The 144179-nt window shown below is 41.0% G+C and overlaps 3 protein-coding genes, 2 non-coding genes and 1 pseudogene across 5 annotated transcripts; 1 reads left to right on the top strand and 5 right to left on the bottom strand.

The window, feature by feature from the left end:
- Positions 1 to 6372: 6372 nt before the first annotated feature.
- Positions 6373 to 30686, bottom strand: LOC125132064 (cytochrome P450 2J2-like). Its single transcript, XM_047788866.1, has 9 exons — positions 30362 to 30686; positions 23930 to 24086; positions 22270 to 22419; positions 21740 to 21900; positions 19144 to 19320; positions 17219 to 17354; positions 14476 to 14663; positions 11310 to 11448; positions 6373 to 6884 (listed from the first exon to the last, which is right to left on the bottom strand). Exons 1-9 carry the CDS (start codon positions 30569 to 30571, stop codon positions 6706 to 6708), a joined length of 1497 nt encoding a protein of 498 aa, XP_047644822.1. The 5' UTR covers positions 30572 to 30686; the 3' UTR covers positions 6373 to 6705.
- A 10185-nt stretch (positions 30687 to 40871) lies between these two features.
- On the bottom strand, positions 40872 to 68858 carry LOC125132061 (cytochrome P450 2J2-like). The gene is made up of 9 exons (XM_047788864.1): positions 68527 to 68858; positions 60259 to 60421; positions 56765 to 56914; positions 56208 to 56368; positions 53570 to 53746; positions 51609 to 51750; positions 50687 to 50874; positions 43949 to 44087; positions 40872 to 41520 (listed from the first exon to the last, which is right to left on the bottom strand). The coding sequence occupies exons 1-9, from the start codon at positions 68734 to 68736 to the stop codon at positions 41342 to 41344; spliced, it is 1509 nt and encodes a 502-aa protein (XP_047644820.1). The 5' UTR covers positions 68737 to 68858; the 3' UTR covers positions 40872 to 41341.
- Positions 40965 to 41071, bottom strand: LOC125134852 (U6 spliceosomal RNA). Its single transcript, XR_007136839.1, has one exon. It is a non-coding gene; the product is annotated as a U6 spliceosomal RNA (small nuclear RNA).
- Positions 68859 to 74882: 6024 nt separating the features above from the next.
- Positions 74883 to 104185, bottom strand: LOC125132062 (cytochrome P450 2J2-like). The gene is made up of 9 exons (XM_047788865.1): positions 103900 to 104185; positions 95278 to 95440; positions 92357 to 92506; positions 91517 to 91677; positions 88552 to 88728; positions 86615 to 86756; positions 83387 to 83574; positions 80381 to 80519; positions 74883 to 75415 (listed from the first exon to the last, which is right to left on the bottom strand). Exons 1-9 carry the CDS (start codon positions 104104 to 104106, stop codon positions 75237 to 75239), a joined length of 1506 nt encoding a protein of 501 aa, XP_047644821.1. The 5' UTR covers positions 104107 to 104185; the 3' UTR covers positions 74883 to 75236.
- LOC125134740 (U6 spliceosomal RNA) lies at positions 84725 to 84829 on the top strand. The gene has a single exon (XR_007136750.1). It is a non-coding gene; the product is annotated as a U6 spliceosomal RNA (small nuclear RNA).
- Positions 104186 to 117171: 12986 nt separating the features above from the next.
- LOC125133390 (cytochrome P450 2J2-like) lies at positions 117172 to 139754 on the bottom strand (annotated as a pseudogene).
- Between the last annotated feature and the right edge of the window lie 4425 nt (positions 139755 to 144179).

Here is a 144179-nt window from a genome sequence, read left to right as displayed (position 1 = left end):
CATTTACATACATATATGTTATATAATTATATAATGTGCTTATATATGATATAATTTGATTTATATAGTATATAATAAATATTTATAAATATTTAATACGTGTTAAACAAAATAACTCATTCATATATACAAATGTAGGTTTATCAGATATTTTAGCATGACTTATGCTGCAGTAATTAAAAATCCCAAAATCATAGTGGCTCTCAACAAAATAGGTTAATTTTCACATCACAAGTCCATCTTGGATCATCTAAGACTCTGATTCTGTGTCTCCTGGGTGTGGGCTGACAGATATTTATCCGGGACATTCCTGGTCATTGCAGAGAAATAAGAAACATATTAATCTATGATTTGGCTCTTAAGCATTCAGAAGTAACTTGAGGAATTTTGCTCTCCTTTATTGTCCACAGCCATTCCTGCATCCATCAGGGTAGTTCGATAGTCATCTCACAAGAAGATGCACCACAAAGGAAGGCAACTCAGAGAGGGACAGGGCGTCCTTTAACCAAGCTCATGATTCACAGCTGTTTTATTTCTTCTATTCTGCAAATTAGGACATGGGTTCAGGAAAGTAGCCTGGTTGGTTTAATTGCCAAGCAAAAGTTACTAAATGGTAAAACCAGGAATTGAATTCAGGCCAGTATAGCTCCAAAGCTTTGACCATCGATTTGTCTGACTTCCCATGCTATCCCTGAATTTTTAATTTAAATAATTAAATAATTTTTTAATTGAATGATTTTGAAATTCTGTGGTGAATGTTTTACAATTTTCAAAAGTTTCACATGCATGATTTCATATAATCCATAATAACTCTTTAAAAAATCCCCTACCCTTCTTTCCCCTTCTTACTGCCAACGACTAGTTTGTCCTCTATACCTGGCATCTTGGTTTTTTCCACTAAATGTGTCCTAAAAATTATTACTAATTCATGGCACTCCATTGTTGTTTGCAGGTATCATTTCCTAATGATGGACATTTGCGATGTTTCAGTCTTTTGCTATTTCAAATAATCTCAATGATCTTATGCATATGTCGTTTTGTGTTTATGGAGGTATATCTTAAGGGTAGAGTCCTAGAGGTTTGATGGCTGGGCCAAAAGGTAAGTGCATATATAGTTTTTCTTGGTAATGCTCATCATAGCTATACTGTGATGCACTCACTCCAGCAATATATGAACGCAGCTATTTGTCCTACAGTCTTGTCACACACTGTATTGTGGAGCATTTTGGAGTTTTGCAAAGATGACTGATGAAAATAGAATCTTAGGATAGCTTTAGTTTGCATTTCTCTTATGACTAAAGCTGAGTGATTTTTCATCGATTTAGGGGTCATTTGCCTGTGCTTAGAACTTGATTTTTTTTTCCTCTTGAGATATAGTTGTAGTAAGCTGAACAGATCTTAAGTGTATCGTTTGGAAAGGAACCCTCCTACACTGTTGGTGGGAATGTAAATGGGTACAACCATTATGAAGCACAATATGGAGGTTTCTTAAAAAACTAAAATAGAGTTGACATATTATCCTACAATCCCACACCTGGGCATATAGTTAAGAAAAATATAATTTGGAAATGTACATGCACCCCAATGTTTATTGCAGCACTATTTATGATAGCCAAGACATGGAAGCCATCTAAATGTCCATTGACAGACGATAGGAGAAAGAAGATGTGGTATATATATATATATATTCATTCAATGGAATACTACTCAACCATAAAAAGAATGAAATAATGCCATTTGCAGCAACATGGATAGACCTAAAGATTATCATACTAAGTGAAGTCAAAAAGGGTAAGATAATAATCATGGGATTGCTTATATGTTGAGTCTAAAAGAATGATACAAATGAATTTATTTAAAAAATGGAAATAGACTCATAGACACAGAAAATAAACTTATAGTTACCAAAGGGGAAAAGGGGGAGAGAGATAAATTAGGAGTGTGAGATTAACATATACAAAGTATTGTACATAGAATAGAATACAAAGTATTATACATAGAATAGATAAACACCAAGAACCTAGTGTATAGCACAGGAAACTATACTCAATAATTGGCAATATCCTATAATGGAAAATATTCTAAAAAAGAACATATGTATGTATATATGTGTGTATGTACACACACACACACACACAAACTGAATCATTTTGCTGTGCACCTAAAACTAACACAACACTGTAAGTCTATGATACTTTGATTTAAAAAAAATCTGTAGAGTTAAAAAATTTGATAAAATAGACTTCATCAAAATTAAGAATTTCCGCTCAGCCAGACACCATTAAGAAAATGATAAAGCAAATCATAGACTTGGAAAAGTATTTGTAATGTAAATAGCTAACAAATAGCTTATAACCAGAATATACAAGGAACCCTCCACAAATGAATAACAAAAAGGCAACCCAATTTAAAATGGGCAAAAGATTTGCATACTTCATAAAAGAAGGTAGACAAATGATGAACATACACATGCAAAGATATTCAACCTTAGTCATTACTGAAATGCAAATTATATCCACTCTGAGCTACGAAAAATTGACTAGAATGGCTAAACTTTTGAAATCTAACAAGTAGCTCGTGGTGAGTACACAAGCACACAGTGTGACCCAGCTTGTACAAATACCCACCCAGGGACATCAGTCTGTTCTGTGGAAATGAATTTGGGAAATGGAACAGGTGGCCTATTCCATATTTGAGGGGAAGAAAACCAAGGCTTGTGTTTTAAATGTGTTTCTCAAAGTCACCATCAGGAGTTGAGGAGAGAAAAAACCCAAGTCCCTGGACACTCGTTCCCAGTGCCTCCCCTTCCTTCTTAGTAGATTAGCAACAAGTAGGCTTGAGTTGACTGCAGGGGACAACAGCCTGATACCCTGGTCTAACATAGAAACCCACCCAGGAAGCTGTCCTTTTTCACTTAGTCACCTCTAGACAGGGCTCTGGGAGGTGGTTCCTCTGCTGGAGCCTCTTCATGGGGCCTGTGGTCCAGCCTTGCCCAACCTGGACACACTCCATACAACTTAGGGTCTCCTGAGTGCCCTGCTCCTCAGCTGCTTGTAGGTCCTCCGCCTCCAACCTGATGTGACATTGACACTGCAGCGTGGGTATGTCTGTATCTCTGCAGGACACAGGTAGAGGAGAGATCCATAACCTGGGTTGCTTTGTGGTAAAATCTGTGCCTTGTCCCACGATGCCACAGAACATGTCATGTGCTTTCACACTATGTGTCAGACCTGGATATAAGGGAAGAAGGAAAGGGGCCCTAGAGCTCCCAAAATAGATGAGGAATAGGAGTGCAACAAAATACAGGTAAGAAAATGTTTGTGTAATGCTTGGACCGAAATATAAATTCATATTTTAGAGTCTGATCAAAGACATGTTACATGGCCAGAAAATTTATTTATTTCTAGTTATATGTCTGCAAGCTTTCTGTTTTACCTGGGTCATGCTCTACTTGGCTATGGGTTCACTTGCATCCATTAGGTCAAGATGAGTGTCAAGGGGTTTTCCATTTGTTCCACAGGGACTTGATAAATGCTTGCCTATCTAGAATCATGGAAAATGCATAGCAGAACAGGAATAGAATTCAGAGCTGACTTAGGAGTCCTTCATTTCACAGATGAGGAGAATGAGCACATTATGGAAGGTATTTTGCCTAATTTCCCAGTTTCCTATGTAGGTGATCTGATTGGGGTAAAAACACCTGGGGAATATAAGATCTCAGATATTCCAGAAGTTCAAGGTGTGATTTGATTGGTTTTATTCTAGAATTATCATTTGGGGTGCTTTCTAGAGTTGCAAGTTTCCAGGAGGTTACAAAGAAAGTGGCACAGAAGGGAAGGAGTCAGGGAAAAACCTTTAAAAGAATAACCTAGTCCTTGAGGATAAGACAAAAATTGTTTAGAACCAGCTAGGTCCAAGATGGTGAAAGATTCGACTTCCGGTAGGCCTTGAACCTCATTATACACTCATTGTAACACATCAGCATGCTAAATGACAGGCCCACAGGGGCCATGACAGTTCCAAGGCTGACCATAAAAGGCCAAAACGTAGGTGGTGGCCCAGTTCCTGGAAATACCTACCCCTTTCCCAAATAGCTGGAGTAGTCCTCCCACTCACTAGCCAATGAAATTATCCAGACCATACAATCTAACCACCCCATATTTTGGCACTGCTCTCAAGTCTTTTGAGAAATACAGCATGTGATGGATTGTGTATCTCTCTCAATAAATCTACTTCTTACCTATCACTTTGCTTCTCCCTGAATTCCTTCTGTGCTAAGACATAAAGAACCTGAACTCTAGTAAGCCCTGAGACCAGGTGAATGATTTTAATTAAAAGACAGTGCATTCAAGACCCAGTCTGGATTTTGGCTGGTTTGGTGTTTCAGCCCATGGGTTCAAGTCAGAGTTCGTGGTTTCAAGCTGAAAATGGAGGTAAAGAGGCAGGGCACAACCCTTAAAAGAACGACATAACTATTTAAGATATGACAAAAACTGTTTAGAAGCAACTCGATCCAAGATAGTGGATGAGTTGACTTCCAGTGGACCTTGGGCTTCATTATATGCTCATTGGAACACGTTAGCAGTTAAGTGACATGCCCACAGGTGCCAGGACAGTTCTGAGGATGACCATAAAAGGCCAAAAATTGGGCAGTGGCCCACTTCCTGAAAATCCCTGCTCCTTCCTGGAAGTAGTTGGAATAATCCTCCCACTCATTAGCCTATGAAATTGCCCAGTCCATGAAAACTCATTGCTCCGTATTTTTTGGGCCTCTCATCTTCTGAAATGGCCCACACTCTGTCTGTCGGGTGTTTCTTTGAGGACTGGTCTCTTGCCTTTTGACATAGTCTATACTTTGTCTATCTCCCAGTAAGTCTACTTATCCATCACTTTGCCACTCTCTGAATTCCTTCTGTGTTGAGACATAAAGAACCTGAACTTTAGTAAGTCCTGGGACCGGATATATGATTTTAGTTAAAAAAAACCCACTGGGTTCAAGTCCCAATCTGGCCTTTGACTGGGTTTGAGTCCCATTCTGTGGGTTCAGGTCCCAGACTGAACTTTGGCTGGGTTAGAGTCCCAGTGCCTGGGTGCCAGTCTCAATCTGAGGTATAGTTTCAAAGTCACAGTTTGAGTTTCTGAAACCCATGCGAGTTGTGCAGTTTCGAAAGTGCACCCTGGTGGGTGGCTGGGGTTCTCACTTTCTGTTCTACAGCCAGAAAGAACCAGCTCTTCCTCCTCCTCCACACTGGGAACTGTAACTATTTCTTCCAGACATACTCTTAGCTCCCTTGACCCTCAGGCTAGCTCTAGCCACACTCACTCTCCCTCTCTGTGTCTCTCCTGGTCTCTGTCTCCATCTCTCTTTCTCTCTACCCCTCTCTTCCTCTCTCTTGCTTTTTTTCTTCCTCCCAACACTACCCTCTCATTCTAATTCTCCCTCCTCTCCCCTTCTTCCTCCCTCCCTCTCTATTAGTTTCCCTTGATAGTGGTGCCCAAAGAACTGGCTTTTCTCTGACTCCCAAGCAGCAGGAAAAACAAAACAAAACAAAAAACAAAACAAAAACCAAAGTCAAAACCATGGCTTCATGGCCGATCTTGTTCTGAGCTACTTAAATTACTTAGTTCAAACAGCGTTAGAAAATGAGATCTGCATGGTGTGGCCCAGTTTCGCAGGTTTGTTCACATGGGGGTTGGCATCAAAACCCAGGGACGCTCACTGGTACCCGGCCTTTCAGTTTAGGACCATTTTCTCCCCCTTGGGGACCACATGCAAGAAGGCTGAACAAGATTCTAGCATTTCTGGTTCCTGCTATAAAATATTCCACCATGGATCAGTTGATTTTAGGCCTGGAATACATCTCAATCAAGAGGTGATAATCACTGGTGAGAAAAGATCACACCCACCATGGTGTCAAATCTGATATGAAATAATTTAGGATTAAATGCCTAAGAGAGGATTAAAGGTAAAAAGACAGCTTAAAGACAGAAAATAGTTACACATTTGTTCCCTATACATGCTTTCCAGGTTTGGTTAATTTTAGTCACACTCTCCATGGTCCTGGGACCAAGGTCAAGGTCATGTGTCCTTAGGAGAACAAGAGAAACTTCTTTTTCATAGAAACATGCCTATAAATCAGGACACCACCTACCCTGTTGAATTCCTGGGGGCTAATCTGAGGCAGAAGCAGGAGAAGCCTGCACAGTGCTACCAAGCATGACATTCTTTCTCACCAACCTCTGAGGCTGCAACAGGGTCGAACTTCTAACTCTTACTGGCCATTTGGCACCACTTTGACCCAGACCATCTCAACAGGCCAGAAGCAAATCCCCACCTAAGGAAGGAGGCAGGAAGGAGGCAGATCACAGCTATGACTTTATGATGAGCTTTATGGTTTCCAAACCACTTCAAGTCCATTATTTCCTCTGATTTTTACAGCAGTTCTTCCTTTAGAGAAGCAATCACGATTCTCTTCAAATCTCCCGGATGAAAAGGCAAATGACTCACATACATCATAACTGATTTGCCCAGGGCCACACTGGAGATGGCAAAGCTGGGGTTTGGACCCAGGTTCCTCTGAGTGCAGTTCCTAGGACCTGTGCTCAGAGGCACTTCATGCTGTCCCCTCACTTCTGAGCAGGAGCTCCTGCCTTGGGGGAGGTGCCCATTCTCCCTTCTTTCCTTCCCCTCCCCCTCCCACAACCTCATGCTCTGGGAATAGCACAGATGCGGGAGGTGACTGGGGAGAGGGTCAGGCCCATTCTGAACTTGAGGCTCAGCTTCTCATTGTCTGGAGGCCTGAAGGAGAATTTTTGTAAAAGGGAAGTAAAGAAAACGAACAGCTCAGTCCTGGCTAGCTGCTCTCCAAGGCACGCCCGCTTCCCTGCAAGACAAAAGCGTAAAAGGAGTTACCTTCCTGGTGGTGTCTTGTGCCCAGCAAGGACTGAGATCTTCTACCATGTCTGGCAAAGCCCGAGCCTGGGGCGGGCCTGCTGGGCCTGGGGCTTTATGGACTCGGCTTGTTAGATCCCAACCACCTGGGTTCCCCCAAGCCCAGAAAGCATCAATCCACAATCACACACTCCAGAGCCTTCAGGGGGCAGGCAGGTTAGGCACAAGTGTGAAGGCTCAGGGTGTAGATGGAGGAAGTATGGGACCTGGGTCGACTAGAAAGTGGCATTCAGCCTAAAGTCTTTCCAAAACCCATTAGCAAACAAAAAACACAAGTGCAGACAAAACCCAAAAGTCTGTGTTAAGGTTTTCAATTCTTAAAACTGTTGCAAAGTATAAGCAAGTCAATGTCAGAGTAAGGTTTCTCAAGTGTAAGGCATCTTTTCCTTGTGTCAGGTTTTCCTCCTTAATGGCTGGGACTCTCCTTGCCATGGCTCCTCCTGCAGGACAGGCCCCCTTCATCAGGCTGTGCTCTGACTCCCACTCCAGGTCTCTGTTGCCCCCTCCCCTTCCTGAGTGCTCTTCTCGCCCCACTTGGGCTACAACACCCCACACTGGTCTCTACCTCCATCGCTCTTGTGTGGGTTTGAACAACTTCCTTTCTCCCTAGTGATATATATTCAATGCAGAAAGGGAAAAAAAAGTATGGAAAGCATAAACACAATGAAAGAAGTCTATAACCCCATAATCCAGACCAAATCCTCACTGTCCTTGTAAGGATTCTCCCGCACACAATCACGGGGATTATCTCTGTGGTTAACACCATGTGCTGTTTTTGCTACTTTGCATTGCCCTCGTAATGAAATATTCTTGGAAAGTCATTAATGTGTGAATGCCTCAATTTTGTTTTCATCCCATAACAAGTTGTTGAGGAAATAAAATTAGAGAATACCAGTAAAAGTGTTTAATAAGAGGAAATATGCTTCAGAATTATGCCGTTATTGTATAATTTTGTTCCTGTTTCCCACAGCACATGCCTAACCACCTCTGCTCCCCCATCCTTATCTCTTTACCCATCACAAATAGTACAAGGTAGAAATTTGTTAAAATGGCACCAAATCTCACTGTAATAGCTAAGATTCTTCTAGAAGAACCCAGATATCATGACAAAATTGGACCCTCTGGAAGGTCAGGAACCAGAGTTAAACTAGTAGTTCCATCAGTAACCAGGTCTAAGCTATGAGTACCCCTTAATTCTCACAGAACTTAACAATCCTGACTTGTCAAACATGTGAAATAATTTCTCTTCTAACTATGTTATGTGGCTGAGCAGGGCTATTAGTAAGACAGCAGCTATGACTTTGCTTTTAAAATCATGGAAATGAGGGCTTAGTTTCAAATTTTCATCCTGGTTTATAGAAAACTTGAACTTTCTCCTTGCTTCTTCCACTAATGAGGCATCACCTACTGAATAGGTCAATTACCTCATTAGCAAAATGAGAAAGCTGACCTAAGTTTTTTTTTTTTAAACAAACAAACAAACAAACAAATTCTATGTAAACTTATTTCCTATGAGCCAGTGATTTTTTTTTTGAAAAATGATGAATTAGCCACTTGCCTTTCAGGAAACTATCTGCTGCTTTGTTGGATCAAGTGGGAAAAACTTAAATGAGGAAAATAAAATATACATCTGTAATACTATTTTTTTTTGTCTTTTCTAGGGCCGCACTCGCGGCATATGGGGGTTCCCAGGCTAGGGGTCTAATTGGAGCTGAAGCCACCAGCCTACACAACGAGGGATCCGAGCTGCGTCTGCAACCTACACCACCGATCACGGCAACACCGGATCCGAAACCCACCGAGCGAGGCCAGGGATCGAACCTGCAACTTCATGGTTCCTAGTCAGATTTGTTAACCACTGCGCCACGACAGGAACTCTCTGTAGTACTATTTTGAATCTGCCCTGATGGTGGGCACCTCCCCCAAGGCAGAAAATATAAATCTATTATAATATCATAGAAGCTGCCCTCTTTGTGCACATGTCCTAACTGCACACCTGATCGTCTTTTCCAAGAGAAGGGAAGGAGGGGTCCACACCCCTTCCCTTCAAGGAGACTGTCTTGTGCTGGATCAAGAATGAGGCAAAGCCACTCTGTGCCCAAGATGGGAGTGTGGTGGAAAAACACCTTGACAGTGATGTTGACATTTTAACTCAGTGCACTTTTCAGGTTTCTGTTTCCTGTTCTGTTAGTGAGGCCTTATTCTAGGACAGCTGAGGGAATCCCCGCACTTCTTGCCATCTCTGAATTTCATTCCTTCTTAAGCAAAAAGACAGATAGGGAGACCACCTGATTGCAGCAATGGCTCCAACTTCCCCCTTACCCCTGTATCCACATCGTTTACAATGTGATTTCCTAGCCCATCAGATGCAAATTATAGTGTTCTTCCTTCCCACTGCGGGGCTGACCTTATGAGCTGCATGGGCAGCAGAATGCAGTGTGAGTGATGGTTGCCAGTTCCAAGCCTGGCCTTTAGGAGGCGCTGTGTGCTTCTATTCTGCGGTCTTATCTTTCACATATGCACCAGCTGGGCTAGCTGAGGCCCATCCCAGCTCTGCATTCAACCACCTGCCTTCCCCCAAATGCAAGAGAGACAAGATATGATCATTTGAGCTCTCAGCTCAAGTGTGGGCTTGTGAGTAATAATATACACTCACTGTTTTAAGTCACAGAGTTTTCCACCTTTGTTATGTACCAATATAATAACTGATACATATAATATGAACTCAGTGAATCTTAAGATGGAAGAGCTTTAAGTGGGAAAATGAGTTACATTCTATTCGTCAAAGAAAGAGTACTAGAACTAGCAAAACTTCTTGCTATAAGGCTTAAATGAGATAATTTACCTGCAAATGAAATCTATCATTAAAAAGGTATGTTCCAACTATCAACAGCAAAACAAAAACAAAAAAAAAAAACAACCAACCAATAAAGAAAAAGCCAGTGAGGCAAGAATAATTATAGTACTTGGAATACACAGCTGAAGCTCTGTAATAATATATTATGTATATCTATAATATGAAATCTGAACCTCTTGTACATAGAAAGATTGGAAGGTATTCTTACATCTCATATCTGCTGCCATATCAGGAAGTGATATCTCTAATGAGAGCAAAATTGACACAGAACAAGAGGAAAAAAGGCAAAGAAGATCTAATCAGAATTAGTCTAGATACACTCGGGAGAGGGTCCATTAACAGGAAAGGATGGGCTCAGGATCACACCTACACAGTTTCAAATTCCAAGCCCTCCCTTTCTGTATATTAGTGGTATGATCAGTAAAATGATACTCTCTCAGAAAATCAATACATATTTCATTTAAATTAATTGTAAGAAAGCTACCATGAATTTCAGACTGTCAACTCAGTGTAGCATTTAGTTACTTTTCTAGAGACACTGTTCAGAAGGGCATGGGCTTTGGTTGTTGATAAACCTGGTTGACACTGAGATCTAGCTCTGCCACCTCAGCTTTATGACTTTAGATGCCATAGTTGACCCTGCTACGCCTCAGTTTCCTTACCTCCAACGTGGTGATAGGAACTTGTAAGGTTACACTAGAACACATGCTCCTTAAGAGATTATTTTCTGCTTTATTTTTTGTCATATTTCAGGGCCGAAGACTTGACTCAAAACAGGTGCTCAGGAAATATTTATAGAATTAAGAAATTGGGAAAATAGTTAAAACAATCTCTGCAGCATACCTAACTCAATCTCTGGAACTACTTAGAATTTTTCTCACTCATTTGACAGTGTTATAAGGTAAAACACCCTTTTGGATCCAGCTGCCTTAGAAACGTAAGAGAGAGTTTTCAATGTAACCCCTTTTGTATCTTTCAAGTTGAGCACCAGGTGCATATATTCGCTAGATTTTTAAAGGGTCATCAGAATTTAAAAAGTCAAAGGGCCTCTTCAGGGAGCACTAGTAGAGTAGAAACCCACCTAGTTAGGACCATGGCACTTAGAGTCACTCCTGATGCCCATAATGAGAAGCAAACAGCTCCTTTCCTTGCCCCTCCCCCACATCCTTCTTAGAAATTGGCTCCAGTTCTGTGTGACTAGCTGGCCCTTTAAGAACTTGAGACATTTAAAAACTCTATAAAGCTGGCAAATATCCAGCCTTCTCTGTGGGCAACAGGAAGGGACTGAGCTTCTGTCCCCAGTGTCATCGGAGTCAAGTAAGGGCTTAGGAAGTAAGGGCATGAGTTCTGGTGATGCCCTGCACCAATAACAAGAGGGAGCCAGGCTGGGCAGGGCTAACCTGAGACCTTTCTGCTGAAGCAAAGCCCCACAAGGAGAAGAGTGGGGAAGGGCTGAGAGAGGGACTCCAGGTTCCCACATTCCTATTTATTGCCACTCACCTACTGAGAAAGGCAGAAAGGCTTCCCGTTTCTTAAACTTTCCATTCTCCAGAAAATGCTCTGGATTGAATGTGTCTGGGGTGGCCCACTCTGCGGGGTCCCTGTGCAGTGCAGTCAGATTAGTCATGATCATGGTCCCCTGGAAAAGACAGCAAAGACTCAGGCAAGGTTTGACCCACACAACACACCTGTGTAAAGGGGGAACCATTCCTAGGTCTCCCACCAAGGCTACAGTACCCTGAACCCCCTCAATGCCCCAAACCCACCATCTTCAGAACCTAACCCCTCAGACCCTGCTCTATGCCATGCACAGCCTACAATGATGGACTGGAATTGTCTGCTGGGAATATTACCAGGGAGGTGTGACTACTCTTGACTGCAGGTGGATCTCTACAGGGACCTGTCAGTGCAGAACATGAAGGGAATGTGTGCACATCAATGAGAGAATAATGAGACATTGGCCAGTCAGGTCTGTTCCAAAATCAACCCAGCTTCAGATGTGATAACTATGGCAGCTCTTCCAAGGTAAAAAATGCCTATTTCTTTATTTTCTTCCATTTTCTTCCCTCTAATGTCTAGTGTAGTCCACAGAAGGTTTAGGATATCCAAGGAAAAGAACCAGGATCCTCCCAGGAACTTTGCAAGAAACCTGGGAGTCCCCCTTACTGCTTCCTTTCCCCTCACTATGCCTTCATCCAACCCTTCAGCAAGGCTGGTTTATTTCACTTTAAACTTCTCTTGATTCTGTCACCTCCATTTAGGTCCACCACTGCCACCTTGGTCTAGGCGTCCCCTTGATTGTCTCTACTCCCATCATGGCTGCCTAACTATGTCCTGTATCCTCTCTTTCCTCTTCCATTGTGCTGCACATGCTGAAAGCAGAGTGAGCTTTAAACAAGACTTAATCATGTCACAGCCACCCACACTGTGAACTTGACAGATGTTCTTCAATAGCCTTCTGTCACTCTTAGACAAAGGGTGCATCACTGATGCCCATCTACCACTTGGTCTGCCTTCACTCCGACTACAGGAATAGAACACATGCCATGCATTCTTACCCATTTCCATGCCTTTTCTTTTTTTTTTTTAGATGCCCAGCAGCATATGTAGTGCCCGGGCCAGAGATCAGATCCCAGCCAAAGTTGCAACCTAAGCCACAGCTGCAGCAATGCCAGATCCTTAACCCACTGTGCTGGGCTGGAGATAAAACCTGTGACCCGGTGCTCCCAAGATGTCTCCGATCCTGTTGTGCCACAGAGGGAACTCCTCATTTCCATGCCTTTTAAATCCTGTTTACCTTGCCTGAAAATGTCCTTCCTCCTGACTGTGTGAAGGAGTTAACTCATAATCATCCTTCAATCCTCAACTCAAATATCACTTCCTTTTGGAAGCTTAGAAAAAGGCCACTCTCATTCAAGCCAACCTGCATCGTTAGAGAAGCGAGTGAGTTTATTCCCTTAGGTTGTTATCATGCTTTGTACTTAGAAACTTTCATGATTATTTCACTCAGAGCTGTTTTGCCAGACATGAACATTTTAGGTGCTTAATGAACATATGTTGAATTAATAAAGAATAGTAACTGCCATTTTGAGCGCTTTTTATACTATGCACTATGTTAAATGTTTTACATGCATCACCTCATTTTACCTCCATCTTTGATGTAGGTTTAAATGTATTTTTTCAGGTAAAGAATCTGATGCTCTGAGAGGCTGGTTAAGATGCCCAAAGTCACACGGTGGAAGGAGGTGGAACTATGATTTGCACTAGGACATTTAATATTAAAGCTGTGGTTCCCAGCCTCTGTAGGATATAGTCAATGAGATAGCACAGTTCCAAGAATGATCATTCAAGTCGATACTAAAAGTCAGTGTTAGAAAGAGTATGTTGACCTGAGCAATTTCCCTGCAGCTAAATAAATTATCATAAAAAATGCAAAGAATACATGCGAAATAATGTAGAGTTCAGATTTCCCCCACAAGATGGTCAGACAGCGAGAAAATGGTGAGTACAATAGCTGCAGGAATAGGTACCATGAGAGGTGCAATAGGGAAGCTCCTCTGGTTCTGCCTTGAGGTCTTCCCCAGTATGACACACACAGAGGGACTTAGACAAACTGGAGTGAATCCACAGAGGCTCACCAAGATGGTGAGAAAGCACAGGAAGGATAAATGTGGAGAGTGGACACGAGGGGGCACAGGAGAGCTGCCTGCCAAAATCCTGAGCTGTGAGCATAGTGAGAGCAGGATTTACTTCCTGGGGACAGGGAATTTAACAGGGACCCAGGGAGAACTATTACAAGGGAAACTCTTTTAAAGTCAAAGTAAAGCAAATCCTGTGGAGGGAATACAAAAAGTATGAACCTGAGACTCAGAGCAGCTCTGTTTCTGGATCCCAACTCTAGTCACTTGGTAGCTGAGAGATCTTATGTAAGATTAATCACTCTCTGAGCCTTGGCTTCCACATTTATAAAATGAGAATAACAGGATATTTTGAGGACTGATCAAGACATTCTGAAAGAGCCTGTATGGTCCATGGTGCATAATCACTGCTGAATCAGCACTGGTCCCTCTCTCTACTGTTCTGATACTTAGTACTGCTCAGGCTTGGCTTGGTTTCCCTTGTGAGGTGATAGTCCCATCATGGGCTGTAAGTCAGGGCTGGAAGGACACCTGTGGGGATATTATGTTAGAATCTCCAGCACTGATGTGATATTGGGTCAGGTGGTCTCAAATCCCCCTTCATATTTCAATATTCTATTTCCCCAGGATTGGGAAGCAGAATTTTCCAGACTAATTCTGGCAGGTTCCTAGTCCTGTGAGATTATACATCAAGATAAAAAAGGAAGGTCATGGCAAAGTTTGATTGAGAATTACTGTTTGCTGTATCCCTACAAAGGGTCACAACACATACCACATAGTAAAACCCTGAGCTATCTCGTAACAAAGAAAAGCCAGGCTTTGACTTTTCCCCTCTGTAGTACTTATTAATATCTAGTTGAACTAACTTCCAAAGTTCACATGTGGGAAAAAAGTATTTTATCAAATAATCTCTCCCTATGTAAGTGATTCCCAAGGACACGAATACACGTCACTTTTCCAGTTGAGATTCCTACCATTTTAAAAGTATAAACTTGGAGATCTGAGGCTACAAGTAGGTCCCTAATTACCTTGGGCAGGTGGTATCCAGCCAGGGTGGTATCAACTGCTACCTCCCTGGGCACATTCAAGGGGATGATGTTGCCCATTCTCTGCACCTCGTGAATGACAGCGTTGGTGTAGGGCATGGACTCTCGAGCTGCTGTGCTTGGCTGCTGTGATTGGCCAAGCACCCTGTCAATCTCAGCTTGGACTTTCTCTGGAAAAGCAGAGGAGGTTCTATTATTCTGATATTCATTAACTTTCCTTAAGTCAGGTTAAGTTAAGGAATGGAAAAATCAAGATCAAAATGGTCAAAGTTATAGTAGGCTCTATATAGACTATTTTTGCATGGCAGCAGATGAGTGGAAAGTGAGCCCTGGTATAAGACAAATCTGGTGGCAAATTCTTGTTCTACAACATTCCTGCTACAGCTTATTGAAACACCTGGAGTCCCAGTTTCCTCTTCTTATCAGTGAGGATAAACTTACCTTCACCTTAAGGATGTTTCAAGCTGTACATGAACTGATTGAGTGGACCATCCAACCCATGGAAAATGATGCTAATATAGCCTCACTATCTGTCTTCCTTTTTTCTATAACAATAGAGATTTTAGTCCATACCTGGTTACTTAGCTAAAGACTACATTATCCAGATTCCCTTTTGATTAAGTTCTTGCTAATGGAATGTACATAGAAGGATGTTTAATACTTGGAACCTGCCCTTAAAAGGAGGGTGTGTGCTTCCTTCTCCTTTTTCCCTTCCTGCTGGTGGGAAGGCAGCCTCAGTGGTAAGCCGTCTCTGAGAGTGCCTACAAGGGCGTCATTCTAGAAACACAGAGCAATATGCTGGAAGGAGCTTGGACCCCAAAGATTCTTCAGAGTCGAGCTTAGATATTTGCACTTGACTAAGAAATAAAATTCCATTTTTAACCGACCATTTAAAAACTTTTAAATGTTGGTAAAATACACATAATATAAAATTTACCAATGTAACCATTTTAAGTGTGCAGTTTAGCAATGTTAAGTATATTTGTATTGTTGTACTACCAATTTTCAGAACTTTTTTATTTTGCAAAATTGAAACTTGGTATCATTCAACCATAACTCCCCCTTTTCTACTACACCTAGCTTCTGAAAATCAGCATTTTACTTCCTTTTTCTAAGACTGCAACCACTCTGGATACCTCATAAAAATATAATCATACAGTCTATGTCTTTTTTGACTAGATTAGTAAATTTAGCATAGTGTCCTCAAGGTTCCTCCATATTGCAGCATGTATCAGAAAGTTTCCTTTTTAAGGCTGAATAATATTTTACTGCATCCACATTTTGTTTATCCATTTATCCATTGATAGACACTTAGGTTTCTTCCACCTCATATGCTATTTTAAGCCATTGTTTTTGTTTTGTTTTGTTTTGTTTTGTCTTTTGCCTTTTCTAGGGCCACTCCCTCGGCATATGGGGTTTCCCAGGCTAGGGGTCTAATTGGAGCTGTAGACGCCAGCCTACACCAGAGCCACGGTAACGCTGGATCCTTAACCCACTGAGCAAGGCCAGGGATCGAACCCACAACCTCATGGTTTCTATTTGGATTCATTAACCACTGCACCATGACGGGAACTCCATGCCATTGTTATTTTGGAGCTTCTAACAAAGGAGACAAATCTATATCCTAACTAGGTGGCTTTCAGTCTTAAAAAAATGCAATTTATAGTGATTAATGCATATATTGCTTCATGGCTCAGGACAAATAACAAAAAATTACAAACATAAAATGTACACTTATGCATATACAGATAAGGAAAGAAAGTTTCATGATAAAAAATTTAACCTTAGTACCCAGGAAGCACACTGCTCTTTTCTAATATAATTTATTTTAGGATAGAAAGTTGGACTTGATCCACTAATGCGACTTTATCCTGTTAATCAAATGTTACCTGCAGTTTGAAAAACTGTATCCTAACAGACCCCGCTCTTCATCTACTCAACCTATTCTGGGACGTGGAGAAAGAAAATGGTTGGAATAGCCAGCCACTCTTCTGGAATGGACTACGGCCTGCGGGGAAGATATTTAAATAAGGTGTGTTAAGTAAAGTAGAGGAGTGGCAGCGTTTCTGGGGGAAAGACATGCAAATAATTTTTTAAGAGTACGGAAACATCTTAGAGGAGGTTGTATGTGAATACATTCTTCCAGCACAGTTAGTGGTTTACTGTGCAAAGAAATAAGGGAACTGCTAGGGAAGAGCAGGGGTGATGCTGAGAGGAACACATCAGGACAGTGTGAAGAAAAGGCCATGGGATTTAGTGAGGCCACCACACACGATGGGCAGAGTCAAGGCTGGACAGGCAGAAAGAGGCACATCAGAGGATATGACATACTAGATGAGGGAGTTTGAACACTGTCCTCAGGGTGAAGGAAGACATAACTCAAAAGGTGTGTGGGGGGGTGGGGACTGTGCCCAGATTTCACATGGGAGTGGAATGAAGCTCTTTCCTGGAACTCGCCATAATGTCAGTGGACTTCACTGTTGCCCCCTCTGGACTCTGAGCTTCCTGAGGACAGGAATCTCTGTTATATGTGTGTTGCATGGACCCATTTTAATTCTGACAGAAAAACTGAAGAAGGTGCCTGATGTCAAGTCCACCTGGCCCCGTGACTGTCCTACCTGTCTCCCCATCCTACCAGGCTAGCCTCTGGCCCCACTTTTGGAACAGTGTATTCCAGGAGGCCCCGTCTTGACCTGATCCAGGTCCACCTGCTAATTGTGCTCACCTTGGACTTCAGGGTACAGGGCCATGTAGAGCAGACCCCAGCGCAGCGTGGTTGAAGTTGTCTCAGTTCCAGCAAAGAAGAGGTCCAGGGTGCTACAGATGAGGTTTTCCTCACTGAAAATTGAAGGTGAATTGCCCTTTTGGTAGAAAGTACAATGATTATTGGCTTGTTCAGATGGTTCTTAGTTATCATAACATGCGGGGGGTCATCCTAGAGAGAACGTGGAAGGAGAGACCCCAGGAGAAATGACTTTCCCTTTGTCCATTGCAGGAGGCAGAGGCTCATTACTGCCATATCATTAGCATCCTTCTGCCCCAAGTGCTGGAAACTTCTGTTACCTTTGGTGGATGAGAATCAAGACAACTAACTTTTTTTTGTAACTTCCATAATATTGGAGAATCTATTAGTACAGTGGAAAAACAGCCTTGGGTTCCAATATTACCCACATCCTTCACTAAATCTGTATGACATGAAAAAGTGACTGAACTTCCCTGTGTTTGCGTTTCCTTTTTCATAAAATAGAAATAACAATACGGACTCCTTAATGTGGTATTATGTACTATTTGAGATGGAAAGGGCATGTAAATCCCCAACAATTGTTTGTACTGATATCAGAGAGAATAAACTGAATTTCTCTACAGTAAAACAATTCTCACATCTCCCCATTAACCTTTCTGTTTCTAGGTTTAGCTACTCTGATCCCAACAGCCATTCCTCATGGCACTCCAACATCTCCAGCACCTTCCTCTAGAAGCTTCAATGCATCCACATTCCTCTGTGTGTGGTCCCTCACCTGCATGCCTTACAGTTAGTGATGTCTCCTCCTCAGAGGAGAAGTTAAGGTTCCTATTAATGTTTTGCTAATAAGGTAAAATAAGAGAGCAGATGGAAAGAAACCCACTTTTCTGTCTATTCCAGGAGAAGGAACAAATAATCTGATGGGTCAAAGATGGTGACGCTGATGCAGTAATGGGTATGAACCAGAGGGTTTACTATAGTAAGGGCTATACATTCAATTTGGCTTTTTCCCTTCTTCTTTCATATCATGTAGGAAAGTGGTTGATAAGTGGATGAGGAAAGAAGGCAAAGTCCCTTCCATGTGAGTATAAACTCTGGCATCTGATTCAGCTTTACTTCTGTTCCGTGCTGGGAAGCTGGGGAAAGGGTAGGAAACTGGGCACAGGTCCAAGTGATAATGAAACAGTGTTTCTCCTTCCTTTTGTGTAAAGCTCCTTCAGACATGCATAGAGGGTAAAGAAGAGACTATGAAAAGGCAGTATGTGGGCTTTCCGAAGACCTTGAGCCAAACGATGTTAAACCTCAAGCTTTATTTCTCATTGTCTCGTCAATTCTGAGTTAATGTTATTCCTACACCCAATTTTTACTCCCTTGTGATAGGCTGAATGGTGATGCACAATGACGTCCATATCTGAAAATTTGGAAACAGGGAAGAATCTCGTATATCACTGAATAAACTTGGTAGATCTGATTAAGTTAAGGATCTTGATATGGGATGATTGTTTTGGATAATCCCAGTGGCCCCAATATAATCAGAAGAGTTTTCAAAAGTTGGAGGCAAGAAAATCATAAAGAGAAGATGTGAGGATGGTGGCAGAGATGATGGTATATTGATGGCTTTGGAAATAGAGGAAGGAGCCATCAGTCAAGGAGTGCGGGCTGCCTCTAGAAGCTGAAATGTCAATCAATGGGTTCTGCCCTAGAGCCTCCAGGAGGAGCATCCCTGCCAACACCTTGGCTTCGGCCCAGTGAAGGTCAGACTTCTGACCTCCAAAATTATAATAGAATGAATTTGTGATGTTTTAAGCCCCCAAGCTTTTGGTAATTTGTTACAACAGCAATAATAAACTAGTATGCCCTCATTTTCTTTTTAAGATAAAAAACTTGGGAAACTCTGGCTTCCTCACCTTTTCTATTTCCCGGAGGTAAGCGTCAATGAAGTCTCTTGCTTCAGCAGGATTCCAATCTCTCCTGTGATTTTCAATCACACGGGCAATAAACATTCTCAATTTCTCCCTGTTACTAAAGATGATTTGGTGGGGTCCAGGAAGGAATTTCATTATCCGTGGAAAGATATTGAAAAGCTGATTGAGACAAACAAAAAAATCACAGAGACAATGTGGTGCCAGTTTTCCACTTTTGAAGACAAGGAAACCATCTTTTCCTTTCATCTCTCTTCTTTAATCTTTGGAGTCACCCTTGACTCCAATCCTCTCTCAACCCTTTTCTTAGCCCCGTGTCAAAGAATTTCCACACTCCATCCAAAACACAACTAGTTTCAGACAGCTTCTCACCACTCCATCTGCTCTGTCGTTCTTGTACAATCCACTGACTTTTCTTACCTGGATGTTGTAAAGCCTCCCACAGTTTTCCGGCTGTTATTCCTGAACCCCTTCCCAGTCTGTTTTCCATGGAGCTGCCAGAGGGATCCTTTAACAGTTTAATCAGATCATTTCACTTTCTGGCTCTCAATCGCCCAATGACTTTCCATGGCCTTTTGGCAAATTCCACATAATTCCAGTTCTGGCCCCTCTCACTCCTGTCACCTCCTCTGTCATCACCCTGGGCCATCTCACCCTCTCTTACTCTTTCCAGTCCAGCTCCATGGGCTTCTGTGGTCACATCAAGGATGTTCTTGGTTAGGCTTTTGCATTTGCAGTTCCTTCCTTGGAAATGCTCTTCCTCTGAAATCTGTATAGCTCCACCCCTTCTGTCACTAAGATGCTCCTCAAATGTCACATGCTGGATCTGTCTTACCTAATGATCCTATAATTAGCAGAACTTACGGCATTGTCTTCCCATCCTTTATTTTCCTTCATAGCAATGGTCACTGGTATGTGTGTATGTGCATGTGTGTATGTGTGCGTCTAATATATGTCTATCTATCTACTAATCTATTTATCTATCTAAACATATGTATATACATTTGGTTGCCTGCCCCCACTATGATGTAATATCCATCTGACTCAAACTTTTTTTTCTGATAAAGAGGTTTTTTGAATATATTATCACTATAATATCTAGTAGAAAATATATGGCCTAACATAATGGAACGATGCCTATGCTTAAAATGAAACACAGATTTGACAATTAGCTCAGCTGATTAATGAAAGTAATAATGATGACGAAATTTGTCACTACTTAGTTTAACTTGCTTCTGCTGGGGCCCCAGGTAATTTTCATGATTGAATGACCTGAGATCTATACAGTATTTAACACAGAGCCAGTAACCACCATGTAGATTTGTTTACATATTCCCATATCCACTTATACACATCAGGATGCTTCATTTCATCTTTACATGATTGTTGTAAAAATTAACTGAGATAGAGTATGTGCAGTTGCCCATCAAAGTACCTGGCCTATTTTGGGTCTCTAAGAAATATTTCTTACCCCACCTCACTGCCCCTCCCTGAGGATAGTCAGCTGGGTACCCTCTGAATTCTCATGACTTTCTAGGTTCTGTCTTATTTGGACGGAAGAAGATAGAATGACTAACATGATTAGAAGTGAGAATAAGGAAAAATATTCAAAAATAACACTGACAATAACCATAATTGCTCACACTCATCACACTGCTTTAATGTGCCAGGAATCATGCTAGTCACTTTATCGATGTTGATGTGATGGGTCCATAAGGCTCCAGACAAAGATGCTTGTCAGGAGTAAATAAAACACTTGGGGCTGATTTTCCCCCAGAAGTGACTTCCAAATCCAGAAAAGTGGCTGAGAGACCAAGAAGGTGAACAGAGGTTTTGACAGACTCACAGGCCTTGCAGGCCAAATGTGGAGGGCAGGGCCCATCCAAGGAAGAGAGAGATTTGACCCTCCCTCCTAAATCTATACCCCACAAAATTAGAAGACTGATAATATCAAATGTAGATGGGTACATATATCATCCAACCATTTGGGAAAGCTTTAAGTGTTTTTAGTTCCAGGTGTATATGCAAGAGAAAGGAGTGGATGTGTCCGCTCAGAAATGAAGGATGGAACAAAGGTGTTCAGAGAAACTTGATCCATGACATCCCTGAACTGGAAACCTGTGCCTCAGGGGAGCAGAGGGTAACAAAGAGGGCCGTGTTCATAAGTAGAGAGCTACGCAGAGTGAAAAAAGAGCCACTGACCCACAGGAAGCTCAAAACAATGTGCCAAAGGAGAGCCAGGCATCGAAGGGTAGTTCCAGTGGGCTAGGGAGGGGCATGGAGAGGAGAGATTCAAAGGTGATGGTGATATTGAGCTTCTTAAAGAAAACAAGGTAAGTTCATAGGCTTCAGGCATGCAACGTCTTGTACTTTACAGAAATGATAGAAACATTCTTTGAATATAACAAATATTTAACAACCTTATCAAACACAAAACTGATTGACTTCCAATGAGTTTGTGTTGAAGTCAATTTTAAAAGGTTGCATTTTAGTTTAAAAAGAAAAAAAATGTAAGACCCCCATCTGTGTCTGACATGAGCCCATCACCTTTATCCAAGATAGGAAGTGAGAACTGCCTCACCTGGACCCGCACTGATTTTGGCAGACATGTGACCTCATCCAGGAGCCTCAGCAACTCTTGGAACTGGTCATCCTGGTAGTCAAAGCGCTCCCCAAATGTGATGGAGCAAATGATATTGGAAACAGCATTGTTGATCTTGAAGTGTGGGTCAAAAGGCTGTCCTGGAGACAGAGGAAGAGATGGGCCCCTCAGATGGTTTGTTTTTATTTTCACTGTGAGTTCAGGCTACATGACATATGACATACTGACTATAGAACCAGCTCTGAGAAGTGGCCCCAGCATCCTACATAGGGTCTTACACACAGCAAGTCCTCAGTCAATGCCAGCATTTAAAATAAGTGTTCAGTACCCATTCTCTTGTGCTTAATTCTTGAGCTCCATGAGGGCAGGTCGTGGTTAGCTGTGCACTCTTATCCCCTCTGTGCCCTACACAGTGGTGGATGCAGCAAAGGCACATAGGTACTTATTGAGCATCTGGTTAGTGAATGAAGGAGTGCCAGTCCCCAGCACCTGTCCCATGACACACTCACCATTTTCCTCTCTTACTGCCTGGATGAGGTATTGAGCCTCTTCCTGAATGCGTTCCTCTAAGCTCTTCTTTCCTAAACCAAAGTTCCTCAGTGTTGTCAGGGCGAACCTTCTTTGCTCCTTCCATACCTGGCCATTGGACATGATCAATCCTGGGAAAAAGAAAGCCAATATTATGAAGAGGAAGTCAACAAATGCTATGTAATATGTATCAGATGGGAGGAAGAAGAAGGGCATTAAGGCACTTCAAACTATTTAGAGAAATAATCCCATAGCAATGGATATAATGGCATTCATTTGGTGATTGCTTGAGATGCTGACAAATTAGAGTTTGAATGTATTATTTAGAGTAGTATCAGAGTTCTGGTTGTGGCTCAGCGGAAATGAATCTGACTAGCAGCCATGAGCACACAGGTTCAATTCCTGGCCTCGATTAGTGGGTTAAGGATCCGGTGTTACTGTGAGTTGTGGTGTAGGCCAGTGGCTATACTCCGATTCAGCCCTTAGCCTGGGAACCTCCACATGCCATGTGTGCGGCCCTAAAAAGACAAAAAAAAAATAATAATAAAGTAGTATTCACAGGGAGTTCCCATCGTGGCTCAATGGTAAGGAACCTGACTAGTATCCATGAGAACAGAGGTTCTATACCTGGACTCACTCAGTGGGTTAAGTATCTGGCATTGCCATGAGCTGCAGTGTAGGTGAAAGATGTGGCTCAGATCCTGAGTTGCTGTGGCTGTGGTGTAGGCTGGCAGCTGCAGCTCCAATTCGACCCCTAGCCTGGGAACTTCCATATGCCCTGGGTGTGGCCCTAAAAAGACAAAAAAAAAAAAAGGTAGTATTCACAGAAACTCTGAGGTATGTCCTCTTGTAGCTCCCCACCCCTTTTGTTGATGAGAAAACTGAGGCACAAGGGACAAAAGTAAACTATGCAAGGCATAGTGTTAGTAACTATCTGAACCGACAGTCTCATTCAAGTGTGTTCTCCTCACTGTCATATCACTGGTGCCTGGCAGTCTTCACATGGCAAATAATAAAAAGAGGGAATGGATAAAACAATTCAAAAAAGAACAGAGAAGCACCTGAAGAAAAGGGGGCCTTGGTAGAATAGATTTGCGGTTTTCACTCCATTTTTAAATGTGTAAGTATATTTAATGACCATTTTAAGTATTTATCCCAAAGTGCTGTAACATAATCTGGAAGACCTGAAACACCTAGTGGGGCACAGCCTTAATAACAGAGATAAGGAGCCAGAGGCAGATCATATTATCAGCAGGAGGAAGCAGATGCATATGCATTTTCCTAGGGGAAGAGATTTGAAAGGGAAGCAGAAAGAGAGAAGGAAAACACATGATCTCTTCTTCTGCTTGAAAAACACATCCCATCATCAAGTGATGTGGACACTTATTTAGGAAATATCCAAAGTTAGTTCATGCAGGTGACACAGCTTTTCCCAAGTCCCTGACATCAGTGCTGACCCTGCCAGGTCCCTGAGGGCGGGTCCATTCAACAGGGAAATGCGGGCACTCAGCTTCCTTTAGGGGCAGGAGTTTTATCATTGGTCTTGTCCCAGGGAGGTTTGGAGAATTACAGTCACAAAGGCACTTTTCACAGACCACCAGATATCAAACATACACATTTTACACTGGTCAAGGAACTTACCATTTTTCTGAAAGACTTGATTTAAGTTTATGGGACGGTTCACAAAGTTCTGGTCCTGGTGAACTAGGGCCTCTTTGATTAAGGGCAATCCAGTTATAACAACTGAAGAAAAGGCACCGAAATCCAGGCTCAAAACATTCCCATATTTTTTCACAAACTGAAAAACAGTAAAATAGTCACAGTTAAATATGCACAGTCTGTGTGTCCAAGAATTGAGGGTGTATGTAGCTGGTGGGGCTTTTATTGAAGGGGGTCTTAATTAATTATGTGCTAGGCACCCTGGCAGTAAACTGATATTCATGAACTTATTTGATTCTTAGAATAACCCTGTCACATTTATCAGTTTTCAAAAAAGAGGCACAGAGATGTAGTGCAGAGTTGGTGGGCATGAAATAGTGTTATTTCTAGCTTGCTCTGTATGTCTTATCTTGAAATGAAAGCATGAAGATTTTCTCTCTCTCTTCCTCTGAGTGATGGAGCTCCCTGAGGATTAGCTGGCCCCGTGACTTCCCAATCAGAAACCACATTCCACAGCTTCTCTAGGTGTGGCCTATGGGACCTGGGAAGTAGGGACGTGCATCTTCCAGGTCAGCTGTCTAAGCAACGTTGATTTCTCACCACCTGACCCTTTCCCTTTCCATGAGCCAGAATTTACACAGAATGATGTTGCAGGAAGAGAGCATCAAGACAGAAGGAACTGAAGTTTCTGGAGGACTTTGTGGTGCAAAGCAGCACCCCGCCCCATCCTGGCTTCTGCTTACATCTGAATTCATTTGTGAGAAATAAATGTCCATCTTTTTTAGGGTTAGGGTTAGGGGTTTTGGGTTCTTTTTATTGTAAGCAGCTCCGTGTATATCCTTACTAATCCATTTTTCCACCTTATTTACCATTTCCCCACTTAGTCCAATAAGATCTTCTCTCAGTGACACAGATGTTCCTATAATTAACTATATAGCTATGGAAGAAAAAGTTTAGAAAAGGAGGGATTGTAAATAGGAAAAGCTCACATCCTTCCATACACACAGGCCAGTTTCTTCACTGCCCTCTCACTGTATTTTAGCTCATGTTACTTTCATCCATTAAAAAAAAAAAAATCTCCTGAAGCCTTTACTCCACACAGCCACTTGCCAAACTTTCCTTTCAAGTTCAGCCAAATGTGTCTCAACATTCTCCAGAGGTTGTCCCCATGGCTTCTCATTCACTGTGATCACATCAGATGCCATCTTATACGGTTACCACAGGTGTATACCACTCATCTCACCACACACTGTCTTGCACAGTGCCTGCCGCAGGATGAACACTGCATAAATGTCTGTTGAGTAAATGAACCCCGGAATAAGTCAGTTATCCTCTATATCATGAAAAGTTAGGTAACACAAGTAGAGACGAAGGTGTGGGAGTCAAATAGTCCTGGGTTCAAGTCCTTGTTTAGCTCTTCTCTACTTTGAATAACTTGAACTAATTATTTACTGTTTGAAGGCATTTTCCTCAGTAGTAAAATGGGAACATCAGACGATGCCTAACCTGTGTGTCTGTCATGCAAATTAAATAATAATGAAAGTATAAATCCATATTCAACACCTAGCAGATAGTTAGTGCTTAATATTTCCAAGTGGCTAGAATGTAAATTTTTTTTTTATAGCTTTTCCTATTTTATTTTATTTTTTTTGTCTTTTTGCCATTTCTTGGGCTGCTCCAGCGGCATATGGAGGTTCCCAGGCTAGGGGTTGAATCGGAGCTGTAGCCACCGGCCTACACCAGAGCCACAGCAACGCCAGATCCGAGCCGCGTCTGCAACCTACACCACAGCTCACGGCAACGCCGGATCGTTAACCCACTGAGCAAGGGCAGGGATTGAACCCGCAACCTCATGGTTCCTAGTCAGATTCGTTAACCACTGCGCCACAACGGGAACTCCAAGAATGTAAATTTAATTATAACTAAATCATAATGTTTAACACTATTTGTTTTAAAACCAAAAATATTTAAATGCAAACCTGTATAAAATAAAATTTCACAATTCTGATAAATAAATTTGGGGCCAGGGATAAGACCCTAGCCTCAGTTTTTTCCCTGGCTAGTTTAAATACATAGGCAAATGATATAACCTCTGGAGTCATATCTCTCTTAGTAGTAACAAGGGTTCAGATCAAATTTCTTTCCTTTTTTTTTTTTGTCTTTTTGCCATTTCTTGGGCTGCTCCCACGGCATATAGAGGTTCCCAGGCTAGGGGTCTAATTGGAGCTGTAGCCACCGGCCTACACCAGAGCCACAGCAACTTGGAATCCGAGCCGCATCTGCGACCCACACCACAGCTCACGGCAACGCCGAATCCTCAACCCACTGAGCAAGGCCAGGGATCAAACCCGCAATCTCATCGTTCCTGGTCGGATTCGTTAACCACTGAGCCACGATGGGAACTCCAGATCAAATTTCTGATTCCAGAGAAGAGTGAGTAAAAGCATCCCATTTTACTCCTCCTACTATTAATTGGCACAGATAAAAAAGAGATCCAACAAACTCCTACTGTCTCTTTTTCAAAGGATCAGAAAAAGTATGGCCCAGTAGGATAGACTCTTTCAACTTTTTTGCCTTCCTATTCTGGAAGCAAAACCATGAAAAAGCTGTGACCTTTCCCCATCACAATGGGTGCCTATGGAGGTGTTGGAGAACATGGGTGGAAACCTGTCTTCATCTGACCTCTGCAACTATAAGGTGACGCCCCCTCCCTACTGAGTCTGAGAGCTGAACTGTGACTATCACCTCTAATCTGCAGTAAAGGGTCTCCGTGGAGGAGTCAGTGGGCAAAGTTCTGATTTCTACCACTCTGAATAAGGGGGTACCTCTTCCCCATGGAGATGACATGGGGGTCTCTGACTTCCTCTCTCCTCTGCAGTAAGGAAGAGGCTACCCTGCTCTGAAGTGTCCCAGTCTTTTGTCCCCATCCTCATTCTCTCCAGCCTGCACTGATGAGAATGTGGGGTAGAGTACTCTGGGGATGAGCAACACATAAGTGGGTTAGACCAGAAGAGCACTGCAGAGGCTTTATTACCTAAACTGACATTTGAACTACAATCCAAAATAGTGAGCATTCTGAACATAAGCAGGTTGATTATCTGCCAAAATGAAAGATTTATATAGAGTCTAGTGTGATACAACAAAATACACCCCAAGTCCAGAATATGGTCCCAAATTTTTCATGTTACCAAGAACCAAAAAATTTCAACTTGAATGTGTTAAACAAATACTGAGATGGTAGAGGTGTTGAAATTATAGGGCAAAGATTTTAAAGCAGCTATTATGAATATGTTTGAATAAACGATAATACTCAACATTTTTTTAAATATGGAAAATCTTAAGGAAAGAGAAAATATATATAAGAATCAAAGGTAAATTTTCACACTGGAAAATACAGTAATCTTAAAAAAACTCAATAGAATATTTCCCTGGAGAGATGTTATGGTGGAAGAATCAGTGAAATTGAAAACATCAATAGGAAGTATCCAATCTGAATAACACAGAGAAAATAGAATGAAAAAAGAACAAGAATTAGACTTTAGGACCTATCTACCTAAAACTCCAACACCTGTACCATCAGTGCCCAAGCTTACCAGAAGGAAAGGGAAAAAATGTAGATTGAAAAAAATATTTGAAGAAATCATGGCTAAAAAATTTTCATATTTGGTTGCAGAAAAAAACCTACACATCCAGGAAGCTGTGAGTAAACATAATAAATCCAAACACAATTAGACCAAGATATAATCAAATCTCTGAAATATAAAAACAAAGAACACTTCTTGAAAGCATGCAGGGGAAAACAACTGGTTACTTATGAGGAACAACAATTGAAATTACAGCAGATTTCTCATCAGGAACTATGGAGACCAGAAAGAAGCAGCACATTTTATGGTGTTGAATGAAAGAAAGTGTTAACTTAGAATTCTATACCCAGTGACAATATACTTCAGAAATGAGATGCAATGAAGACATTCTTGGAGAATGTTTTTTCCCAGTAGACCAGTTCTAAAAGAATGGCTAAAGAATGGTTAAAAAAGTTGTTCAGTTAGGAAAGAAAGAACAACAGAAAATGTAAATACATATGTAAATACAGTATATTGTTCTTCTCAAATTTAAAAATTGTGTTTGATAGGTAAAAGCAAAATTATAATATTGCCTGAAGTGATTCTCAATGTACACAGAGGTAATATTTAAGGCAATTAAATTATAAAGCTGGGAAAGTAAAAGGACCTAAAAAGTTTTAAGATGTTTATATCCACTTGAAATGGTAAAATGTTGATACTGCAATAAGCTATGTATGCATAGCATGTAGTCTTTACAACAACCCCTTAAAACACAATACAAAGAGATATACTCTTTGTACATGAGTTAAAATGGATTTCTTAAAAAATGTTTAAGTGGCCCACAGGAAGATAGAAAAACAGAGCAGAGTAATAATAAAGTGGGAAATAGAAAATCATATCAATTAATACTATGATATACTTAAGTATTAATATATCCATCATTACATTAAAATGATCTAATTTCACCAATTAAAAGACAGATGTTGAGTTAACGAAAAAAAATAACCCATCTATATGCTATCTACAAACATTCATCAAATATAACCATGAAAGTAGGTTAAAAGTGAAAGAACACAGAAACATACACCATGAAAATATTAATCAAAAGATAGCCGTTGTGGCTATTGGATAAAGTTCAAGCCAAGAAATTCACCAGAAATAAAGGGATATTACATACTAATTAAAGAGCCAATTCACCAAAACGACATAATAATTTTAAAGCGTATGTACCAAATACATAAATGAAAAATACCAGAACTGACTAGAGACATAAAAACAAGTAATTATAACTGGAGACATTAACATGCCTCTCTGAGTAATTGATAGAATCATTTGATAAGAAGTCAGCAGGGGTACAGAAGACCTGAAGAACACAACCATCTAAAAAGGTCTAGCTGACATAGAGTATAGAACACTGCTCAACACAACAGAATACACATTTTTTCAAGGATGCATGGAATTATAGCTGGGGGTCATGAAATCAACCTTTACATATTTTTTAAAAATTGAAATCATACAAAATATGTTCTCTGACCATAATGGACTCAAACTGGAAATCATTAAGAGAAAGAAAACAAGAAACTCTCCCAATACTTGGAAATTAACCAATACATTTATTAAACAAGGGTACAGGTTTAGGAGACTAGTTTTATGCCTTTTTTACATTTTAAAAAAAATTTTTAGGGCCGTACCTGCAGCATATGGAGGTTCCCAGGCTTGGGATCTAATCAGAGCTGTTGCTGCTGGCCTACGCTAGAGGCACAGCCACACAGGATTCAGCTGCATTTGTGACCTACACCACGGTTCAGGGCAACACGAGATCCTTATTCCACTGGGTGGGACCAGAGATCAAACCCGCAACCTCATGGTTCCTAGTCAGATTCGTTTCCGCTGCGCCAGAGTTAGAGTTCTGGGACCAATCTGTCAGTGGCAATATTGGGTGTTTCTCCTAAAAAGTAATGAAACCTTCTCCATTTCAAAGTGAGTTTATATTACGGGCTTGTGTTTAAAGTGCTCCAATAATTTCTAGGGAAAGGGGAATTATTATTTGTTGGGCAACTAGTATAAGCTATGTTAACAATGAAATTTTCAGTGTTTTATTTAATGTTCAAAACCACAAATTACTGTGTAGTCTGTCAGCAAGGCACCTGTGCTAATAGGCAGGGAAGAAACTGAAGATTCTTGAAAAGTGTTGGATGCTGGAGAGAATTTTAAGGACCTCAGAGTGGCCACAGGTAGGAAGCCCTGATGGGAGATGATTATAAAGAAGTAAAAAGAGGCTGTTAAGAAGCGTTCCAAATAGCTCCTTACCCTGTATGAATTTTGGGAAGAAGCAGGAAGCACTAAGAAAGTCTAAGCAGAGGAATGACATTGAAAAATGACCACTTTAGTGAGAGTGGATTGCAGGGTGAGGAGGCTGAAAACAAGGGGCTCAGTCCGTGTGGGGATGGAAGGAATTTGGTTGAAAAGCAGGGAGGATTTAGGTGTGATATCACCATTTTCACATGGGAAAAGGAACTTTCAAGAAGAAAAGTACAGCATCCCCCTACCCCCCAGGATAATATTAAAAAAGGCAAGATCATCACATTATAAATAGAATGTTCCAATAATATGTAACAAGACACACAATTAAATGACTTAAAGAACACACTTAAACAAGAAACACAACTATATTTCACGCCTAGAAAGGACGAATGGAATCATGCCTATTAACAGTGAGGAGAGCGAGGCTCAAAGCGAGATAGACCTATGTGCCCGCTTTTGCATCTGAGCCTCCCAACCTTCCGCCCTTGATACCCTTAATGGCCTTTGTCTTGCAGGCCAGGCTCCTGGCAACTTCGCCCGCTCTTACCCGCTGAAGTGACAGGTGCCACTGTTCAAAGTCCAGATGGAGGAAGTTGCCTACGAAGGGCAGGCGCAGGGGCCCAGGCGGGTAGTTCTTTGGGCGCCACCTTTTGAGGATGTCAGCAACGAAGAGAAAGGCGACGGCACTCAGCAGGAGAGTGCTGGGACCTAGCGCGGCCCTGAGAACCTCTGCCAGGAAGCCCACCGCAGCGAGCATGGCTGAGACGTCCGCCTGCTCTTCCGTGGACTGAGCCAACCAGTGTCCTCGATGGGTCTCTGACTCTGAGCTGCCAGCACCGCCCACCTTCCCAGCCCCGCACGCGTCCAGTCCTCAGGTCACGCCCCTGGTGCGCCTGACTCCCCGTTATGCCTGGTCCACCAGTCAGGTCAGGACTCTTTCCAAAACCCGCCTCCTGCCACCCCCGCACTGTGGCCTAACAAGCTTCCCTCCTTCCCTTCCCCCACCCAGACTGCAGCCTGCCAGTTACCAGATTCCTGTGAAAACTGGCAAGAGTCTTGGAAAAGGCTGGTCTTGGAGCACTTTCATTAACTTTTTAGAGAGCCCATCTCTCCATGAGACCCTGTGAGCTCTAGGGTTTATGGTTTCATCACATCTCAGAGCACCGCAGACTCCCGAGCTTCGCGTTTTTCAGTCACTTTCTCACCAAAGGATTGGAACTCCGCCCAGTAAACAATCAGGACAACAGCAGCACCTTATGTTTCACGGGCGCTTACTATATGCCGGTCATCTTTACATAAATTGTTACTTTCAGACAAAAATATGCAGATACAGTTCTTCATTCCATCTTGCAGTTGTGGAAATTGAGATAGACGTTAAGTACCAAACACGTGGTGAATAAATGAGTCCGCTGGTCTGCAACACACTTAAAAGAGGCCCTGTGTTTACAGCGGTTTTGAAGCATCACATCAAAGCTCCCATCACTGAGGCTAGTCCTTCGTAGGTGCTAATGAATATTGAAGGTAGATGTCTTAGTCCTTGTCTGTTTGGGTTTTTTTTTTTGTCTTTTTAGGTCCCCGCCCGCGGCATATGAAGGTTCCCAGGCTAGGGGTCTAATCGGAGCTGTAGCTGCCGGCCTATGCCAGATCTACAGCAACGCCAGATCCGAGCCCTGTCTGTGATCTACACCACAGCTCAGAGCAACGCCGGATCCTCAACCCACTGAGAGAGGCCAGGGATGGAACCCATAACCTCACGGTTCCTAGTCGGATTCGTTTCCGCTGTGCCACGGGGATGGGGGATGGGGGTGGGGAGTCCTTTTCCCTTTTGGTTTGCCTCATGCGACCCATTCTTTGAACCCTCAGACCCTGTAGGACTCCAGGTTCCAACCTTCCATGCTATCTTTGTGCCTACTTGTGTCTCACCATTTGTGAGGCACTCAAAACACGAAGCATAGTTCTGAATAGTATAGCACACACTGAGGTACACAGCACGTATATAGACAGACTGCTTAAAACCTTTCTTGAAAAAAGAAAACAGCATTGAAGTCTGTTTTCTATCTTCCAAAGTCCAGAGGGACTATATATAATTTTCTTTATCCATTTAGAATGTCTCTATATCTTTGCTATGGCTATTGTGAATAATTCTGTAAAGAATGTGGAGGTGTAGATATATTTTCTGTTTTCATTTTCTTCAGATAAATACCCAGAAGTGGAATTGCTAGATCACATGGTAGTTCTATTTTTATTCCATGATTTATTTACCCATTTCCAAATGTACATTTTGGTTTGTTATCCCCCTCCTTCCCTTTTCCCATTCTTTTTGTTTGTTTGTTTTTTCATTTAAGCAAGGCTACAGGTGAGGGATGGTGACTTGGACTTGAATAGATGATGCCTACAGAAGATTAGATGATCTCTACAGACTTCTTCATGTAGATTTTGTATAAATCAAGTGCTGGACTTTACCTAAAAGCTGCATAAATTAATGTTTTAGATATACTTATAATAAACTGATTTAAACTTCTATAAGAAAAATAAAGAGCACTTCTTTGTAATCAAAGATGAAGGCTCACCTTCCAGTTGCTTTCTCATTAATTATTTCCTTCAGAAATAAGGTCTGAAAGCTGTGATTGATAGTTTTTCATATAATGAATACTCATGGGATGTTGTGTAACCTGTACATACAAAGAGAAAAAAAGACATTTTCAACCTTATGAGCTTTTTATAATTGGTATGACCTTCCCTAGTTTAATACTGTCCTCTTCCATGAAATTAAAATATAAATCAACACAGGTATTTGGTTCCTAATATATTAAAATGTAATGTGACTTTAAAAAATATTTTGTATAAGGCTGTGTGTATAGTGTATAGATACCTCGGGTTTAAGTTACTGACTTTGAGTTATATTCTAAAGAAAACCTAATAACACAAAATTAATACTATCCATAGTAATAACCATGAGATGAGTGCTGACATTGGACATCCTCCTGTAAAAAGTGAATCTGGACATGGATCTTACGCTTTTTCACAAAAGTTAACTAAAAATGGATTATAGAGCTAAATGTAAAACTCAAAACTACAAAACTCCTAGAAGATAACATGGGAAAATATCTAGATGACCTTGGGACTGTCAATGACTTTTTTCTTATACAATACAAGAAGTGTGTTCTATGAAAGAAAAAATATGTTGGACTTCATTAAAATTAAAAACTTCATACTTATCTGAAAGGGCACTTTTGAGAATTAGGGGAAATGCATGCCATATTTATTTCATATAGTAGCTGTTCAGATAACCGTGGTGAAGAATTTCCACTGAAATGTGTCTAGAGGACTGACCAGGATTGATATAATTCCCCTCTTTTACTGAAAATCTGGTAGATATATTTCAGAACGTTTTTCTTAATCTGATTTAATTTATATAACCTTCTGTATGAAGTGAAATTTTCATTCCTACTTTGCTGATGGTCCAACAAGTTCAGAGTGAAGTATTTTGCCAAAGTTCACAAAGATAGAAGAAGTGATACAATCAAAATAAATCCCTAGTTTTTTATTCAGAGATTTTTTGCTTATTATTTTCAAATATGACTTACAAGAAAATAGACTATAGCAGCTGCAGAACAGGGTACTAATTAATTGTTTGTTCACTGGAGGCATCAAAGAGAAATTAGAAAAGGATTGCTGAAGAGGAAATTTATATGTGACGAGTAATGCAGGATTAGAAGTGCTTTAAGATTCTCCAGCCCTGAGAGTGTATGATTCCATAGGTCATCCAGAGAAAACACAGAATTAGGTGAGGAGGGATAGACCCATATTACATATCATTTAATATATTATTCTTATTTTCTATTTTTTGCAAATAATGAATAGATTCAAATTTATGACCTATAGCGGAAAATAATCTGAAAAAATTATATATATATATATATACATATATATATCTCAAAACCACATTGCTGTATATCTGAAACTAATACAATATTGTAAATCATCTACACTTCAGCTTTTAAAAAAAGGGAAAAAACTTGTAAGAAAAATTAAAACCTTAAAAAAAAATCCTTACAAAGAAAATTGCAGGGGCAGATGGTTTCATGGGTGAATTCTATCAAACATTCAAAAAGAATTAATACCAATCCTTGTTAAATGCTTCTAAAAAATACAAGTATGAACACTTTGAAATTCATTTGATGGGGCCAGAACCACCTTGATACCAAAGTTAGACAAAGATACTACAAAAAGAAAACTACAGGATAATATCTAATAAATACAGATGAAAACATCTTTAATAAAATATTAGTAAATCATATTTCAGCAGCACATGAAAAGGATCATATACAATGACCAAGTGAGATTTATTCCCACAGTACAGATGTGTCAACAAACACGTATCAATCAATGTGATTCACCACATCAATAGAATGAAAGATTTAAAAATGCACATTATCATCTCAGTAGATGCAGAGAAAGCATTTGACAAAATTCAACATCTGTTCATGATAGAAACTCTGAACAAAACAGGCATAGAAGGAATTTACCTCAGCACAACAAGGATCATCTATGAAAAGCCCGTAGATAACATCACAATTAGTGGGGAGGAAACTGAAAGCTTTTCATCTAAGTACTGGTAAAAGACAAAGATGCCCATTCTCACAACTTCTATTTAACATAGTCCTAGAGGTCCAATCCAGAGCAATTAGACAGGAAAAAAGAAATGAGGCATTTAAAATGGAAAAAAAAAAGAAGAAGTAAAACTATCTTGCTTTGTAGATTTCATGATTATGTATGTAGAAAACTCTAAATATTCAAACAAAAACAAACAAACACACAAATGAAGAAACTACTGTTAGACCTAAAAATAATTCAGTAAAGTTGCAGGATAAAAATTGACATATAAAAATCAGTATTTCTGTACACTAACAATGAACTACCCAAAAAAGAAATTCCACTTCCAAGAGCAACAAAAACAATAAAATACCTCTGAGTACTTAATGAAAGAAGTGAAGGACTGGAGTTCCTGTTGTGGCTCATTGGATTAAGAACCCAACTAGTATCCATGAGGATGCAGGTTTTATCCCTGGCCTCAGTGGGTTAAAGGATCTGGTGTTGCCATGAGCTGCAGTGTAGGTTGCAGATGTGGTTCAGATCTGGTATTGCTGTGGCTGTGGTGTAGGCCTATAGCTGCAGCATTGATTTGACTCCTAGCCCAGGAACTTCCACATGCTGCAAGAGAGGCCATTAAAAAAAAAAAAGTGAAGGACTTGTGAATTGAAAACTATAAAACATAAGGAAATTAAAGATGACAAAGATAGATGGAAAGACATCCCATGTTCATGAATTGGGAGAATTAGGCCTGTTAGAATGTCCATGCTACTCAAAGTTATCTACAGATTGACTATAATCTCTATTAAAATCTAAATGACATTCTTTACAGAAATAGGAAAGAAATGCCAAAATTCATATGGAAGCACAAAGATCCTGAATACCAAGAGGAATCTTGAGCAAGAAGAATAAAGCTGGAGGCATTACACTTTCTCATTTCGAACATAATTATAAGCTATAGTCATCAAAACAGTATGTTACCAATTACAGTAACATTCAAAACAGACATGTAGACCAATAGAACAGAATAGGGAGCCCAGAAATAAATCCACACATTTATGGTTAAATTATCTTCAACAAGAGAATCAAGAACATGCAATGGGTTAAGGATAATATCTTCAATAAGCTGTGTTGGGAAAATTGGATATACACATGCAAAAGAATGAAAATGAACCCTCATCTCACACTATATACAAAAACCAATTCAAAGTAGGTTATAGACTTAAAAGTAAGTTCCCAAACTAAAGATATTAGAATAAAACATTGGGGAAATTGTTCTTGACATTATCCTTAGTAACAATTTTTTTGCTGATGACACAAAAGCACAGGCAGCAAAAGAAAAAATAGATAAGTGGGACTACATCAAACCAAAAAAGAAAATTGCACAGCAAAGGAAACAATCAATAGAATGAAAAACAACCTATGGAAAAAGAGAAAACATTTTCATATATATATATGACAGTGGTTAACATCCAGCACATATAAGGAATGCATACAACTTAATAGCAAAGAAAAAAACCACCCCCCCAAATAATCCAATCAAAAAACTGCACAGCAAAGGAAACAATCAATAGAGTGAAAAAGAACCTATGGAAAAAGAGAAAACATTTTCAAATCATGTTGACAGTGGTGAATATCCAGCACATTTAAGGAACTCATACAACTTAATAGCAAAGGAAAAAACCACCAACCCTCCCCCCCAAATAATCAAATCAAAAAATGGGCAAAAGCCTTGAACAGACATTTCTCAAATGAAGACATACACATGGTGAAGAGGTAATTATTTATCATAAGGTAAATGAAAATAAAAACCACAACAAGATATTCCCCCCCTCATACCTGTTATAATGGCTATTATCAAAAAGACAAAATATTTCAGGTTTTGGTGAGTACAAGGATAGAAGGGAACCCTTGTACACTAGAGGTTCCTCAAAAATTTAAAATAGAACTATCACATGATCCAGGAATCCCTCTTCTGGGTATATATCCAAAGAAATTAAATTAATATATTGAAGAGATATCTGCCCTCCCATGTCTACTGCAGCATTATTCACAAAAGCCAAGATATGGAAACCTATGTGTGTGTCAATGGTGAATGAATAACGAAAATGTAAAGTGTGATCTTATGATATGCATATGCACATACACACACGTACCACACTCCAGAATATATTTTGGAGCATTATAAAGAAGGAAATTCTATGTAAAATAAACCAGACTGAGGAAGACAAATACTGCATTATCTCACTTAAATATGGAATCTAAAAAAGACAAACACATAAAAGCAGAGATTAGAACCATGGTTTCCAGTGGCTGGAGGGTGGGGGGAAGTGGGAAGATATTCATCAATGGAAATCAGATTTCAGTTTGGGGGGTAAGTTTTGGAGATCTATTTTATAGCATGGTGACAATACATAATTCTGCATTGTATCCTTGAAATTCTCTAAGAGGATAGATCTTAAATGAAATCTCCACACACACATGTAACTATAGAGATGATAAGTTTATGTAGCTTGATTTTGGTGACCTTTCATATTGTACACTTAACATATAAAAACATCAAGTTATATACCTTAAGTATATACAAAAATATCTCATTTTTTTTGGCTGTGCATGGCATGTGGAAATTCTCTAGCCAGCTATCGAACCAGCACCACAGCAGTGGCAATGCCAGATCTAACAGTAACTAACAATCCCAAATCCTAATGGCTCTCAACAAAACACGTTAATTTTCACATCACAAGTCCGTCTTGAATCAGCTAAGACTCTGAAAGACAAGTGTCTTTCCTTCCTGGATGTAGGCTGACAGACACTTATCAGAGACATTCCTATCACTGTAGAGAAATAAGAAACATGTTGAACTATGTTCTTAAGCTCTTAAGCACTCAGAAATGACTCATGGAAATTTTGCTCTTTTATTGTCCATCGAAAACGACAGGGCCATTCCTGCATCTATTGAGGTGACTAGCTAATCATCCCACAGAGAAAAGCACCATAAAGGAAGACAACCCAGAGAGGGATTTGGGATTTGAACCCATCTCATAATTCACAGCAGTGTTCTTCCTTCTAGTTTAGATTAGGAAATGAGGTCAGGAAAGTAGAGTAGCCTGTTAATAACTGACCAAAATTTAATCAAAGATAAAGTTTGGAATTGAGGCAATCCGAGCTCCAAAGCCCTGACTCCCAGTCCATTGAACTCCCCATGAGTATTTTAACATTGTATGTGCATCAGAGCCCCATGCTATCTTTGGGCCTTTGATGTATTGACAAAAAGAAGCCTGTTTTTTAACTGTTGTATTCAGTGCCAGCCCTGAATGGCTATGGGCTTTTTTTGCCTTGAGAGTCAGATCTTTCAAAAAATTCAGAGTTTGGGAGTTATGTGTGATATAAAAGTAAAGGTCATCATATCTCAGGTTTGCTAAAGAGGATAAAACGTAAGACTTCCTCTAGTGGAGACATACACACATTAAAAATTAGAATCCCCAAGCCATTCATCTGGCATTGCTTATTCCCAAGGAAACTTCGGCTTGGGACTTGTAAGTAAGAGCTTTGTGCCGGAGTTCCCGTTGTGGCTCAGTGGTTAATAAATCCGACTAGGAACCATGAGGTTTTGGGTTTGATCCCTGGGCTTGCTCAGTGGGTTAAGGATCCGGCGTTGCCATGAGCTGTGGTGTAGGTCGCAGACGTGGCTCAGATCCTGAGTTGCTGTGGCTCTGGTGTAGGCCAGCGGCTACAGCTCCGATTAGACCCCTAGCCTGGGAACCTCCGTATGCTGTGGGAGTGGCCCAAAAAATGGTAAAAAGACAAAAAAAAAAAAGAGTTTTGTGCCACATTTAAGTCTTTAGGACTGAACTTTTTAAAAGGTCCCTTTGAAAATTTTTTGATAGATTGGTTTTAAAATATTTTAAAAAATGTTTTATGTGCATCAGAGCTCTGTGATACCTTTGGACCCTTGATATATTCGACAAAGAGGAACCTCTGTTTTGACTGCTGTATTGGGTGCCAGTCCCTGAAAGTGACCCTTTGCACTTGACACTTATTCTTGCTTAATTTCTCACCTGCTGCAAAAGCAGTGGGAAAGATTCTTAGGCTTTCAGATCAGTACAGGTAGCTCCTGGTGACCACACAAACAGTTTGACCCAGGTAGTATAAATACAATTACCCACCCAGGAACATCAGCCTGTTTTGGAGAAATGAAGTTGGGAAATGGAACAGGTGGCCTATTCCATATGTGAGAGGAAGAAAACCAAGGCTTGTGTTTTAAAATGTTGCTCAAAGTCACAGTCAGGTGTTGAGGAGAGACAAACCCCTGTCCCTGGACACTCCTTCCCCGTGACTCCTCTTCCTTATTGGTAGCTTAGCAACAAGCAGGCTTGCATTGTTTCCACAGGACAATAGCCGGACACCCACATAGAGCTCTGGAGTTCCCTGGTCTAACATAGAAACCCAACCAGGAAGCTGTCCTTCCTTGTTAATTTAGTCACCTCCAGGCCCCACCTCCTGTGTATAAACACATAGGGCTCTGGGAGGCGGCCCCTCTGCTGGAGCCTCTCCCTGGAGCATATGGTCCAGCCACGCCCAACATGGGCACACTTCATACAACGTAGGGTCTCCTGAGTGCCCTGCTCCTCCTCTGCTTATAGGTCTTCTACCTCCAACCTGATGTGACATTGACACTGCAGCATGGGTGTGACTGTCTCTACAGGACATGGGTGGGGGGATATTCACTGCCTGGGTTGCTTTATAGTAAAATCTGTGCCTCGTCCACGATGCTACAGAATATGTCATGAGCTTGCACACTATGTGTCAGACCCAGATACAAATGAAGAGAGGAAGGGGCCCTGGAGCTTCCAAAATAGATGAGGAATAAGAGTTACAAAATTACAGAAAACAGAAGTCTTGTGTGATGCTTGGAGAAGAAAAGTCATATTTTAATGTTTCTCCAATGAGCCTTGAGGAAAAGAGATTTTACATGGCCAGAAAATTCAGTTGCTCCCAGTCATGTGTCCCCAAGCTTTCTGGTTTATCGTGGCCACACCCTATTTGGCTCTGGATCCTGTTGGATCTGTTAGGTTAGGATGAGTGTCCAGGGGTTTTCCATTGATTCCACCAGTAAATGCCTGCCCTTCTAGAACCATGGACACTATACAGTAGAGCAGGAATGGAACTCAGAGATGACTTAATAAAGTCCTTCATTTTGCAGATGAGGAGACTGAGGACAGAATGGAAGATGTTTTGGGCAATTGTTCAGTATCCTATATGGGTGATCTGACTGAGGGGAAAAAAAAAGAAGTGGAAGACAAGTTCTTTGATGTTCTGGAACTTCAAGGCCTGATTTGACTGGTTTTCTTATAGAAATATCATTTGGGGTGTTTTCTAAAGCTGCAACTTTCCAGGAGGTTAAAAGTGCACTCTGGCGGGTGGCTGGGGTTCTTACTTTCTGTTCTTCTCCTGCCAGGAAGGACCAGCTCCTCCTCATCCACATTGAGAACTGTAACCATTTCTTCCACACCTGTGTTGGCTCTCCCCACCAGGCTCAGGCTCCCCCAGCCAGACTCTCTCTAGCCTCCTTTCATCCCTGTTTCTGTTTCCTTTTAATGGTGTCCACTGAGTGGCTTTTCTCTGAAACTGAAGCAATAGGAAAGAAAATCTTCATGTCCTCATGGCTCATTTTGTTTTGAGCTATTTAAATCACTTAGGTTTAACAGCCTAAACAAAAAGATCTTCTATATAATATGGTTTAGTCCAGTTTACCAGGTTTGTTTGTGGGTGTTTGCATGGGGGTTGGCATCAAAAGTCCAGGGACTTTCAATGGTACCCGGCTTTCCAGTTTATGGACATTTTCTCCTCTCAGCAACCACATGCAGGTGGATTGAGCAGGGTTCTAGCATGTCCTGTTCCTACTATAAAATATTCTACCATGATTCATTTGACTTTAGTCTTGGAATGCTTGCCAGTCAAAAGCTGGTAATCAATTTTTGGTAAAAGATCACATCCACCTGTCATTAACTACAATATGGGGCTTGGGAATAAATGCCTTAGAGGGAATTTAAGGTAAGGAGTCATCTTAAAGACAGAAAATATTTCCATCTCAGTTCTCCAAACCTATTTTCCAGGTTTGGTTAATTGTGGTCACACTCCCCTTGGTCCTCAGACCAAGGTCAAGGTTGTGTGTCGTCATGTGAACGAGAGAAACTGCTTCTCCATAGAAACCTGCTTATAAATCAGATTACCGGCCCCGCTGACTTCCTGGGAGCTAATCTGAGGATCTGAGGCAGAAGCAGGAGAAGCCAGCACAGTATTACCTAGGGCAAATTATTTCTGACCAAACTCTGAGGGTGCAACAGGGTCGAACTTCTAACTCTTATTGACCATTTGGCACGACTTTGACCCAGACCATCTCAACAGGCCAGAAGCAAATCCCCACCTAAGGAAGGAAGCAGGAAGGAGGCAGATCACAGCTATGACTTTATGATGAGCTTTATGGTTTCCAAACCACTTCAAGTCCATTATTTCCTCTGATTTTTACAGTTGTTTTTTTTTTTTTTTGCTTTTTAAAAAATATGGAATGCTTCATGAATTTGCGTGTCATCCTTGCGCAGGGACCATACTAATCTTCTCTGTATTGTTCCAATTTTAGTATATGTGCTGCTGAAGCGAGCACTACAGCGGTTCTTTTTTAGAGAAGGAACCATGATCCTCTTTAAATCTCCCGGATGAAAAGGCAAATGACTCACATATATCATAACTGATTTGCCCAGGGCCACACTGGAGATGGCAAAGCTGGGGTTTGGACCCAGGTTCCTCTGAGTGCAGTTCCTAGGACCTGTGCTCAGAGGCACTTCATGCTGTCCCCTCACCTCTGAGCAGGAGCCCCTGCCTTGGGGGAGGTGCCCATTCTCCCGTCTTTTCTTCCCCTCCCCCTCCCACAACCTCATGCCCTGGGAATAGCACAGATGCGGTAGGTGACTGGGGAGAGGGTCAGGCCCACCCTGAACTTGAGGCTCAGCTTCTCATTGTCTGGAGGCCTGAAGGTGAATTTTTGTAAAAGGGAAGTAAAGAAAATGAACAGCTCAGTCCTGGCTAGCTGCTCTCCAAGGCACGCCCGCTTTCCTGCAAGACAAAAGCGTAAAAGGAGTTACCTTCCTGGTGGTGTCTGTGCCCAGCAAGGACTGAGATCTTCTACCATGTCTGGCAAAGCCCGAGCCTGGGGCGGGCCTGCTGGGCCTGGGGCTTTATGGACGCGGCTTATTTGATCAGAACCACCTGGGTTCCCCCAAGCCCAGAAAGCATCAATCCACAATCACACACTCCAGAGCCTTCAGGGGGCAGGCAGGTGAGGCACAGGTGTGAAGGTTCAGGGTGTAGATGGAGGAAGGGCGGGGCCTGGGTTGACTAGAAAGTGGCATTCAGCCTAAAGACTTTCCAAAATCCATTAGCAAACAAAAAACACAAGTGCAGACAAAACCCAAAAGTCTGTGTTAAGGTTTTCAATTCTTAAAACTGTTGCAAAGTATAAGCAAGTCAATGTCAGAGTAAGGTTTCTCAAGTGTAAGGCATCTTTTCCTTGTGTCAGGCTTTCCTCCTTAATGGCTGGGACTCTCCTTGCCATGGCTCCTCCTGCAGGACAGACCCCCCTCTCATCAGGCTGTGCTCTGACCCCCACTCTAGGTCTCTGTTGCCCCCTCCCCTTCCTGAGTGCTCTTCTCGCCCCACTTGGGCTACAACACCCCACACTGGTCTCTACCTCCATCTCTCTTGTGTGGGTCTGAATAACTTCCTTTCTCCATAATGATACATTTTCATTGCAGAAAGGAAAAAGAATTGTGAAATGTATAAACACAATGAAAGAAGTCTTTATTCCCACAATCCCGACCAAACTCTTGCTAATGTGTTGACATATTTCCTCACTGTCTTTGTAAGGATTCTCCTGCACACAGTCACTGGAACTATTCTCTGTAATTAATTCTATGTTGACTGTGTTACTATTTCCCATGTAATGAAATATTCTTGGAAACTCATTAATATATGCATGCCTCCATTTTGTCCTCTGCCTATAATGAGATTAGAAAATAAAATTATTAAATATCAGCAAAAGTGTTTAATCACTTGAAATATCCTTCAGAATGATCATTTTTATATAATTTTGTGCCTGTTTTCCAGCGGCATGCTTGTTACCACATCTGTTCCCCCCTCCTGATCTCTTTACCCATCACAAATAGAAAAGTGAAGAAATCTGTCAAAATGGCACCAAATCCACTTTATTATAAATACCCAAGTTTCTCATAGACAAATCTAGATATCATGACACAACTGGACCCAGAGGTTCAATAACCAGGGTTAAAGTGAGGCTTCCGTCAGTAACTAGCTCTGATCTATGAGTAACCTTTTATTCTCACATAGCTAAAATTGTCCACTAGTGAAACATGTCATATCGTTTCTCTGCTAACTACACTATATGGCTGAGCAGGACTCCCAGTAAGACAGCAGCTATGAATTTGCTTGTATAAAAGCATGAAAGTAAGGATTACTGTCAAAGCTTCAGCCTGGATTACAGCAAACATGGATCATCTCCTTGGTGCTTCCACTGTCTGGGCATCACTGATGAAATAGATCAAGTAACGTTACTCATTTATTAGTAAAATGAGAGAATTGACCTAGGGTTTAGGGGAAAACTTCTTTCTCAGCTTGTACCTTTACACTGGAACATAGACAGTTATTATTTTTTTTTCTGCTTCATTCTTTTTCATCTACTCAGGGCTGAATGCTCAACATAACTGGTGCTCGAGAAATATCTATAGAATTAAAGAATTGGGAAATTTCTTGGAACAATTTCTGCAACATACCTAACTCAGTACATGAACTATATGAACAATTTTTCTCACTCATTTTACAATGTATTGGATTAACACACCCTCTGGCTCTGGCTGGCTTGGAAACATGAGAGTTTTCACCACATCCTCTTTTGTACCCTTCAAATTGTTCACCATGTAAATGTATTAACCAGACTCTTAACGTGTCATCATAATTTAGAAAGGAAAAAAAGGACCTCTTCAGGGGGCACTTGTATAGGGAAATCCCACCTAGTTAAGCCTGTGGCACTTGGAGTCAGTCCTGATGCCCATAATGAAGAGCAAGCAGCCCCTTTCCTTGTCCCAACCCATCCAATTCTTATAAATTGGCTCTAGTTCTGTGTGAGTAGGTGGCCCTTAAAAAAACTTGAGCCATTTAAAAATTCTATAAAGATGGCAAATGTCCAACTTTCCTTCTGGGCAACAAGAAGAGTCTGAACTTCTGTCCCCAGTGTTCTGGGGTCCAAAACAACATGAAGCTGAAATCTCCACCAGAGTGAGGCAAGGGCTCAGGAAGTAAGGGCATGGTGATGCCCTGCCCAGGGAATCCTGGGAGCAACCAATAGCAAGAGGGAGCCAGGCTGGGCAGGGCTAGCCTGAGACCTTCCAACTGAAGCAAAGACCCACAAGGAGAAGAGTGGGGAAGGACTGAGACAGGGACTCCCACATTCTTATTTATTGCAACTTACCAATTGAGAAAGGCAAAAAGGCTTCTCTTTTCTTAAACTTTCCATTCTCCAGAAAGTGCTCTGGATTGAACGTGTCTGGGGTGGCCCACTCTGCAGGGTCCCTGTGCAGGGCAGTCAAGTTGGTCAGGACCATGGTCCCCTGGAAAAGACAGCAAAGACTCAGGCAAGGTTTGATTCATACAGCACCCCTGTGGGGAGGTGCCAGCATCTCCTCAGCTCCCACACCAAGGCTCATGAATTCCCTCAACTTCCCCAACCCATCATCCTCAGAGCCCAAGCCCTAGGACCCTGCTCTACGCCATGCACAGCCTACCATGATGGACTGGAATTGGCTGCTGAGAATGTTACCAGGGAGGTGTGACTACTCTTCCCTGCAGGTGGATCTCTATAGGGACCTGTCAGTGCAGAACTTGTAGAGAATGTGTATGCACCAAAGAGAGAATAATGTGACAGTGGCCAGTCAATTCTGTACCAAAATCAACTTAGCTGCTCAGGGAATCAGAAAGTATGGCCGCTCTTCCAAGGTATACAGTGTCTCCTATGTCTTTGTCTTCTCCCATTTTCTTCACTCCAATGTCTGGTACAGTCCACAGAAGGTTTAAAAATAGATTTCCTTGCCTAAGGAAAGGAACAAGTACCCTCCCAGGGTCATAGCAAGAAATCCAGGAGTCCCCCTTATTGCTTCCTTTTCCCTCACACTGCCTTCATCCAACCCTTCAGCAAGGCTTGTCAATTTCACTTTAAATTTCTCTTGATTCTGTCACCTCCATTTATGTCCACCACTGCCACCTTGGTCTAGGCAACCAGTTTGGTTATCCCTACTTCTGTAATGGCTCCCTAACTATGTCCTGTGTCTTCTCTTTCTCCTTCCAATGTGCTTCACATGCTAAAGCAGAGTGAGATTTAAATAAGATTTAATCATGTCACAGGCATCCACTCACCACACCTTGAACTGACAGGTATCTTTCAATAAATCCCATCTCTCTTAGACAAATGGTGCATCACCTGAGCCCTGAGCCTCTCCTTTTGCTTTCACTCCTCCTTCAGGGAACTTCTTAAGTTTCTCAAACATGTCATGTATTCCCGCTAATTTCCATGCTTTTTAAAAATGCTATTCAACTTGCCTGGAATGTTCTTCCTTCCTACTTTGTCAAGAAGTTAACTTTTAATCCTCCTTTGATCCTCAGCTCAAACATCACTTTCTTTTGGAAGCCTTCTCTGCTCCATCCTGCTTTCACTCCCCATTCCAGCCAGCCTGCATCTTTAGAGTAGCCAGAGGTTTTTTTTCCCCCTTAGGCTGTTATGATGCTTTGTAGTCATCAATTTGCATGATTATTTTCCTCACTGTTGCTTCCCCAGACCTGAATATTTTAAGTGCTTAATGAATGATTGGTGAATTAATAAAGAATAATAACTGTTATTGTGAGAACTTTCTATACTATATACTATGTTAAATGTTTTACATGCATGACCTCACTTTACATCCACCTTTTTTTTCTTTTGTGTCTTCTTATTGCCACACCCATGGCATATGGAAGTTTCCAGGCTAGGAATCAATTTGGAGCTGCAGCTACTGGCCTGCACCATAGCCACAGCAACACCAGACCTGAGCTGCATCTGCAACCTACACCACAGTTCAAGGCAACGCTGGATCCTTAACCCACCGAGTGAGGCCAGGGATCAAACCTGCATCCTCATGGATACCAGTCAAGTTCATTACCACTGAGCCACAATGGGAACTCCACTTCCACATTTGATGTAGGTTTAAATGCATTTTTTTGTGTGTGTGTGTAAAGTATTTGAATCTCTGAGAGGTTGAATAAAGTGCCAAGCATCAAATGGTGGGAAGAGGTAGAACCATGACTTGTACGGCTCCTAGCCTCTGCAGCATATAGTCCATGAGAAATCTCAGCTCCAAGCATGATTATTCAAGTCAACATAAAATAATCAGTGGTAGAACAAGTCTGTTGATCTGGGCTGTTATCCTGTAGCTAAGTGAATTCTTACAAAAAAATGCAAAGAGCACCTGTGAAATAATTTCTACCCCAGATTTCACCAATAGGATGGTCAATCAGGAGGAAAATAGTGAATGCAATAGTTTTAGAAATAGGTGCTTTTCCTGACTCTGCAGGGATGGTGATTGAGAAGTGTCCAATGAGGAAGCTCCTCTGATTCTGCTTCTTGAGATCATTCCCAGCATAATATACATAGAGGGACTGAGGCATACTGTAGTGGATCCACGATGGCCCACCATAAGGCCGTAAAGCCATCAGCCGATTTTTCAACAGAATCTCTGCAAGCCAGAAGGGAGTGGCATGATATATTTAAAGTGATGAAATGGAAAAACCTAAAATTGGAATACTCTACCCAGAAAAGCACTCATCTAGACTCAGTGGAGAAATTTAAATCAAAAGCTTTAAAGACAGGCAAAATCTAAGAGAATTCAGCACCACCAAACCAGCATTACAATAAATGCTAAAGGAACCTCTCTAGGTGGAAAATAAAAGGCCACACTAGGAACAAGAAAATTATAAATGGTAATAATCATCAGTAAAGGCAAATATAAAATAAAAGCAGGAAATCATCCACACACAAATAGGACATCAAAACCAGCAATCATGAGGAGAGGCGAGTACAAATGCATATACTGAAAACACATTTAAAATTAAGAGACCAGCAATGTGAAACAATTTTGTTTATCTATAGCATGCCATATAAAAACCTCTTAGGAATCACAAACCAAAAATATACACACATTAAAAAGAAAAAGCAATCCAAATACAACACTAAAGATAGTCATCAAATCACGAGAAAGGAGGGCAAAAGAGGAAGGGAAGAAAAAAGTCCTACAGTAAGAAATCCAAAACAATTAAGAAAATAGCAATAAGCCCATACACATATTCACAGTTATCCTGAATGTGACTGGATTAAACGGTCCAACCAAAAGACATAAACTGACTGAATGGATACAAAAACAAGACTTGCACATATGCTGTCTACCAGACACCTACTCAGATCTAGGTATACATACAGACTGAAAGTGAGGGAATGAAAGAAGGCATTACATGAAAATGGAAATCAAGAGAAAGCTGGAGTAGCAAGATTCATATCAGACAGATTAAACTTTAAAGTTTGTTAAAAGAAACAAAGGCACTTCATAATAATCAAATGATTAATCCAAGAAGAACATATAACAATTATAAATATATGCATCCAACATAGGAGCACCTCAACAGATAAAGCAAATTCTAAAATCTGTAAAAGGAGAAACCAACAGTATCACAATAATAGTGAGAGACTTTGACACCCCATTTATATCAATGGACAGATCACCCAGACAGAAAATCAATAACAAAACACAAGCCTTTCTCAACAGGAAAAAAACCCAACAACCTAATTGAAAAGTGGGCAGAAGACCTGAATAGACATTTCTCCAAAGTAGATATGCAGATGGCCAATAGGCACATGAAAAAATGCTCAATATTATTAAAGAAATGCAAATCAAAACTACAATGAGGTACCACCTCACACCAGTCAGAATGGCCATCATTAACAAGTCAACAAATTGGAGTCCCCGTCATGTCTCAGAAGTTAACAAACCCAACTAGTAACCATGAGGTTGCAGGTTCGATCCCTGGCTTTGCTTAGTGGGTTAAGGATCCAGCGTTGCCATGAGCTGTGGTGTAGATCACAGACGTGGCTCAGATCCCACACTGCTGTTGCTGTGGCATAGGCCGGCAGCTACAGCTTCAGTTTGACCCCTAGCCTGGGAACCTCCATGTGCCGCAGGTACAGCTCTAAAAAAAAGACGAAAGGAAAAAAAAAAAACAAAAAAGCAAAATACAAGTTAGCAAATAAAAAATGCTGGAGAGGGTGTGGAGAAAAGGGAACCCACCTTCACTGTTGGTGGGAATGTAAATTGGTACAACCACTGTGGAAAACAGTATGGAAGTACCTCATAAAACTAAATATAGAAATATCATATGACCCAGCAATCCCACTCCTGAACATATATGCAGACAAAAGCTTCACTGAAAAAGATACATGCACCCCTATGTTCACAATAGCCAAGACATGGAAACAACCTAAATGTCCATCAACAGATGAATGGATTAAGAAGATGTGATACATATATACAATGGAATACTACTCAGCCATAAAAGAGAACAAAATAATGTCATTTGCAGCAACATGGATGGAACTAGAGACTCTTATACTAAGTGAAGTAAGTCAGAAAGAGAAAGACAAATGCCATATGATATCACTCACATCCAGAATCTAATATACAGCACAAATGAACCTATATACAAAAATGAAATGAACTCATGGACTTGGAGAACAGACTTGTGGTTGCCAAGGGGGAGGGGGAGGCAGTGGGATGGACTGGGAGTTTGGGGTTAGTAGATGCAAACTATTGCATTTAGAGTGGATAAGCAATGAGACCCTGCTGTATAGCACAGGGAACTATATCTAATCACTTGGGTTTTGTTGTTGTTGTTATTGTTTTTAGGGCTGCATCCATGGCATATAGAGGTTTCCAGGCTAGGGGTCAAATTGGAGCTGTAGCTGCCAGCCTACCACACAGCTACAGCAATGCAGGATTCGAGCCGTGTCTGCGACCTACATCACAGCTGGTGACAATGCCAGATCCTTAACCCACCGAGCAATGCCAGGGATCGAACCTGGGTCCTCATGGATGCTAGTCAGATTTGTTAACCACTGAGCCTTGACGGGAACTCACTGTCTAATCACTTGTGATGGAACAAGATGGAGGATAATGTGAGAAAAAGAACGTATATATGTATGTATGACTGGGTCACTTTGCTGTACAGCAGAAATGAACAGAACACTGTAAATCAACTATCAACTATAATAGAAAAAAATAGGAGTTCCCGTCGTGGCGCAGTGGTTAACAAATCCGACTAGGAACCATGAGGTTGCGGGTTTGGTCCCCGCCCTTGCTCAGTGGGTTAAGGATCCAGCGTTGCTGTGAGCTGTGGTGTAGGTTGCAGACGCGGCTTGGATCCTGCGTTGCTGTGACTCTGGCATAGGCCAGTGGCTACAGCTCCGATTCGACCCCTAGCCTGGGAACCTCCATACGCCGCGGGAGCGGCCCAAGAAATAGCAAACACACACACACACACACACACACACACAAAAGAAAAAAATAAAAATCTTAAAAAAAGCCTTAAATAGCACATTAGACCAGATAGAATTAATTGATTTTCATAGAACATTCCATCCAAAAGCAGCAGAATGCACACCCTTCTAAAGTGCATCTGGAACATTCTCCAGGATAGATCACATCTTGGGCCACATTTCAAGCCTCAGAAAATTTAAGAAAATTGAAATCACATCAAGCATCTTTTCTAAACACAATGCTAGGAGACTAAAAATCAACTACAAGGAAAAAACCTGTAAAAAACACAAACACTGGAGGCTAAATAATATGCTACTAAATGACCAATGAATCACTAAAAAACCCAAAAAGTTCTTAAAGAAAAATGACAATGAAAACATGACAATCCAAAACCTATGGGACACAGTAAAAGCAGTTCTAAGAGAGAAGTTTTAAAATTTTTTAGGTGTTGGCTGCACCTGCGGTATGCATAAGTCATGGGGCCAGGGATAGAACCTGATTCACAATAGTGACTGGAGTTATAGCAGTGACAAAATTGGATTCCTCATCTGTTGAGCAACCAGGGGACTCTGTAAGAGGGAAGTTTGTAGCAACATAAGATTACCTCAGGAAACAAGACAGTCTCTTCAATAACTGGTGCTGTGCAAATTGGACAGCTACATGTATAATAATGAAATTAGAACATTGTCTTACACCATACACAAAAATAAACTCAAAACGGATTGAATATCTAATCGCACAAAAAAAGATGAGCCTGGGAATCAAAAAGGGTCTGCTTGTGGAACCCAACTTCTGTGATTTTTTAGCTGAGAGAAATTATGTAAGATTAATAACTCCCTGAGCCTTGGCTTTGAAAATTACAATGTGGGAATAATAGGATATTCTGAGGACTGATCAAGACATTTTGAAAGAGCCTGTATGGTCCATGGTGCATAATCACTGCTTAATAAGCACTAGTCCCTTTCTCTCCTGCTCTGATACTTAGTACTGCTCAGGCTTGGCTTGGTTTCCCTTGTAAGATGATAGTCCCATCATGGGCTTTAAGTCAGAGCTGAAAGGACACTTGTGAGGATATTATGTTAAAATCTCCAGCATTAATGTGATGTTTGTTCACATGGACTCAAATCCCCCTTCATATTTAAATATTCTATAATCCCAGGACTGTGAAGCAGAATTGTCCAAATAAAATCCAGCAGGTACACAGTCCTGTGGAAAGCTCTCCAAAGGCAAAGAAAAGACCTCATGGCAGAGTCTGACTGAGGATTACTGCCTGCTGTATCACCAGGAAGATTCACAATGCACCTCACGCAGTAAAAATACCGAGCAACCTCACAGCTAAGAAAAGCCAGGCTTTGCCTAAACATCTTTGACCCAGGAATTCGCCTTCTCCTCCATAACACCTATTAAGATCTAGCTGAAGTAATGTTGGAAAATCACATATAAAAAAACAAAACTAGTATTATATTAAGTATACTATCTATCTCCCCATTTCGATGATTCCCGAGGACAAGAATACATGTCACCTTTCCAGTTAAGATCCCTACCATTTTAAAAGTATAAACTTGGAGATCTGAGGCTGCAAGTAGGACCCTAATTACCTTGGGTAGGTGGTATCCAGCCAGAGTGGTATCCTCTGCCACCTCCCTAGGCACATTCAGGGGGATGATGTTGCCCATTCTCTGCACCTCGTGGATGACAGCGTTGGTGTAGGGCATGGACTCTCGAGCTGCTGTGCTTGGCTGCTGCGATTGGCCAAGCACCCTGTCAATCTCAGCTTGGACTTTCTCTGGAAAAGCAGAGGAGGTTCCATTACTCTATTAGTCCATAACTCTCCTTGAGCCTGGTTAGGCTAAGGAATAGAATAACCAGGATTATGATGGCTAAAGTTATAGTAGGCTCTATAGACTGTAGCTTCTCAAGGATGATGTGAGGGGAAAGTGGGCCCTGGTTTAACACATCTGGTGAAAATTCTTTCTCTACAACATTCCTGCTGCAAATTACTAAAACTCTTTGAGCTTCAGTTTTGTTTTCTTATTAGTGAGGATAAATCAACTTTTATCTTTAGGATGTTTTGATATTTACATGAATTAAGTTACAAGAGCGTCCAACACATGAAAAAAAGGTCTGCTAATTGTTCCCTAATATCTCTTTTCCTTTTTTTTTACATAATAAAGATTGCTGTATATCTGTTTGCTCAGCTAAAGACCATATTTTCCAGATTTCATATGCAAGTAGAATGGAGCTCTTTCCTGGAACTCACCACAATATCAATGGACTTCACTGCTGCCCCCATGGACTCTGCTTTCCTGAGGACAGGGAACTGTTATATGTTGTTATGTGGACCCATAAAAATCCTGATAGAAAAACTGAAGAAGGTGCCTGGTCTCAAGTCCACCTGGCCCTGTGACTGCCTACCTATCTCCCTATCCTACCAAGATAGCCTCTGGCCCCACCTTCGGGGAAGTGGGTTCCAGAGGCCCCATCCTGACCTGGCCCAGGCCCACCCACTGATGTGCTCACCTTGGATTTCAGGATACAGGGCCATGTACAGCAGACCCCAGCGCAGCGTGGTTGACGTTGTCTCAGTTCCAGCAAAGAAGAGGTCCAGGGTGGTAAAGATAAGGTTTTCTTCCTGGAAACTTGAAGCAGCATTGCCCTTATGCTAGAAAGTACAGTGATAATGGCTTATTCAGAAATTTTTCTGGTTGTCATAACACACAGGGCGGGGGGGTGGGGGGCCATTCCTAGAGAGAATGTGGAAGGAGAGACCCCAGGAGAAATGATTTTCCCTTTGGCCATTTCAGGAGGCAAAGGCTCATTACTGCAATTTCATTAGCATCTCCTGCTGGAAGCTTTTGATATCTTTGGTGGGTGAACATCAAGACAATTTTTTTTATACCTATAATTTGGACAATCTGTATGCTAGAAAAACAGCCTTGGGTTCCAATATTATCCACATCATTGACTATCTTCATGACTTAAAAAGTTACCAAGCTCTGTGTTGGTAACTACCCCCTTCAGATGGCATTGTGAATTACTTGAGATGGAAAAGGTAGTATCAAATGCTTTACTGATACCAGAAGGAATAAACTGAATTCCTCTAAAGTGAAACAACTCTCACATCTCCCCATTAATCTTTCTGTTTCTAGGTTAAACGTCTCTGATCCCAATAGCCATTTCTCATGGCACTGCAGCATTTCTAGCACCTTCCTCCAGAAGTTTCAATGCATCCAATTCCTCTGCATGTGGTCCCCACCTGCACACCTTACAGCAAGTGATGTCTCTTCTTTAGAGAAGTCAATGCTTCTATTAATGTTATGCCAATAAGGTGAAATAAGAGAGCAGATGGAACAATATCCACATTTCTGTCTACTCCAGGTGAAGGAACAAATGGTCTGATGGGTCAGACATGATGACTCTGAGGCAGTGACGGGTATGAACCAGAGAGGTTACTATGGTAAAGGCAAAACATTCAATTTGGCATTTTTCCTGCTTCTTTCATATCATACAGGAAAGTGGATGATATGAGGATGAGGAAGGAAAAGTCCCTCCCATTCGAGGGTAAACTCTGGCATCTGATTCAGTTTTACTTCTGTTCTTCCCTGGGGAGCTGGGGGAGGGGGTAGGAAACTGGGCACAGGTCCGAGTGATAATGAAATATTACTTGTATTTCCTTTTGTGTAAAGCTCTTTCAGACATGGGTAGAGGTAGACAATAAACTATGAAAAGGCAGTGTTTGGGCTTTCCCAAGACCTCTAGCAAAATACTATGAAAGCTTTACCTATGTTTTTAATTGTCTCATCAATTCTGAGTTAATGTCATTCCTATACCATATGAAATATTGCCTCTATTTTTACTCCCCTGTGCTGGGCTGAAAAGTGAGCCACAAAGATGTCCACATCCTGATCTCCAGAGCCTGGGAATACTTTATGGCAGAAAGGATATAATTATATATAATTAAGTTGATGTAATTATGTTAAGCATCTTGATATGGGAAGATTGTCCTGGATAATTCCTTATCTGTAATTATGTTAAGCATCTTGATATCGGAAGATTGTCCTGGATAATTCCTTATAATGTCTTCTCTTATAAAGACTCTTCTGATTAAATTGCCCCAATTTAATCAATTTAAGGTCATAAAGAGAAGATGCGAGGATGGTGGCAGAGATGATGATACATGACGGCTTTGGAGATGGAGTAAGGGGCCGTGAGTCAAGGAGTGCAGGCTGCCTCTAGCAGCTGAAATATCAATCAATAGGTTCTCCCCTAGAGCCTCCAGGAGTGGCAGCCCTGCCAACACCTCGGCGCCAGCCCAGTGACACTGTTTCAGACTTTTGATCTCCAGAATTACAAGAGAATGAATGTGTGTTGTTTTAGGCCTCCCAAGTTTGTGGTAATTTGTTATAGCAGCAATATAAAGTAAGAGTACCCTCATTTGTTCTTGAAGGACTAATTTCAGGAAACAACTCTGGCTTCCTCACCTTTTCTATTTCCTGGAGGTAAGCGTCAATGAAATCTCTTGCTTCAGCAGGATTCCAATCTCTCTTGTGGTTTTCAATCACACAGGCAACAAATATTTGCAATTTCTCCCAGTTACTGAAGAGGGTTTGGTGGGGTCCAGGGAGGAATTTCATTATTCGTGGAAACATATTGTAGAGCTGATTGAGAAAAACAAAACGAATCACAGAGACAAGGTGGTTCTAGTTTTCCACTTTTGAAGACAAGGAAACCATCTTCTTTATTTCTTGTCTTTGCTGACACTTAACATTTGGAGTTGCCCTTGACTCTTGTTCTCTCTCTCAACCCTCTTTTCAACCCCTTGGCAAAGCATTTCCACACTCCATCAAAGATACAACCAGTTTCAGACCTCTTCTCACCATTCCACCTGCTTTGTCATCCTTGTACAATCCACCAATGTTTCTCACCCGGATGCTGTAAAGCCTCCCACAGTTTTCCTGATTCTATCCCTGACACCCTTCCCAGACTATTGTCCACTGAGCTGCCAGGGGGATCATTTAACAATTTAATCACTCCCGGCCATCTCACACTCTCTTCCTCTTTCCAATCCAGTTCCATGGGTCTCTGTGGTCACATCAAGGATGTTCATAGTTAGGCCTTTGCATTTGCTGTTCCTTCCATCAAAAGCCTGTCTTGCTCTATCATCCTGTAATCAGCAGCACTTCTGGTACCCTCTTTCTATTTCCATTCCTACTATACTATAATCTCCATGTAGGAAGACATTTTTAATAAAGTCAATTCTGAGTATATTTTCTCAAATAATATCTGGTAGACAATAGATCACATAATATTAGGGAAAACTGTCTAGTCTTAAAATGATAACAGATATGGATTTGAATATTAGACTTGCTGCTTTCTGGCTATGTCTTTGGTAATAATGATTATTATGATGATTATGTGTTTTTTTCAGTATTTAACTTGCTCCCAATGGGGCCTCAGGTAATTTTTATGATCAAATGACATGAGATCCACACAGCACTTAACACAAAGCCAGTGACCACCATGTAAATTTGCTTACACATTCCTATTGGCTACTTCCATATCAAGGTGCTTAATTTCATCTTTAGAGGATTGTTGTAAAAATTAACTGAGTAAAGTATGTGCAGTTGTCCATCCAAAGTGCCTGGTCTATTTTGGGTCTCTAAGAAATGCTTCTTTAACCTGCCTCACTGCCCCATTCGACCTTCCCAGGAATTTGTTTTCCCTGAGAACAGTAGGCTGGGTACCCAATTAACTCTCATGATTTCCTGGGTTCTGTCCTAGCAGGAGGGAGTAAAACAGAATTAATGAGTTGGGGACTACCACAAAGTGAGACTATGGAAGGCTATTCAAAAATAACATTGATAATACTCATAATAGCTCACACTCATTATGCCTCTTTAATGTGCCAGGAATCATGCAAACTGCTCTATCAGTTTTGGTGTGATGGGTCCCTAAAGCTCCAGGCAATGCTGCTTGTCAGGAATAAATACAAATAAATCTGCTTTTAGGTGCAAGAGGGTTTATCTCAACACCTGGGGTTGATTTTCCCCTCAAAATGTCTTTCAAATTCAGAAAAGTGGGTGAGAGACCAAGAAGCTGAGCAGAGTTTTTGACAAACTAAGAGGTCTAGCAGGACAAAAGTGGAGGCCGGGACCCACCAAGGATGGGGTGAAATGTGAATTCCTTAAATTCATACCCTACGTGGTTGTTAATATCAAGTATTGATGAGCGTGTAACTCTTGCAACCACTTGGGAAAATTTTAAGTATTTTTATGTTCAGGTTTGTCTATTGATGTATTTAGGCTGCACCTGTGGCATATGGAAGTTCCCAGAACAGGGGTTGAATTGGAGATGCAGCTGCAGGCCTAAGCCACAGATACAGCAGTGCTGTATCTTGGCCTCATCTGCAACCTATGCTATAGCTTGTGGTAACGCTGGATCCTTAACCCACTGAGTGAGGCCAGGGATTGAACCCAAATCCTCATGGATACTAGTTGCGTTCTTAACCAGCTAAGCCGCAATAGGAACTCCTGCCTTCAGGTTTACGTGGAAAAGAAACGAATGGATGTGTCCACACGAAGGATGGGACAAGAATGTTCATGGCAGTTTTATTCATAACATCCCCAAACTGGAAATATCCTAAGTGTCCATCACAGAGAATCAAATAACAAAGAGAGATCTAGTCATACACGAGAAATTACCTAAAATAAAATAGGGCAACTAACATATGAATCTCTAAACAATGTGCCAAACGAGAGTCAGGCACAGAGGGTACTTCTGAGGGAGGATGGAGATGGTGGGCTAGGGAGACACAGGGAGAGGAGGGACTCAAAGGTGAGAGGGTGCTTCTTAAAGAAAACAACATAAGTGCATAGGTGCGTGTAAAGTGAAGTTTTGTACTTTACATGAACGTAAGAAATGTTCTTTGTCTATAGGAAATATTTGAAATATTATAAAAAACATTAAAGTCAACAGATTGATTTCAAATAAGTATGTGTTGAAGTCGATTACAAAAGCTTACATTTCAACTAAAAAAGAAAAAAAAAAAAAGAAGTCCCCATCTGTGTCTGACATCAGCCCATCACCTTTATCCAGGATAGGAGGTGAAAACCGCCTCACCTGGACCTGCACTGATGTGTGCTGACATGTGACTTCATCCAACAGCCTCAGCAGCTCCTGGAACTGATCATCCTGGTAGTCAAACCGCTTCCCAAATGTGATGGAGCAAATGATGTTGGAAACTGCATTGTTGATTTTGAAGTGAGGGTTGAAAGGCTGTCCTGGAGGCAGAGGAAAAGATGGACCCTTCAGATGGCTTGTTTCTATTTCTTCTCAGAGACCCCTCTACATGATATATGACATATCAAGTTCAGAACCACCTCTGAGACTGTGGCCCCTGCATCCTATTTAGGGTCTGACACACAGCAAGTCCTCAGTCAATGCCTAGGAAGTCAAACTGATGGCCAGCATTTAAAATCATCAATATGCTCCATATCCATCTTCTTGTGCATAATTCTCAAGCTCCATGAGGGAAGGTCATGGTTAACTCTGCTCTCTTATCCCTGCAGTGCCCTATGCTGTGCTGGATGCAGGACAGGCACATAGGTGATTATTGGGCACCTGGTTAGTGAATGAAAGAACCACAGATCCCAGCACCTGTCCTATGACATGCTCACCGTTCTCCTCTCCTATTGCCTGGATGAGGTACTGAGCCTCTTCCTGAATGCGTTCCTCTAAGCTCTTCTTTCCTAAACCAAAATTCCTCAGTGTTGTCAGGGCGAACCTTCTTTGCTCCTTCCATATCTGGCCATTGGACATGATTAGTCCTGGAAAAAAGAAAGTCAACATTATGAAAAGAAATCCAACAGGACCCATGGGGGACATGTATCAAATGGACTCTGGGAGAAGGGCATTAAAGCACTTGCAAACCATTCAGAGAAATAATCCCAAAGCAGTGAATATAATGGCTAGCATTACTGATTGCTTTCAAAGCCAGGAACATTGCATTTTTAATGCATTATGTAATTTAGTACTCACAAAACTTCTCTGAGAGGTTTTTACTCATTACTGACACCTTCCTACCCCCAATTTTGTTGAGAAAAATAAGGCACAAGGGAAAAAATAAACTCTGCAAGGTCACAGTGTTAGTAAGCAATTGAATCAGCATTCAAATTCAAGTCTGCCTGAGTCCAAAGCTATGCTGTGATCTAAGTATAGCATTATATAGTATAGTATGACCTTATTTGTCACCTAAGTATATATAACTATTTGTTATATACTAATAAAGTTATGTACTAAGAATGCATTCATGGATTAGACAAATTCCATACTTACAAGGAGGCAAGTGTTTAAGCTGGACCTTAAAAGATAAGTGAATGACCCAAGCAACTAAGAAAGTGTAACAATCTATACTGACAAAACAACAGAGGGGAAAATTGAAATGGCCCTTCCTGCTATCCAATTAAGGGTTCTTTTTTTTTTTGTCTTTTGTTGTTGTTATTGTTGTTGTTGTTGCTATTTCTTGGGCCGCTCCTGCGGCACATGGAGGTTCCCAGGCTAGGGGTTGAATTGGAGCTGTAGCCACCGGCCTACGCCAGAGCCACAGCAACGCGGGATCCGAGCTGCATCTGCAACCTACACCACAGCTCAAGGCAACGCCGGATCGTTAACCCACTGAGCAAGCACAGGGACTGAACCCGCAACCTCATGGTTCCTAGTCGGATTCGTTAACCACTGCGCCACGACGGGAACTCCCCCTTTTTTTTTTTTTAGATTAGACTATAGTTGATTTACAGTGTTGTATCCATTTCTGCTGTACAGCACAGTGGCCCAACCATACATATATATTCATTCCTTTTCTTGTACCGTCTTCCATCATGCTCTACCCCTTAAAACTGGACATAGTTCCCCATGCTATACAGTAGGACTCCACTGCCCATTCATTCCAAATGGAATACTAACCCCAGACTCTCCATCCATCCCATTTCCTCACTCATCCCCAATGGCAAACACAGCCTGCTCTTCCAGTTCATGACATGTTTTGTAGATAGGATCATTTGTGCCATATTTTAGATTTCATATATAAATGATATCATATGGTATTTGTCTTTCTCTTTCTGACTTACTTCACTCAATATGAGAGTCTCTAGTTGCATCCATGTTGCTGCATGTTCACCACAGCACTATTCACAATAGCCAAGACATGGAAACAACCTAAATGTCCATTGACAGATGAATGGATTAAGAAGATATGGTATATGTATACAATTGAATACTACTCAGCCACAGAAAAGGAGAAAATAATGTCATTTGCAGGATACTTCTTAATCTCATCTTGATATGGGAATGGCATGAGACACTCTTCCATGGTGTTCACGACACAATTCTCCAATTTTCCTCCTAATTCTCTGACCACAAAGAACTTCCCATATCTTTTGTGATCTTGTCTGCTTTTATCAAATTCTGAAATGATGAAGTTCTTCAAGATTAGGTCTGAAGCCTCTTCTCTACTTACCCCATCCTCCATTTCTAGGAAAATTTCATCATCTCCTAAAATTTTAAATGACATCTACCAATAGTGAACATTGATTTCTGTTCTCGGCTCCAGACATATGTTCAAGAGTCTGCTTGACTTTCCTGGCTTAAAAGTCAGCATATCCTTGACAGAATTCATGATTTGTTCCATTAAACTCCCCACGCAAGCCAGCCAACACCTTGTCTTCTTCCAAGTGCTCCTTGTTTCCTTTACCCACACATTTAAGCATCTGCTTTAAATCCACGTATCTTCATGGCCAGACCATGGTCTAACCTACTCTACTATCATTTCCTGCCACCTCCCTAGTTGAAGAGACCATCTTCTCTAAACTAAAATGCTGCAATAATCTCTAGGTCTCTTTATTCCATTCTTGACATTGCAGCTGAGATAAGTCTTTGAAATGTACCATGTAAATATGATGATTCCTTTCTCTACTTACACCATTCAAGAGTTTCCATTGTTATTAGGATAAAAAGGAACACCCTTAACAAGAACTTTCATGAACTATTCCTGGCCAACCTTAGCCATTATCTCCATTTAATCACTGTGCTTGTAACATTGGTCACCTTTAAATTCCTCAGTTTCGGTCCTTCTTCCCACTTTATTTTTATTTTATTTTTTATTTTTGCCACACCCACAGCATGCAGAAGTTCCTGGCCCAGGGATCCAGCCTACACCACAGCAGGGACCCTAGCCACAGCAATGACAATGTCAGATTCTTAACCCTTTAAGCCACCAGGGAACTCCAGAGACTTTTCATATTCTATTCCCTCTGCCTGAATGCTTCTTCGGTTTATTAAAATGTCACTTACTTATATTAGCTTTTACTGATTAGGTGCCCCTAATAGGTGTACCCTGCCCTTATCTTCATAACATTAAGGCCTAAAATTACTAGTGTGATTGATACTGTTTTCCTGAATGAATGAAATGTAAAGCTCAGAAAAATAAAGATTTTGTCTCTTCTACTCGCAGTGATAGCACTGGTGTCTAGCACAGGCTTCATATGGCAGATGGCATATGGCAATACATTGGATGAAGAGTTAATGGACAAAAACATTTCAAAGGGAAATTGAGAAAAACATGGCGCTTTTGTCAAAGAATTGATTTGGCTTTTTCATTTAGATTTTTAAATGTGTGTATATTTAATGACCATTTTAAGTATTTATGTCAAACTGTTGAAACATTGCCTGGAAGACTCAAGACACCTAGTGGGGCACAGCCTTAATAACAAAGCATAAGGAACCAGAGGCAGGAGGGGTCATACAATCAGCAGGAAGAAGCATCCATTTTCCTAGAGTGAGAGATTTGAAAGGAAAGCAGAAAGAGAGATTGAAAATGCATTGCCTCTTCTTCTGCTTAAAAACACATCATGTCATTGGGTGATGTGGATACTTGTTTATCAAATATCCAGAGCAAGTTCATGCAGCTGACACAGCTTCTCCCAAATCCTTGACATCAGTGCTAATCCTGCCAGAGCCTTGAACAGGGAAATGCCAGCACTCAGTTTCCTTTAGGGGCAGGAGTTTTGTGATGGGCCTGGCCCCAGGGAGTGCCAGAGAATTATAGTCGCAATGGCAGCTTTCACAGACCACAGGATATCAAACATACGCATCTTCCATTAGTCCAGAGACTTACCATTTTTCTTAAAGACACGTTCTTGGGTAGGGATCATGGGGCGGTTTGCAAAGTGTTGGTCTTGATGGACAAAGGCTTCTTTGATTAAGGGCAATCCAGTTATAACAACTGAAGAAAATACACTGGAATCCAGGCTAATAATATCCCCATATTTCTTCACAAACTGAAAAACAGTAAATAATTAAATATGCAGATATCTGTGTATCTCGGAATGGAGGGTGTGTGTAACTGGGGAGGCTTGTATTGAGGGGAGCCTGTGTGTGCATGTTTGTGTGTGTGTGTGTGTGTGTGTGTGTGTGTGTGTTTGTGCATCTCATCTGAAGGGAATGTTCCTTATTTCCATTTTCCTCCTCTCAACTAGACTTGAGTTGGACCCACTACAGGACTTGGACATTCCTCATAAACGTCTATTCATATGTTTAATCTCCTCAAATTGAAGATTCCCCATGTGTCCTAGGAACCAGGCATAAAGCTATCACTATAATCAAATCAACAGGATCTCTAACCTTAAGCATCTTGGAGTCAAGTGAAGGCAGTGCATTTCAGTACATGGGACTCACCAGCAAAGGCTGGGATGTGTTGAGTGAATGTCTGGTGGAGGGAGCATGGACTTGTTAGTAAATCACATCTGTTTGACCAGAAGAGAATGTCCCTTTCCTCAACATGTTCTAGGTGACAGAAAATCACCACTGGGCTGGTCCAGGCATGGAGATGAGCACATAAGCTCCATAGCCATGTGCACATCTTAACTCAATAGTTGAAGCTCTGAGCTCTTAGAACAGTTGTTTCACTCGTTTTCAGCCTTAGCTCCCCAGCTATAAACTCAGAAACCTTTTTCTCCCTCAAAGCTCTCTGTGAGGAAGAAATTGAGAGCAGCAATGTGAAAGGCACTTTGTTTTCTGGTACCTGGCAGAGAGCCACTTGAGGGTCTGGGGAATGAATGGCCCCTGTGTGCAAAGTGACATGGGTGCACTTGCTTACGATGACAGAGAGGACAGAGCACAGGATGACGTGTGAGAGAGGCTCTCGTGATCACAGACAACCACATGCACCGGGTGCCATGACAAGCACCTTTCGTGTTGTATCTCATTTAACTTCACAACTACCTAAGGTAGTAATAATTTTCTTCCACTTTCATAATGAAAATGAATCATAGCAGAAGGAGCTTAGCCAAGGTGACAAAGCTGTTGGGTATTGGAGGTAAAATGGCAGGTATTATATAAGATTTCAAGACAAAACCATGAAACTGAGATAGAGCTAGGACCTTAGAGTTTAGTGGATGTGAGAGAATGAAAGTGAGAATGTGAAAGAGGGGGTGGGGAGAAGAAGAGGGAGGAGGAAAGTTAGAGTGTGTGGGTGTGTCAGGAGGGTACACAATGGGCAGGTATGTGCAAGGATGGCTTAAAGTGCAGTAAATGGCCCTCAATCAAAATCTCTCTGACTTATTTATTTAAGAGACGAATCTATGTCGACCCTGCCGCTGCCTTTGGTCTGCAAGGCTGTGTCTAGCTGCAGGCCATAGTATCAAACAAAACGTCTAACTTCTGCCAGTGTCTGTGGGCCCTCCTCCCCAACCTCCCAGCACTTATGTTCTCCACGTCACTCTGAGGTCCCTGGACTATGTCACCCCATCAGAGCAAATCCCATGGATCTAGTCTCATTCCACCATTCTGCTCCCACAGTAAAGACTGAGCCTGAACTCACTGTCCTTTTGGAGCCGAGACCTCCGTCAACGTTTGTTATGAGCACAGTATGTCCTGTCTTATTAGAAAAGGCAGAGACATGATTCCAATGCAAGCTGGTTGGCCTCTAAAGTACACATCTTTGTTGTAAGAAATGAGTCTGAATACATCAAGATTTTAAATTTCATCTTGCTGAAAGCCTAGATGAAATTCTAAGGTTTTACAAAAATAATTTCATAACTAATGCAGAATAAGCAATAATGTTTTTTTTTTAGGAACTGCTGAAAATCTCAGATTAAGCTAAATGACTCCTAACTGACCATGTACACAACTCAGAATCAGCTTGTCCTTGGAAGGAAGTGAGCATGCCATTAGCATTTACTGAAATGAAATCCTTCAGAGTTTTATCTGTCAACCCTCTGCTCATGTATATTTCTAGTCTAAGTGAACTGGATAAACACTTTCATATGATCAACTATGTGAACGTGGGTAGGTCTCATGACCTCCTGCAGCCCTGTTACCAATGACGGTGATGTCCACCTATTCTTAAGTGCCAGTCACTGTGCCAACTGCTTACATGGAGGTAAATGGATGGCCCACAGTCATCTCAGAAGACTTTACAAGATAGAGAATAATTTCAATGCAGGACAACAAACTAGTCTTTCTAAAAAATAAATAATGTAAGGGAAAAAAGGAGGTTAAAAGTAAGGTGGTTCAGGAGGCTAAAACAGGCTTAAAATCAAAAATGAAAATAGAAAAATAAAGAGAAAAAGGTTAAAATAGTAGCAATTTTGAGCAATAAAAGGCAAATACAAGTAATAGAAGACAGGAAACAATATTAAGGACAAAAATATCAAATGTAATATTAAGCACTTAATAAAGTAAAGCAAAATGAATATTTAGAATAAAAAGATAGAAAGCTGAGAGTGAGACAAGAGATTGAACCAGGAGACATAAAGTTGAGGGAGATTCTATTTGATCTCAGTTCTTAAACTCAAAAACCAATTGAGCAAAGACACAAAAGGAGAAAAAGGAGAAAAGGCAGAGTGAACCATTTCTTACCCCACTAGCGATTGGTGAGAGGGTCTATTCCTCTGATCACTCAGTAGCACTGAGCAATGTGTGTGTGTGTAGTGGGGGAGTCAAACACAATGGGGGATAAGATTCTCTCTCTCACTCACTAAATTATATATTAAAATATTGTCTCAATGTGTCTGTATTTCTTTTGTAATTAAAAGCTGTTTCTATCCAATAAAGCTCACACAAAAAGAAACCTAAGGGCATTTGAAATAAAGCTTGCTAAGTAATTTGTGCACTTTTTGACTCATAGAATCCTTTGAAAATCCAGCCTCTGTCATGGATCTGCTCTCCAGGAAAATCCTGTACCATGAATACAGTTTGCAAACATCCAGTTTCAAGGGTTCACTAGTGCCCTGGGGCCCACAGACTTCTGTTAAGACTCCTGGTTTCACAGGAGTTCCTGGAGTTATACCAGGTTTCTGAGAACAGTCTGTGGAAATCAAATTCTAGTTCAAACCAATAAGTTTTTATGAAATGCTTCAGAGTTGTCAGGCACCTTCTGACTTTGCTCTAAGTGGGGGCAATACCCAGATCAATATGTGTGGTGTTTTCCTAATATGTCAAAGTCTCTTGGGAGAGGCTGACTACAGAAAAATTAACACATACCAGAAGATGATATATGTTTTTAATGCTGGAGCAAGGGGCATGAAACTACTGAAAGAAAAGGTTAATTTCCACACCTGATATGGGATAAAAGTTTTAAAAGGAGATGGTATTTGGGCCAGATCCTAAGTGAAGGTCAGGGTGCCAGCAAAGGACATATATCATGAAGGCAAAGACTTTTTAGTATGTGTAAGTAGCATGTACGACTGCACAGACAGGAAAATGTGGGCTTTCAGGAACAAGTGAGCTCTCCTGTCTAACTAAAGAAAAGAGTCATTAAAGAGCACATGAATCTTGTAGTGGGTCAGGTCTAGATGCTAGGGGTACAGGTCCTTAAGTTTAAAATGCTTGCAATCTAATGGGGCATATACATAGGTAATTGATTCGTATCATCATTCTTAACAGTAAATTATTAAATGGGAGAAAGTCAGAAAGCATATAAGGACCAGGGACCATGATAGTCTTCTAGAAAATATAGCTCTGAGTAGGGAGATGGGAGACAAGGTTGGCAGGGTAATGTGAGCTGGAACAAGGATGTCAGTGAAATATTTTGGATGTTGTTTTATTTGCAATTAGAAATTTGAATAGGTGGAGTTCCCATTGTGGCTCAGTGGTAAGGAACCCAACTAGTATCCATGAGGACATTTGATCCCTGGCCTCGTTCAGTGGGTTAAGGATCTGGTGTTGCCCTGAGCTTGGTGTAGGTTGTAAATGCAGCTCAGATCCCGTGTTGCTGTGTCTGTGGCTTTGATTTGACTTCCTGCCTGGGAACCTCCATATGCCATGGGTGCAGCCCTAAAAAACAAAAGAAAGAAAACTCAATAGGAGAAGTAATTTAATGAGTGCTTAAGGATTTAATTTTGAAGTCATACAAATCTGTATTAAGTTTCTGCTTGTTACTATCTGATTTTTGGTCAAGTTATTTAACTTCCTTGTGTCTCAGTTTCCAAATCTATAAAACAGATATTACTAGATCTCATCTTTGGGTTTGTGTGATAAATAACCACAATACTAAAAGTAATAATCACTTTAGTATTATAAATCAACTTGGAAGTGTATTTTAGCAAAAGAATACTCTGGTAAGATAGGATAAAGGAAGGGAGGGGAAGTAGCCAGAGAGTGGATTGATGGAGCCCTGGAGTCGGGCCAGATAAGTGACGCCTGGTGTGCAACCAACCACTGGCTTCCCTTGAGTTTATTAATCTAAACTTTTGAAGAAAGGGTGAGAGTGGTAGATATAGAAATAAGCATCAACCATGTGCTAGGCACCCTGGCAGTAAACTGATATTGATGGACTTACTTGATGCTTATAATACTATACAATGTATTCCTTGTTTTCAGAAAAAGAGGCACAGAGATTCGTGCATAGCTGGTGGGCATAAAGTTGGGCTTTCTCTACTAAGTCTGTATGTCTCATCCTTAAATGAAAGCATGAAGATATTCTCTGCCTCTCTTCCGAGTGATAGAGCTCCCTAAGGATTAGCTGACCACATGAATTCCCAATCAGAAACCACATTTCCCAGCTTCTCTAGGTGTGGCCAAAGAGATGTGAGTACTGGAGATGTGTACATCTTCTAGGTCATGTCCCTAAAGGAAAATTGCTTCTCACTGCCTGAACCCTTCACCTTTCCGTGGACCAGAACTCGCACATGGTGGTGTTGCAGGACCAGAGAAACAAGATAGAAGGAACTGGAGTTTCTGGATGATCTTGCGGTACAAAGCAGCCCTCCCGTCCTCATCTCCCTGCCTACATCTGAACTCACTTGTGAGAGAGAGACACCACTGCATCTTGGGGTCTTTTTTGTTGCAAGCAGCTCAATGAATAGCCTCACTAATATATCTACCTATGCTATCTTCCATTTCCTCAACATAGTCCAATAAGATTTTCTCTTATTTACATAAATGCTCCTCTAATAAGCCATATAGCTATGGCAGAGAAAAAATATAAAATGGGGGAAAATTAAATGAGGTTTCCATAATGCCATACAAACAGGCGAGTTTCCTTACTGCCCTCTTACTGTGTTTTAGCTCATGTCATTTTCCATACTTAAAAATCTCTTGTCCCCTTTACTCCATGGAGCCACTTGCCCACCATTCTTTTCAAGTTTACTCAAATTTACTTCAACATTCCTTGGAGGTTATCCCCAGGGTTTCCCATTCACAGTGATCCCACCTAATATCATCTTATTTGGTTACCAAAATATCACACCACACATTTCATCACACAATGCCTTGTACTGTGCCTGCCCCATGATAAGCAATTCATAAATATCTGTTGAATAAACAAATCCCTGAATAAATCAATTTTGCTGTGACGGTATCATGAAAAGTCAGGTAGTGTAAGTAGAGACTTAGGTGGGAGTCAGATAGTGCTGGATTCAAGTCCTTGCTTGGCCATTATCAATTTTGAATAACAGGTGAATCACTTGACAGTTTTCAGTTAGCTTCCTCAGCATTAAAATGGAAACAACATAAGAGTGCCTTGTGGCAGAGTGGGTTAAGGTTCCTGTGTCACCGCATCAGCTCAGGTTGCTGCTGCAGGTTCAATCCCTAGCGTGGGAACTTCCACATGCTGCGGGCATGGCCAAGAGAAAAAAACCTGGAAAGAATGTCAGATGATACAATAAGCTATGTATACATGGCATGTAAACTCTACAGCATGTACATAACAAACAATACAAAGAGATGTACTCAAAAACACTACAGATAAATTAAAATGAAATTCTCAAAAAATGCTAAGTGACCCACAAAAAGACAGGAAATGAGAAATAGAGGAATAAAAAAGAAAGTGAGACACAGAAAACAAATAGCAAAATGGCAGATTTAAGTGTTATATCGACAATTACATTAAAGATCTAAGTTCACCAATTAAAATATAGAGATGGGCAGAATAAAAAAATGAGCCACCTATATACTATCAACAAGAAACTTATTTCAAATCTAACCATATAAATAGGTTAAAAGTGCAAGAATAAAGAAGCATATACTCTGCTGATACTAATCAAATGACAGCTAGCGTGGCAATAGCATATCAGCTAAAGTTCAGACAAAGAATATGATCAGAGATAAAGAGGGGTATTACATAATAATTAAAGAGGCAATTCACCGAGATGACATAACCATTTTAATATGTATGTACTAAGTAAAAGAGCTGCCAAATACATAAAGGAAAACTAATAGAACCGATTAGAGACATAGACAAACCTGTAATTATAGTTGGAGACTTCAACATGCCTCTTTTAGTAATTGGTAGACTTAGGAGATAAAAAGTGAACAAGGGTACAGAAGGGCTAAACATAACAATCACCTAATAAGATCCAGCTGACATATCATATAGAATACTCCACTCATTATCAACAGAATATACATTCTTTTCAAGTATGTAATGGGACTGTATCTTAGGTCATAAAACCAACCTTATGTGTTTTTTTCAAAATTGAAATCACACAAAGTATGTCCTCTGACCACAATGGACTCAATCTGGAAATCATTAACAGAAAAAAAAAAAGAGGAAAGTCTCCCTATACTTGGAAATTAAACAACACTTTTTTTAAACAAAGGTACAGGTTTAAGAGCCTAGCTTTAAAATTCTATGGACTAATCCTGTCACTGAGTGGTATCAATTGGGTGCTTCTCCCAGAATGTGAAAAAACCTTCTCCAACTTGAATTTATATCATGGGCTTTTGTTCAAAGTGTTCCAGGCATTTTTAGGGAAAGGGGAACTACTACTTGTTGAGCACCCGCTATAAGCTATATTAATATTGAAGTTTCACTCTTTTATCTAATGTTTACAACTATCTATCACCATGCAGTCTGTTAGCAAGGCATCTGTGCTGAGAAGCAGGGAAGCAGCTGAAGAGTCTTAAGAAAATGTTGGATGTTGGAGGGAATTTTAAGGACCTCAGAGTAGCCACTGTTAGGGAGTCCTGATGGGAGATGATTATAAAGAAATAAAAAGAGGCTACAAGAAGGGTGCCTAGTGGTTCCCTACCTGCTATGAACTCTGGGAAGAAGCAGGAAGCACTAAGAAAGTCTAAGCAGAGGAAGGATGTTTAAACATGATGAGATCGAGGAGACTGAGGATCCTTGTGGTGCTCAGTCCTTGTGGTGATGGGAGGAATTCAGCTGAATAAAGATAATTTAGGTAGTAGTATCACCACTTTACACATGGGAAATGGAGCCTCAGAGAGGGAAAGTATAGCACCCCCCCCAAGGATAATAATATTTTAAATAACAAGGCGATCATACCATGAATAGGATATTCTGCTCATAAGTAACAAGACGTTTGGGTTATTTCCATGTCTTGGCTATTGTGAACAGTGCTGCAAATGAACCTTTCCACAGAAAAGAAAATCATGGACTTGGAGAATAGACTTGTGGTTGCTGAGGCGGAGAGGGAGGGAGCTGGGTGGATTGGGAGCTTGGGGTTAATGGATGCAAACTATTGCCTTTGGAATGGATTAGCAATGAGATCCTGCTGTTCAGCACTGGGAACTATGTCTGGTCATTTATGATGGTGCATGATAATATGAGAAAAAAGAATGTATACATGTATGTGTAACTGGGTCACCATGCTGTACGGTAAAAAAACCCCAAAAAACTGTATTGAGGAAATAACAATTAAAAAAAAGTAACAGGACGCACAATTAAATGTCTTGACATATCGTTTCTGCCACATTTAAATGGTAAACAGTTAACAACGTTTCACCCCTAGAAAAGGGAGGTGGAATCACGTCAGTTGACGGTGAGGAGAACCAGGCTCAAAGCCGGGTGGACCCGGGTTCCAGCTTTAGCGTCAGAGCTCCCCTCCCCCCCCAAGTCCTCTCGCCCTGGGTACCCGGAATGGCCCTCGTTCTTCAAATCAGGGTCAGGACGCGGCCAGCCACCTTTGCTCTCTCCTACCCGCTGAAGTGCCAGGTGTCCCTTCTCAACGTCCAGATGGAAGAAGTTGCCTACGAAAGGCAGGCGCGGGGGCCCAGGCGGGTAGTTCTTTGGGCTCCGCCTTTTGAGGAAATCGGCAAAGAGGAGAAAGGCGACGGCACCCAGCAGGAGAGTGCTGGGACGGAGAGCGGTCCAGAGAGCCTCAGCCAGGGAGTCCAAGGCCGGGGTCATGGCTGCGAAATCTCCAGCAATTCTGCGGTTTGAGCCAAAGATGGTCCAGGCTTGTCTGACTGCACTCCTAACACCGCCCACTTTGCCAGCTCCGCTACCAGACCCCAATCCTGGCCGGGTTCTCAGGCCCCGCCCCTCCCTATCAGCCAGGCCGGGTTCCCCGCCCCGTCCAGGGACTCACCCCTCCGGCTCTTCCCCAGGCCCCGCCTTCTCCAGGTCCCTTCTTTCTCTTGCAACCCACCCAGCTGCCCGCTGCCCGCCAGCTGTCAGGAGCCAGATTCCTGAAGAACATGCTTGGGTCCTGGGAAAAAACTGCCAAAGAGCGTCTTTATTTGTTATTTAGAGAGCCTGACGTTCTCTGAAACCGCTGGGACTCTAGGTTTGTGTTTTTATTGCATCTCAGCACCAGGGACACCTGAGCTTCCTGTTTTTCAATCATTCTCTCACCTAAGGATTGTAACTGCCCCTGGTAAACAATCCTGACAACAGCAGCACCTGACATTTCCCGGGTGCTTACTATGTGCCAGGCACCGCTGTCTCCTATTTACCTAAATTGCTTCACCGACAAAATTATGCAGATGTCCTTCTTGTTCCATCTAGCAGTTATTTCTCAAACAAGGGAGTTTCCTTTGTGGTGCAGTGGAAGTGAATCCGACTGTTATCCATGAGGATGCGTTTGATCCCTGGCCTTGCTCAGTGGGTTGAGCATCCTGCGTTGCAGTGAGCTGTGGTGTAGGTCACAGACACCGCTCAGATCTAGCGGTTGCTGTGGCTGTGGAGTAGGCCAGCGGCTACAACTCTGATTAGACCCCTAGCCAGGGAACTTCCGTATGCCATGGGTGCAGCCCCAAAAATGGAAAAAAAATTTTTTTTTTTCCTCAAACAAAATGTAAGGGAGTTTGTTACTAGTAGACTGGCCTTACAAGAAATGTTTAAGTTCTTCAGAAGGAAGGCAAAAGTACAGGTCAGAAATGCAGACCTAAATAAGGAAAGAAAGCACATTAGAGAAAAATAGATACACAAAAGTTCTTACTTTCTTTTTCTTAATTGATCTGAGTTTGTTCAAAATAAGAATAGCAGCAATGTATTTGGTGGTTATAGCTTGTAGATAAGTGACACAAATGATACAAGGTTGGAAGGGACAGAGGGAAGGAATTAGGGAAATTATTGTAATAACAAAGCACCTTCACTACCAGTGAAGCAGTTTCATGCTATTTGAAAGTGGATTTGAATCAGGTGGAAATGTGTACTGTGAACTGCAGGGCAACCACTTAAGTTTTGAAGAAAGGAAGAGTTGGCATGCTAGGACAGAAGAGAAAATGAAGTTATACAAAATAATTGAAAGGAGAGTAGAGAGAAAAAGTAAAAGACAAAAAAAATCATGAGTAATGAGTAGAAAACAGAAATGAACATGGTACATAATAATCTGTATCAATAACCACATTCACCATTGGTTTAAATGCACTAATTAAAAGACAGTGTCTGTCAGAGTGGACAAAAAAACAAGACTACTTTCAGATTATTATTAGTGTATAGAAACACAATTTTTTATGTTGATTTTGTATCCTGCAACTTTGCTGAATTCATTTATTAATCCTAACAATTTGTGTGTGTGTGTAATCTTAACCAAGAAGGCAATAGACTTCTACACTGAAAATGATAAGATACTGTTGAACACAATTAAAGAAGACACAAATACATGGAAAGATAGCCCACGTTCATGAATTGAACATTTAAAAAAGTATCCATTGTCAAGTGAGTGAAATTCCTATCAAAATCCCAAAGGCACTTTTTACAGGAGTAAAATTATACAGAAAATATAATCCTAAAATTCAAATGGTATCACAAAGGACCCTGAATAGCCAAAACAATCCTGAGAGAGAAGAGCAAACCTGGAGGCTTCACACTTCCTTCTATGAGTTGTCTGTTTTTGATACTTTGGGAAAGTGGAATCGTTAACATTTCTCCTGTGGCTGGCGTATATCACTTAGCATATTGTCCTCAAGGTGCCTCTATATTGTAGCATGTGACAAGATTTCCTTCTTTATGGCTGAAGAATAGTTCGTTGTATGTATAGTCCACATTTTCTTTATCCATTCACCCCTTAATGGACATTTAGTTTGTTTCCACCTTTTGGCTTTTTATAAATAATGCTGCAATGAACATGGAAATGAAAACCTCTCTTCAAGATTCTGATTTCAGTTTTGGATAAAAGCCCAAGAACTTGGATTGCTGGATCTTAAGGTAGTTCTATTTTCAATTTTTTGAAGAACCTCCATGGTGTTTTCCATAGTGGCTGCCCCATTTTGCATTCCCACCAACAGTGCAAAAGTGTTCCAATCTCTCCACACTGCTGGTTGCCAGGGATTGGGGGAAGGAGGAAATGGGACAACTCCTTTTCAATGTGTAGAGAATTCCAGTCATGCCAGGATGGAAAATTTCTACAGACCTTGTGTACCACATTGTGATCATAGATAACAGTATTGTACTATACACTTAAAAACTTTGTAAAGCACGTAGATCTTACGTTGTTTTCTAATCACATACAAAATATACACACAAAAAGATCTGACCCTATGTTGCTTAGAGACCCACTTTAAACATAAATACACAGATATATTGAAATTAAAAGGATAGGGGATTATTCCATGCTAATACCAATCAAAAGGAAGCTGGAGTAGCTGTGTTAATTGCTGACATCAGAGCAAGAAAAATTATCATGGATTGAAAAAGGGCACAACACAGTGATAAACAGTCAATCCTTAAAACATAGCGATCTTGTAATGTGTATGCACCTAACAGAGCTTCAAACACATGAGGTAAAACTGGTAGAACTGAAAGGAAAAATAGATGAATTCATTGTTATAAAGGCTTGAATAGCCCTCTACCACCAATGGACAGAAACAGGAGGCGGAAAATCAGTTGAACCAAGCAGCACCATCAATCAATTGGATTTGGTTGATATTTAGAAATTCATCATCCAACAAGAGCAGCACAAAAATTTTTCTCAAGCTCATGAGGAACAGTTACCAAAATAGATCACATTCTAACATAAAACACACTATCAAATATCAGTACACAAATAAAATTATGCTTTCATAATACAACGGAATTAACTGGAAATCAATAACAGAAAGATAGGTAGAAAACTTCAAATTACTTGGAGTTCCTGTAGTGGCTCAGTGGTTAACAAACCCGACTAGTATCCATGAGGACGAGGGTTTGCTCCCTGGCCTCGATCTGTGGGTTAAGGATCTAGTGCTACCTTGAGCTGTGGTGTAGGTCACAAACGCAGCTCAGATCCCATGTTGCTGTGGCTGTGGTGTAGGCCAGTCTCTACAGCTCCGATTCAACCCCTAGCCTGGGAACCTCCCTATGCCTGGGGTACAGTCCTAAAAAGACACAAAGACGAAAACAAGCAAACAAAAAAAACTTCCAACTACTTGGACATTAAACAACACACTGTTCTCTTGCACGAAGTAGCATCACGGAGGGAGGGCCCTGGTAGATTGGGGTGGGTGTGGTGGGCTGGAGGCAGTGGTGTTGAAGGAGGGGCACGTGGTGTCTAGAGAAGAGTTGGCTGCACCCCACTGACCTCGCCTGCAGAGCTTCCAGTTCTATAACTGGGTTGAGCAATGAAGCTACATCAGCTAGTTTAGGAAGTTATATAAATTGTGTACTTACTGGCTGACACCATGTGATGACAAATGAATCTTCTTGGAAATGCGTGTGGCAAGAGGGAAGTTTGTTCCCTAAGAGTGACCAGAAAAGGGATGGGCCTGCCTTACTGAAAATTCGTTCAGAGACAAAAGGAATAGTTTACAGAGTGGAAGAGAGGGTGGGGGTAGGAATAAAATTACTCTGTCCCTTGCAGTCTACTAAGTCCCCTGCCATCAATCTGCTTACAGAGATAGGATCGCATGTTTGAATTTATACCCTCATCACCAGTGTGGTTTCTGCCTGCAGACACATGTATCTGAGGGAGAAAACAAAGGCTTGAGGGCTAAATGCTTAGCTGATAGTCACAGTCAGGAATTGAGAAGAGACAAACCCAAGACCCTGGACACTCCTTCCCAGTGCCTCCCCTTCCCTCTCGGTAGCTTAGCAACAAGCAGGCTTCAGTTGGCTCCAGGGGGAGAACAGGTAGAGAGCACTGGGGTTCCCTGGTCTAACATAGAAACCCAACCAGGAAGCTATGTCCTTGTCACTTAGTTACTTGCCAGCCCTGCCTCCTGTCTGTAAACACACAGGGCTCTGGGAGGTGGCCCCTCTGCTGGAGCCTCTCCCTGGAGCATGTGGTACAGCCACGCCCAACCTGGACACACTCTGTACAACTTAGGATCTCCCGAGTGCCCTGCTCCTCAGCTGCTTGTAGGTCTTCCACCTCCAACCTGATATGACACTGACACTGCGGCATGGGCTTGTCTGTCTCAGCAGGATACAGGTGGAGGAGAGACCCACCGCCTGGGTTGCTTTGTGGTAAAAATCTGTGCCTCGTCCATGATGCTACAGAACATGTCATGTGCTGACACACTATGTGTCACACAAAGGAAGAGAGAGAGGGGCTCTGGAGCGTCCAAAATAGATGAGGAATAAGAGAGCAACAAAATACAGCTAAGAATTATTTTACACTTGGATGGAAATACATTTTAGAGTTTCTCCAATGAACTTTGAAAAAGGAAAAAGACATTTTACATGACCAGAAATTTCAACTACTCCCAGTCATGTCTGCAAGCTTTCTGGTTTATTGTGGTCACACTCTACTTGGCTCTGGGTTCAGTTGCATCTATTAGGTCAGGATGAGTGCCAGGGGTTTTCTATCTATTCCACAGGGAGTAGATAAATGCCTTCCCTTCAGGAACCAATGAAAATGTGCAGCAGAGGAGAAATGGAACTCAGAGATGGCTTAACAAAGCCCTTCATTTTATAGATGAGGAGACTGAGCATATAATGGAAAGTAATTTGGCCAATTTATCAGTCTCCAATGTGGATGATTTGACCGAGGGAGAAAGAAGACAAGATCTCAGATGTTACAGAAGTTCAAGGCCTGATTTGATTGCTTTTATTCTAGAAATATCATTTGGGGTGCTTTCTAGAGTTGCAACTTCCCAGGAGTTTACAAAGGAAGTAGATGTTGCTGGACATCTGAAGTTTCACTTTCTTGTCTAGACCAAATGTCCTCCCACAGTTTAGGTAACAAACCACTTACCAGACATTCTCTTGGCTCTCCCTGACAAGTTCAGACTACTTCCAGACAAACACATTCTTTCTCCCTTCTACATTCCCTTCTTCCATTCCTATTTCTGTATCTTTTTTCCATTGAATTGGCTTTCCTATGAATCTCACGTAAGAGGAAAGAAAAGCCTCGTGTCCTCATGGCTCATTTGGTTCTGAGCTACTTCAATTCCTTAGGTCTAACTGCCTTCAGGAAAAGGATCTTCTACAAAGTTTACTCCAGTTTACCAGATTTGTGTATTCATATTGGTGTTGGCAACAAAACCCCATGAATTATCACTGGAACCCAGCTTTCCAGTTTATGGACATTTTTTTTCCCCCCAATCAGGAACCACACACAGGAGGATCAAGCAGGATTCTGGCATTTCTGGTTCCTGCTATAAAATATTCTACCATTGCTCAGTTGACTTTAACCTGGGAATACTTGTGAGTCAAAAGCCAACAATCCAATTGTGAGAGAAGCCATAAGTACCACACTGTCAAATCAGATATAAAATGGCTGGATATAAATGTCTGAGAGAGGATTCAAGGTAAAGAGGCAACTTAAAAGACAAATTATTTCCACCTTTGCTCCCTATACATGCTTTCTAGGTTGGTTAATTGTGGTCACACTCTCTTTGGTCTTGGGACCAAGGTCAAGGTCATGTGTCCTTAGGTGAACAAAAGAAACTGCTTCTTCGTAGAAATCTGCCTATAAATCAGGATACTACATGCCCTGCTTTTTTCCTGGGGGACTAAACTAAGGCAGAAGCAGGAGAAGCCTCCACAGAGCTACCCAGTGTGAATTCTTTCTGGCCAACCACTGAGGCTGCAACAGGGTCAAACTTCTAACTCTTACTGACCATTTGGCACCATTTTGACTCAAACCATCTCAACAGGCAAGAAGCAAATTCCCAAAAGGAAGGAAGCAGGAAGGAGGCAGATCACAGCTATGACTTTATGATGAGCTTTATGGTTTCCAAATCACTTCAAGTCCATTATTTCCTCTGATTTTTACAGCAGTTCTTCCTTTACAGAAGCAATCATGATCCTCTTCAAATCTCCCAGATGAAAAGGCAAATGATTCACATACATCATAACTGATTTGCCCAGGGCCACACTGGAGATGGCAAAGCTGGGGTTTGGACCCAGGTTCCTCTGAGTGCAGTTCCTAGGACCTGTGCTCAGAGGCACTTCATGCTGTCCCCTCACTTCTGAGCAGGAGCCCCTGCCTTGGGGGAGATGCCCATTCTCCCTGCTTTCCTTCCCCTCCCCCTCCCACAACCTCATGCCCTGGGAACAGCACAGATGCGGTAGGTGACTGGGGAGAGGGTCAGGCCCATTCTGAACTTGAGGCTCAGCTTCTCATTGTCTGGAGGCCTGAAGGAGAACTTTTGTAAAAGGGAAGTAAAGAAAAGGAACAGCTCAGTCCTGGCCAGCTGCTCTCCAAGGCACGCCCGCTTCCCTGCAAGACAAAAGCGTAAAAGGAGTTACCCTCCTGGTGGTGTCTGTGCCCAGCAAGGACTGAGATCTTCTACCATGTCTGGCAAAGCCCGAGCCTGGGGCGGGCCTGCTGGGCCTGGGGCTTTATGGACTCGGCTTATTTGATCAGAACCACCTGGGTTCCCCCAAGCCCAGAAAGCATCAATCCCCAATCACACACTCCAGAGCCTCCAGAGGTGGGCAGGTGAGGCACAGGCTGTAGATGAAGGAAGGCAGGAGCCTGGGTTGACTGTGACTGGAGAGTGGTGTTTAGCTTAAAGTCTTTCCAAAACCCATTACCAATCACAAAACACAAGTGCAGATAAAAACCTAAAAATCTGCATTAAGTTTTTCAATTCTTAAAACTGTTGCAAAGTATAAGCAAGTCAGTATCAGAACAAGGTGTCTCAAGTACAAGGCATCTATCTTCCTTGTGTCAGGTTCTCCTCCTTAATGACTGGGACTCTCCCTGCCATGGCCCCTCCTGCAGGGCAGACCCCCTTTATCAGGCTGTGCTCTGACCCCCACTCCAGGTCTCCACTGCTCCCTCCCCTTCCTAAATGCCCTCCTTGCCCCACTTGGGCTACAACAGCCCTCACTGGTCTCTACCTCCGTTTCTCTTGTGTGGGTCTGAATAACTTCCTTTCTCCCTAGTGATGCATATTCACTGCAGAAAGGAAAAAGTATTGTGAAAAGTATAAACACAATGAAAGATGTCTGCATTCCAATAATCCAGGCAGAACCCTTGTTAACACCCTCACTGCCCTCATCAGGATTCTCCTGCACACAGTCACTGGGGTTATCTCTGTGGTTAATTATATGCACCGTTTTTGCTACTTTGCATTTTCCCTGTAATGAAATATTCTTCGATAATTGTTAAAGTGTGCATGCCTCAATTTTGTCCTCTGTTTGTAAGAACTTGTTCAGCAAATACAATTAGAAAATATCAGCAAAAATGTTTAATAAATGTAAACATGTTTTAGAATTATATCATTCTCATATTATTTTGTGTCTGAGTTTCCCCCAATGTGTGTCTATTCATCTTTGTTCCCCCATCCTTATCTTTTTGCCCATCACATATAGTACATGAGGAAATGTGTTAATGGTACCAGATTAGATTGTACTGTAAATACTTAAGATTCTGCTAGAAGAATCGAGATGCTGTGACAAAATTGGACCCAGAGATTCAAGTAGCAGGTTTAAACTACTAGTCCCATCAGTAACCAGCTCTGGGATATGAGCAAACTCTTTATTCTTACTGACCTAATCATTTCTTAATTGTCAAACATGTGAAATTTTCTTTCTCCTAACTACCTTAAGTAGATGAGCAAAGATACCAGTAAGATAGGAAGTGTGAATTTACTTTTTTTGTTTTTTGTTTTTAATTTTTTATTATAATTGATTTACAACGTTTTGTCAATTTTGGTTGTATAGCTGACTCATTTATACACACACACACACACACATATATATATACATTCTTTTCTCATATTATCTTCTATCATGTTCTATCTCAAGTGATTGGATAAAATTCCTTGTGCTATACAGCAGGACTTCCTTGTTTATTAATGCAAACTATTACATTTAGAATGAATTTACTTTTGAAATCATGAAAATCAGAGCTACTTGATTTCAAACCTTCAGCCTGGATTACACGATGGTGGACTTTCTCCTTGGTGCACCTGCTGAACATCTGTAAATAACCAGGTCAATTACCTCATTAGTGAAATAAGAGAATTGGCCTTGTGTTTTGGGGAAAAGTTCTTCTAGTCTTACTCCTATGATCCAATTATTATTATTATTATTTTTGGGAAAAAAGAGGACTCAGCCTCTTACCTTTCAGGAAGCTGTCTGCTGCTTTGCTGGATCAAGGAAGAAAACCTTTTTTTTTTTTTTTGTCTTTTTGCTATTTCTTTGGGCCCCTTCTGCAGCATATAGAGATTCCCACCTAGGGGTCTAATCGGAGCTGTAGCCGCCGGCCTACGTCAGAGCCACAGCAACGCGGGATCCCAGCCGCGTCTGCAACCTACACCACAGCTCATGGCAACGCCGGATCGTTAACCCACTGAGCAAGGGCAGGGACTGAACCCGCAACCTCATGGTTCCTAGTCGGATTTGTTAACCACTGCACCACGACAGGAACTCCGAAAACCTTTCTTAAATTTTTAAATTTTATTTTTATTTTTTGCTTTTTATGGCCATACCCTGGCATATGGAGGTTCCCCCAGGCTAGGGGTCAAATCGGAACTGCAGCCACCGGCACATACAACAGCCACAGACACTAGGGATCTGGGCCGGGTCTGCGACCTACACCACAGCTCATGGCAACACCAGATTCTTAAGCCACTATGTCAGACCCTTAACCCACTGAGCAAGGCCAGGGATCAATCCTGCATCTTCATGGATACTAGCCGGGTTTGTAACCTGCTGAGTCAGTGGGAATTCACCTAGGAGGAAAAACTTACATGAGGAAAAATAGCTTTGCCATCCACCTGAATTGTGCATGTGTCCTAATTCCATCCCTGACTGACTTTTCTGGACCAAAAGTGAGATAAACAACTGTACACTAAAGAAGGGAGTGTGGTGGGAAAAAGCCCGACAGTGGTGCTGACGTTTTAACCCCGCACTTTTCAGGTTTCTGTTTCCTGCTCTGTTGGCAAGGCCTCATTCTGGCATAGCTGAGTGAATCTCCAAATTGCTTGCCTTGTCTGAATTTCATTCTTCTCAGGCAGAGAGAGAGAGAGACAGTAAGGCCACCTGATTGCAACAACAGCTCCATTTTCCTCCCTTTTCTGTACTACCTCATTTGCAATGTGATTTCACAGCTCTTATTAAAAATTATAGTATTCTTCCTTCCCCTTTCCCTGGGGCTGACTTTATGACTCTCTTTTGGGAGCTCCCTTTTGGGAGCTTATCTTCTACATATGCACCAGCTGGGCTAGCTTGCTGGAGGATGGGCGAGACCTTGGAATAGAGCCCCCTGTCCCATCTGAGTGATCCTGGATCAGGCTCCAGACACTTGACCTCCAAAGGAGGCAAGAGAGCCCAGTCAAGATTAGTTGATTTCCCTGCTCAGCTCCAGACTTGTGAGTAATAATACATACTTATTAAGTCATACCATTTTCCACCTTTGTTATGCAGCAATAACTGATATATATATATATATATATATAGGATATGAACTCAGTGACTCTTAAAATGGAAGGGCCTGTAAATGTAAAAATAAATTACATTCTAATTGTGCAAGAAAGAGCACTAGATGAGAATTAAGAAAACTTGAGTCTAAGACTGTTCTGCCAATTCCTTGAGCACATGATCTTCAATATGAATTCTTATTTCCAGTTTCTTTATATTAAGAAAGGAGATACTGATCCATTTCCTGTATAACTATTAATAACTGGGTGGCTGTAAGGCTTAAATGAGATAATCGTGTGCCAATGAAGTTTGCAATTAAATGGGTATGTTCCAACACTCAATTGCAAAAAACCCATTGAGGCAAAAATAATTATAATACTTGGAAAACACAGCTGAAACTGTGTACTGTAAGAAAAACCCTGAACCTCTTGTAAACAGGAAGACTGGAAGGTATTCCTACATCTCATGTCTGCTTTCATATTAGGAAGGGACTTGCCCAATGTGAGCAAAGGTGAATCGGAAGCAGAGGAAGAAAGAGAAAGATCCAATCAGAATCAGTCCAGATACACTCAGGACAGTGTGTTACAGCAGGAATGATCACAACTAAATGAGTTGACATTCCCGTCCCTCCCTTTCCGTGCCTTAGTGGTATGATCAAAGAAATGATATTGTCTCTGAAAACCAATCAATATTTAATTTAAATTAATGATAAGAGAACTATTATGAAATTCACAGTGTCAGCTCAGTGTAGCTTTTACTTACCTTTTTAGGAGACACTGCTAAGAATAGCATAAGCTTTAGTTGTTGATAAACCTGGTTAACATGGAGTTCTAGCTCTGCCACAGAAGCTTGATGACTTTATATGCCATGGTGATCCAGCTAATCTTCAGTTTCCTTATCTGCAACGTGGTGACTGGAATTTGAACTTTGTCAGGCTACATTAGAACATATTCTTCTTAGGATTTTGTTTTTTCTTTTCTGCTTAATTCAATGTCACATCCTCAGGGCTGAATGTTTGACACATAATAGACGCCCAGGAAATATTCAAAGAATTAAGAAACTGGAAAATTATTTGAAATGATCTCTGCAACTTTGCTAACGCAATACCTGGAAAACTAAAATATTTTCTCAACAATTTAATAATGTCATGAGTCAAAACACCCTTTAGGTGTGGCTGCCTTGAAAGCATGAGAGGCAGGTATTAACTCACCCTCTTTCATACCTTTCAAGTTATGCACCAGGTACACATATTAACTAGATTTTTAAAGGGTCATTAGAATTTAAAGCAAAAGGACTGCTTCAGGGAGCACTTGCTGAGTCTAGTCCTACCTAGTTAGGACCATGGCACTAAGAGTCATTACTGATGCCCATAATGAGAAGCAAGCAGCCCCTTTCCTTGCTCCTCCCCCACCTTCTTAGAAATTGGCCCTAGTTCTTTGTGAGTAGGTGGGTCTTAAAAAACAAACAAACCAAAACAAACAAAAAGACCCCAAAACTTGAGATATTTAAAAACTATCAAGTGGCAAAGGTCCAATCTTCTCTGTGGACAACAGGAAGGGTCTGAGCTTCTGTCCCCAATGTTCTTGGGACCAGAATAACATGAAGCTGAATCTCCATCAGAATGAAGCAAGGGCTTAAGAAGTAAGGGCATGAGTCCTGGTGATGCTCTGCCCAGGGACTCCTGGGAACGACCAACAGCAAGAGGGAGCCAGGCTGGGCAGGGAGACCTTCCAAGTGAAGCAAAGCCCCACAGGGAGAAGAGTGGGGAAGGGATGAGAGAGGGACTCCCACATTCTTACTTACTGCCACTCACCTACTGAGAAAGGCAGAAAGGCTTCCCGTTTCTTAAACTTTCCATTCTCCAGAAAATGCTCTGGATTGAATGTGTCTGGGGTGGCCCACTCTGCGGGGTCCCTGTGCAGTGCAGTCAGATTGGTTATGACCATCGTCCCCTGGAAAAGACAGCAAAGACTCAGGCAAGATCTGACCCACACAACACACCTGTGCAAAGGTGGGTCAGTCTCCAGGTCTCCCGCACCAAGGCTACAGTACCCTGAAGCCCCTCATTCACTGCAACCCACCATCTTCGGAGCCCAACCCCTAGGACCCTGCTGTATGCCATGCATGGCCTGCAATGATGGACTGGAATTGTCTGCTGGGAATGCTACCAGGGAGGTGCGATTACTCTTGACTGCAGGTGGATCTCTACATGTCAGTGCAGGACATGGAGGGAATATGTGTATATCAAAGGAGTGAATAATGTAACTGGAGCCAGTCAGTTCTGCACCAAAATTAACCCAGCTTCTCCGGGAAGTGATAACTATGGCAGCTCTTCCCAGGTAAAAACGTCTCCTATGTCTTTGTTTCTCCATTCTCTTCCCTCCAATGTCTAGTGCAGTCCCCAGGAGGTTTACTAATAGATTCCCTTACCCAAGAAAAGGAGCCAGTATCCTCCCAGGGACACAGCAAAAAACCCAGGAGTCCCCCTTTTTGCTTCCTTTTCCCTCAGTCTGCCTTCATCCAATCTTTAGCAAGGCTGGTGCATTTTACTTGAAATTTCTCTTGATTCTGTCACCTCTATTTAAGTCCACCACTGCCACCTGGGTCTAGGTGACTATCTTGGTTGCCTGTACTCCTGTAATAGCTGCCTAACTATGGCCTGTATCCTCTCTTGCCCCTTCCATTGGGTTCCACATGCTGAAAGCAGAGTTTTTTGTATATTATTTCAATTCAATATACCACCAATATACCATCCACCCTCCACACCTAGAACTTGAAGGATAATCTTCAATAGCTCCATCTCCCTTAGATCAAGGACACATCACCTGAGCCCTGTCTGAGTCCCTCCTCCTGCCTGCACTCCCACTACATCAGGCTTCTCACTTCCAGGCCTCTTTACATGCTGTTCACCTTGCTGGAATGTCCTTCCTCCCCACTTTGTCACTGAGGTAGCTCTGAAGCCTCCTTTAATCCTCAGATCAAATGTCATCTCCTTTTGGAAGCCTTCTCTGCCCCATCCTGCTCTCGCTCCCCATTGCAGCTAACCTGCATCATTCTAGAAACTAGTGACTTTTTTTCCCCCTGGGCAGTTAACACGGTTTATAATTATAAATTTGCGTGATTATTTTCCTCACGGTTGTTTTCCCATATCTGATCATTTTAGGTGCATAACAAACATCTCTTGAAATAATAAAAAATAATAACTGCTATTTTGAGCATTTTCGATACGAAGCACTAGATGAATTGTTCCATGCGCATGGTCTCATTTTACCACAACGTATGAGGGAGGTTTAAGTACAATTTTTCAGGTAAAGAACTGAAGCTCTCAGAGGTTGAATATGATGTCTCACGTGGTGGGAGGAGGTTGAACCATGCTTTGAACTAGCTCATTTAACATCAGAGCTATGGCTGCCAGCCTCTACAACATACAATCAATGACAGCTCTTCCAGGCTCCCAGGATGATTCCTCAGGCAGATATTAAAAATTTGCGATAGAAAGTAGTCTTTTGAGCTGAACTGTTTCCTTTGAGCTACATGAATTGCTATAAAAATGCAAAGAGAACCTGTGAAATCACTTACAACTCAGATCTCATCAACAAGATGGTCAATTAGCTAGAAAATACTGAATGCAACAGTTTCAGGAACAGGTGCTTTTCCTGGCACTGAAGAGATGGTGACCAAAGGGTGTCCAATGGGTATGTACTTCTGGTTCTGCCTCTTGAGATTGTCCCCACTACCACACACAAAGAAGGACTTTGACAAATTAGGGTGCATCCCCAGAGGCCCACCAAGGTGGTGAGAAAGCACAGGAAGAGTAAACATGCAGTGTGCAGAGAGGACACTAGGGGGCACAGGAGAGCTGCCTACCTGTACCCTGGGCAGAGTAAGAGCAGGGTTTTCTTTACAGGGGTGGGGAATTTAACAGGGACCCAGGGAAAACTATTGTTATAAAGTCAAAAGCGAAGCAACTCCTGTGGAGAGAACACAGTGCAGTACAAAAAATATGAACCTGGGAATCAGAGTAGCTCTGCTTCTGGAACCCAACTCTTGCCACTATATAGCTGAGAGATCCTATGTAAGATTAACCACTCTCTGAGCCTTGGCTTCCACATTTATAAAATGAGAGTAGTAGGATATTCTGAGGGCTGATTGAGACATTTTGAAAGAGCCTGTATGGTCTATGGTGCATAATTACTGCTGAATCAGCACTGGTCCCACTCTCTACTGTTCTGATACTTAGTACTGCTCAGGCTTGGCTTGGTTTCCCTTGTGAGGTGATAGTCCCATCACGGGCTGTAAGTCAGAGCTGGAAGGACACCTGTGGAGATATTATGTTAGAATCTCCAGCATTGATGTGATATTGGGTCAGGTGGTCTCAAATTCCCCTTCATATTTCAATATTCTATTTCCCCAGGATTGGGAAGCAGAATTTTCCAAACTAATTCTAGCACATTCCTAGTCCTGTGAGAATATCTACTAAGATAAAAAGTTGAACTTCATGGCAAAGTCTGACTGAGAATTACTGTTTGCTGTATCCCCACAAAGAGTCATAACACATATCAGGTAGTAAAACCCTGAGCAATCTCATAACAAAGAAAAGCCAGGCTTTGACTTAGGAATCCCTCTTCCTCTCTATAATACTTATTAATACCTAGTTAAACTAGCTTCCAAAGATCACACATGGAAAAAAAAATAGTATTCTATCCAATATATCTCTTCCCCCTGTGTGATTCCCAAGAACAAGAATACATGTCACTTTTCCAGTTAAGATTCCTATCATTTTAAAAGTATAATTTGGAGATCTGAAGCTGCAGACTACCTTGGGCAGGTGGTATCCAGCCAGGGTGGTATCCTCTGCCACCTCCCTGGGCACGTTCAGGGGGATGATGTTGCCCATTCTCTGCACCTCGTGGATGACAGCGTTGGTGTAGGGCATGGACTCTCGAGCTGCTATGCTCGGCTGCTGTAATTGGCCAAGCACCCTGTCAATCTCAGCTTGGACTTTCTCTGGAAAAGGAAAGGTGGTTCCATTATTCTGATATTCATTAACTTTCTTTGACCCTGGTTAAGTTAAGGAATGGAAAAATCAGGATCAAAATGGATAAAGTTATAGTAGGCTCTATAGAGGGAAGCAGTTGAGTGGAAACTGGACCCTGGTGTAAGACAAGTCTGGTTAGCAAACTCTTGTTTGTTGTAGTAAACTCTACAACATTCCTGTTGCAAGTTACCGAAATTTTTGAGCTCAGTTTCCTCTTATTAGTGAGGATAAACTTATCTTCATCTTAAGGCTGTTTTGAGCTGTACATGAACTGATTTAGTGGACCATCCAACCCATGGAAAACAATGCTTATGTAGCCTCAATATCTGTTTTCCTCTTTTTCTATAACAATAGAGATTTTAGTCCAAACCTGGTTGCTTAGCTAAAGACGACATTACCTGAATTCCCTTGTGACTAAATTCTTGCCAATAGAATGTACACAGAAGGATGTTTAACACTTGGAACCTGCTCTTGAAAGAAGGATGTGTGCTTCCTTCTCCTTTTTCCCTTCCACCTGGTGGGAAGGCAGCCTCAGTGGTCAGCCATCTCTGAGAGTGCCTACAAGGGCGTCATTCTAGATACACAGAGTAATGCACTGGAAGGAGCTGAGACCCCCAAAAGTTCTGCAGAGTCCAGTTTATTTATTTTCAATTCAAAGAAAAATAATTTTAAAACTTCTAAAATTGCAGTAAAATACCCATAACATATAATTTATCATCTTCACCATTTATGTGTACAGTTTAATAATTTTAAGTATATTCTCATAGTTGTGCAACCAATCTCAGAATTTTTTTCCTTTTTAAAAATTTATTTATTTTTTATTTTTTTAGGGCCACACCCATGGCATATGGAAGTTCCCAGGCTAGGGGTCTAATTGGAGCTACAGCTGCTGGCCTATGCCACAGCCACAGTGACAGGGGATCTGAGTTGCTTCTGAGACCCACACCACAGCTCACAGCAGCACCAGGTCCTAAACCCACCCATCCTACCCGCATCCTCATGGGTACTCGTCAGGTTCGTTACCACTGAGCCACAACAGGAACTCCTCTGAATTTTTTATCCTGCAAAATTTAACTCTACATCTAAGCTGCCTTAACTCCCCGTGTCCCCATAACCCCAGGGTCTGACAATCACCATTCCACTAAAATTGGAATGATACAGAGGAGATTAGCATGGCCCCTGTGCAAGGATGACATGCAGGTCTGGAAAGTGGTCCATGTGTTTTTTCTATACGGAATGGAGGATCAAAGTGGACCCGCTGTGTAGCACCGGGAGATCTACTCAGTGCTCTATGATAAATCTCTATGCGGATGGATGTGTGTATATCTGTGCCTAAATCACTGTGCTGTACGATAGAAATTTACACAACGTTGTAAATCAACTATACTTCAATAAAATTTTTTTAAAAGTCCAATTATTTTAACTTATATTTCCCTTTGCTTTTCTTCTAAAATTGTTTCCCTGTGTAATATATTCATATGGCTGAAGGATTTTAGATAATTTGCTTTATTCTTTTCTGCCAAAAAATATGTGTTTGGAAATTAAACATTTTAAATTTCTTGGGAAAAAAAAACCCATCCCTTTACTTTCGTTTTCTATGAATTCGACTTTTTGGTTATGTCATATAAATAGAGTCATACAGTATATATCCTTTTTGTATAGGAGTATTTAGGTTAGCATAATGTCCTCAAGGTTCATCCATGTTGTAGCATGCATCAGAATTTTTTCCTTTTGAAGGATGAATAACATTTGATTGCATTCCACATTTTATTTATCCATTGATAGACAATGGGTTGCTTCCACTTTTTTATGCTATTTTAGCCACTGTTATTTTGGAGCCTCTAATAGAGAAGTCAAAATTATATCCTAAATAAGCGGTTTTTAAATGTACCATCATCTCTGTGTTCATCCTTACATCTTCTCTTTGTGACTTTCTTCCTCCCTCTTACAAAGACTTGTGATTACATCGGACCCACTGGAATAATCCAGAATAATTTTCCAATATGAAGATGCTTAACTTAATCATATCACAACGTCCCTTCGACCACATAAGTTAGCATCCCTGGGTTCCAGAGATCAGGACGTGAACATCTTTGTGGGTCATTTTTCAGCCTACCCCAGGGAATAAAAACAGTGGGGATGTTTCACAGAGTGGAGGAATAACCTTAACTCAGAACTGATGGGAGGACTAGAAAGCAAGATACAGGTTTAGGGTATTTGGCTTGAGACCTTGAGAAAGCCCCAATACAGCCTTGCCTAGCCTATTCTCTGCCCTCTGCACACACCTGAAGGAGCTTTACACAAAAGGAAAAAGGAACATAGTTTTGTTGTTGGTTGGACATGTGCCCAGTACTTACCCCTTCCCTCAGTTCCCCAGTGCAGAAGATGAATAAATTTGAGTTGGATGCAAGAGTTTAGCCTTAAGTGGGAGGGACTTTGCCTTCCTTCCTCAACCTCGTACCATCCACTTTCCAGTATGACAGGAAAGAAGTAGGAAGAAACCAAACTGGATGTTTAGCCTTTACCATTGTAACCCCTCTGGTTAATAAGACATCACTGCATCAGAGTCGTCGTCTATGACCAATTGGATTATTCATTCCTTCTCCTCAAGTTGGCAAAATGGTAGATTTCTTTCCATCTGCTGTCTAATTTCACTTTGTTAAATTAGGGAAATACATTTTATATTATCCTTCTAGGGAAGAGATGTGTTGGCCGAGAGGCACAGACAAGGACAACACAAAGTAAACGATGTGATTTAGTGAGGCCACCATGCAGAGTGGGCACAGTTGAAGCTGAACAGGCAAAAAGAGGCATATCAGAGGACACGATATACCAGACGATGGCATTTGAACACTGAAGAAGGTACTTGATTACAAGGAGACCTGGCCCCATGACTGTCCCACCTGTCTCCCCATCCTAGCAGGCAAACCTCCGGCCTCACCTCTGGGGTACTGTGTTCAAAGGGGCCTCATAACGACCTGGCCCAGGCCCACCCATTGATGTGCTCACCTTGGATTTCAGGGTACAGGGCCATGTACAGCAGACCCCAGCGCAGTGTTGTTGACGTGGTCTCAGTTCCAGCAACAAAGAGGTCCAGGGTGGTGAAGATGAGGTTTTCTTCTTGGAAACTTGAAGTAGCATCACCCTTATGCTAGAAAGTACAACAATTATTGGTTTATTCAGGTGGATCTTGGTTGTCAAAACACATGGGGGGTCATCCTAGAGAGAACGTGGAAGGAGAGACCCCAGGAGAAATGGCTTTCCCTTTGTCCATTGCAGGAGGCAGAGGCTCATTACTGCCACATCCTTATCATCCTCCTGGCCCAAGGGCTGGAAGCCTCTGTTACCTTTTGAAGATGAGAATCAAACAACTGATTTTTTTTTTTTTTTACAACCACAGTCCAGGAGAGTATAGTAGAACACTGGAAAACAGCCTTGGGTTCCAATATTACCCACATTCTTCACTATCTGTAGGACTTGGGCAAATTACTAAACTGCTCTGTGTTTCAGTTTCCTGTTTCATAAAATACAAATAACAACATACACTCCTCAGATGGCACTGTGAATTACCTGAGGTGGAAAAGGCAGGCCGTAAATCCTCAAGGAACGTTTCTTCTGATACCAGAAAGAATGGACTAAATTTCTCTAAAGTACAACAATTCACACATCTCCCTGTTAATCTTTTCCTTTCTAGGTTACACTTTTCTGATCCCAACAGCCATTCTCGCATCCATAGACCCTTCCTCCTTCAGAAGTTTTGATACATTGACATTCCTCTGTGTGTGGTCCCTCCCTCACCTGCACACCTTACAATAAGTGATGTTTCCCCCTCAAAGGATAAGTCAACGCTTCTATTAATGTTATGCCAATAAAGTGAAATTAGACAGCAGATGGAAAGAAATCTACCATTTTGCCAACTTGAGGAGAAGGAATGAATAATCCAATTGGTCATAGACGACGACTCTGATGCAGTGATGTCTTATTAACCAGAGGGGTTACAATGGGAAAGGCTAAACATCCAGTTTGGTTTCTTCCTACTTCTTTCCTGTCATACTGGAAAGTGGATGGTACGAGGTTGAGGAAGGAAGGCAAAGTCCCTCCCACTTAAGGCTAAACTCTTGCATCCAACTCAAATTTATTCATCTTCTGCACTGGGGAGCTGAGGGAAGGGGTAAGTACTGGGCACATGTCCAACCAACAACAAAACTATGTTCCTTTTTCCTTTTGTGTAAAGCTCCTTCAGGTGTGTGCAGAGGGCAGAGAATAGGCTAGGCAAGGCTGTATTGGGGCTTTCTCAAGGTCTCAAGCCAAATACCCTAAACCTGTATCTTGCTTTCTAGTCCTCTCATCAGTTCTGAGTTAAGGTTATTCCTCCACTCTGTGAAACATCCCCACTGTTTTTATTCCCTGGGGTAGGCTGAAAAATGACCCACAAAGATGTTCACGTCCTGATCTCTGGAACCCAGGGATGCTAACTTATGTGGTTGAAGGGATGTTGTGATATGATTAAGTTAAGCATCTTCATATTGGAAAATTATTCTGGATTATTCCAGTGGGTCCAATGTAATCACAAGTCTTTGTAAGAGGGAGGAAGAAAGTCACAAAGAGAAGAGGTAAGGATGAACACAGAGATGATGGTACATTTATGGCTTTGAAGATGGAGGAAGGGACCATCAGTCAAGCAGTGCGGGCAGCCTCTAGAAGTTGAAATGTCAATCAATGGGTTCTACCCTAGAGCCTCCAGGAGAAGCAGCCTTGCCAACACCTTAGCTCCAACCCAGCGTACCTCCTTTCAGACTTCTGACCTCCAGAATTTTAAGAGAATGAATACGTGTTGTTTTAAGTTCTCAAGTTTGTGGTAATTCGTTATAGCAGCAATAATAAACTAGAATCCCCTCATTTGTTCTTTAAGGTCTAAACTCAGGAAACAATTCTGGCTTCCTCACCTTTTCTATTTCCTGGAGGTAAGCGTCAATGAAGTCTCTTGATTCAGCAGGATTCCAGTCTCTCCTGTGGTTTTCAATCACATGGGCAACAAACATTTTCAGTTTATCCCAATTACTGAAGAGGGTTTGGTGGGGTCCAGGAAGGAATTTCATTATCCATGGAATGATATTGTAAATCTGATTGAAAAAGGAAATAGTCACAGAAACAAGGTGGTTCCAGTTTTCCATTTTGAGACAAGGAAAACATCTTCTCTTTCCATCTCTTTTCTTTAACCTTTGGAGTCACTCTTCACTCTTGTTCTCTCTCTCTCAACACATTTCTCAACCCCCTGGAAAAGCATTTCCATACTCTGTCCAAAATGCAACCAGTTTCAGACCTCTTCTCACCACTGCATCTGCTTCGTCATCCCTTGTACCATCCACAGACATTTCTTTCCTAGATGCTGTAAAGCCTCCCACAGTTTTCCTGGTTCTATACCTGACCCCCTTCCCAGACTATTGTCCATGGAGCTGCCAGGGGGATCCGTTAACAATTTAGATCAGCTCATTTCCCTTTCTGGCTCTCAATCCTCCAGGGAATTTCCATGGCATTTAGACAAATTCCACATCATTCCTGTCCTGGAGCTCTACGGGAGCTGGTCCCTCCCACTCCTGTCACCTCCTCTGCCATCCCTCTCGGCCATCTCACCCTGTCTCACTCTTTCCAGTCCATCCCCATGGGCCTCTGTGGTCACATCAAGGATGTTCTTGGTTAGGCGTGTGCATTCGCTGTTCCTTGCATGGAAATGCTCTTCCTCTGGAATCTGTGTGACTCCAGCCCCTTCTTTCACTGAGGTGCTACTCAAATGTCATCTGCTTGGACTTGTCTTACTCGCAGATCCTTATAATCAGCAGCACCTCTGACAGTCTCTTTCCATTCTCTAATTTCACTTTAAGGCAATTGCCACTAATATGTATGTTTGTATATATATTTGTGTGCGTGTAAAACATATCTATCTATGTACTGTCAATGTTTCTATATATGTTAAACATATATACGAATTTTTCTGCCCACTCAGATGTACTGTACTTGTGGGTAAGACATTTTACAGTGAAATAAAGAGGTTTTTGAATATATTTCTCTACTAATATCTGGTAGTAAACAAATAGTATAACACAATGGAAAATGACGAAACTTAAAATGAAACAGATGTTGATAATTAGCTGTGCTCCTTTCTAGCTGTAAGAATTTGGTAGGAGGTCCTATTGCAGCTCAGCAGGTTAATAATACAACATAGTGCCTGTGAGGATATGGGTTTGATTCCCAGCCTCATTCAGTGGGTTAAGGATTTGGCGTTGCTTCAGGCTGTGGTGTGGGTTGTAGACGCAGCTTGGAACTGGTGTTGCTGTGGCTGTGGTGTAGACTTGCAGCTGCAACTCAGTTTCAAGCTCTACCCCAGGAACTTCCCATAGGCTGCAGGTGTGGCCCTAAAAAGTAAAAAACAAATTTGGCAGTAATAATAATAATAACAATAATAACAGTAGTGATAATGTAATTTGTTACTACTTAGTTTAACTTGCTGCCAGTAGGGCTTCAGTGTTGTGAGACATGCATGCATTCATGAGACATGCATAAAATCAATACAGAACTTAACACAGACCAGTAGACCACTATGTGGACATGCTTACACATTCCCACATTACATCAAGATGCAGCAGTTCGTCTTCAAAAGATGGCTGTAAAAATTACCTAGGATAAGTATGTGTGGTTGGATATCAAAGGGCCTGGATTATTTTGGGACTCTAAGAAATGCTTCTTACTCCTCCCCCACTGCTCTATCTTATGCCCAGGAATGTTTTTTTTTCCCCTGGGAACTGAATTGTCAGCTGGGTACCCACTGAACTCTCATGACTTCCTAGGTTCTGTCTTAAAAGGAGGGATTAAATCAGAATTACTGAATGGGTGACTACCAAGATAAGAAGTGAGAATAAGGAAGGTTAATTAAAAATAACACTGACAGTTATCATAATAGCTCACAGGCATTATGCCTCTTTAAAGTGCCTAGAATCATGCAATCTGCTTTATCAGTTGTGGTGTGATGTGTCCATAAACTTCCAAGCAAAGAAGCTTATCACAAATAAATATGAGTAAATTCTCTTTTAGATACCAGAGAAGTGACCTCAAGACTGGAGGCTGAATTTCCCCTAGATGTGTCTTACAAGTCCAGAAATGTGGCTGAGAGACCAAGAAGGTAAGCAGAGTGATTGACAGAGTCACAGGCCTAGCAGAACAAACGTGCAGGGCAGGGCCCACCAAAGGGGTGAGGTTTGACCCCACAAAATCTATAACCTATGAAATAAGAAGATGGATAATATCAAGTGAGGATGGGCGTGTAAGTCTTGCAATCACTTGGGAAAACTTTAAGTATTTTCATGCCCACATGTATATGCAAGAAAATTGAGAGGAAGTGTCACCATGAACATTCAACAAGAATGCTCACAGCAGCTTTGTTCAGACATCCCTACACTGGAAATCACTCAAGTTTCCATCAAAAGAAAATTGAATTTCAAGCAGTGTCATATTCATACAGTGGAGAAATAAACAGAATTTTTAAAAAGATCAACTAATCTATGAATCTCAAATCAGTGAGCCCAGAGAGAGGCAGGCACAGAAGATGACTTCTGAGGGAGGATGGAGGTGGTGGGCTAGGAGGCACATGGAGAGAGGATCTCAAAGGCCACAGTGATGTTGTGCTTTTTAAAGAAAACAACATAGGTTTCTAGGTATAGGACATGCAAAGTTTTTTGCTTCATGCGAATGTTAATAAAGTTTAAATTCAGCAGCAGAATGACCTCAAATGTGGTTGTGCTAAAGTCAAATTTAAAAGGTTATATGTTAGGTTTTTTTTTTTAAAAGGACAAACCTGCCTATGTCAGTCATCAGCTCATTATCTTGATCAAAGATAGGAAGTGAGAACTGCCTCACCTGGCACCACATTGATGCCTGCAGACACATGCCCTCATCCAGCAGCTTCAGCAGCTCCTGGAACTGATCATCCTGGTAGTCAAAGCGTTCTCCAAATGTGATGGAGCAAATGATGTTGGAAACGGCATTGTTGATTTTGAAATGAGGGTTGAAAGGTTGTCCTGGAGGCAGAAGAAGCGATGGGTCCTTCAGAAGGTTTCTTTCTATTTCCACTTTCTATTTCTTTCTAATCCACTCTACATGACATATGACATACCAATTACAGAAACACCTCTGTGGCCCTAGCATCCTACAGAAGGTCTGACACACAAGTTCTCAGTCAATGCCTGGGAAGTCAAAATGATGACCAGCATTTAAAATAAAAAAAAATAATGAAAAAGGAGTTCCTGTCATGGCTCAGTGGTTAAGAATCCTGACTAGCATCCATGAGGATGTGGGTTCAATCCCTGGCCTCGCTCAGTGGGTTTAAAAATCCGGCATTACTATGAGCTGCGGTGTAGGTCGCAGATGCAGCTTGGATCCCACGTTGCTGTGGCTCTGGTGTAGGCCAGTGGCTACAGCTCTGATTAGACCCCTAGCCTGGGAACCTCCATATACCATGGGTGCAGCCCAAAAAAGACAAAAATAAAATAAAATAAAATCAGCAAAGTGTTCAACATGCATCTTCTTCTGCTTAATTCTCAAGCTCCGTGAGGGCAGGTCATGGTTAGCTGTGCACTCTTATCCTCTCTGCGCCTTACACAGTGCTGGGTGACAGACAGGCAAGTAGGCACTTATTGAGCATCTGGTTAGTGAATGAAGGAGCTCCAGTCCACAGCACTTGTTCTGTGGCACACTCACCATTCTCCTCTCCTATTGCCTGGATGAGGTATTGAGCCTCTTCCTGAATGCGTTCCTCTAAGCTCTTCTTTCCTAAACCAAAGTTCCTCAGTGTTGTCAGGGTGAACCTTCTTTGCTCTTTCCATACCTGGCCATTGGACATGACCACTCCTGGGAAAAGAGAGCCAAAGTTATGAAAAGAAAGTCAATAATGCCACAGCAATATGCATCTGATGGAAGGAAGAGGGACATTAAGGTACTTGCAAACTATTCAGAGAAATAACTGCAAAGCAATGGATATAATGGCTAGCACTTACCAATTGCTTGCAATGCTGGCACTTCAATATTTTTATGTATTATGTAATTTAATACTCAAAGAAACTCTCTGTGGTAGATAGAATCATTACTGCCAACACCCCTTAAATTTTGTTGATGAGAAAAATGAGGAACAAAGGATGAAAGTAAGGTCTCCAAAGTCACAAACTTAGTAAGCAGCTGAACTGGCATTCAAATTCAGGCCTGTCTGACTCCAAAATCCATGTTTTGATGACTTGCCATCAAAGTCTATTTAAGTATTTGTTATATTACATACTAAGAATACACTTATGGGTTAGACAAAGTCCATACTCCTAAAGAAGCAAGGCTTAAACCCAACCTGGTCTTAAAAGATAAGTAAATAAATGAATCACTCGAACAAATGAGGAGGTGTGACCAGACTATAAAGAAAGTACAAGACAGGCAAAGGTGGAAAAAAAAAAAAACTCATCTTAGTGTGTTCAATAGACCATCATTTATTTCATAACACAGGTGATGTCACACTCCTTTCCGGTCTCCACTTTCAGAACACTCTTCAACCCCTTCTAATATCTGGCCTTGGCCTCCACCTTAATGAAATGGTCTTTTCTGCTGTCCAATCCTGGATCCTTTTCCACCTTATCTTGATATGTTGGCAGCATGAGACACTTCTTTCTTGAAATACTCTTTTCCATGGTGCTCAGGGCACCACACTCTGCAGATTTTCCTCCTGATTCTCCGACCACAGAACTTATCAAATCTCTTATAATCCATCTACTTCCATCAAATTCTGAAATGAAGGGATTCTTCAAGAGTAGTTACGAAGACTCTCCCCCTCTTACTCTAGCTTTCATTTCTAGGAAATCATTTCAACTCCTAAAATTGTAAATGACATCTACTGAGAGTGAACATCTATTTCTTCCCCTCTTCTATAGACATATGTACAAGCTCCTGCTTGACTCTGTGGATTTAAAGGCATTTCAAACTCAGTATATCCATGACTAAATTCATTATTTGTTTCATACAGCTTCCCCACCCCAGCCAGCCATCACCTTGTCCTTCTCTCCTATTCCTTCTGTCCTTTACCCACTGGGTGTCCACCTTAAATCCATGTATCTTTATGGCCACTATCCTGGTCTAAATCACAGTGCTGTCACTTCTGGCCACCTCCATAGTCCAAGACACCACCTTCTCTAACCTAAAGTGCTTCCATGGTCTCTTGTTCTCTTTATTCCATTTTTGATATTGCAGCCTAGATAAGACTTTGAAATGTATGATGTAAGTATGATGATTCCTTTCTCTATTTAAACCATTCAAGAGCTTCCAATGTTGTTAGGGTAAAAAGCAATATCCTTAACAAGAACTTGCATGAACTATCCCTGGCCAAACTCTGCCATTATCTCCATTGAGTTATCTCCATTTAATCCTTATGTTTGCCACACTAGTCACAGCCACCTTTCAATTCTTTTTTTTTTTAGGGCTACACTCACGGCCTGTGGAGGTTCCCAGGCTAGGGGTCCAATCAGAGCTGTAGCTGCTGGCCTATACCACAACCACAGCAATGCCAGATCCAAGTTGCATCTGCGACTTACACCACAGCTCATGGCGATACTGGATCCTTAACCTGCTGAGTGAGGCCAGAGATCAAACCTGCAACCTCATGGTTCCTAGTCAGATTTGTTCCCACTGAGCCACAATGGGAACTCTTTCACCTTTCAATTCTTTAGTTCACTGCCCTTCTTTCCATCTCAGAGACTCTTTATATTCTATTCCCTCTGCCAGATTGCTTCCTCACTTTATTAAATTGTCACCTACTACTTAGGCTTTTCCGGAGTCTCAGGAGTGATTAGATGCCCCTAATAAGGGCACCCTGCTCTTTTCTTCTTAACACTAAGGCATAGAATTATTATCATGATTGATGCTGTCTTTCAGAACAGAAGTTACACAAAGACAAGGATATTGTTTGCTCTCTTTACTATGTTATCACTCATGCTCAGCACCAGGCTTCACATGGCAGATAATAATCAGAGTAAATGGACATAGAACTAATGGAGAAAATATTTCAAAGCAGAATTGAGAAGCACCTTAAAAAAACAGTGCTTTGGTAGAAGAATGGAATTGAATTTTCATTTCTATTTTCAAATATGTAAGTATATTTAATGATGATTTTAAGTATTTATGCCAAACAGGTGTAACAAAGCCTGGACGCTTGAGACACCTAGTGGAGCAGAGCCTTAATAGCAAAGATATTAAGAAGGGGTTATATAATCAGGAGGAGGAAGGAGATGAACATCCATTTTCCTAGGGGAAGAGATTTGAAAGGGAAGCAAAGAGACAGAAGAATGCATGGCCTCATCCTCTGCTTAAAAAACACACCCCATCATTGAGTGATGTGGATATTACTTATCAAATATCCAGAGTGAGATCAGGCAGGTGACAAATCCCTGACATTAGTGCTGACCCTGCCAGGTCCCTGAGGGGGTGCCTTCAAGGGGGAAATGCTGGGCACTCAGTTCCCTTTAGGGGCAGGGGTTTAATGATGGCCCTGGTCCCAGGGAGTACTGGACAATTGCAGTCACACCGGCAGCTTTCACAGACCACAGGTTATCACACACACACACACATCTTCTGTTAGTCCTGAGACTTACCTTTGTCCTTAAAGACACGTTGTTGGATAGGGAACTTGGGGCGGTTTGAAAAGTTTTTGTCCTGATGGACAAAGGCTTCTTTGATGAAAGGCAATCCAGTTATAACAACAGAAGACAATGCACCAAAATCCAGGCTAAAAACATTCCCATATTTCTTCACAAACTGAAAAACAGTAAAACAGTTACAGGTGAATATGCATGTATTTGTGTGTCCAGAATGGAGGGTGTGTAGCTGAGGGGGAGTTTGTACTGACAGAGTCTATATGTGTGTGTGTGTGTGTGTGTGTACATACTTTGGTCTGATGGGAATATTTCTACCTGTTTCCATATCTCCTCCTCTCAACTAGACTCGGGATGAATCCACTACAGGACACAGACACTTCTGATAAACAGTCATTCATACACACAGCTTGGACAGGAGTCAATGGGCAGCATTCAGTGTCTTCCCTGATCTGTTTATTCAAAAGAGGAATCTAAGCAGACCTTCCTCTTCCTCCAATCTGCAGGGCTGTGTCTTGCTGCCGGCTGTGGTGTCAAACAGAATTGCTCCTTTCCTCCAGTGTCTGTGCCCCCTCCTCCTCAACTGCCATGTACTTTGCTCCCCCATGTCCCCTCAAGTGTCACCCTATCAGCACAATTACCATTGATTTAGTCTCATGCCACTACCCTCCTCCCACATTAAAGACTAAGCGATCATCTCATGGTCCTTTTGGCCTAGAGTCTTCCATCAGTGTTGGCTCATCACTAGCATAGTATGTCCTGCCTTATATAGGCCAGAGCTATGGTTCCAACTCATGTCAGTCAGCCTCTACAGTACATGTCTTTGCTTCTAATAAATGGCACCAATGGCTCTGCATAAATCAACTTTTTTTAAAAAAAAATTTCATTGTGCCAAATGGCTGGATGAACTTCTAAGACTTCACCAAAGGATTTCTTGACTAATTTAAAATATACAATAACGATGTTTTTGGAAGGTCTGAACATCTCAGGTTAATTTAAACGACTCCTAACTGGCAGGGTATACAACTCAGCATCAGCTTGTCCTTGGAAGGAAGTGAGCACGCCATTAGCATTTACTGAAATGAACTTCTGCACAGTTCCATCTCTGCCAGCCCTCTGCCCATGTATATTTCTAGTCCAAGTGAAGTGGATAAACATTTTTATGATATGATCAATTGTGTGAACATGAGTAGGTCACACGACCTCCTGCAGCATTGGTACCAACAATGGTGATGCCTACCACTTCTTAAATGCTCTGTGCCAGTCACTGTCCCAACTGATTACATGGAGGTAAATGGATGACCCGCAATCATCTCAGAAGACTTTATGAGGCAGAGAATACTCTGAATGCAGGACAACAAACAAGACTTTTTTAAAAAGAGATAGTGTAAGGGAACAAAAGAGGTTTACATAAGGTGTTCGGGAGGTTTCAAGAGGCTTAAAATCAGAAATGAAAGTAGAAAAATACAGAAAAAAGATTAGCATAGGAGCAATAAAAGGTAAACAAAGGTAGGAGAGAGGAGACAATATGAAGGATAAAAATGATAGTTGTAGGGTTAAGCACTTGACGTAGAGCAAAATATGTTGAGAACAAAAATTAAAAATGGGCAGTTAGCAAGACATGAGATTGAACCAAGAAATATAAAGTTGAGGGAGACTGTAATCTAAGTTCTTAAACTCATAAACAATAGAACAGACACCAAATGAAGGAAAGGAGAAAAGGCAGAAGGACCATTTCTTACCCCACTAGCAATTGGTTAGAGGAGGGTCTGTTCCTCCGAATACTCACCAGCACTGAGCAATGTGTGTGTGTGTGTGTGTGTGCGCGCGTGTGCGCGCAGAGCTGGGTCAGGCACAAGGAGGAATAAGATTCTCACTCTCTCACTCACTAAATTGTATATTAAAATATTGTCTCTATGTGTTTGTAATATTTTATAGTTAAAAAGTATTTCTATCCACTAAAGCACATAAAAGACACCTAAGAACTTATGGAATGAAGGTTCATAACAGAGGTTCTCACCCTTTTTTGAGTCATCAAATCATTTAAAAATCTTGTCTCTGTCATGAATCTGGTCTCCAGGAAAACCCTCTGCCATGGATACAATTATGCTAACATGCAGTTTCAGGGATTCACCAGGGCCCTGGAGCCCATGAACTCCTGTTAAGAATCCTGGTCTCACAAGTAGGTAGGTTTGAGGTTATACTAGGTTTCTGAGAAGAGTCTGTGGAAACCAAGTTCTAATTCAATCTAATAGGTTTTTATGAAATGCTGAGACTTCCCAGGCACCTTCTGACATTGTTAAGTTATATGTGGGGGCCATACACAGATCAATATGCATGGTCTTTTCCTAAAGTGTCAAAAGTCTCTTAGGAGAGGTTGACTACAGAAAAAAACTAACACAGCAAGGATGATATATGCTATAATTTTGGAGCAAGGGGTATGAAGCTATTTAAAGAAGAGATTTATTTCCACACTAGATATGGGAGAGAACTTCTACTATGAGGGGATGGTATTCAAGCTAATCCTAAATGAAGGTCAAGGTGTCAGCAAAGGACATGTATTATGAACGCAAAGACTGTAGGCTGTGTGAAGAGCATGTATGAATGCAAAGACAGGAAAATATGAGCTTTTAGGAACAAGTGGGCTCTCCTGTCTGACTGGACTGTAGGTTCATTAAAGAGCACTAACCCTGGGGTAGGTCAAGGTCAGGTGCTGGGTGGTACAGATCCTTAAGTTTAATATGCTTGAAATATATGGTGCAAACAGATAGGTAATCGGTTCTTATTACCATTCTGTACACTAAATGATTTGATGGGTGAAACATAGGAAGCATATAACGGTATCAGAGGCTAGGACAGGCTCCTGGAAAGAAATACCTCTCATTTGAATAGAGAGCTGGGCTGGCAAGGTAATGTGAGCTAGATCAAGGATGCACTGATGTCAAGTGCAGTATTTTGGATCTTCTTTTGCTTGCAATTATAAATCTGAATAGAAGAGGTAAGGTATATGAGTGCTTAAGAACTTAGACTTTGTAGCCATACAAATCTATTTGAATCTAGCTCCTGCTTGTTACTTACTATGTTATTTTTAGTCAAGGTATTTATTTACCTTCCCTGTATCTCAGCTTCCAAATCTACAAAGTGGGGGATAATACCAGTTCCCTTCATTGAGACTATGGTGCTAAGTATCCATAATACTAAAAGTAGTAATAAAAGTGTTTACTTTTATTGATATATTTGGGAGTGTATTTTAGAAAAAGGACTCTGGTAAGATATGGACAAATGAATGGGGGTGGGAAAGTGGCCAAGAGTGGACTGATCGAGCCCATGCAGCTGTCAGGTCAGACAAGTGATGCCTGGCGTACAACCAACGACTGGTTTCCCTTGAGTTTGTTACTCCAAACTTTTGAAGAAAGGGGGAGAATAGCACATATAGAAATAAGCATCAACTAATGTGCCAGGCACCCTGGCAGTAAACTCATATTCATGAACTTATTTGATTCTTATAGCAAACCTATAATGTCTTCCCTCCTTTCAGAAAAAGAGGGAGAGAGATTTAGCCCAGCTTGTGGGCATAAAGTAGGGCTCTTTCTAACTATCTCTGCATGTTTCATCCTGCAATGAAAGCATGAAGCTATTGCCTCTCTCTTCTTCTGGGCGACAGAGCTCCCTACAGACCAGCTGGCCACATGATTCCCAATTAGAAATCATATTTCACAGCTTTTCCAGGTATAGCTAAAAGGATGTGAGTAGTGGTGATTTGTACACCTCCTGGGTCAGTCTTTAAAGGAATGTTGTTTTTCACCACCTCCCACTTCCCCCTTTTCACACATGGCAGTGTCCCAGGACCAGAGCAACAACATAGGAGAAAGTGGAATTTGGGGGTAACTTTCTGGTACAACTTAGCCTTGTTATTCTGGACATCTTACCTATATCTTAACTGACTTGTAAAAGAGAAATAATTTTCAATCTTTTTTATATCACTATATGCTGGGGTTTTTGTGTTATAAGCAACACAATGCTTATCCTCACTAATCTATTTATCCACTTTATCCACCATTTCCCCATCTTAGTCCAACAAAATTTTGTGTTCATTATATAAATGCTCCTATAATAAGCCAAGGAGCTATGGTAGAGGAAGGTTAGAAAATGAGGGGAAACAAGAGAAAGGTTCCCACCATCCCATACAGACAGATCAGTTTCCTCATTGCCCTCTCACTGTGTTTTAGATCACAGCATTTAGTTGGTACCTAATGCCTCTAAATTGTTGGGATGTAAATTTCATTATAACTAAATCACATCATTTAACTCCCTTTGTTTTGCAGCCAAAAATATTTAAATGCAAACCTATATAAAATAAAATCTAGCAGCTCCCAGTGAAAAATCTTGAGGCCGGGGATAAGACCCTACCACATTTCATCCTGGGCCAATTTTATGCATTAGGCAAATGATTTAGCTTCTCTAGTCATTCCTCTCTTATTCCAGAGAAAAGTGAGTAAAAACATCCCATTTTACTCTTCCTACTAGTCATGATACTAAATGACACAGACAAAAAGAATTCCAATAAAATCCTGCTTTCTCTAGCCAAAGGACTAGAAAAAGAGAGGCCTACCAGGAAAAAAACCTTTCTTCAGTCCTTCTACCTTCCTGTTCTGGAGGCCAATCCATGAAAAAAACTGTGACTCTTCCCCACCTTAATGGGTGCCTACAGCACTGGAGAGCGTGCGTGGACACCTGTCTTCACCTGACCTCTGCAACTGCAAGGTGGTCTCCCTCCTCTGTTGACTCTGAGAGCTGAAGGGTGACATCACCCTTGAACACAAGAGACTCCTTGGGGATGTCAGTGGACAAAATTCTGATTTCTACCCCTCTTTAGAAATAAGAGGGTACCCCTTCCTCATGGAGCATATATAGGTAGAAAGGAGACTTCCATCTTCCCTGCAGTGAGGAAGAGGCTATGCTATTCGGAGTGGCCCCGGTCTTTTGTCCCGATCCTCATTCTCTCCAGCCTGCACTGATGGGAATGTGGGGTGGAGTCCTATGAGGATGGATAGCACATAAGTCAGGTAGACCAGAACAGAACTGCAGAAGATTTATAACCCGAATTGATATTCGAATCACAATGACAAAACTAAGCATTCTGAAAATAAGCATGTTGATTATTTCCTAAAATGGAAAATTTACACAGATTACAAAGTCATCCAAAAAATACACAAAATGTCCATAGTATAGTCCAAAAGTACTTACATTGCCAGGAACCAGAAAATCTCAACCCAAATGAGCTAAAACAAATACTGAGAGGATAGACATATTGGAATAATAGAATAAAGATTTTAAAGCATCTGTCACAAATAGGAAAGGTTTTAATGTTTCAAGAAACAAACACACTCAAAAATTTGAGAAGTAGAAAATCTTGAAGTAAAAGAAAGTATACATATGAAAAAAAGAGAAATTTTAGAACAGAAAAAAACAATAATGTAAAAAAATCCTCCATAAAACATCTCCATGGCAGAGTGGTTATGACGAAAGAATCAGTGAAATCGAAGACATGACTGGGAAGTATCCAAACAGAGCAACCCAGAGCAAGTAGGCTGAGTAAAGAACAAAAACTGAGCCTCAGGTTCCTATGTTAGAATAACAAAACACTTAGGCCATCAGTGCCCAAGAGTACCAGAAGGAAAAAAAAATGCAGACTTGAAAAAATATTTAAAGAGACAATGGCTGAAAAATTCTATTTGCTAACAGAAAAAGTTACATATCAAAGAAGTTGGGAGTGAATCCAGAAAATCCAAATAATTCAACACTAAGACTTCTCAGAATCAAACCACTGAAACCTAAAGACAAAAAAAATTTCTTTAAAGCATGCAGAAGAAAAGAACTCATTATTTATGGGGAACTACAATTCAAATTATAGCATATTTCTCATCAGAAACTAAGGAGGCCAGAAAGAAGTATTGCAACACTTTATAGTGTTCAATAAAAGAAACTGCTAACCTAGAATTCCATATCTAGTGACAATACACTTCAGAAATGAAGGTGATATAAACCCATTCTTTTATTTTATTTTTGTCTTTTTAGGCCGTACCCACGGCATATGGAGGTTCCCAGGCTAGGGGTCAAATCAGACCTATAGCCGCTGGACTATACCAGAGACACAGCAACATGGCATCCCAGCCACCTCTGTGACCTATACCACAGCTCACGGCAACGCTCTATCTTTAACCCACTGAGTGAGGCCAGGGATTGAACCTGAGTCCTCATGGATGCCAGTCAGGTTCATTAGCCATGATGGGAACTCCTAATACATTCCTAAATGAAGAAGAGCTAAGAGAATTTTTGACAGCAGACCAGATCTGAAAGAATGGCTGAAGAAAGTTCTTTAGTAATTGCAACTGAAAGGGTACATAAAGGAGTAAATATAGTAGACTATTCTTTTCCTTTGAATTTTAAAATCGTGTAAAGAAAAATTATAATACTGTCTGCAGTTCTCAATGTATGTAGAAATAAAACTCAAGAAACTTACAAAGTAAGGAAGGTAGGGACCTAAACAGTACTAAGTTTTAACAGTCACAGTGGTAAAACTACTGCTATAAGCTGTGTATATGTATTACTACTGCAGTAAGCTATGTATGCATAGCATGTAATCTATACAGCAAGCACTGAAAATGCAATCCAAAGAGATGTACTCAAAACAGCATAGATACACTGAAATGAAACTCTGAAACAATGTTCAAGTAACCCATAGAAAGACAGAAAATGAGAAACAAAGGGATATAAAAAAGTGAAAAATAGAAAATTTATAGTAAAATGGAAGACTTAAGTATTAACATATCAATAATTATAGTAAACATAAATGGTAAAAATTCACCAATGAAAAGAGAGAAATTGGCAGAATTAAAAAAAAAAAAGACCCAATTACATGCTATCTACAAGAAACTCATTTCAAACGTAACCATGTAAGTAAGTTAAAGGCAAAGAATAGAGAAGCATACAGTCTGTCAATATGAATCAAAAGACAGCTGGCATATAATATAATATATCAGATAAAGTATAATTCAGGTAAAGAACATCATCAGAGATAAAGACACACATCGTTAATAATTAGAGCCAATTTACCAAGATGACGTAATAATTTGAATGTGTATGTAGCAAATAAAAGAGCTGCCAAATACTTAAAGGGGCACTAACAGAACTGACTAGAGACATAAAAATGTTTATTATTAAACATACATAATGTTTATTATGTATCAAATAAAAGAGCTGCCAAATACTTAAAGGGGCACTAACAGAACGGACTAGACACATAAAAATGTTTATTATTGTTGGAGACTTCAATATGCCTCTTTCAGTAATTGTTTAGGATACAGAAGACCTAAACAAGACAATTATCTAATAAGATCTAACTGACATAGAGTATAGAACCCTCCACAAACAACATCCCCATCTTCTCAAGTATGTATGGGGCTGTACCTTGGTCATAAAACCAACCTTTAAATATTTTTTTAAAAATTGAAATTATACAAAGTACATCCTCTTACTACAATCAACTTAATCTGGAAATCATTATGGGAAAGTGAAGAGGAAAATCTCCCAATACTTGGAAATTAAAGAACACCTATTTTACACAAGGGTAGAGATTTCAGAGCCAGCTTTAAAATTCTATAGACTAATCTTGTCACTGAGTGGTATCAATTGGGTGTTTCTCCCAAAAGTGATTAAACCTTCTCCAACTTGAGTTTATATCATGGACTTTTTTTCAAAGTGTTCCAGGCATTTTTAGGGAAAGGGGAACTATGATTTGTTGAGCACGCACTATAAGCTATATTAACATTGAAGGTTCAGTGTTTTACTTAATCTTCACAACAACCTATCCCCGTGGAGTCTGTTAACAGGGTACCTGTGCTGAGAAGCAGGGAAGCAGCTGAAGGGTCCTGAGAAAGCGTTGGATGTTGGAAGGAATTTTACGGACCGCAGAGTGGCCACAGTGAGGAAGCCCTGATGGGAGATGATCATAAAGAAGTAAAAAGAGGCTACAAGAAGGGTTCCAAGTGGTTCCCTACCCAGTATGAACTTTGGGAAGAAGCAGGAAGCACTAAGAAAGTCGAAGCAGAGGAATGACATTGAAAAATGAGCACTTTAGTGAGAGTGGATTGCAGCGCAAGGAGGCCGAAGGTCAGGGGCTCAGTCCTTGCGGTGATGGGAGCAATTCAGCTGAAAAGTGGTTGTAATTTAGGTATAAATAACACCATTTAACACATGGGAAATGGAGCCTCCGAGAAGGAAAGTTAAAAACAATTCTTATTTCTGCCCAAGAACAGTATTAAAAAGACAAATTAATCATAAATAGAATATACCAATAACATGTAATAAGACACACAATTAAATGACTTAAAGAACATATCGCCTCTGGCACACTTAAGTAGTAAACAGTTAACAATATTTCACCCCTAAAAAGGGCAGATGGAATCATGCCAGTCGACAGTAAGGAGAGCCAGGGTCAAAGCCTGGTGTACCTGGATTTCTCCTCTAGTGTCAGAGCTTCCTCCCGCCCTCGGTACCCGGAACGGCCCTTGTCTTTAAGTCGGGGTCAGGACATGGCCAGGCACCTTCTCCCGTTCCTACCCGCTGAAGTGACAGGTGTCCCTTGTCTAAGTCCAGATGGAAGAGGTTGCCTATGAAGGGAAGCCGCGGGGGCCCAGGCGGGTAGTTCTTTGGGCGCCGCTTTTTGAGGAAATCAGCAAAGAGAAAGGCGACGGCGCCCAGCAGGAGAGTGCTGGGACGGAGCGCCGTCCAGAGAGCCTCAGACAGGTAGCCCAAGGCCAGCGGCATGGCTGCTAGCCTCCTGCTCTTCGGAGATCTGAGGCCAAGGTGGTCCAGTCCGGTCTGGGGCCTCGGCCTCCAGCTCCCAGCCCCGCCCACCTTTCCAGCACCTCTCCCCACCCCCAGCTCAAGCTGCCTCTGCTCCCCTCCCTCTTTGCGTCCCATGCCCCGCCCTGCCCTGTTCAGGCCTCCAGCTCTCAACTCCGTCTTTCCTCTTCCTGGTAGTTGCTTCCCCGCCTCTCCCTTGAACCCTTCTCGCACTTTTTGCCCTTTCAACCTCCCTGCCGTGTCTGAGTCCCTGCCACAACCCTGACAGCCTATCGCCTCCTGGCTCTTCCCCAAGCCCTGTCCCCAGCACCTCCCTGCAACCAACCCGTCTCCTCCTGGCCCTCTCTTTTCCCTCGCACCCCACCCAACTTGCCTTCTGCTCCCCTGGTGCCAGGGGCCAGATTTCCCGGAGAACAACATGCTTGGATCTTGGAAAAGACCTGCCAAGAAGTGTTTTTATTTGCTATTTAGAGAGACTTACGTTCTCTGAAACCACTGGGACTCTAAGATTTATGGTTACCTTGCATCTCAGCACCGCAGACACCTGAGCTTTGTGTTTTTCAGTCATCCTCTCACCTAAGGATTGAACCAGGCCTGGTGAACAACCAGGACAACAGCAGCACCTGACATTTCTTGGGCACTTACTATATGCCAGGCACCACTGTTTCCTCTTTATACAAATTGTTTCATATGATAAATTTATGCAAAGCCATTCTTGTTCCATCTAGCAGTTAAGGAAAGGTATAAATTTTCTCCAACAAAATGTGAAGGGATTTGTTGCTAGTAGACCTGACTTACAAGAAATGTTAAAGTTATTTAGAAAGAAGGAAAAAGATATAGATCAGAAATGCAGATATAAATAAGAAGGAACAGTAGAGAAAAAAAATTAAAGAAATATTTTATTTTCCCTAGTTGATCTGATAGATAACAATTCGTTAAAAAAATAGTGATTTGTATTCACTGATTATAGATAAGTGATATGAATGTTGAAAGGGGCAGACTGAGGGAATTAAGAAAGTTATAAGTTACTTGTACTGCAGTGAAGCAGTTTAGTGCTATTTTAAAGTGGATTTGAATCGTTTGGAAATGTATGTTTTGAACTTTAAGGCAACCATTTAAGTTATAAAAAGAATTAGAATTGATATGCTAAGAGAGAAAGTGAAAATGAAATTGTATAAATACCCAATTGAAACCAGAGGAGACAGAAAAAGAGTGAAAGACAAAAAAAGAAAAAAAAATCAAGAGGAATGAATAGAAAACAGTAACGAATATGGTAGATATTCTTTTGTATCAATATCCACTTTAAACATTAATGGTTTAAACAGACTAATAAAAAGACAGTCTGCCAGAGTGAATTAAAAAACCAAAACTCCTTGCAGATTGTCTGTGGCTAACATATAGAAACAAAACTGATTTTTGTATGTTGATTTTGTATCCTGCAACTTTACCGAATTCATTTATTTGCTCTAATGAGCTTTTTATGTATGTGCGGAATGTTTAGGGTTTTCTACATATAAGATAATGTCATCCACAAAAAGTTTTAGCTCAGCACCAAAAAGAACAAAATACTTAGCAGTAAATTCAACCAAGAAGGCAAAACTTTTACATTGATAACTGTAAAATATTGTTGAACAAAATTAAAGAATACACAAATAAATGTACAGTTATTCCACATTCATGAACTGAAAGTATTATTAAAGTGTCCATGTAAGTCAGTGCAATTCATAGCAAAATCCTAAGACATTTTTTACAGAAATAGAAAATATAATCTTAAAATTCATATGGCCTCACAAAGGACCCTGAATAGCCAAAACAACCTTGAGAAAGAAGAGCAAAGCTGGAGGCTTCGCACTTTTTTCTGTGTATTGTCTAAATTTTTGATACATTAGAGAAGTGGAATCATTTAACATTTGTCCTGTGGCTGGCTTTTATCACTTAGTTTAAGGTCCTCAATGCTCCTGAATATTGTACCATATGACAGGGATTTCCTTCTTATTTGTGGCTTAAGAATATTTCATTATATATATATATATACACACACACACACACATATATACATATATATACATTTTCTTTGTCCATTCATCCATTATGGACATTTAGTTTGTTTCCATGTTTTGGCTATTATAAATAATGCTGCAATGAACATGGAAATGAAAATCTCTTTTCAAGATTTTTTTTTAAGGCCACATCTGAGACACATGGAAGTTCCCAGGCTAGGGGCTGAATCTGAGCAGCAGCTGCCAGGCTACACCACTGCAGCTTATGGCAATACCAGATCCTTAACCCACTGAGTGAGTCTAGGGATTGATCCCGCCTCAGGGACACTCCGTTGGGTTCTTAACCCACTGAGAAACAACAAGAACTCCTCTCTTCAAGATTCTGATTTCAATTCTTTTGGATAAATACCCAGTAGTGATATTGCTGGATCTTATGGTAGTTCTATTTCAATTTTTTGAAGAACCTTCACACTGTTTTCCATAGTGGCTGCCCCGTTTTACATTCCCACCAACAGTGTACAAAGTGTTCCAATTTCTCCACGCTGTTGGTTGCCAGGGGTCGGAGAAAGGAGAAAATGGGAAAACTTCTGTTCATGGGTAGAGAGTTCCAGTCATGCAAGATGGAAAATTTCTAGAGATCTTTGTACCAAACTTTGTTTAGAATTAACACTATACAGTTAAAAACTACATAAAGCAGGTAGTTTTCATGTTATTTGTTGTTTTTTTTTTCAACCACATACACAAAAAAAGATCCAGCTATATGGTATCTATGAGAGACCCACTAAATATTAAGACATAGATATCTTGAAATTAAAGGGATGGAGGAAAGAATTCCATGCTAACACCAATTAAAAAGAAGCTAGAGTAGTTATGTTAATTGCTGACATCAGAGCAAGGACTAGTTCCTTCAAAGACACAATGTGTGGTATATATATGCAATGGAATACTCAGCCATTAAAAAGGGAACAAATAATGCCATTTGCAGCAACATGTGTGCAACTAGAGATTCTCATACTAAGACAAGTAAGTCAGAAAAAAAGACAAATACCATATGCAATCACTAATATATGGAATCTAAAATATGGCACATATGAACCTCTCTATAAAACAGAAGGAGACTCAGACATGGAGAATAGACTTGTGGTTGCCAAGGCGGGCGGGATGGATGGAGAGTTTGGGGTTAGTCGATGCAAACTTTCGTTTAGAATGGATAAGCAATGAGGTCCTCCTGTATAGCACATGGAAATATATCCAATCACTTGTGATAGGACACGACAGAAGATAATATGAGGGAAAAAATATGTATGACTGGGTCAATTTGCTGTACAGCAGAAATTGACAATAGTGTAAATAAACTATAATAAAAATTTTTTAAAAACCCCAAATTTGTGGATGCAGTGAAATCAAGTCTTTCAGGAAAATTTATAGCATTAAATGCATATATTAGAAAAGAAGAAAGTTCTAAAATAAACAGTCTAAGCTTATATCTCAGGAAACTACAAAAATAAAAAGATTAAATTCAAAGAAACGACAAGGACATAAATAATAAAAGTTAGAGCAGCAATCAATGAAATTGAAAATAGGAAAACAATAGAGAAAAGTAATAAAACCAAAATCTGTTTTTTTGAAAAGGTAAAAAAAAAAATTGGTAAATGTCTGACCGAGTTAACTAAGGAAAAAAGAGATAAATGTAAATTACTATCATAAATGAACAAGGGGTAATCACTTTTCATCTCATAGACATTAAAATATAATAAAGGAATATTATGATCAACTCTATGCCCATGCAAATTTGTTAACTAGATGAAATGGACTAGTTCCTTCAAAGACACAATCTTAAAAAACTCACACAAGGGCAAACTATTATCTCAATAAGCTGAATCTATTAAAGAAATTGAATCAATAATAAATAACCCAGCAAAAAAGAAAGCACCAGATCCAGAAGCTTTCAATTCTGGTAGATGTACTGTACCAAACTTTTAAGGAATAAATTATAGAAATTCTCTACAATCATTCCCAAAAAAATGGAAGCATGGGAAATACTTCCTTATTCATTCATCCCATGAGGCCGGTATATTACTAATAACAAACCAAAAACCAAAGACATTAGAAGCAAGGAAAAGAATCTCTCTTATGAACAGAGATACAAAATTCTTTAACAAAGTATTAGTAAATAAAATCCAGAGGTACCTAAAAAGAATTGTACACCATAACCATGTGGAATTTATTCTAGACACACAATGTTGATTCTATAATAATTCGTGTAACTCCATCATATCAACAGGCTGAAGATGAAAAGAAAAATCATACGATTCTATCAATAGATTCAGAAAAAGCGTTTAACAAATTTCAACGTGCATTCATGATTAAAAACTCGCAGCATACGAGGAATAGAAGAGAACTTTCTTAACTTCATAAAGAATATCTACAAAATCTTACACATCACAGTGTAGTTAATGGTGAGAAACTATATGTTTTCTCCATCAGTTCAGAAAGAATGCACGGATGTTCTCTTTCACCACTTTTTTAACACTGTACCAGATGCCCTGGCTATGCAGTTGGACAAGCAAAAGAAACAAAAGGTATACAGAGTAAAAAGAAAGAAAATATTTGTCTATATAGAGACTCACTAAGAACTAAAAAAATGTCTCTGGGAACAAGTAAGCAATTATAGCGAGCTTACAGAATAAAATTTAAATTGTATTATGAAAGTACTCAATAAAAAAGGATTAATGCACAAAAGTTAATTTCTTTCCTAAGTACCAGCAATGAACAATTTGAATTTGAATTTAAGAACTCAGTAGCTTCCATTAGCACCAAAACAGAAATAAGAACAAACAAAGCTAGTACTTAATTGCATATATAATAAAATATGTATATGAAAACAAAACTGTGATGAAAGGAAATATAAAATAAAATATAAATAAATGGAGCGATATTCTATGGTTCATAAGTAGGATATCAGTTTTTCCCAAATATATATTCAAATGAAATGCATAAATATATGTATTTAAATAAATATATATATATTTAGGAGATCCTAAACAAAAGACCAGCAGATTATTTGGTAGATACTGACAAAGTGATTCTAAAGGTTATGGAAAGACAAGAGAGCTTTAGGATGTACAACACAATGAATCAACTGTAATGTAAAATGTATGCTTTAGTTAATGATAATAATATACCTGGAGTTTCTGTTGTGGCTGTGCAGGTTAGGTATCCTACCTTGCCTCTGTGAGGATGTGGGTTCAATCTCTGGGCACACTCAGTGGGTTAAGGACCCAGTGTTGCTGCAAGCTGTAGCATGGGCCTGCAGCTGCAGCTCTGATTCAACCCCTAGCCTGGACCTTCTGTGTGCTGCAGATGCTGCTGTAAAAATAATAATAATAGTAATAATAATAATAATAATAATAATAATACATGTGATTAGGAATGCAGCATTCGAAGTGCTTTAAGATTTTCCAACCCTGAGAGTCTATGACACATAGGTCCTTCAGACAAAACACAGAGTTAAGTGTATAGAGATGGACTCATGTTACGTACCATTTAAAAATTTCTTTCTTTTTGCAAATACGAGTGACAACCATTTCATTAAAGATCTAGCTATTCAATGCTACATGAGGCCCTTAATTTCCCCCAAAACTTTGTAATAAATTTAAGTTCAATTTTTAAAAAAAATTCCGGAAAAAACATATTTTTCTATAGAAAAGGCACAATTAAAATGTACCTCTTATGAGAGTACCCTTGTGGAGCAGTGGGTTAAGGATATGTGTTGCAACTGCAGCTGCTCTGGTCATTACTGTGGTGCAGGCTGGAGTCCTGGCCAGGGAACTTCTAGTAGACACCTTTTTTCCTAGCATTATGGAATAAAGGTTTTAAACTATATACTGAAGTATATCATAACCCAGACAAGTCCACACATCATAAATACATAGTTCATAGCATAGCAGAAAGGAATCTGACTAGGAACCATGAGGTTGTGAGTTTGATCCCTGGCCTTTCTCAGTGGGTTAAGGATCTGGTGTTGCCATGAGTTATGGTGTAGGTTGCAGATGTGGCTTGGATCTGGCATTGCCGTGGCTGTGGCAAACGCTGGCAGCTGTAGCTCCAATTAGACCCCTAGCCTAGGAGCCTCCATATGCTGCAGGTGTGGCCCTAAAAAGCAAATATGCATACACACACATATATATATTTACATAAATGTATATACATATACATAATCACTTTATACACACACATATACACAAATAAAGGTAAATATAGAGGTGATGGATAAGGTATGTAGTTTGACTGTGGTTCACTTTCCTAAACTTATTAAAAATATCAAAAATGTTTCTAAGTCTTAAATAGAAAAATGAAGACAATGAATTTTTTAAATAATTTCGTTAGAAATATCTCATTTGAAGTGTTTGCTTAGTAATTCCAATTTCCGGGATTTTTCAAGGACAGTTTCTTCTGATTGCTTTTTACCCTGTATGTTTGCCATAGTTTCCTCTTCTTTACATCATTCATAATATTTTTTGAAAATTTGACATTTTAATTTTTTTTTTAATTTGACAATATGGAAACTCTGTACATCTAGAACTACCCAGGTTCTGTTAATGTTACTGTCACTGTTTTTGTTGCTTCTTGCTTAGTGACTTTCTTGGGTGAATTCTGTAAAATTTCTGTTTTTCATAACGTGCACCTGCTGAAGGCTCTGCTGTTAGCATTGTGTTCAGCTTATGTGCACAGGGGCTTCCTCAAATGCCCTAAAACATATTTTTCTATAGAAAAAATATGCAGTGTGAGTTGGGTTCAGCACTCATGCAGGTAGTTCACATGCTATCTTAGCTTTAATTTCTGCTTGCACAGAGACACGAGATCTGACAGAGATGAGATTAGTGCTTCCTGGATCCCTCATGGGCATGCACAGCGCCCTTGCAGGTGCAAAGCCTTCTAGATTCCCAGGAATATGGCCGAGTTGTTGAATGGGCAATGGACGAAAGGCTTGCTACACAGTGGCAGAGGTTTCTGATAATGCTGCAGCATTCATCTAGCTACTCTGTCCTAGTCACTAGGCTGCTCAACCCCCACCCCCACCCCCACCCCAAATAGTATGTTCAAAAACATTTGGTGAACCTCTACTATGAAGCAAAACCATTAGGTACTGAGCCTAATGAGCAGGGCACTCTGAAAAGCTCAATGTAATTGGGTGATTTCATGGAAATAGGAAATGGAAATTTGAGATAAAATTCTCAGAAAATAGAGCCATAGATCAACTACGTGGCTGAGAGAGTCCAGAAAACATCATTGAAGATTTAGCATATAAGCAGGGTCTGCCAGGTATAATTAAATATTTCTTACAGAAAAACACAGTATATGAAGACATGAAGGTGATAAAGGATCTGGTCTGAAGGAATGGATAGGAATTCAGCAGTTTGGCAGGAAAACTATTAAGGGATGGATTGGAGAGGTGAGCAGGTTTCAGATCACAAAAATTACCCTGTAGGAGTTCTAGCACTGGTGAAAGCAGTCAGATCTGGGTGTCTCTAGAGGGCTGCCAAAAAAAAACCCCAAACCCCCCAAAACTACCATGTGCCTAGCTAAGGAGAGGTCACAGACGTGGCTGTGCACGGCCACCTCCAGGGGGCACTGTTCACGTGGACCACCTGGAGAGCATCCTGGGGGTTCACCATGGCAGTCCCACTGAAGGATTGATAAGGATCTCGTGGTCAGTAGGGAAGAGAGGATATCGTTCTGTGAACCCAGTGAGGAAAAAAATCAGATGGTCTGGAAAAGTTTTAAAACTATTTGGAGGCTTTGTCTGGAAACTTGTTAAGACCATTACAATTGCAATTTAATCTATTATATGCCAAACACACTGTTATTTTTTAACATAAATATGTATCATGTTTACATTTATATAATAAAGTATGTTTATGTGATATATAATTTACATATGATATATGAGTTTATATTTATGAATGTTTAATATACATTAAGCAAAATAATTATGCGCACACACACACACACACACACACACATACTTGGCACAACAACTAAAATGCAGGTTTATCAGACATTTTAAGGTATGTGGCAGAAATGAACAACCCCCAAATCCTGTGGTTCACAACAGCATAGGTCTACTTCTCATATCTCATGTCCACTTGGAATCAGCTATGACTGTGCTTCATGTCTTTGATGTAGACTGACAGACACTTATCTGGGACATATTATTCTCATGGCAGGGAAAAAAGAAAACTGCAAAACTCTGGCTCTAAAGCACTCAGAAGTGACCAGTGAAGCTTTTGCTCCCTTTCATTGGCTAAAGCAAATGGCATGGTCATTCCCACATCCATCAGGGTGGTCAGAGAATCCTCCCACAGAGAGAAGCAACACAAAGGAAGGTGATTCAGAGAGGGGCAGGGCATTTCTGAACCAAGCTCATGATTCACAGCCATGTTATTCCTTCTATTTCTGGGTTCAGGAAGTAATTCCCAAGCAGAACTTTATACATGATAAAACCTGGAATGAAATTCAGGCCAGCAGATCTCCAAAGCCCTGACCCCTGATTCATCAGATTTCCCCATGCTGCCCCCTGAGTCTTTTAATGTTGTTTTAGGTGCATCAGATTCCTGAGATATCTTTGGATTTTGGATGTTTTTAACAAAGAGAATCCTCTGTTTTGACCCTGACTGTTGTAACAGGGATTATCAATGCTTCAGCACCATCCCCTAGAAGTGAGCCTTTGCATTTGAACTTTTATAAACGCTGAGATTAAATTCTTTTCTGTTTCAAAAATAGAGGGAGAGAATCTTAGGTTTCCAGAGCTGTACAAACAGCTTGTGGTGACTGCACAAGCACACAGTGTAACCTAGATATTACAAATACCCATCCAGGCACATCAGTCTGTTCTGGAGAAACAAGGTTGGGAAATGGAACAGGTGGTCTTATTCCAGAAAGCCATCTAGGAAATGGAAGGGAACCGGTGAGTTAAGAACACGTCTGCCTGCCTCTACTGTGTACCTGAGGGATTTTCTAACATATTGGCAGCAGGACTGAGACATAGGCCATTGGAGTGAGGTGACAGGATAGAGGAATAGTGGCCAAGATCTGATTTTGGATGACAGGGCCAATCTAACACCAGCCCACAGTGATTCTACCTTATTTTAACCACTAAGTTGCTATTTACTGGGCCCAACCATGTCCGTGTTGATACTAAACAAGACAGACACTGTTCCTCAGGGAATCCTCAAGGAATGTTTTAGCTAACAATTGCTGTGTAAAAATGCACCTCAAAACCTAGGAGCTTCAAAATATAACCAACCATTTAATTGAAAAATTGAAGGTTGGCAATTTTTGCTGGGTTCATTTGGGCAATTCTGGTCTCAGCTGGGTTCACTCAGGCATCTGCGTTCAGCTGCTGGATTTGCTTGGGCCCAGCTTGCTCAGATGGTCTTTTGCACTGCTCTGGTGGTTGTCCAGCTGTCAGCTCAGGAGATGTGACAGAAATGACAGGGCCACATTTTTCATCATCCATCAGGGTAACGTGGGTTTGTTTGTGATAGCAAAGTTGCAAAAGAGCAGGCAGAAGCACACAGGATCCCTTGAGCCTTAGCTCGGAAAGATCATTTCCTTATATTCTTTGGGTCAGAACTGGTCAGCAGGCCAGAGCAAAGTAAAGGGGAATGTAAATGGATTTCATCTCTTAAGAGGAAACATTTTTTTTTCTTTTTTCTTTTTTTTCTTAACAACAGAAATTTATTTTCTCACAATCTGCAGTATGGAAGTCCAAAATCAAGGTGGTATCAGATTTGCTTTGTCTTCTCTCCTTGGCTCGCAGGAGGGTAGGAGGGGCATTAAGAGGAAATATTTTAAAGTCATATTGCAAGGGGTGTAAATTTAAGGAGGGGAATTATTATGGCCATTTTAGCAAAAAAAAAAAAAAATTATTGTTCTCAGTCCATCTTAAGTTCCATAAAAACTACAGCAGGCTGATGAAGATTCTGTCTCATGCTAGGAGAGTAACTAGAACTAAACTAGTTTCTTTTACCATAACCAACCAGAACTATAGACAAAGGAAACAGTAAGTTTTCAGATACTGGAAAATTGACAGTTCAGGCCTGTGATCCCCAAGAGAAAGGAACAAATGAGATAAGTTCTACAATCTCCTAGGTTTTCTGCCTGGAGGCATTTATTGAATCCCTCACTAGAAGGCAGGGAGGGGATTTAGAACAGAAATGAGACAATACAGATTGGAATTTGGGGTGATTGACAGGGACCAAAGTCCTTGGATACTCCTTCCCAGTGCCTCCCCTTCCCTCTTGGTAGCTTAGCAACAAGGAGACTTGAGTTGACTCCAGGGGAGAACAGCCTGACACCCAGGTAGAGCTCTGGGGTTCCCTGGTCTAACATAGAAACCCAACCAGGAAGCTGTCTTTGTCACTTAGTCACCTGCCAGCACCTGCCTCCCAGGGCTCTGGGAGGTGGCCCCTCTGCTGGAGCTTCTCCCTAGGGCATGTGATCAAGCCACGCCCAACCTGGACCTAAGCCATACAACTTAGGGTCTCCTAGTGCCCTGCTCCTCCTCTGCTTGCAGGTCCTCCACCTCCAACATGATGTGATATTGACTCTGCTGCATAGATGTGCCTGTGTCACACCAGGACACAGGTAGAGGGGACATTCACAGCCTGGGTTGTTTTGCGGTCAAATCTGTGCCTCATCCATGATGCCACAGAACATGTCATGTACTCACACACCATGTGTCAGAACTGGATATAACGGAAGAGGGAAAGGGGCCCTGGAGCTTCCAAAACAGATGAGGAATAAGAGTTACAAAAGTACAGACAACAGAAGCCTTGTGTGATGCTTGGAGAGGAAGAGAAATCATATTTTAGAATTTCTCCAATGAACCTTGAGAACATAGAGATTTTGCATGGCCAGAAAATTCAGTTGCTCCCAGTCACATGTCCCCAAGCTTCCTGGTTAATCGTGGTCACACTCTATTTTGCTCTGTGACCTATTGCATTTGTTAAGTCAGGATGAGAACCCTGGGGTCTTCCACTGATTCCACAGGGAGTAAGTAAATGCCCACCCTCCTAGAATCATGAGAAATGCACATCAGAGCAGGAATGGAACTCAGAGGTGAGCGAGGCTTTCATTTTACAGATGGGGAGACTAAGTATATTATGGAAGGTATTTTAGCCATTTTCTTAGTCTCTTAAATGGATGATCTGAATGTGGGGAAAAGAAGTGGAAAACAAGACCTCAGGTGTTCCAGAAGTTCAAGGCCTGCTTTGATTAGTTTTATTCTAGAAATAGAATTTGAGGTGCTTTATAGAGAGGCAGATTTCTGGGAGAGTAAAAAGAAAGTGCACTCTAATGGACGACTGGGTTTCTCACTTTCTCACCTAGACCAAATCCTCCCCCTACTCTTTAGGAAACACAATCTCTTCTTCCACCTGCACTGACCCTCCCTGACAGCCTGACAGTATCTCTAGCCAGACTATTGCTCCCTCCCCCAACTTCTGTTTCCTCTTCTAATAGCACCCATTGAACTGGCTTTTCTTTGAACCCCAAGCAATGACAATGAAAAGCCTCATGTCCTTATGGCTCATTTTGTTCCGAGCTACTTACATTTCTTAGGTCTTGTGGTCCTAGACAAAAAGAACTTCTATCCTATTTAGTGCAGTTTACCAGGTTTGTTTGTGTTCGTTCACAATAAGGTTGGCATCAAAAGTCCAGGACTATCACTGGTACCCAGCTCTCTAGTTTATGGCCAATTTTTCCCTCAGCAACCACAGAGGAAGGTTGAACAGGATTCTGGCACTTCTGGTTCCTGCTAGAAAATATTCTACCAAGGCTCATCAGTTGACTTTAGCCTGGGAATGCTTGTCAGTTGAAACCTGGCTATCAATTTGTGAGAAAAGTTCACACCTACTACACTGTCAAATCCTGTTGTTTGCAATGGCCTGGGAATAAGTGCCTGAGAGGAGATTTAAGGTAAGGAGGCACCTTAAAGACAGAAAATATTTCCACATTTGTTCCCCAAATCTGCTTTTTAGGTTTGGTTAATTGTGGTCACAATCTCCTTGGTCCTGGGTCAAAGGTCAAGGTCACGTGCCCTTAGGTGAACAAGAAAAACTGCTTCTGCAAAGAAACCTGCCCATAAATCAAGATGCTACCTGCCCTGGAGTTCCTGTTGTGGCTCAGTGGTTAACAAACCCCACTAGCATCCATGCGGATATGGGTTTGATCCCTGGCCTTGCTCAGTTGGTTATGGATCCAGAGTTGCTATGAGCTGTGGTGTAGGTCACAGACTCGGCTTGGATCACACATTGCTGTGGCTATGGTGTAGGCTGGCAGCTACACCTCCGATTCGACCCCTAGCCTGGGAACATCCATATGCCATTGGTGTGGCCCTAAAAAGAAAAAAAAAAAAAAAAGATACTACCTGCCCTGCTGACTTCCCTGATGCTAATCTGAGGTAGAAGCAGAAGCCTAAACAGTGCTACCAAGTGTGGCATTTTTTTTTTCCTGTTTTTCTTTTTGGCTGCCCCACTGTATATGGAGTTCCCAGGCCAGGGATCAGATCTGAGCTGTAGTTGGGACCTATGCTACAGCTGTGGCATCATCAGATTCACTAACCCACTGTGCCAGGCCAAGGATCAAACCTGAGTCCTGGTGATGCAGAGATGCTGCTGATCTCATTGCGCCACAGTGGGAATTCCCAAGTGCGACATTCTTTCTAGTCAACTTCTGAGGTTCCCCAAGTCCAGCTTCTAACTCCTATTGACCATTTGGCACCACTTTGACCCAGACCATCTCAACAGGCCAGAAGCAAATCCCCATCTAAGGAAGAAGGCAGAGAAGGAGGCAGATCACAGGTACGACTTTATGATGAACTTTATGGTTTCCGAACCACTTAAAGTCCATTATTTCCTCTGATTTTTACAGCAATTCTTCTTTTGCAGAAGGAATCATAATCCTCTTCAAATCTCTCAGATGAAAAGGCAAATGACTCACATACATCATAACTGATTTGCTCAGGGCCACACTGGAGATGGCAAAGCTGGGGTTTGGACCCAGGTTCCTCTGAGTGCAGTTCCTAGGACCTGTGCTCAGAGGCACTTCATGCTGTCCCCTCACTTCTGAGCAGGAGCCCCTGCCTTGGGGGAGGTGCCCATTCTCCCTTCTTTCCTTCCCCTCCCCCTCCCACAACCTCATGCCCTGGGAATAGCACAGATGTGGTAGGTGACTGGGGAGAGGGTCAGGCCCACCCTGAACTTGAGGCTCAGCTTCTCATTGTCTGGAGGCCTGCAGGAGAATTTTTGTAAAAGGGAAGTAAAGAAAAGGAACAGCTCAGTCCTGGCCAGCTGCTCTCCAAGGCACGCCCGCTTCCCTGCAAGACAAAAGCGTAAAAGGAGTTACCTTCCTGGTGGTGTCTGTGCCCAGCAAGGACTGAGATCTTCTACCATGTCTGGCAAAGCCCGAGCCTGGGGCGGGCCTGCTGGGCCTGGGGCTTTATGGACTCGGCTTGTTAGATCCCAACCACCTGGGTTCCCCCAAGCCCAGAAAGCATCAATCCCCAATCACACACTCCAGAGCCTTCAGGGGTGGGCAGGTGAGGCACAGGTGTGAAGGTTCAGGGTGTAGATGAAGGAAGGGAGGGGCCTGGGTTGACTGTGACTAGAAAGTGGCATTCAGCCTAAAGTCTTTCCAAAACCCATTACCAATCACAAAACACAAGTGCAGATAAAAATCTAAAAATCTGCATTAAGTTTTTCAATTCTTAAAACTGTTGCAAAGTATAAGCAAGTCAATATCAGAACAAGGTGTCTCAAGTACAAGGCATCTATCTTCCTTGTGTCAGGTTCTCCTCCTTAATGACTGGGACTCTCCCTGCCACGGCCCCTCCTGCAGGACAGACCCCCTTTATCAGGCTGTGCTCTGACCCCCACTCCAGGTCTCCACTGCCCCCTCCCCTTCCTAAGTGCCCTCCTTGCCCCACTTGGGCTACAACAGCCCTCACTGGTCTCTACCTCCGTTTCTCTTGTGTGGGTCTGAATAACTTCCTTTCTCCCTAGTGATGCATATTCACTGCAGAAAGGAAAAAGTATTGTGAAAAGTATAAACACAATGAAAGATGTCTGTAATCTCATAAGCCAGACCAAACACTTGTTAACCTCTTAACATATTTTCTCACTCTCCCTGTAAAGATTCTCCTGCACACAGTCACTGGAATTACTTTCTGTAGTTAATCTGTGCTGCTTTATCTACTTTGTATTTTCCCATGTCATAAAATATTCTTGGAAAATCAATGTGTGCATGAGTCTGTTTTGTCCTCTGCTTTAACCAGTTGTTGAGGAAATGAGAGAATAGCTGCAAAACTATTTAACAGGTGTAAACTGACTTTAGAATTATATTGTTCTTACATTGTTTTTGCCTGTGTTTCCTTCGTCTTTATCTCTACCCATCAGAAATAGAACAATGAGGAAATTGGTTAAAACGGCACCAAACCAGCTTCAGTGTAAATACCCAAGATTCTCCTAGAAGAATCCAAATATTCCGAGAAAACTGGACCCAGAGTGCCAGGAACCTAAATTAAAGTACTGGTTCCATCAGTAACCAGCTCTAGGCTATCATTTATTCCTATAAACATAAACATTTCTCACTTACCAAACATGTGAAATAATCTGTCTCCTAATTTTGTTAGGTGCCTGGGGCAAGGATAGAAAATAGAAAGGAGCTGTGAATTTGCTTTTAACATCATGAAAATGAGGGAAACTTGATTTCAAAGTTTTGGTCTGGATTAGAGGAAACATAGACCTTCTCCTTGGTGCTCCCATTAGCTGCCTATCACTAATTAACCAGGTCAGTTACATCACTAGCAAAGTGACTGAACTGGAAGGGTTTTTGGGTAAAGTTCTTCCTTGTCTTACTCTTAGGATCCAATGTTTTTTTTTTTTTTTTTTTTTTAAATGAGGAATCAGCGTCTTGCCTTTCAGGAGCTATTTGTTGCTTTGTTGGATCAAGGGAGTAAACTTAAATGATGAAAAGAGACTATAGATCTGCAATAGTAGGTTTGCCATTTCCCCTGACTGTGCATATATCTTTTTTTTTTTTTTTGTCTTTTTGCCATTTTCTTGGTCTGCTCCCACGGCATATGGAGGTTCCCAGGCTAGGGGTCTAATCAGAGCTGTAGCCACCAGCCTACACCAGAGCCACAGCAACGCAGGATCCGAGCCGCATCAGCAACCTATACCACAGCTCATGGCAATGCCGGATCCCTAACCCACTGAGCAAGGCTAGGGATCGAACCTGCAACCCATGGTTCCTAGTCGTATTCATTAACCACTGACACAATGGGTACTCTGATTGTGCATATATCTTAATTCCACCCCAGACTGTCTTTTCCATGAGAAAGGAGGAGGGGTCCACACCCCATCCCTTCAGGGAGGCTGTCTTTACAAAGTTCTGGACCCAGAGACAGGCAAAACAACTGTGCACCAAAGATGGGAGTTTGGTGGGAAGAAACTTGACAGTGGTATTGATATTTTAACTCAGTGTATGTTGCAGATTTCTCTTTCCTGTTCTATTGGCGAGGCCTCATTTTGGCACAGCTGAGGGAATCCCCGAACTGTGCCTTCTCTGAATTTCATTCTTCTCAGGCAGAGAGACTGACAGTGAGACCGCCTGATTACAACGATGGCTCCATACCCCCTTCCCTGTACTGTACTATTTGCAATATGATTTCTTAACCCTTATCATAAAAAAAATTGTAGCATTCTCCCTTCCCCTTATGACCTGCATGGGCAATAGAATGCAGTGAGATGATGGTTGTGTCTCCAGCCTGACCCTTAGGGGGCGCTGTGTGCTTCTATTCTCCCTCTTGGGATCTTACCTTCATCTTCCACATGTGCATCAGCTGGGCTAGCTTCTTGGAGGATGAGAGGTAACTTAAACCCCACTGTCCCAGCTGAGGTCATCCTGGATCAGTCTTCAGAATCTTGACCTCCCAAAAAGGCAAGAGAGCCCAGTCAAGATCAGTTGAGCTCAAAGCTGCACAGCAGGAAAAAAAAAAAAAAAAAAAAAAAAGGCTGTACAGCAGATAGGTGAGCAATAAAACATACTTACTCTTTTAAATCACACACTTAAAACTACCTTTGTTATACAGCAATGTAATAATTGATAAATATAATATGAACCAGGTGAATCTTAAAATGCAAGGGCCTTTAAATGGAAAACTGAGATACATTCTAATTGTGCAAGAAAGAGCACTAGATGAAAACTTCAGTCTTAGTCCTTGTTCTGCCAATTCCTGGGGCACGTGATCCAGGATAAGTAACAACTCTCTGTTACTCCTAGTTTCCTTACATTAAAAGACACTGATCCATTTCCTCTTTAACCTTTAATAACTGGGTTGCTGAAGGATTAAATGAGATAATTTACTTGCAAAGGAAGTCTGTAATTAAAACGGTATGTTACAACTCCCAATACCAAAATAAAGCAAGACAAAAATATTTATAATACTGAAATATGCAACTGAAACTTTGAACTCTAGTATGAAACCTGAAGCTCTTGTAGACATGGGGGCTGTTAGATATTCCTATATCTCATGTCTGCTTTCATATTAGGAAGTGACTTGTCCAATGTGAACAAAGGTGACACAGAACCACAAGGAGAAAGACAAAGAAGACCTAATCAGAATCAGTCCAGATATACTCAGGACAGTGTCCTATGGCAGGAAAGCCTGGGCTCTGGATCACACCTACATGGGTTTAAATTCTAAGCCCTTCCATCTTGTGTCTTAGCTTGTCTCGGAAAATCAATCTACATTTAGTTTTAAACTAATGATAAGAAAACTATCAGGAATTTCAGAATGTCCACTGAAATTTAGCATTTAGTTACATTTTTGAAGAGATACTGCCGGGGAGAGCATGGGCTATAGTTGTGGATAAATCTGGTTAACATTGAGTTCTAGCTCTGCCACAGAAAATTTAAGACTTTAGATGCCATAGTTGATCCTGCTAAGCATCAGCTTTTTTTTTTTTTTTTTTTTAATCTGAAGAGTGGTGATTAGAATTTGAACCTTGTAAGTTTACATTAGAACACATACTCTGGAGTGCAGATTTCCTTTTTATTCTACTTAATTCGCTGTTGTATTGTCAGGGCTGAATGCTTGACACATAATAGGTGCTCAGGAAACATATTTAGACTGAAAGAACTAGGAAATTACTTGAAATGATCTCTGCAACATACCTAACTCATTACCTGGGATACACTAAGAATTTTTCTTACTCATTTTACAAGGATAAGAGTTAAAACACCCTTTTGGAACAGGCTGTCTTGGAAACGTGAGAGAGAGAAAGTTTTAATGTATCCCTTTTTGTAGTTTTCAAGCTGCGTACCAAGGAATTGCATTAACTAGATTATAAAATGGTTATTAAAATTTTAGAAGGGGCAAAAGGACCTCTTCATGGGGCACTTGCAGAGTAGAATTCCACCTAGTTAAGCCTGTGGCACTTGGGTCACTCCTGATGCCCATAAAGAGAAGCAAGCAGCCCCTTTCCTTGCCCCCCACCCCACTCCCTTCTTAGAAATTACCTCCTGCTTTGTGTGAATGGATGGTTAAAAGGAACTTGGGAAATTAAAAAACTCAATAAAAATGGCAATTGACCAACTTCCTTTGTGGGTAATAGGCAGGATCTGAGTTTCAGAACAACGTGAAGCTGAATCTCCATCAGAGTCAAGCAGGGGCTTAGGAAGTAAGGGCATCAGTCCTGGTGATGCTCTGCGCAGGGAATCCTGAGGGGCAACTAACTGAAAGAAGTTGCTTGGCAGGGCTATCTGGAGGGTTTTCAACTAAAGCAAAGACTTCCCCTTGCTGAAGTAAAGGGGAAGGGCTGAGAGAAGGACTCCAGCTTCCCACATTCCTATTTATTGCCACTCACCTACTGAGAAAGGCAGAAAGGCTTCCCGTTTCTTAAACTTTCCATTCTCCAGAAAATGCTCTGGATTGAATGTGTCTGGGGTGGCCCACTCTGCGGGGTCCCTGTGCAGTGCAGTCAAGTTGGTCAGGACTGTGGTCCCCTGGAAAAGACAGCAAAGACTCAGGCAAGGTTTGACCCACACAACACACCTGAGTAAAGGGGGAGCCGTCCCCAGGTCTCCCACCAAGGCTACAGTACCCTGAACCCCCTCAATGCCCCAAACCCACCATCTTCAGAACCTAACCCCTCAGACCCTGCTCTATGCCATGCACAGCCTACAATGATGGACTGGAATTGTCTGCTGGGAATGTTACCAGGGAGGTGTGATTACTCTTGACTGTAGGTGGATCTCTACAGGGACCTGTCAGGGCAGGCCATGAAGGGAATGTGTGTGCATCAATGAGAGAATAATGAGACAATGGCCAGTCAGGCCTGTTCTAAAATCAACCCAGCTGCTTAATGAAGTGATAACTATGCAAGCTCTTCTAAGGTAAAAATGTATTTCCTTCATCTCTGCTTCTTTACTATCTAGTACATTTTCTTCCCTCCACTACCCAGCAAATTCCACAGAAGGTTTAATTATAGAATCCAGTTGTCCAGGGAAAGGAAGCATGAGCAAGAAACCCAGGAGTTGGAGATCAGTTGTGGCTCAGTGGTAATGAAGCTGACTAGTATCCATGAGGATGTGGGTTTGATCCCTGGCCTCGCTCAGTGGGTTAAGGATACAGTGCAGCCATGAGCTGTAGTGTAGGTTGCAGACTCAGTTCAGATCTGGGGTTGCTGTGGCTATGGCTGTGGTTGTAGCTGTAGGCCAACAGCTGCAGCTCTGATTCAACCCCTAGCCTGGTAACTTCCATATGCCACAAATGTGGTCCTAAAAAGACAAAGAAAGAAAGAAAGAAAACCAGGAGTCACTCTTAATGCCTCTCTTTCCCTCACTCTGCCTTCATCCAATCATTCAGCAAGGTGGTCAGTTTCACTTGGTTCTGTCACCTCTGTTTTAGGTCCACCACTACCTCCTTGGGCTAGGTGACCACCTTGCTTGGCTAAACTCCTACAGTAGTTCCATAGCTATGTCCCATATTCTCTCTTGCCCCTTCCACTGTGCTCTACATGCTGAAAACAGAGTGAGCTTTGAATACGATTTATGCATGTCATTCCCATCCACTTTCCACACCTAGAACTTGATGGATAATCTTCAATAGCTCCACCTCCCTTAGATCAAGGAGCCCTGTCTGAGGCCCTCCTCCTGCCTGCACCACATCAGACTTCTCAAACAGGGGACATATTCCTACTCATATCCAGGCCTCTTTACATGCTGTTCACCTTGCTGGAATGTCCTTCCTCCCCACTTTGTCACTGAGTTAACTCTGAAGGCTCCTTTTATCCTCAGTGAAAACATCGCTTCCTTTTGGAAGCTTTACTCTCTCCATCCTTCTCTACCTATCGCAGCTAACCTGCATCATTCTAGAAACCAGTGACTGTTTTTCCTTGGGCAATTATCATGGTTTATAATTATAAACTTGCATGAGTTGTCTTCCCAGACCTGAATGTTTTAGGTGCCTAATAAACATCTGTTTAATTAATATAATAACTCCCACTTTGAGCCCTTTCTATTCTAAACACTAGATGAAATGTTTTATGTGCATGACTTCATTTTAGGTCCACCTGAGAGATAGGTTTAAGTGTGTTTACACATATATAATTTGAAGCTCTGAGAAATTGAATAAAGTGTCCAGAGTTACTGGTAGAGGGCAGTAGAACCATGATTTGAACTAGGAAATTTGACATCAAAGCTATGACCCCCAACTTGTACAACATTCAGTCAATGAGATGTTTCATTTCCCAGGAATGACTCTTTAAGATATTAAAAATTACTGGTAGAACAAGTCTGTTGAGCCAGGCTTGTTCCCTTGAGCTAAATTAATTTCTATAAAAATGCAAAGAGCATCTGTGAAATCATTTACACCTCGATTTTACCCACAAGTTGGTCCATCTTTAAGAAAATAGTGAGTGCTATAGCTGCAGTAGTAGTTGCTTTTCCTGGCTCTGCAGGGATGGTAACCAAGGGGTATCCCATGGGGGAGCTCCTCTGGTTCTGCTTCTTGAGGTCATCCCCAGTGTGATACAAACAGACGGACTTAGACACACTGGAGTGAATCCATAGAGGCTCACCAAGGTGGTGAGAAAGCACAGGAAGGGTAAATGTGCAGTGTGGGCTCTTTAGCACTTGGTCTGGTGAAGCACTTGGTCTGTTTTAACACTTGGTCTGGTTTAACAATGAACAGATATTGTACATGTTCAGAGCTGTAGAAGTGGAGACCCAGCAGAGAAAGGATCCTGTTAATGGGGAAAGGCAAGGGGATCAGGGGTGGTCAGACCTCACAGAACTGACCTTTGAAGGGTGCGGAGCAGTTCAGAGGCTCTAGTGAGAGTGTATTTGGGGAACTACAAGGCTAGAGTTAGGCTGCCTTGCCCAGGCAGTGGATGAGATGGAGGAAGGGGGATGAGGCTAATGGAGAAGGGTCTTGCATGGCCTTCAGAGTTTCTTCTACACAGAGCAAAGCGACAGTGCTCAATTGGTCTTTCAGAAGGGATGCCATCTTGGTACCTGGCTGGGAGGTGGAGACTGGAGCTGAGGGAGTTGACCTGTAGGGAGGGAACAGAATGGGAGTGTCAGACTCAGTGAAAGTGGGTCTGAGAAACAAGTTGGTGGGCTCAAGTGTATTTCATGGAACACCCCACATGGGGATGAAGGGAGCCAGGAACCAACTCAGAGGTTTCTGGGGCAGCCCTTGAGAGACCCTATTAGACACTTGAGCGGTTTGCACAGGTAATCCTAAGTGGCTTTAACACATATGGTTGAGAGTGCAGTAGCAAGGTGTGGGCTTGGGGGAAAGAAAGGGTGAGAGAGAGGCAGGAGCAGTGGCTGGAGTCAAATCTGAAAGGCTTTGCTTGTGACGTTGCTCACAAAAAATAAGATGATCCAGGATTGACTGCCTTCTTTTACTAAGAAATACGAAGAAAATTAAAACACCTGCTGATAATGCTGATCAGTCTTGAGCATGATGCACTTGTCATCTGTAACACAAACTTTTTCTTCGGGGAAACTAAAAAATGTATCAAATATATTTATCTTCTGAATTAAGTAAACAATTTTTTTTTTAGCCTGTGGCTATTCATTCATTGTTTCCAAGAGCAGATTGATAAAGTTCAAGGGTTTATTTTTAATATCCGCTTAAGGATACCAGAAGAGAACAGGTTCAGTGAGGGGTTTAGCAGAAGAGGGAGTAGGGGTATTCAATTTGTAGTTTCTTCACTACATCCAGGCAGTGGGGGGTTCATTTTGCAGCTCAGGAGGGAGCCCACAGACAGAATGTAGATTTTAGAGTCCCAGAAAACAATAAAAAAGTGCACTGTGAATAGTGGCCACTAGGGGGCACAGGAGAGCTGCCTGCCTAGATCCTAAGAGTGGTGGGCAGAGTGAGAGCATGATTTCCTTTGAGAAGACTGGGAATTTAACAGGGACCCAGTGAGTACTATTGCAGGGGAGAATCTTTCAACGTCAAAGTAAAGCAACTCCTGTAGGGAAAACATGGTGTAGTACAAAAAAGATGAGCCTGGGAATCAGAACAGCTGTTTCTGGAACCCAGCTCTTGTCACTATATAGCTGAGAGAACTTATGCAAGATTAATCACTTTCTGAGCCTTGGCTTTCAAATTTATAAAATGAGAATAACAGGATATTCTGAGGACTGATCAAGACATTTTGAAAGAGCCTGTATGGTCTATGGTACATAATCACTGTTTAATCAGAACTGGTCCCTCTCTCTCTACTGTTCTGATACTTAGTACTGCTCAGGCTTGGCTTGGTTTCCCTTGCGAAATGATAGTCCCATCATGTGCTATAAGTCAGAGCTGGAAGCACACCTGTGAGGATATTATGCTAGAAACACCGGCACTAATGTCAAATTGGTTCAGGTGGTTTCAAATTCTCCTTCAGAAGCAGAAATTTCCAAAGTGTAATATGGCAGGTCCCTAGTCCTATGAGAAGCACTCCAAAGGGAAAGAAAAGGCAAAGTCCTTTTCTTTCTATGCCATGCATACTCCTCATGGCAAAGTCTGAGGCCTGATGCTTGTAGTAACCCCAAGGCAGTTCACACTGCACATCATGGAGTAAAAACACTGAGCAACCTCACAGCTAAGAAAGTCAGGCTTTGCCTAAATACACTTGATAGAAGAATCCCATGCACACAAAAAACAAACAAAAAAAAGTACTTAATCAGAGATAATATTGTTCTCTCCCCATTTAGGTGATTCCCTTGGACAAGAATACATGTCACTTTTCCAGTTGAGATTCCTACCATTTTAAAAGCATAAACTTGTAGATCTGAGGCTGCACATAGGACCCTAATTACCTTGGGCAGGTGGTATCCAGCCAGGGTGGTATCGGCTGCTACCTGCCTGGGTGCATTCATGGGGATGATGTTGCCCATTCTCTGCACTTTGTGGATGACAGCGTTGGTGTAGGGCATGGACTCTCGAGCTGCTGTGTTCGGCCGCTGTGATTTGCCAAGCACCCTGTCAATCTCAGCTTGGACTTTCTCTGGAAAAGCAAAGGAAGTTCTAATATTCTATTAGTCATAACTTTCCTTGAGCCTGGTTAAGCTAAGGAATGGAATAACCAGGATCATGATGGCTAAAGTTATAGTAGGTTCTATAGACTGTACTTTCTCAAAGATGATGTGCGTGGAAAGTGGGCCCTGGTTTAGGACAAATCTGTTGAAAATTCTCTACAACATTCTTGCTCTAAGTTACTGAAAGTGTTTGAGCCTCTGTTTTCTCTTCTTATTAGTGGGGATAAATCAACTTTTATCTTTAGGATTTTGGGGATGTACAGGAATTGATTTAGAGGAGCATCCCAAAAGTAAGAGAAACTCTACTAATTGTGCCCCAACAAGTGTTTTTCTCTTTTTCTACAGTAACAGAGATTTTGGGTAGATACTTGGTTGCTCAGCTAAAGACTACATTTCCCAGATTCCCTTGTGACTAAGTTCTGGCCAATGGAATGTATATAGAAGGACCTTTAATGCTGGGAACCTGCCCTTAAAAGGAGGATGTGTGCTTCCTTCTCCTTCTTCCCTTCCTACTTTGCAGGAAAGCAGGCTCAATGGTGAGCCATCTCTGAAAGTGTTTGCAAGGACATCATTCTAGATGCACCGGAAGGAGCTTGGACCCCGAAGGGTTCTCCTGAGAACAGCTTAGATTTTCTCATTGGAGAGAGATACAAACGTCCATTTTTTAAATTGCCCATTTAAAATCTTTTACAATTGTGGTAAAATACGCATAATACAAAATTTACCATCACAGCCATTTTAAATGTACAGTTTAACAATGTTAAGCATATCTGTATTGTTATGCAACCAATCTCCACAACATTTTTATTTTGCAGAACGGAAACTTGACTCTGATTCAAACACAACTCATTTTCTCCCGCACCCAGCCTCTGACAGCCACTGTTTACTTTCTGTTTCTAAGAATTTAACCACTCTTGATATCTCATTAAAAAAATCATATAGTATATATCTTTTTTTACTAGATTATTTAATTGAGCATAACTTTCTCAAGGTTCATCCATTTTTTTTGCACATATCAGAATGTTTCCTTTTTTTTTTTTTTCCTCCAGAATGCACCCATGGCATGCAAAAGTTTCCCAGCCAGGGACTGAACCTGTGCCACGGTAGTGACAGTGCCAAATCCTTTACTGCTAGGCCACTGGGAACTCCATAATGTTTCCTTCTTAAGACTGAATAGTATTTCATTACATTATGCCTTTTGCTTATCCATTCATCCATCTATAGATACTTGGGTCTCTTCTACCTCTTATGCCATTTTAAGCCATTTTTTGGACCTCTATAGAGAAGCTAAAATTATATCCTGACTAGGTGGCTTTTAAGCTTAAAAAAATGTAGTTCCCAATTGCAAATGCATATTACTTCATGACTCAGGAAAAATAACAAAAAATAAAAAACAAAAAATATACACACATATAAACCATGCTCTTATGTATATATATAAGGAAAGAAAGAAATTTTCAAGACTTAAAAAGACTTAACTTGGCGTTCCCTTTGTGGCTTAGTGGAAACAAATCTGACTAGCATCCGTGAGGTTGCAAGTTCAATCCCTGGCCTCGCTCAGTGGGTTAAGGATCCAGCATTGCCATGAGCTGTGGTGTAGGTTGCAGGCACGGCTCGGACCCTCATTGCTGTGGCTGTGGTGCAGGCTAGCAGCTACAGCTCCAATTTGACCCCTAGCCTGGAAACCTCCTTATGCTGTGGGTGCAGTCCTAAAAAAGACAAAAAACAAACAAACAAACAAAAAAAACAAACAAAAAAACCCAAACAGAAAAATTTAACCTTAGTATATAGGAAGCACTCTGCCCTTTCTAAAATAATTTATGTTAGGAAAATGTTGTACTTGATCTACTAAATTGGCTTTATATCTTATTAATAAAATGTTACCCTCAGTTTGAAAAACTGTTTTCTAATGATCCTGTCCTTGATCTACTCAAAGAGTTCTGAGACCTGGGGAAAGAAACACGGTTCTAACAGTCACTGTCCTGCAACGGACTGCAGCCCGTGAGGCAGATATTTCAATGATGTGTGAAGTAAAGGATGAGTAAAGTAAGGGAGGGACATTAGGTCATCTCTAGAGGAAGGAAGTGCTCGTAATTTCCTAAAAGACAGGGAAAAGGAGTTCCCGTCATGGCGCAGTGGTTAACGAATCTGACTAGGAACGATGAGGTTGCGGGTTCGGTCCCTGCCCTTGCTCAGTGGGTTAATGATCCGGCGTTGCCGTGAGCTGTGGTGTAGGTTGCAGACGCACCTCGGATCCTGCGTTGCTGTGGCTCTGGCGTAGGCGGGGGGCTACAGCTCTGATTCGACCCCTAGCCTGGGAACCTCCATATGCCACGGAAGCCCCCCAAAGAAATATCAAAAAAAAAAAGCCAAAAAAAAAAAAGACAGGGAAAACATCTTAGAGGTGGTTGTGTTTGAGCCAATTCTTTAAGGATAGCTAGTGGTTTACTGTGTAAAGAAATTATGGAAATACATCTTGTATTATCCTTCTAGGGAAGAGCAGGTGTGATGACCAAAAGGCACAGATTAGGGCAGTGCAAAGTAAACACCATTAGATTTAGTGGGGCCACCATGCAGGGTGAGAAGACTTGAGGCTGGACAGGCAAAAAGAGGCAGATCAGAGAATGTGATATAATAGATGAGGGTGTTTGAACATTGTCCACAGGGTGATGGAAGACATGACTTAAAAGGAGGGGAGGATGTGCCCAGATTTCATAAGTGATTGGAATGGGACTCTTTCCTGGAACTCAGAACAACGTCAATGGCCTTCACTGTTGCCCCATGGACTCTACTTTCCTGAGGGCAGGGATATGTTATATGTGTGTTATGTGGACCCATCACAACCTGTCCTACCTGTCTCCTTACCCTACCAGGCTAGCCTCTGGCCTCACCTCTAGGGCAGTGTGTTCCAGGAGACCCCATCCTGACCTGTCCAGACCTTTCTACTGATGTGCTCACCTTGGATTTCGGGGTACAGGGCCATGTAGAGCAGACCCCAGTGCATCATTGTCAAAGTTGTCTCAGTTCCAGCAACAAAGGGGTCCAGGGTGGTGAAGATGAGGTTTTCGTCATGGAAACTTGAAGTAACATCACCCTTATGCTAGAAAGTAAAATGATTATTGGTTTGTTCAGACAGATTTTGGTTGTCACAACACGTTGGGGGGTCATCCTAGAGAGAACGTGGAAGGAGAGACCCTGGAGAAATGGACTTTCCCTTTGGCCATCGCAGGAGGCATAAGCTCATTACTGCAATATCATTAGCATCCCCGAGCCCCAAGTGCTGGAAGCTTTTGTTACCTTTGGTGGATGAAAATCAAGGCAATTATTTTTAAGCCATAATCTGGGAAAATCTATTAGTACTCCTGAAAAAGAGCCTTGGGTGCCAGTATTATTATTATTACTCACCTCATTAACTATTTGCATGACTTGAAAGAGTTACTATACTTCTCTGTGTTTCAGTTCTATGACCATAAAATAGAAATAACAATACTCACCCTTAAGATGCTATCGTGAATTAGGAGAGATAGAAAGAACATGTGCAAATCTTCAACGAATGTTTGTATTGATACCAAAAAGAACAAACTGCATTTCTCTAAAGTGCAACAATTCACACATCCCCTTGTTAATCTTTTCCTTTCTAGTTTAAAGTTCTCTGATCCCAACAGCCTTTCCTCATGGCATTGCAGCATCTCTACCACCTTCCTGAAGAAGCTTCAAGGCATCCACATTCCTATTTGTGTGGTCCCTCACCTTCATGCCTCATAACAAGTGATGTCTCCTCTTCAGAGGAAAAGTCAGTGCTCCCATTAATGTTATGCCAATAAGGTGAAATAAGAGAGCAGGTAGAAAGAAATATAAATTCTCCCAACTTGAGGAGAAGGAACAAATAATCTGATGGGTCAAAGATGATGAATCTGATGCAGTGATAGGTATTCACCAGAGGGGTTACTGTGGTAAAGGCTAAACATTCAGTTTGGTATTTTTCCTGCTTCTTTCCTATTATATAGGAAAGCAGATGATATGGGGATGAAAAAGGAAGTCAAAGTCCCTCCCCTGTGACAGTAAACTCTGGCATCTGATTCAGCTTTACTTCTATTCTGAACTGGGGAGCTGGGGGAAGGGGTAGGAAACTGGGCACAGGTCTAAGTGATAATGAAATAATGCTTGTATTTCCTTTTGTGTAAAACTCCTTCAGACATGGGCAGAGGGTAAAGAAGAGATCACGAAAAGGCTATATGTAGGCTTTCCTAAGACCTCGAGCCAAATGATGTTAAATTTCAACCTTTATTTCTAATTGGCTCATCAATTCTGAATTAATGTTTTTCTACACTCTATTTTTTAACCCCTGCAGCAGGCTGAAGACCTACAAGGATGTTCATATTCTAATCTCTGGAATCTGAGCCTGGTATCTCACATAGCTGAAGAAACTTCATAGATATGATTAAGTTAAGGATTTGGTATGGGAAGATTTTCTTAGATAATCCCAGTGGGCCCAATATAATCCCAAGAATCTTCAAAAGAGGGAAGCCAAAAGGTCATTAAAGAGATGTGAGGATGGTGGCAGAAAAGATGCTACATCAATGGCTTTGAAGACAGAGGAAGGGGTCCTCAGTCAAGGAGTGCAGGCAGCCTCTAGAAGCTGACTGTCAATCAATGGGTTCTTCCTCCAGAAGAACAGCCCTGCCAATATCTTGGCTCCAACCCAGTGAAACTGCTTTCAGACTTCTTCCAGAATTATAAAAGTATAAATTTGTGTGGTTTTAAGCGCCCAAGTCTGTGGTAATTTATTACAGAAGCAATAATTAACTAGAATACCCTCATTTGCTCTTTAAGGTAAAAATTCAGGAAATAACTCTGGCTTCCTCACCTTTTCTATTTCCTAGAGGTAAGCATCAATGAAGTCTCTTGCTTCAGCAGGATTCCAATCTCTCCTGTGGTTTTCAATCACATGGGCAACAAACATTTTCAGTTTCTCCCAATTACTGAAGAGGGTTTGGTGGGGTCCAGGAAGGAATTTCATTATCCGTGGAAAGATGATGTAGAGCTGATTGAGAAAAACAAGACAATTGCAGAGACAAGGTGGTGCCAGTTTCCACTTTTGAAGACAAAATCAGTTATCTCTGACTCCAGAGGTGGGCATGGCCCACTGCCACTGGGGATCCCTGAACAAGAACCACTTTCAGCCCCAACCACCTCAGAGGGCACGACAGAGGAGGACATTGTGACAAACACCACCTTTTGTTGCTCTCTCACCCCTGGGAGCACACTGGCCCTGCTTGCTGCCACTGCTGAATGCTCTGGTCAGTGCCCACACACTTGAACTCTGTCACTTCCCAGGAACCTGCAACTAGGAGCAACCTGTGCAGCACCTCCTGTGTAGGCTAAGTGAGACAGGATGCTTCTTGCATGGTCTGCAGATGGCAGGGGAAAGCCACTGCAGTTACACTGACTCCAGAGGTGGGTGTGGCCCACTACTGCTAGGGGTCCCTGAACAGGCACCACTTGTGGCTCCAATCGCCTCAGAGAAGGGCATTGCAATTGAACACTACCTGTTGTTGCTCTTACTCCTCTGGGAACTCACACATGCTGCTGCTGCCACTGCCAGATGCTCTGGACACCTCATAAATCTCCCTAAGGCTCATTACCACTTCCCAGGGCCCTGCAACTAGGAGTAGCTTGCACCACCTTCCTGAAGGTTCTTTCTGTTATTAAGAGCCCAGCAACCAGGCACTGACTACTAGCCCCACCCACTGGCTCCTTCTCCCTGGAAACACACTTAATACCCTGGGGATAACACCAAAGAAAGAGATAGCAAATATCCAAACTCCCGTGCCAAAAATAAATAGTAATCCCTCACAAAATACAAAAGGGTGCTCTTGCCTTAAAGTAGTCCTTCAAGACTACAGGTTGGCTTCCCTAAACTCATAGAAAAAGAAAAACGTAAGCAAGATGAAGAAGCTCAGAAATGATTCCAGGTTACATGAAGAGAATTCACTGAAGCAGCAAATGATGAAACATACCTGTGCAACCTGACAGACATTGAGTTCAAAAGGGAGATAGTGAAAATACTGAAGGAATTAAGACTGAATATCAAGGAATTAAGAGTGGATATGAGCAGTAGTGCAGATTCCTTTAGAAAGGAAATAGAAAATATAAGGAGGAACTAAGAAAAAGAAAATTCATTTACAGAGATGCAAACTAAGCTAAAGGCAGTAAAGAGCAGAACAAATAATGCATGGAAATGAATTAGTGACTCGAAAGATGGAATAATAGAAATCACCCAATCAGGATAGCAGACAGAAAACCAAATGAAAAAAATATGAAAGCAATATGGGATCTATGGGATAATATAAAGTGGGCCAATCTACACATAATAGGAATTCCAGAAGGAAAGAAAAAGACAAGGGGATTGGAAATACATTTGAAGAAATTATAGCTGAAAACTGTCCAAATCGAAAGGAAACTGATACCAAGATACAGGAAGCACAGAGGGCCCCAAACAAGTTGAACCCAAATAGGCCCACACCAAGACATATTATAATAAAAATGGCAAAAGTTAAAGGCAAAGAGGATTCTAAAGGCAGCAAGAAAAAAAACTAAGCATTAATTATAAGGAGACCCCCCATAAGGCTATCAGCTAATTTCTCTACAGAAACACTACAGGCCAGAAGGGAGTGGCAAGATATATTTAAAGTTATGAAAGGAAAAAACTTGCAGCCTAGAATACACTATTTAGCAAGAATATCATTAAAATGGAAGAGGAAATAAAGAATTTCTCGAACAAACAAAAGCTAAAAGAGTACAGCAATACTAAACACATTCTAAAAGAAATACTGCAAGGGCTTCTCTAAAAACAAAACAAAACAAAAAGAAATAAGATAGAGGAAACCACAGATAGAAAGAAATCACGTAAATAAGCCAGCATACAGATCTAAAAAAGAAAAAAATAATAATATAAAAGCAATGATAAACACAAGGAACAGCAAAAGGACAAACATGAAGATGTTAAAAAAAGGACCACAAAATCACAGGATGTGGAGAAGGAAAGTAAGAAAACATAGACTCTTTTTTTTTTTTTTTCAATAATGTGTTTGAACCTATATTACTATCAGGCTAAAGCAAGCAGATACAGGAAGGGGTTAACATACTGAAAAAAACAGGGCAACCACAAATAAAAACCAAACATTATACTCACAAAAACTGAACAGAAAAGTACTCAAGCATAAAATAAATGGAAATCATCCAGCCAAAAAAAAAAGAAAGGAAGAAAGGAGAAACAGAATCAACTGGAAAACAAGGTTTAAAATGGGAATAAATACATATCTATCAATAATCACCTTAAATGTCAGTGGACTGAATGCTCCAATCAAAAGACACAGAGTGGCAGTTCGGATAAAAAAGTAAAAACCTACAATCTGCTGTCTACAAAAGACCCAACTTAGGGCAAAGGACACATATAGATTGAAAGTGAGGGGATGGGAAAAGATATTTCTTGACAATGGACAAGACAGGAAAGCAAGGGTTGCAATACTCATGTCAGACAAAATAGACTTTAAAATGAAGGCCATAAAGAAAGACAAAGAAGGACACTACTTAATGGCTAAAGGATCCATTCAAGAAGAGGATATTACAATTGTCAATATATATGCCCCTAATATAGGAGCACCTAGATACCTACAACAACTACTAACAGACAGAAAAGGAGAAATTGATGAGAATACAATAATAGTAGGAGACTAACACTCCATTCACATCAATGGACAGAACCTCTAGACAGAAAATCAATAAGTAAACAGAGATCCTAAATGACACAATAGAAAAGTTAGACTTCATTGACATTTTAAGGACATTACATCCAAAAAAATCAGAATATATATTCTTCTCAAGTGCACATGGATCATTCTCAAGGACTGACCACATATTGGGGCACAAAACCAACCTCAAAAAATTTAAGAGTCAGAAATTATTTGAGGTATCTTCTCTGACCACAATGGCATGAAACTAGAAATCAACCACAGGAAAATAAATGAGAAAAAAACTAACCACATGGAGACTAAACAACATGTTACTAAAAAACCAATGAGTCAAAGAGGAAATCAAGAAGGAAATTAAAAAATACCTCAAGACAAATGATAATGAAAACACAACCACTCAAAATCTATGGGATGCAACAAAAGCAGTGCTTAAAGGGAAATTCATAGTGATACAGGCCTTCCTCAAAAAAGAAGAAAAAAATCTCAAATTGAAAACCTAACCCACAACCTAAATAAATCAGAAAAAGAAGAACAAACAAAACCCAAAGTCAGCAGAAGGAAGGAAATCATAAAGATAAGAGAGGAAATCAATAAAACAAAAAGAAAAAAGAAAAAAGATCAATAAAACCAAGAGCTGGTTCTTTGAAAAGGTAAACAAAATCAACAAACTTCTGGCCAGACTCACCAAGAAGAGGGAAAAAACCCAAACAAAAGAAGAAATGAAAAAGGAGAAATCACAATGGATACTGCAGAAATACAAAAAACCAAAAGAGAGTACTATAAACGATTGTATGCCAACAAATTTGACAACCCAGAAGAAAAGGACAACTTTCTAGAGACTTACAGCCTGCCAAAACTGAATCAAGAAGAAATAGACCAACTGAACAGACCGATCACTACAAATGAAATTGAATATGTCATAAAAATACTCCCTACGAATAGAAGTCCAGGACCAGATGGCTTCACAGGCAAATTCTACCAAACAAACAAAGAGGAACTTATACCCATCCTCCTTAAACTTTTCCAAAAGTCTGAAGAAGAAAGAACACTCCCAAAGACATTCTATGACAGCACCATCACCCTAATTCCAAAACCAAAGACACCACCAAAAAGGAAAATTATAGGCCAATATCTCTGATGAATATAGATGCAACAATTCTCTACAAAATTTTAGACAAATGAATCCAACAACATAAAAAGAAATCATACACCACAACCAAGTGGGATTCATCCCAGGTTCACAAGGATGGCTCAACATAGGCAAATCAATCAATGTCATATACCGCATTAACAAAAGAAAAGTCAAAGACCATGCAATCATCTCAGATGCAGAAAAAGCATTTGACAAAGTCCAACATCCATTCATGATAACTCTTACCGATGCATATATAGAAGGAACATAATTTAACATAATAAAAGTCATTTACTACAAACCCACAGCAAATATAATACTCAATGGAGAAAAGCTGAAAGCCTTCCCACTAAAATCTGGAACAAGACAAGGATGTCCACTCTCATCCCTTTTATTCAACATTTTTGTTGAATAAATAGGGAGTCCTAGCCAAAGCAATTAGATTAACAAAAGAAATAAAAGTTATCCAAATTGGAAGAGTTAAAATTGTCACTCTATGCAGATGACATGATACTACACATATAAAACCCTAAGGACTCAACCCAAAAACTACTCGAACTGATCAACAAATTCAGCAAAGTATCAGGTTATAATATTAACATGAAGAAATCAGTCACATTTCTGTATACTAACAATGAAATATTAGAAAAGGAATGCAAAAATACAATACCTTTTAAAATTGCACCCCAAACAATCAAATACCTGGGAATATTCCTGACCAAGGAGGTGAAAGACTTATATGCTGAGAACTATAAAACATTTATCAAGGAAATTAAAGAGGATTCAAAGAAATGGGAGGATATTTCATGCTCCTGGGTGGGAAAAATTAATATTGTAAAAATGGCCATACTACTCAAATCAATCTACAAATTCAATGCAATCCCTATCAAATTACCCATGACATTTTTCACAGAACTAGAACAAACAATCCAAATATTTATATGGAACCACAAAAGACTCAGAATTGCAAAAGCAGTCCTGAGGAACATAAATAAAGCAGGAGGCATAACTCTCCCAGACTTCAGGCAATATTACAAATCCGCAGTAACCAAGACAGTGTGTTACTCGTACCAAAACAGACAGACCAACCAATGGAACAGAAGAGAGAACCCAGGAATAAACCCAGACTCCTACAGGTTAATCTTCGACAAAGAAGGCAAGAATATAAAATTGGAAAAAGACGGTCTTTTCAGTAAGTGGTGCTGGGAAAATTGGACAGCCGCATGTAAATCAATGAAACTGGAACACACTCTCACACCATGCACAAAAATAAACTCAAAATTGCTTAAAGAGTTAAACGGAAGACAAGACACCATCAAACTCCTAGAAGAGAACATAGGCAAAAAATTCTCTGATATCAGCCTTACAAATGTTTTCTCAGGTCAGTCTCCCAATGCACTGTGTAGGGCACAGAGGGGATAAGAGTGCACAGCTAACCATGACCTGCCCTCATGGATCTTGAGAATTAAGCACGAGAGAATGGGTATTGAACACATTACTAACTTTTTTTTATTACTCAATGAATTTATTACATTTATAGTTGTACAATGATCATCACAACCCAATTTTGAAATGATTCAGTTTTTCAAGATTCAATTTCTTCAAGGACTGAAGATTCTTCTCTTTCTACCCTACCATCCACTTCTGGGAAAACTCATTAAGTTGTAAAATTGGAAATGACATCTACTAATAGTAAATTTCTATTTCTTTCTCTCACTCTAGATTGTATATATGTGTGTATTGACTCGGCTGATTTAAAGGCATTTCAAATTAAGCATACAGATGACTGAATTCATGGTGTTTCCCATACAATCCTCATCCAAGCCAGCCTTGTCTTCCTCTAAATGTCCTTCTTTTCTTTACCTATGCATTTTGGTGTCTGCCTCAAAACCTCATTCTCCCCCTGTCTAGGTCATAATGTTACTATATTTTCCTCCTGAATGTTTTAAATCCATGTATATTTATGGCCACTTGTCCTGGTCTAACCAACTGTAATGCCATTTCTTGCCCCCTCCCTAATCCAAGTCACATACCTTCTCTAACCTAAAATGCTACAGTACTCTCTTGCTTTACTGAATTCTTGACATGGCAGGCTAGATAAGTCTTTAATGTGTACTATGTAAGTACACATTGTTGTTAGGATAAAAAGCAACATACTTAATAAGAACTTGCATGAACTATTCCTGGTCAAACTCAGTCACTTCAAATCTCATTAATTCCCTGTTTGCTATACTGGCCACCTTTCAATTCCTCAGTTCATTGCCCTTCTCCTACCTCAGAGCATTTTCATATTCTGTTCCTACTATCTGATGCTTCCTCACTTCATTAAACTAAATGTCACTTACATTAAATTTTCCTGAGTCTCAAGACTAGATTAGATGCCTCTAATAAGAGCAACCTGCTCTTATCTTCATCATATTAAGGTCTTAAATTATTAGAATAATGGATCCTATTTTCCTGAATAGAATGTAAGTTACAGAAAAACAAGGATTTTTGACTGCCCTCCTCACTGTTATATCAAGGTTGTCTAGCACCAGGCTTCACATGGCAGATAATAGAGTTAATGGATGAAGAGCTAATGGATAAAACACTTCAAAGAGGAACTGAGAAGCAGCTGGAAAAAAATGGCATTTTGGTAGAGGAGTAGATTTGAATTTTCACTCAATTTTTAAATGTGTAAGTTTATTCAATAGTCATTTTAATTATTTATGGCCAGCTCTTCTAACGTAGATGAAAGGCTTGAGACACCTAGTGGGGCACAACCTTAATAACAGAGAGAAGGAAACAGGCAGATCATATTATCAGCAGGAGGAAGCAGATGCACTAGGAGAAGGGATTTAAAAGGGAAGCAGAAAGAGAGGAGGAGAACACATGGTCTCTTCCTCTGCTAAAAAAACACATCCCATCATTGAGTGAGGTGAATACTTATCAAATATCCAGAGTGAGGTCATGCAGGTGACAAATCTCTACATCAGTGCTGACCCTGCCAGGCCTCTGAGGCCTCTTCAACAGGAAAATGCAAGCACTCAATTTCTTTCAGGGGCAGGCAGTTTATGATGGGTCTGGTCCTAGGGAGTTTTAGATAATTACAGACACAGTGGCAGCTTTCATAGACCACAGGACATCAAAGATACACATCTTCCAGAAGCTTACTATTATTCTTAAATAAATATTTTCAAATGGAGTTTGTGGGGCATTTCACAAAGTTTTGGTCTTGGTCAACTAGGGCCTCATGATTAAGGGAGAACAACTGAAGAATATTCAGAGAAATCCAGGCTAAAAATGTCCCCATATTTCTTCACCAACTGAAAAATAGTAAAATAGTCACAGTTGAAATTGCACATGTCTGTGTGTCCAGGAAAGGAGGGTGTGTGTGTGTGTTGGGTGGGGGTGTTGAATGGAGGGGAGTCAGGGTGAGCATGTGAGTACTGTGTGCACTTTGGTCTGATGGGAGTGTTTCTCTCTGTTTCCATTCCTTCCAGTTCCAACTAGACTTGGGTTGAACTTACTAAAGGACTTTGATAGTCCTTGTAAACATTTATCCATATTCTCAACCTCCTCAAAATGGAGGGAGCATCCCCCATGTGTCCTGAGAAGCAGACATAAAGATATAACTATAATAAAATCAACAATGGCTCTAACCTCAAGCATCTTGAGTCAAGTGAAGGCAGAGAATTCCAATTGCACATGTGACTCACCAGCAAAGGCTGAGATGTGTTGTTGAGTGAATGTCTGGTAGAGGGAGCATGGACTTGTTAGTAAATCATATCTTTTTGACCAGGAGAGAATGTCCCCTTCCTAAACATGTTGTAGGTGACAGAAAATCACCATCAGGCTGGTGCAGTCATGGAGATGAGCATGAGATCCAGAGCCATGCGCACACTGCACATCTTAACTCCATGACTGAAGCTCTGAGCTCTTGGGACATGGTTTTCAACCTCAGCTCCCAGGCTATAAATTCTGAAAACTTTTCCTCCCACAAGCTCTCTGTGAGGAGAATGAGAGCTGCAATGTGAAAGGCACTTTGTTTTCTGGTACCTGGGAGACAGCCACTTGAGACTCTGGAGAATGAATGGGCCCTGTGTGCAAAGGGACACGGGTGCACTTGCTCATGGTGTCAGAGAGGACATAGCACAGGACAATGTGCAAGAGAGGCTCTTGTGGTCATAGACAACCACTTGCCCTGGGTGCCATGTTAAGAACATTTCATGTAATATCTTCTTTTACGTCATAACAACTCTATGGTAGTAATGATTTTACTCTACTTTCATAAGGAAAATTAGTCATAGCATAAGGAACTTTTATGATATGATCAACTGTGTAAACATGGGTGGGTCACATGACCTCCTGCAGCCTTGGTACAACAATAATGGTGCTGTCTAGCAATTCTAGAGCCCGGTACCAGTCACTGTTCCAACTGTTTACATGGAGGTAAATGGATGACCCACAATCATCCCAGAAGATTTTAGAAGGTAGATAATACTTTCAATGTACAACACCAAAGTCGTTAAAAATGGGACCGTATAAGGGAACCAAGAGGTTAAAAATAAGGTTGTTCAGATTTAAAACAGGCTTAAAATTGGAATGAAAATAGAAAATGAAAGCTCAAAGGATTAGCATAGTAGTTATAAAAGGCAAAGAAAAGTATTATGAGACAGAAGTTTTCATATGATGTATGATGGGTAAAAATTCCAAATGTAGGATTCAGTACTTATATAACAAAGTGGAACAAAATAAATGATGAGATCAAAAAGTTAGAAGTTGAGAGTTGGGGTGACAAGACATTGAACCAGGAGACATAAAACTGAATGAGATTCTACTTAATCTAAGTTCTTAAACTCAAAACCCAACAGAACAGAGACACCAAAAGAGGAAAATGAGAAAAGGCACAGTGTACCAGTTCTTATTCCCAGTAGCAGTTGTTGACAGGGTCTGTTTCTCTGATCACTCATGAGCACTGAGCAATGTGTGTGTATGGGAAGGGAGTTAGGCATATAGAAGGTTAAGATTCTCTCCCTCTCACTAAATTGTGTTTTAAAATATTGTCTCACTCAATGAATTTGTATTGCTTTTATAGTTAAAAAGCACTTATGTCTTTTTTAATATTATATTACTTTCAGGTGTACAGCAAAATGAATCAGTCATACATATAAATATATCCATTTGTTTTTCCATATAGGTTATTACAAACTATTGAGAAGATTTTCCTGTGCTATAGAGTAGGTTCTTGTCAATCACATATTTTATACAGTACTTTGTATTATTCCCACAGTATTTCTGTTTAATAAAGGAAGGAAGGAAGGAAGGAAAGAAAGAAAAAAAGGGAAAGAAAACCTAAGGAAATATGGAATAAAGTTTGTAACAGCAGTTCCTGCCTTTTTTGAGTCGTAAAAACATTTGACAGTCTAGTCTCTGTTATGGATTGGCTCTCCAGGAAAATCCTATACCATGAATACAGTTATACAAACATGTAGGGGTTCACCAGAGCCCTGTGGCCCATGAACTAATGGTAAGTTTCCTGGTTTCACAGGTAGTTCCTGGGGTTATATAGGTTTCTGAGAACTGTCTGTGGGAATCAAATTCTAATTCAATCCAACAGGTTTTTATGAAATGTTTCAAAGTTACCAGGCACCTTCTGATACTGCTATGTAATACCTGGGGGCAATAAACATATCATATGTATGTTGTTTTCCTAAAGTGTCAAAGTCTCTTGAAAGAGGCTGACTACAGAAAAAAACCAATACAGCAGGAGATGATTTATGTTATATTGTTGGATCAAGGGGCATGAAACTATTGAAAGAAGAGATGGGAGAAAAGTTCTAAGAGGAGGAGATGATATTTGGGCCATATCCTAAGTGAAGGTCAGGATGTCAGCAAAGGACATGTATTGTGAAGGCAAAGATGTTTTAGGCTGTGTGAATAGCACACACACACACGCAAAGACAGGAAAATGTGGGCTTTCAGTAACAAGTGAGCACTCCTGTTTAACTAGAGTATAGAGTTCATTAAAGACCACTAACCATGTGGTAGGTCAGGGCCAGATGCTAGAGGAATAAGTCCTTAAGTTTAAGATACGTGCAATCTAATGGGGTATACAGATTCATAAACAATTCTTAATATACCATTCTGTACTATAAATCATTAAATGGGAGAAAGTTAGGAAGCATATAAGGAACAGGGGCTATGATAGTTTTCTGGAAAATATAGCTCTCATTTGAGTATAGAGATGGGAGACAAGGCTCGCATGGTAATGTGAGCTGGAACAAGGATATCCTAATGCCAATGAAATATTCTGGATATTGTTTTATTTGCAATTAGAAATTTGAATAGGAGAAGTAATTTGGTGAGTGCTTAAGAACTTGGATTTTAAAGTCATACAAATCCATTTGCATTAAGTTTTAGCTTGTTACTATGTGATTTTTTTTGGTCAAGTTATTGAACTTTCTTGTGTCTCAGTTTCCAAATCTATAAAATAGGGGATATTACTAGCTCCCATCTTTAGGATTGTGGTTATAAATAACCATAATACTAAAAGCAAAAAAACATATTTATGGTTATTGATATATTTGAGAGTGTATTTTAGCAAAAGGATTCTAGTAAGATATGGACAAAGGAAGGCAGGGAAAGTGGGCAGAGAGTGGACTGATGGAGCCCAGGCAGCTGTCAGGCCAGACAGGTGACACCTGGTATACAATCAACAACTGACTTCCCTTGAGTTTGTTACTATAAACTTTTGAAGAAAGGGGAAGAGTGTGGTAGATACAGAAATAAGTATTAACTATGTGTTAGGTACCTTCAGACTATACTACAAAGCTACAGTCATCAAAATTGTATGGTACTGGCTCAAAGATAGAAATATAGATCAGTGAAACAGCACAGAAAGCCCAGAATTAAGCCCATGCACCTACAGCCATCTAATCTATGACAAAGGAGGCAAGAATATACAATGGAGAAAAGACAGCCTGTTCAATAAATGGTGCTGGGAAAACTGGACAGCCACATGAAAAAGAATGAAATTAGAACACTTCCTAACACCAAACACAAAAATAAACTCAAAATGGATTAAAGACCTAGATGTAAGACCAGATACTATAAAACTCTTAGAGGAAAACATAGGCCAAACACTCTCTGACATAAACCACAGCAACATCTTCTCGGATCCACCTCTTAGAATAATGACAATAAAAACAAAAATAAACAAATGGGACTTCAAAGTTTCTGCACAGCAAAGGAAACCCTAAACAAAATGAAAAGACAACCCACAGAATGGGAGAAAATCTTTGCAAATGAATCAATTTACAAGGGATTAATCGCCAAAATTTATAAACACCTTCTGCAGCTCAATGCCAAAAAAAAAAAAAAAAAAGCACCAAACAACCCTATCAAAAAATGGGCAGAAAATCTAAACAGACAGTTCTCCAAGGAAGACATACAGATGGCCAAAAAGCACATGAATAGATGTTCAATGTCACTCATTATCAGAGAAATGCAAATCCAAACCACTATGAGGTACCACCTTACACCAGCCAGAATGGCCAGCATCAGAAAATCTACAAACAGGAGTTCCCGTTGTGGCACAGCCGTGAGTGAAGTCAATAAATCCAAATAATTCAACGACAGGACATATCATAGTTAAATCTCTGAATCATAAAACAAAGAACTTCTTGAAAGCATACATGGGAAAATAACTTTTTATTTATGGGGAACAATAATTCAAATCACAACATAATTCTCATCAGGAACTAGGGAGGTCAAAAAGAAGTAGCACATTTTATGTGTTGAGTAAAAGGAACTGTTAACCTGGAATTCTATATCCAGTGACACTATATTTCAGAAATGAAGGTGAAACAAAGACATTTTTGAAGACTTTTTCTCTCTCTCTCTTTCCTTTTTTTTTTTTTTTGCCTTTTTCTAGGGCCAGCTCCCGCGGCATATGGAGGTTCCCAGGCTAGGGGTCGAATCGGAGCTGTAGCCGCTGGCCTACGCCACAACCATAGCAACTCGGGATCCAAGCCGTGTCTGCGACCTACACCACAGCTCATGGCAACGCCAAATCCTTAACCTACTGAGCGAGGCCAGGGATCAAACCTGCAACCTCATGGTTCCTAGTCAGATTCATTAACCACTGAGCCACAAAAGGAACTCCGTCTCTCTCTCCTTTTTTTTTTTTTTTTTTTTTTTTGCCAGCATACCTGTTTTAAAAAAATGACTAAAGAAAGTTCTTCAGTTAGGAAAGAAAGAGCAATGGAAAATGTAAATTCATGTGTAAATATAGTAGACCGTTCTTCTCTTCTTAAATTTAAAAATTGTATTTGACAGGTAAAAGTAAAATTATAATACAGCCTGAGGTGATTCTCAGTGTAGGCAGAGATAGTATTTAAGACAATTATAAAGTGGGGAGGGTAATGGGACCTAAAAAGTTTTAAGACATCTATTTTTCACTTGAAATGGTAAAATGTTGATACTTACTGCAATAAGCTATGTATGCATAGCATGTAATCTTTACAACTACGCCTTAAAACAATACAAAGAGACTTA

This window comes from Phacochoerus africanus, chromosome 8, assembly GCF_016906955.1.
Source record: "Phacochoerus africanus isolate WHEZ1 chromosome 8, ROS_Pafr_v1, whole genome shotgun sequence".
Taxonomy (NCBI): Eukaryota; Metazoa; Chordata; class Mammalia; order Artiodactyla; family Suidae; genus Phacochoerus; species Phacochoerus africanus.
This window is presented reverse-complemented; position numbering and strand designations above follow the sequence as displayed.

What these genes read in the sequence shown, in the direction of transcription:
- LOC125132064 (XM_047788866.1), bottom strand. Translation starts at nt 30,571, where the DNA reads ATGCTCGCTGCGGTGGGCTTCCTGGCAGAGGTTCTCAGGGCCGCGCTA. An exon ending in GGCAGTAAGAGAGGAAAATG is followed by an intron (nt 21,901 to 22,269) that starts GTGAGTGTGTCA and finishes CTCTGTCTCCAG; the next exon opens with GACAGCCTTTTGACCCACAC. An exon ending in ACCTCCGGGAAATAGAAAAG is followed by an intron (nt 17,355 to 19,143) that starts GTGAGGAAGCCA and finishes TTCTACCAAAAG; the next exon opens with GGCAATTCACCTTCAATTTT.
- LOC125132061 (XM_047788864.1), bottom strand. Translation starts at nt 68,736, where the DNA reads ATGACCCCGGCCTTGGACTCCCTGGCTGAGGCTCTCTGGACCGCTCTC. An exon ending in GGCAATAGGAGAGGAGAACG is followed by an intron (nt 56,369 to 56,764) that starts GTGAGCATGTCA and finishes CTCTGCCTCCAG; the next exon opens with GACAGCCTTTCAACCCTCAC. An exon ending in ACACATCAGTGCAGGTCCAG is followed by an intron (nt 53,747 to 56,207) that starts GTGAGGCGGTTT and finishes TTTCTCAATCAG; the next exon opens with CTCTACAATATGTTTCCACG.
- LOC125132062 (XM_047788865.1), bottom strand. Translation starts at nt 104,106, where the DNA reads ATGCCGCTGGCCTTGGGCTACCTGTCTGAGGCTCTCTGGACGGCGCTC. An exon ending in CCTGTACCCTGAAATCCAAG is followed by an intron (nt 83,575 to 86,614) that starts GTGAGCACATCA and finishes TTCCTTTTCCAG; the next exon opens with AGAAAGTCCAAGCTGAGATT. An exon ending in CTTTCTGCCTTTCTCAGTAG is followed by an intron (nt 75,416 to 80,380) that starts GTGAGTGGCAGT and finishes TTTGTCTTGCAG; the next exon opens with GGAAGCGGGCGTGCCTTGGA.